Below are 144,179 nucleotides of genomic sequence, written 5' to 3'. Positions count from 1 at the left end.
ACGTGGTGAGCTTCCTCCTTCTTTCTATCAGGGCTATACAACATTAATACCAAAAAGTACTGACACTGAAGCGTTAAAGAGAGTTAACGGATATAGGCCTATATCATTATGTAACGTTGATTACAAAATATTTGCGAAATTGCTGACAAATCGCCTGCAGACAGTGATCACTAGATGCGTAGCTGACCACCAAACATGTGGAATTCGAGGCCGCTCTATACAAACAAATATCCATATAGCGCGGTCAGTCCTTGAATGTATCGATGGTAGTATGGACCAAGTAGCCCTTCTTCACATAGACCTCGCTAAAGCCTTTGATAAGGTACAGCATGCTTTCCTGTTCAGACTCCTACGACATCTGCAGTTGGGTGACGTACTGTACAATGGCATTTCACTCTGTTATAAAAAGTGCACTACAAGGCTCATTGTAAACCGCACACTTTCGGATATAGTAGAGTTAAATTCATCCGTACGTCAGGGGTGTCCGCTCTCGCCTTTGCTCTTTGCAGTATACCTGGAACCACTATGTTTAAGTGTGCTTCTGAATTCTAGCATTAGAGGATACCGATATGAGGCTGAGGAAATTAAAGTTCTAGCTTATGCCGACGACATCGCCTTCTTTTGCATCGATAAACCTAGCGTTCAAGAAGCAGTAAACACGGCTTTACGCTTCTGTGAAATCGCTGGAGCCAGTATAAATTTTGATAAAAGCAGAGGAGTCTGGCTGGGAATGTGGGCTCAAACTCCCTCAGTGTTCTCAAATATCCATTGGAATGCGACTGCTATGCGGTATCTTGATGTGCCTCTTGATAACTATCGTAACAGCGGCGCACATTGGACGTCTGCGATAACTAATATCCGTCGAAAGGTGTCAACATGGCACGGACGAGACCTTTCCATTTTTTAAGAGCTAAAGCGTGCAATATATTTCTTGCATCAAAGCTTGTGTATGTTTTGCAGGTACTGCACTGCTCTCGTCTGCACATTCAAGCATTTCACAGGATATTTTCTTGTTTTATTTGGTGCTCTTCATGGGAATCCATGAGAAGAGACAACCTTTTTCTTCCACTTGAGAAGGGCGGCCTCAGTCTGGTGCATTTGTTTGTGTGACAGTTGGTGTTGCGATTTTTTTATCTTAAAGACGTCTGTCACCCATTTCTTTTGGCAGTTCTTCGAAACCATCTGAGTTACCATCATCCTTTTCTTTATGTCACGACAAATGTTGCCAAGGAATCGCAGGTGTCGGGATTCCTAAAAGAAATTGTTGATACTGTCAACTTTTTGAAAACCAGATTTACATTAGAGTATTTATATAATATAGACAGAACAACGCTAACCGCTGCACTTGTGAATAACGTTTTCCCAGAACCTGTATACCGACTGCCATATTTGCTTTTGCCTGGCCATGATGTATTATTCCGTGTACGTAGAATGTGCATATCGCCAGCAGCGAAAACGTTTTTCTTTAAACTGCACACATCCACTCTACCAGTGAAGAAATGGCTCAATGAAAAAGCAATATATGTGCCCTGCACTGTAAATTGTCGACTTTGTGACCAACCTGAGACGATAGAGCATTGTTTTATCTATTGCCGTGACGCATTTTTTTCTGGGACATTCTAAAGAGAACTATCAGAAAAGACCTTCCAATCACAGCTCATGGTATTCGGTTCCTACCTTTCAAAAAGAGCCCCACCAATAATACACCATACGATTTATTTATGTTATTAGGACTTTATGCGCTATGGAAAAGTCGCATGATCGACAGGCACGCCGAGCCACCACGATCGACGAGGTGGGTCTTCCGAGAAGAAGCTGCTCAAGTGCGCAGTGTTGTTGAGACTTTTGAGCCCGTTCCGGAGTGGCTTGCACTTCTGGACGGTTGTGTGTGTTTGGCTGACTTTTGAACAGCCTCTTACTGTAGGCAACAATGTGGGTGTTCTGCATGTTAAGGTAATTCTAATGTGACAAAGTATGTAGTGTGTGGTTCACAGCTATAACAGGTCATCTTTCCATGAATTAAAGAAAAAAACAGCACCGGCATGGCTCAGAGGTTGAATACTGGGCTTCCACGCAGAGGCCCCAGGTTCGAACCTCGTTCAATCTTGGAACTTTTTTCTTATTTCGTTTTTTTTTTCTTATTTCGAGCGATAGTGGTTACGGACACCAGCGGCAGCGGCGGCGGCGGCGGACAACTACGGCGCCAAAAACGGCCGCTGAAATGATCTCATAACAGCTTTCGCTGTAAAACATGGAGGAAGAGGTCCACAATCATACACATTTATCCACAAGAGCACCCCTAATGTGGAGCAGATCCGAATGGCATCACATCACAGGAATCAGGACAATATATTGAAGCATGCGGTGCTTACGCTTTGCAAAGACACCTGAAAGCCAATAAAATGCGTTGCTGGAGTAGTTGGTGCATGAATAATTTCTAGGAAAGCGGTGCACCGAAATACAAGACATGTGGCAACAAAGACGAGCGCACGTCTTTGTTGCCTCGTATTTTGTCCTCGCCTATTTGCGCGCCACTTTTCTAGAAGCGATACTAAAAAAAAAAAGCCTTGGTGATTACAGATATCTGGGATCATTAATCTAAATGGCTACGAATTTTGCGCTGTCCTAAACCTCAGTGAGGTTCTGAAGCATAAAATGTGGTTACTACTTTGGGGGCGATGGCGGCTGCTAGGAGGATCAGAAGAGAACACAGACCAGCACTGTGCCCAGATTACTCACTTAACGTTTCCCAGAGTCCGACCATACTACCGCTTTTTACAAGGCGCATGGAGATAAGAGGCTTTGGATGGGTGTTTGCCTCGCTAATGCAACTGCAAAACGTGCTTGTTGCCGTATGCCGATAATGCCCACACTAGTCTGAAAATTCACAAGCGCTTAGAAAATGCCACCCCCTCTCCCCCCTCCGCACAAATCTACTATAATCCTGTCTCAATCTTCGAAATACAACTGCAGCGTTATGAGGGATATATCCCTGCGTAATGTGTGCAGTTGCGGCGGGGATACTGCACGGTCCTTTCGCAGGCGCGTGAAAGGTACTAGCTGAAACGCGTGCCTGCAAATCGTGAAAATGGATAAGCGATGCTTGAGAGGCTGAGCTCACCCGCGGACGTTATCGCTACGAATCATTGGGCCCTACTCCTGGATGACAAGGTAGATTCCTGGAACTAAATTACTACGCAGTCGTGAGGTTGGTCATGATCCTATTACGCATTCACTGCCGTTGTAGCCTAAATGCATACTAATTAATTCGTATTTGTATAAGCGAGCAGGCGCTTAGTGAAAGCGGCGACAAGCTAGATAACAGCCGCGGCATTCCCAGGCGGACTCCGTCAGCATAATAAACTTACGCATAAACTTATCGCAGAAATCCAGTTACTGGCTGGTGCGTTGTTAGCGTGACACGTTTATCTGCAAGGTAATTTCCTCTTAGGAATGACCCTCGCCCTTACACATTTTTTTATCTTTACCGCTCCAACCGTTTTCAAAATTTGCCTGTAGCCTTTGTTTGATTGTTTTTTTAGCAATTGGTGAGCTTCATTCCTATTTGTTACTGCGAAAGCATTAAAGACCCCGTGTCGCAGAAAACGTGGTGACGGTGGCGCTGTCCGCGAGCGAAATATTCACGTGTATTCAAAGACTGAAACGCACGGTTCGAGCCCAAATCGAACCCGGGGCGCTCTGCATGGCAGGCAAGTATTCTAACGCATAGCTACGCCAGTGCTTGAAGCTGGTTCAAAAAAGACTAAAGCAGTTTCAAGCTTCGGCAACACAGGTGTCATGTCAGGCAAGGAGTCACATTTTAAAGCATGTAATATTGCACCACAGATGCGAATAATAGCGCCAGGCGTCACACCCTACGAAGTGCGTAACGAGTCGGTGGTTTAAAACTCTCCATTCATTAAAATTTAAGCATTAGGTTGTGAGTTGCCTACCCGTCTTTCGAGTTCAGTAGCCGTGAACACAGGCTGTTACAAATCGTTGCTTTGAAAGCAAAACATGCTAGCTCACTTTGTTTTATTTTATTTATTTATTTAGCTTTACATAGTGCAGCTCGATTAACAGCGACGCTGTTTGATCGGGCCGTAAACAAGTTGGTATGAACAAAAAGCAGTCATCATCATTAACGGGTATGTGCCACAGAAATTGGGCAAATCCAAGTACTCAGCGCTGGTCCACTAAAAATGAAGGCAGCATACAGGCGGCAAACATCAATTCAGATTTCTAGACAGGCATAACCAGTAATTGAGAAAAGCTTTATTAACCGTCACGATTAACCCAGTGAACCGTGGCTACTCGTTTCCGCTTCGCAGAAGCATCTGCACGGTGTGCTTCTACTGTACGTACAACGAGACAATACCAGGGAACGGGAAAGGCAATGGCGGCTGCGAGAAGACCTCGAAGCGATGGAAGCCCTATGCGAAGGACGACGTCACGTATATCTATGGCGTTTGCGAATGCTCGGTTTCAGCGCGAGTTTCTTGCTCTATAGTTTGAACATCCGTGTCGTGTCTGTGACTGTCTGTGTTTTAATCGAACCTCTCTGCTCCGAGAAGCAACCTAAACACAGCCTAGCATCACCTAGCTAAAGCCTAGCAACGACCTAGAAGCAACGGGACTGGACTTAAGCATCGTCTTGCTGTTTCAAGCCTTGTGCGACTTAGTTCACGCTTCGCCATTTTTTATGAACGAAAAATGGAGTACATACCCATTTGCACACAACATGTTCTCGTCGAAGTAGCTGGCAGAATAATGTGCTTCTTGTTTCATCCATCTTGTGCATGCTATAATTTTTGCGCGCGTTCGATAGGCAACTGTTATCATCGTTACTGGAGAGCGCGCACTGTCGACGGAGACAAAGGGAGAAGAACACGGCACAAGCGCTCAAGATGTTACGGCCCGCCAAACAGATTCCCTCCAGTTGTACACGGTTAAACCGAAGCCTGGTACCTTCCCAGGAGAGAGCACAGGCCCCACCTGTAACCATTTACGTTGGGTCATCGTCGGCCTTGCACCGAAGTGGAATCCCTTCCATATACGGTGGCCGCACACTGGCATGTGCTCGAAAGGGTGGGGACGCATCCCCTGAATGTCCTTCCGTGCAAGGACAACTCTGCCTATATGCAACAGCATCTTCGAGGTTACATACGAGGGACGCAAGCTCCTGCGCACATCTTTAAAGCGGATGCGTTGGCAACCGCAGGAGTGCGCAGCATCTTGCATCTCTTGGACGTAACCTCGAAGATGCTGTTGCAACTGGGCAGAGTTGTCCTTGCACGGAAGGACATTCGGAGGTTGTGCGTCCCCGCCATTTCCATCACATGCCAGTGTGCGGCCACCGCACATGGAAGGGATTCCACTTCGGTGGAAGGCCGACGATGACCCAACGTAAATGGGTACAGGTGGGGCCTGTGCTGTCTTCTCGGAAAGTGCCCGGCTTCGGTTTAACCGTGTACAACTGGAGGGAATCTGTTTGGCGGGCAGTAACCGTTTGAGCGCTTGTGTCTTGTTCATCTCCCTTTGTCTTCGTCGTCAGTGCGCGCTCTCCAGTAACGACGAAACATCTCGCCAAATTTTCTCCTTTATTATGGGCAACTGTAATTTGAACAAGTCTTCATGTCATGGATAGTGTTCTTTAATGAAAGAAGGACGACTTTCTAAAAAGTGTATTCTTTTGTTTGTTTTCTGTGCCTTCATCTGTGCGCTTTATCTTGGTCACACCTAAACCAAACCTGAGGTAACCGTGTGATGCTGCACTGCTGAATCTTTCGGAGGACGTTCTGTTCTGATATGTTAGACGTGAGCGTTACCACATAGTTCCTATGTCATGTTGCCGTACCTTACGCAAGATTATGTGGTGCCTCCTTCACAATGCATTGCCGAAAGTCCTGAAGAGTACGATGAGCTACCCGTGTAGTGGGAGTTGTCTCGCTAAATATACAACACGAATGCTTGCGGTCTCTGCAGCCTCGTGTGCCCTTTGTTTACATGCTAGTAAAAATTGCATTGCCAGCCTTCTTTCTCCAGAATGTCCTAGATTCTGGTAAATAGGGCAGAACAATGCCCGGAACGCCCACACCGAAATACGTGTTCCTTTAATGGAACGTGGAAGAGATGTTATGAATGAAAACGCTGCGCTTTGCGCACTATCTTGCGCTAGTACATTTTCTAACTGTTCTGCGTTCCTCTCTCGCCTTCCAAACTTAGCCCAGTACAATCGCTGACTCTGCCGCGTGCTAGGGAGGGGATCGGAGATTCTGTTCGTTCCGCGTTCGTTCTGGCGGTGTTGCGTCAGAAAAGTGGGCGGTCCGCAGCTCTCTTCCGCCGAGAGAGGAAGACTAAGGAAGACGACAGCCAATCGTCAAGCGGTGAGCGGCGAGCTTCCCGGAAGTAGACGCGCATCGTTTGTCCTCGGCAAAGGGACCGAATATTTCAAAACGAAGTGTTTCTCGCCTTCTAATAAATACACTTGTTATACGAAAAGATATTGTTTTTCTTTTCAAGCTCAAGCAGTTTCTGAAACAGCAGTAGCTTTGAGTGCTGATATTTATTGGTGTTAGTTTTTCTAACGTGCTTGCTATGTGAAGTCGCGCACGCGAAAAAAAAAAAGTAGCGGTTGGCGCAGTTTTTCAAAATGTCGTCCCACCGGAATGTCTGGCTTGGCTCCCGGGTGTCGAATTGTCAAAAGGATCTTCTGCTGGCTTTTATAAAAGAGCACCCACAGATACCTACGCCGTCGCGCCCGCTGGGGCCGTCGTTCACGAGTGAGGACCGGGACGACACGTGGCAAGAGCTGGTAGCGCTTTTGAACTAAGAAGTCCCTGCGCGTAAGACCACAGCCCAGTGGCAGGCCCGTTCATTTCGTTCGCACTGTTCGTTTGGAGAACCGAAAGCGATGCCGCACTCGCTGATGGCTTCAAACGCATCTCGCACCTCCAACCGCAAGAGAAGCACACGTCGCAAGCGCCATTTTCTGAAAATCAGCTGTTGCGGCAGCCGCAACCGCCGCATCATGCCGTGCGAAGTCGTTTGTTCGCTCGAGAGTACGCGTGCGAACGCCCTCGCGATCCGTTCGTTTGTAGCAGACGACATGCTCGTTATGACGTGGTATGACGTCACCAAAAAATAAAAGATCAAGCAAAAAGAAAAATGGCTACGCCCCTCAGAGACGTGGTTTTTTCCGGCTTCGGCTAATCGCGTGCACCGCCAGAATGGGTGCAGAACGAACGGCGCAGAACAGAGATCTCCAATCACCCTACTCGTTATGACGCGATATGACGTCACCAAAAAAGAAAATATCAAGCAAACAAAAAGAAATGGCGACACCCCCCGGCCTTGAGTGGCATCTCCCGCTTCAGCCAATCAGCGCGCTTGTTCTTCCCCAGGAGAACGAACAAGCGGAACGAACAGATCTCCGATCGCCCCCCTAATATTGCGAAGGGTATTCCTGTAATAAACCGCAGCTTGGAGAGTACGCGCCTGTGCAACAAAGGTTTCAAGCCGAGAGGCTTTGGGGCTGAGCTGTTCAGAAAGCGATGTAATTCTTTTAAAACAGTGAATAGTGCCGCGGGCAAGACGGCTTCGTTGCTGGCGAAAATAGAAAGTTTTTTTTTAGAACACCTTAAGGTCCCAAAACGTTAAAGCATTGCTTTTCGCAGTGAAATTTTTGTTGAGGACTTCCCAGAAGCTGTGCAGCTTCACAAATGGTAGTCTGGGAAACAATGTGCAGTTTGCAAAGCTTGTAAGCGTGAAGGAGGAACGGCAAGGAGAAAATTACTTTCGCGCCATTTTGAATGTCTGTGCTTCTTTGTAGTTGTCATTTTCAAATCACTGATCGGTAAATATATTACTCGTCTCTGCAGTGTAGTAGTTTTTCTGCCCGAGAGATGCGTATTGTGAAAACTTAAAAAATACCGTGTATCCGGAAATGGCTCAGACATTTCAGATCAAGCCTGGGTAAGGTGGTTGATCCGGTTAATCCTCTCTTTTCGTACTGGCGTTCGGTGGTAAAATATTATCCGCTAAGACCTGTAGATTTTACAACACAAGAAGGTGAGATAACAGTTTAATAAACAATGTCTATCTTTCTTTACCAATTGCACCGCCTTCTGTCGACTGTACCACAGTCACTCCCCCTTCTTTTAATGTATAGCGCATATTTCGCTTACTTTATCTCGATGTGAATTATAAAAACTCTATAAAAGAAATTTTTCCGACGGTGTCGGCGTCCGTGTGAGGTACACACAAATACCTTGTGCGACGAGGTCGTGTCACACCCTGGGTGCGGTACAAACACTGCCTAGGTTATGAGGGTGCTGATTAGATTTGACGTGGCCTCTGACTTGGCGTGGGTTTCATCAATCCCTGCTAGTTCTGAATCGAAGTGGCCCAAAACTCTACGTAAGGCAAGTACAGTGCCGAGCAGAACATTGCCCTTCTCTCATTTTCTTTGTGGTTGTCCCCGTTCCTCTGTGTCTAGAAAAGAACGCTCAAATACGTCAGACTGACTTGTCAACCGCCCTTTGTCAGGACCAAGTCAGTTACTCTTCGGAGGACGTTAAAGCGCTCTCCAATATGCTCACTATAAACAGCTGCGTCACTTAAAAGTAGGCTTTAATTTGAGGTTTGTGTTTCTTTCGAATTCTCTCCAAACGTACGATGGAAACTCTGCAAGTGTTAAAAAAACATCCAGACAATCGATATTGACTTTCAGTACAAATAAGACAGACGAAGAAACGCCCGACTTCATATATTTCTATAATTTTTATATTATTCGCTAGCGTGAGCGAAGAAGACAGTGCAACAAGCCGCAAAATGTAATATGTTATTTTGATGAAGAATTCGGCAGGTTGTATTGTTTTCTTTTATTCAACAAAAATGTTTCATTACCTTGAGAAACGATGACAGCTGTCAAGTTAAACACACTGTGAATGCAACTCGCACCTACAGGCGTCCCCGGATTGTGGCGGTTTTCAAACGACTGTCATGCGTTTAAGCACTTCACTATGCGGTCGTAACTTGACAGGAAATTTTTTTTTAGGTTTCGTGGCTATGCTTGAGAAATAGCGTGGCTATTATAAAAATGAAACGAGACATGTACAAAATAAGGAAAGAGAAGATGTCTCTGCGCTTCTTGGGCTTTGCGAAATTCAAAAAAAATTGCAAACAAAATACAAAGAAATTACATCTGGCGCTTCCTGCATTTATCCCTAGAAATACAATGAAATGAAGATCAAAGGAACGAAATAAATAGAGGCCACCGATTTTGTTGTAAAAGAAGGGTCGTGTATAGTATTTGGTACACTAAACTTTGTGCACGGCTGTCGTTTCTTCCCATTGGCGATGGGAAGATATGCATAGGTGCGACAACTTTTGGAGAACCTATTTTTTTATATGCTGAAATGTGGCATCGCAAATTACATGCACCGAAAGAAGCTGCCCTTTGGCTCACGTTTATTTCAACGCTTAGTAAAGGCAACGCTGCCAGGGTCACCGAAAAGCCGTAGCCATCATGCCATAAAATCAAAGAAGTGAATGGACAAAGCGATGCGGTTGAGTAGGTTGTTGTCGCGGTGCCAGGTCACGAGACGTGGCCTGGATTTCTTCAGATGAGAACACGATGGGCACGCATTCTTTATGACTACGACTATCTCCATGACCACCACCACGGCAGCACCGTTCTTCTCCTGGCTCCTCGAGTGCTCAAGGATGCACGTTGCATCTACGGGAGAAAACGACTTGATCACCTCTGCCCGCGAACTCCTCAACTCCCTCGTCTCGCCCTCTGAAGGGTTGTTTAGGAAAGCATTTTTTCTTATCAGTAACCCTAGGCTGGACCGCTCCTTCTTGCTAGATTAATCTTGATTTCGTAAGGTAAACAGTGTGGTGTTATGGTGCTTTAACACCGGTTTTATAGGTCCCACGAATGTTCGTTTATATAGCCTTGAGCACACTAGTCTTTCCCCAGGCCATAACGACCATCATGCTCCGCCTAGGCACTCCGCCTGTCCTCTTTCGACTTGCCATTGACATACGATAAATCCTAATATTCTTCAAAATGAATACAGGGCCTTCGTAATATCGGTGCTGGAACTATTCCCCGTGCCTAGCTCGCCCCACTTCTCGCTTCGCTGCATGCATGATGCATTTTGTCGTTCGCATCACAGCCTTCAAGTCAGTAGGTTGTTTACCCGCGAAGAGTAACCCTCCCTCTCTGGTTTCTCCGCACGAAGGAGGAAGTATAATGTGATGTTCGATTGTGTGTGACGGAAGGTAACCCCGATGTGTGCGAGTCGCTTACAATCGCTCATAATATAAAGCCGCCTTCACGACGGTGATGCCATAGATTTCAATTACGTCCTGTCCTACACAGTTGGATGTTAAGGTCTTGGTTTTTATTAATGCGACAGTGTTAACCTGTTGTGCATCATCGCCGATCCTGGCCTGGAATATTCAGAGCGTATTACCTCGCAGTGTAAAGCACGCAAGAAAGCATCTCGAGCGCGAAAGATGCTGAGAAATATTCAGCACACAGTTCTTCTGAAGCCACATTTGTTTCTGTTTTATCTTTTGGCTCAGCTGATGTTCTCTAAAGCTGGATTCGGTGCGAAACATTCCTGTGTTTGTGTTTCTAAGGAATAAAGCTAACTAATTATTGCCACCCTTATTTCAACTGTTGCTATAAAAATGCTTAGAAAGCTTCTAATTTCACAATTTGGCCACATGAATGTAACTCCCGTTATTAATAATGATCAACCTAGAGCGCCTAAACATAATGTTTGTTTTTTATGAAGAGCAGATGAATAAATGCTGACAAATAGCTCTGTGATGTCTCAAGCATGCACTTTAGCATGTAAGGGCAATGATATTTACTCAACTGTTGTATAAAAAATTTGAAGTAACCATTATGATAAACATTGTATATTATGCAAAATATAAATTCCCGTTATTGTAGCTTACCCAGAGGCGTAAAGTCCAGCAATGAAAGCTGTATGCACGTGTAGAGAAAGATAGAGCTGGCTGTGAACGCGAGATTAAGCCCGTTTCCGGAATACCGCAGAAGCCACGTTAATTAATTTACTCATTCATCAAGAACGTCACTTTTTCTCACCTTTCATTCGGAGGACGTGCCACCGTGCGCATAATATATTTAATCTTAGTCGGCCATGTAATTAACACATACGCTTAGTTTTCAGCAACATTAAACAAAACGTGCTAAAACAGCTTCGCTATGAATTAAAAAGTTTTTGGAGTAAAAACGATTTCTTTATGTACAATGATAAAGAAAGACTGATGTGAAAGAAGAAAAATAATTAATTAGATAGCTTTTATTCTTATGCAGTAATCGTGGTGTAAGAAAAGACTGTAGCTGCTGAAGGCCGATAACGAATATGGTATCGCTTAATGACTCTTTTATATAACGGAAGGGACGCGTGGCATTGCCCATCAGGTATTTTATGATTGGGGCGGCTTTAGGAGTATAGTTTATACATGTTCTATACCATTTTTGCAAACAGCGCCTTCTATCGCCCCTGTGAACACGCTAGCTCACCCCTCATCTTAGGAAACGCGAGCTGACATCTACATAAAAAAAGGGGCATGTAGGAAAGGGTGTTTCAGTTCCACTGACGTGGAACTTCCGTAGGGGCGAAGCATGTAGTATGCGCCGGTGTTTCTTAGAGCAAAATCTTAACTCTCTACTGCTTTACTTGCCACCGGTCCACTAACGGACCACCCACTTTGCAGATATGTTTCAAAAGGTCTTGTTTCTACCGTCTTGTGTGTCTCTGGTTTTAGATAAGAAACTTGAGTGCCTTGGTACATTTCGTCGGGGATTCTGACACCGCTGCTAAGCAAAACCATGTTTTAGGCACTTACGACGAACCATTAACTCATAATGTGCATAGTATGGACCGGTGGCGAGTAGTGAGATTTACCAAATTTGTGTGGCGCCTACCCCTCTATGATGGACTGTGACGACGACGTGACACGCCGACAAGCGGAGACCCTAAGGTGCTTCGCCCCTAAAATATTCACCGAAAACATGACGAAAACAAGACAAGACGCATTAACAAACAGACAAGACATGACGCATTAACACAGCGAATTTGTGAAACTTCGTTATAGTGCACACCAAAACAGCAAAATTAAGTCACTCGTACAAGTATTGCGCATTCCTCGGAAAGCAAACGCAGTGAGATTCAGTAAATCTCGCGAAAAAAAGATCGACAAGGGTACTAATGTGGGCTTGTTGGTTCATCATAAACTGGCATTTAGCATAGCGCGGGAAGACACACGGACAAAGAAGAAGAACGATACGAACACAAGCGCTAACTTTCAACAACGAAAATTTTATTTCAGGATCGGTCACCGATCCTGAAATAAAATTTTCTTTGTTGAAAGTTAGCGCTTGTGTTCGTATCTTTCTTCTTCTTTGTCCGTGTGTCTTCCCGCGCTATGCTAAATGCCAGTTTGCGAAAACAAAAAGCAAATCGATATTTATTGTCTTAAAGGGGCCCAGCAACAATGTTCCACGTAAACACCGAATGTTTTCACTGAAGAAGTTTATCGCCTCGCGAATCAACCGCCGCAAAAATTTTTAGAAACCGTCAAGTACGAGCGGAGTCCGAGATTTGTCGTCCGCTGTAATTGCTTGCTCTCTTCTCTCGTCCCTACGAGCGCGCTGGAAGCTAAGCATGGAGGGATGAGACGGGGGAAAGATGTTGCGTCACGCGCACTTCATGACGTTGGTCACTTTTTCTCTTGTTTTGTTTTTCTTCGAACGTGCGGCTTACTTTCAGTGTGATCGCGAGCGCGAGCGTGGGCACGTGGATGCCTCTCGCGGCGGCCATGGCGTCTATGCAGCCCACGATGCTCAAATCAGCGAATGGCAGTGAATTTCGGTATATGGCTTTCATTTGTAGAAAGAAGGGAGAACGAATTCTAGCTGATTTTGAGAATTCATTTAAATTCCAGGCCCCGTGCTGCGCTGTAATATTTGTCTCGCGTGTTTTCAGGGGCCTCGACTACAGACCGGCAGTGTTTTCTGACCAATGTAAAAAGTGTTGCAGAGCTCCCTTAAATAAAGCATACGGTGGTTTTTGGTAACGGATGGTACATGCTACATACTCCAGCAGAATATGGATTCGTACGCAAGAAGAAGAAGTCACGAAATATCGCGAAAGCGCAAATTCAATACCAATAAAACCCGGCACGGAGGGAATTGCTTACCGCCGTCCTTCCTCCTGCAGCTATATGCGCGCATGGCGCACAAGGGTATGTATTTCGGGCCGTAAATCAGATTCCTCTTTGCAATCACAAAGAAACGGCCAGATGTCTTGTCGCGCTCCCTGGCGTGTGCCAAGAGAAAGAAAAGGCACGAAACGCAAGAAAGAAAAATTCGGTGGTGAAACCGCTTCCCTCCGGGTACAAATAGCGAGAATGACAATTCGCTCCTCGCTTCCAGAGACCGTTAAGCATGGGAGACACGTACGTTTTTCCTTCCGTAAATAAAAAAAAAACACATCCCGTTCCTTTTGGCGGCCATCGCCGCTATCTACTACCGCAGCGTGTCCCCACAGCGCCAGGGATGTGCAGGCGTGCCAGAGAGCGCACTGAGAAGGCTCGGCACTTCCGTATGCCCCGGTGCGTCGGTCGCGAGGATGAACAAAATACAAGATGAGTGAAGAAAAGAAGATAAAACTTGCGAATGATCCCGCAGTGAGGAAAGAAAGCAAGAACGCGCGCTCGGAACAATCTATAGCAACATTCGCGGAATCTTCTATCGTCCACATTTCTGTTCGCGATATCTCCAGCGACACCGCGTTCGTAATGACATCCTCGCTCCTGCCACAGCCAGCAGGGCCAGCAGCGCCACCCAGACCGATGTAACGTCGAGGGATACACAGCATGTTACTGTGTACTTCGTGTCCATCACTTTCGAACACGGTCTTCGCAAAATCTCCAGCTGCCTCTCTTCTGTGGGATTTTTTCGTAGACCCCAGTCCGAATTACATGGCTATTTCCTCGTCGACACATCTCACGCGAGCCGACTATAAGATACGACCAGCTAGGGGCCTTGGCTAACGTTTTATCTGCATTGGCAGTAACCATGACCGTCGCGGTTTCTATTACAACTCGTAGGTTGTTTGTTCTAGATACCTGATATCTAAAAATATTCTATGGGGTTGCAGGTTCTTTCTTTTCAAGACAGTAGTAATTGAAGTGTGTATAGTGCACAGTCGCCACAGATCTCCTAGAAGACTAGATGAGTACATACCCCTATTGAGAGAATGTATCTTGTTACCTGGTTTAGCAAATCAAGATTCTCCCTGAAAGACATTGCATTGTAGTGACAACCAAAGCTTTCTTTGCGAGTTTTCTTTTTTAACAATAAAGCCATGGCAACGGATCGCCACGATAAATAAAACGTCGGGCTTTTTGTAAACGTCCGCAAGTTTCAAAAGTGCCGCTATCGCTTTTAGAAGTGACGCTTTAACAGTGAATGCAAAGCCTTGACTAAGGGTAGGTCATGCTTAGAAAGGGACATGGGCAGGACATTTAGTGCGTAAGCAAGAAAACCGTGGTCATAACAGCAACATACTGGATTCCAAGAGAAGGAAAACTCGTCGCGAGGGGGAGACAGCAAGTTGGGTGGGCAGATGAGATTAAGAAGTTTGTGTGTGTAACGTGGCGGTAGAAAGCACATGACCGGATTTATTGGGTGAACATGGGAGAGGCCTTTGCCCTGCAGTGGTGATGATGATGATGATGGTGGTGATGATGATGATGATGATGATGATGATGCTTAGTGAGTTAACATGCAGTCATCATACCTGGGCACTCAGAACACAGTTGTATTTTACGAGACAGCGCAAGCACGGTATTCTAGATTGAGCGAATATGCGTGTGTTTGTGTGTTTACGCGCCCTACAACGTGAGATTGCACATTTCTTTGTACACTGGTGACACGTTAAAACTGCAATCAAATGTGCTTAGATACTGGAGGTTTAAAGTCCCAACATTCCCACAAATTTCAACACAATTCTCCGGCAGATGCATTGCTCTCATACGCACCTTTCCCTTCTCATGCTTTATGAGGCCCGTATTTGAAGAAAGGGCGGTTTGTTTCGTAAAAGATGAATATTAATTCTTATTTCTTATTACTTAAATTGTAAGACGATTATTCTAGCGCATTTGCTCGTGAGGTCACAGAAAGAACGGCAAATTCTACAAAGCATCACACAGTTCACGACTGTAAATATTAGGATATCTAGGTTGTTATATAATAATGTAACAGGCATATACGCCATAAGAAAATGTTTAGTAGTAAAGCTCTTATACCGCGAGATGAGCTGGCTTTAAAGGCAGGGGCATAGCCAGAAATTTTTTTCGGGGGGTTTCAACCATACTTCATGTATGTTCGTGCGTGCGTTTGTATGTGTGCGTGTATATATACGCAAGCAAAACTGAACAATTTCGGGAGGGGGGGGGGTTTGAACCCCCCCCCCCCTTGGCTACGCCCCTGTTTAAAGGTGTTGCGCAGTCTTATGGGGCCTTCAATTATCGACCCTCTACTAGTAAGCTACACAGTTTCGTTTCACCTGAGGCTATCGAATCCGCGATGTGATGCAGCGATCCGTAAATTTCTTGATGCGCATGTAACGATCAAATGAAAGCAGAAAAAAAAAACACATATTGCACACAAACTCAAAAGCAAAACTAGGCGTGCTAAGTGAAACGTAGAACCTAATTCGGGGCATTTCTTGGGGTCAGCGTTAAGGCGATTATCGGCACCCAGTAACCTGAAGAACGCCGGCCAGACTCTGACATCGTTCGATGCAAAGTAATGTGTGCAGTTCTGTTTTTAGCCTTATTCAATAAAACATTGCTTCCTATCTCTTAAAGTACTCATCAGAAGTACCTTGCCTGTGATGAAACAGATGTCTAGACTCCAAGGATGGGCCCTTACGTAACGGGACTTTTCTTCGGGGCCCTTGAACCAGCAGTGTTAGCGTAACAGGTAAACGGATTGCGCTGATGAGCTCACAGAGGCGGGCCCGATCTCCGGCCACTGCTGTCCCATTTCGATGGGAGCAAAATGAAAACAAAAACATCCGCGTATTTTCGATAGCTGCACTTTAAGAAAACACACGGTCAACATCAATCATGACTCCTACGCTATGGCGTGCCTTGTAATCATATCGTGGCTGGGAGAAGTAACACCCCAGGATTTATTTCTTTTTATGTCTCCTTGGCTAGACAGGGTACATGGAGCCACCTTAACGAAGTTGTTAAAAGATCGTGTTCAGAAAAACAAAGAATCATGGCGCAGTGCAGGGGCTTAGACAAAAACTTATGTTTGGGAGGGGGTGGTGGTTTAGTACCAAGCGAAGTGAGACTTCTGTTAAAGAAATGTATTTTCTGCCTGATACTCAATTTGAATGAAACTGCGTCAGTATCATATCAAGCGAGCCCATAGTGTTCGCAGCAGGTGTGGAACCAGATCCACAGTTTGAATGACATAGTGCGATGTCGATGCGACGTAATTGTCGAAAATGAACAAAGCCATATATCTTCCAGGAAGAGAGTCCTTCAGCTGGAACCATCGTTGTTCGCATACATAATCAGCACCGAGATGGCGAGTTGTTTTAGTTGGTAAACTTTCAGCAAGCAATAACAATGAAGCCTGCATGCTGGCACACCGAGTATTCAGGCGCGTCACTAGTGGCGTTTGGATATTGGGAAACGACTCCTATAATATACAACTTCAACTTCATTATAAACGCTCCGCTAGCCGAAGCCAACTCGCTTCCTTTTACATCGATTCTCCGCTACTCCTGGAAAGTTATCTCTCTCCCGTTACCTCCCCTTAAAATGGCCTTTCTAGCACGCATTTAATCTTTCATTTTACTCAAGAACTCCCGCGTGGCGTGACCAAAATTCCGCCCGTACTTTGAAAGGAGCAAGTTTAACCAACACCGGTTGTTCACGTTCTGTCTTCCGAAGCCATGTATCTTCTCCATCAATTTCCTGTAGGAAACACGAGCGTCTCAGCCGCGCTCCGAACACTAGTCTCGCGTTCGACCGATTCTATGGCTGAATTCATCCGTCGATTTACTCAATTTGGAAATCCAGTCACGGTTTTCTGGCAGTCGAAGTCCTACAACGACCCCCTACGTCACTGCCCGCTCAGCTAAAAAAATGTTCATCGTTCGTGTTTGAGTCAATACCCAAAGGAAAAGGTGGAAGCACTTCAAGTGAAATGAAAGGGCGCAACACAGACGCCAGCTGTTTTATTTATTTTCTTTCGGTTTGAATTGTGTACAAACGTTCATGTTCATTTTTGTTCTTTAAGTGTGCCTATTCTAAGAACAATACGAACAGCCACGTTTGTATCGCAAGTCATGTTTGTATTGTTGGTTCTACCTTATATATCTTTTAGAGTTTATATGACTTCCACTGAGTCTCAAAGCCCATCGAGGACAAGACGTAATGGTTCCTACAAAGTACACAACGCGTCTCGGAGAAACAGAAAGTGCCAAGCGCAAGAAAGGTCATCCCACTTAAGAATGAATCAGGCTATGCTTCTGAAATTACCAGCCGCGTAGCCTTTTGCGCTCAGTGCAGGTGATCACGTGCCGGCATTTGCCATTTCGTTGCACGCGTATTACGGTAATACGTGTACAAAACTGCAGAATGCCGAGTAAAATGTTGCTGAGTTCGCTTCAGGTGTTATTTTTTTCAAGGAAGTGCTGAAAATTGCTACAACGCAGAACAATCGAAAGCACAGAAAATCGCAAAAGCTCGACATTGTTTTGTATTTCTTACTTTACTACTGTCGGCGAAAGGTCGCTTGAAATTCGCGCATATTTAGGTTGGTATATCAGAAAAAAAAGGCCTCATGGTATGAGTTCAAACTTTATTTTTTCATGGGTTGAGTGAGGCCAGATTTAAAACACGAGTTTACTGCTTTTGAATTAGTTTATATATTAAGGTAGGAAGGGTGGGCATTCAAGGTTGAAATTGAAGTTGGTGCTCTCCGCAAACCGAAAGCTGAACACGCGGACGAAACGAGAATTTCATAGCGCTAAAACCAGTCATCATTCGTGACAAGCATTAGTCTAATACTCTTTAATTAGCTCCTTGCAGTTATCTCACTGCTTTCCAATTCTTTTCACTGGAGCAAATGTCGACTGTCAAAAAAGTAACAAAAGCGGCACTCAGTCATTCGTCTTTAACATCATTTCTTTAGGTTCACTTTTCATGCGCTTAATCTGTCACGCGTAATTTGGTATCTCATTGCAGCTATGAAAATCCAAATCACAGTCGCATTACGTCTACCACTTAGTTTCCATAGAAAAGTTGCATTACGTGCAGCCATTCCATGATTGTGTTCTTGTTTTGTGCCATTCAGGCAACAATGAATCGTGGCAACGTAAAATGGCAAGTGACTTTGGTAAAATATCAGATTGCGCCATATCAGGAACGGCTGATCGCCGGCAAGCCCACGATCCAGAGATTAACTATTAGTGGGAAACGGCTCATATAAATGCGCGTGAGACCAGTGCACCTTCAAGGCCCACATCTCTGCACGCTCAAGGCGCCGAGTTTTGTTCGCCTTCGAGAACGTCGCCGCCGGAATCTGTAACTCATAACAAGCTTCACTTCGGAAGGGTTGAACGCCCTTAAGTCACATTAGGGATGGCTGTGCAACGCCGTGCAACTGCATCTACCCAACCATTGCCCGACGTTGGTGTTTCCTGTGGAGGAGACTAGAAATAAACTACGCAGAACCTTCCACGGGAAATATAGTCGCGCCTCGGGCGCCTCAACGAGAACAGGGAGGCTCGAGGGAAGTCTCAGGTTCCATGATCCTATTTCCGTTCCGTCTGAGAAAGGCCTTTGCACACGTGCGGCGTGCCTTGGGCCCTCCCACTGTGTAGCACCAAACAGCATTGTTCGAAACACGAAAGTGCTTCTTCCTCTGGTATCCTTGAGAAATCCGTGCCTCTTGTGCTGGGGTTCCTTTACAATGTGTTATACGTCGTTTTTATTTGTTCTTCTTTCGTATCGCCCTTGTGTCTGGGAGCCACCACGCTCCGTTTCCCTGGGAGCCCTCAGGGCGAACAGCAGAGAAACATGCAAAATGGCTGCGTGCAGGACACAGATAGGAGAAAAACACGCCAGGGCCATCGTTTGCATCCGCGCCTTCTTTGAGGATTGCCGTCTAGTTCTCGCTGATCGAGATGATCCATACAAACGGTGCTGTGTTCGTTACGTGGTCATTGTTGGACGATATCTTTTACCGATAAAAGAAGGTAGGTCTGCAGACACGGGAACAGGAGAAGAGATAGGAACAACACAAAAGCCGGGTGTTCCTTCTTTTGCCATAAATCCGCACCAACTAGCTGAACTTTCTGTGCTTCTAATTTTTAAAGCGAAAGCCTCAGATGCCTCATCAAACGCGAAAATTGACCGCCGTGCCGCGTCGGCGTCCCCCGTCGGCGGCGTCAACACGAGCGATGAAAAATAATAATCGTGACGTCACAATTACATCACGTGACGTGACGTCGCTTGATGACGTGATCGCATGACATCGTAGCTTGGTCAAAGGCGGGCCGATCACAAAGGTAGTGTATACCCAGATGAGGTGCCTAAGATCCTGCAGGCATTGGAAAACCACGCTAGGTCCAGAAAGCTTTCGGAGGCTGGCAGGGCAGGATCATTACATCGACTGAGAAGAAAACCAAGATGGCTGCCTTCCAGTCGTCTTAGGTGAGTGCATAGGGGACCCTCTGAGTTTTTCATATCGATAACCGATTTCGACATTTGCAAAGCTTACTATGCCCTGTTTACAATATCCCAGAGGTTACTACTGTATGTGGTGTAGTGTATTAATAAACTACTGCACATACTGTAGTAAGCTCTAGTCCGTAGTCCAGTTTATGAATGTGCAAATCACACAAATAGGCCAACCGAAAAACTTAGCTTATCTGGCGACCGCAGGCGAGACCTTTCGTGAGTTCGCGTAACCGTTCATCGAACTTAGAATAACAGAGAGCTGCGCTAGTTGGTAAGTATTTATGTTACAGAGACAGGGCCTGCAAACACGGACGGACACAAGAGAGAAGTCAAGACGCCACAAACGCCGAGTTGACGGAGTTTGTGGTGTATTGACTTCTCTCTTTCCTCCGTGTTTGCAGGCCCTGTCTCTGTAACGTGCTTTGAAGTTTCCATAGAATGATCTGCATCAGAAATGTAAGTGGTCAGCAGTGTCCTTTTGAGAATACCAGCAACATTTCGAAAAAATTTTTCGTATGCACAGCACTCACTGCACATCGCAGCGCACGTTTACCGTAGTACTGTCGAACCTGGATGTCAATTTGTCAGCATGCTAATGTAGGGGCGTATTGCTCGCGTGAAACGCGCATGCCATACTGGCGGCGAAAGGCGTTGAATGCAATGCAGGACTGAAAGATCCTGGAAGATACGAGTTTTGCTCTGCGCAAGGTAAAGTGGGGAGAATTATTTGCGAGAAGAATAATCATCTCGGCACCGCGAATATGAAAAATGCAGGACCGTTCCTGTAAACATTTGCGAAGTGTCTATGCTTCTAGTTTACTTCCAACAGCATCACTGCAGTAGTGTCGGTAGGTATACGTAAATGCTCAAGGAAATAGAAAAACAAACTCTAGGAGTAGGAATAGCGTGACTACCGCATGAGCAATGTGCGTTGTAGGTAAACGCGGCACTTACTCAAAGCACTATTTGTGGAACTCCTCACAAGGATACTTCTACGTGCGATACAGAGCGGCTGAACGGCTTTGTGCGTCCCCATTTCAGACGCGTGGACAAGCAAGCACAAGCAAACAAACGAACATGCAGGACAAGCTTCCACGACGATAAGACACGCAGAAAGGTTTTTTTTGAAGGGCGACGTCTTGAAATTTATAAAGTAGCCATTTCAAAACGTTATTGTCGTATCTGATTTTGGCGTTTACTAAACAGATGTGCTGATTTTTCTCCTATGATTCCTCAAAAAAAAAAAGACTCCGAAAAAACACAAATGTTATTCATTCTTTTTAAAGTAATATTAAGAGAATTTCCAGAGCTCTTAAGCATCGACATAATTTGCTCGACCGATGGCTACTTAAAAAGTTAAATATTACTGCAATAATAAAGCTAACGTCATTCTTAAAACTTTAAGCCAGTCGGCATGTTTTAGCTATATAAGGATGCAGTAGCAATTAAATAGTTCCGAAGCGTGGGATAGAAAGCAGCAGTGTGACAATCATCTTGGTGGCGTTCACCGTACAGATGTTCATTAGGAAGTTTCTATTGAATGAAGGCCGCGTACATAAAGAGGTCTAAGCTGTCCACTTTTAGTGGACCCTGAGGTGCCCGTTCTCATACAGAGCCGATGCGTTGAATGCTGCAAAGAAGCTTGCTGTCGTCAAATGGACTTTGTTTCAGGCACTTTGCGACTTGTTATCGCGAAAAGGCAGGCGCGCCTCTAGCGTTTTTTCTTAAACAAAGAGCAACACCGCTCTGAGCGCTCTCACAAAGAAATGGTTGCGTATATCTCTTAGAAAGCATGCAACAAAATAATGCGTAAACTGTACGTTTAAGTAAAAACGTAAAAGCAGGCACATCCACATGATTATAAAAACATGGACGTTTCAAATTCAAGCATATAGTTCAAGTTTTAGTGATACTACAGTGATCTTAAACACAATAAGATAACGCTGGACCTTCTGTGAGCTGCGGAATGTTACTGGCCTTGAACATGCGAAAGGGTGCTTTTTGCACTGCCTAATGTACACTTAGGTTAGTTGGTGCAAACAACAGACCAGGGGCGTAGGCAGAATTTTTTCCGGGGGGGGGGGGGGGGGGGGGGGGGCACCTCCTTGATCTGAATTGAGGGTCGGGCAGGCAGATGCGATCGAGTGTCATTTTGAGCTCTCTATGCTATGGCAAAAAAGATATCGGGGAGGGGGGGGGGGCACGAGCCAGGTGTGCCCCCCCCGCCCCTGGCTACGCCCCTGCAAGAGACCATAGGTGGTGGTGTATCTGGCAAGTGCATTCACATGCTATAGACCACGAATCTGTACAATCCGGTGTTTTTGCCTCAATTATCTGTTTTCATTAGTGGCCCGAGCAACGAATGACAATCTTGTGTTCCTTCCAAGCATTTCCGGTAGAGCAGTTACTTTCGGTCTTCCGCATATTCAGTCTCGCAAAAAAATAAATAAACCTGGTGCCAAATTGATCTTTCTAGTTCAAGGTTTATGTGGGACGCGTATGGTATTGTAACATAAGTTTACGTAAGATAAGAGCCACTCAACTGTAGAGCAAGCGCTCTTCTTGTGAGCAGCTGCGGAGCCTGAGGTCTCAACAAAGCGCTTCTTTCTACGTGGGCCCTGAGATCCGCTTCGGCAGTCCAACGAAACTCAATGTTGGCCCACGCAATACCACAACTAGACACTTAAGCCAAGCATTAGGGTCGCCTTCAATTTGTATTTTCTTCTGGTTGAATTATAGTAACTTCCTACATGGGCCGTTAAACCTTTCAATGCATTCGTTGGCTCCTCTTTCGTTCTTACATCAGTGCGAGCTGCTTTCTCAGAAGCCAAAGACGCTAACATACACCCGTAACACACACCGGCTGCGGTCAATACGAAAAGAACAGAAAGAAAGTGTCCTTGGTTATATCATATGAAAAGCGGTTATTTATATGGTCCCTTTCTATTCAAAAGTGTGCTCCTTCAAATATTCTGTCGCGGTAAGCTACAAATGAACAGCAAGGGACATAATATCTTACGTTCGTGTTGCACTGTATGCGATAGGTTTTATGCCACATGGAAAAACGAAGGACACCTTAATTAGGCATGCAAATTTGACTGGCTGGATGGGCATCAAGGCAATGGATAAAATACAGCGCTGACACAGTAACAAAGGCAGGAAGGGATGACACAGCGCTCGTGTTTTCGGTTTCACTATTTGCACATCTGTTCCAAGTTTGTGTTATTAAATACCGTTTAGCCCCTTACATTGCACACCGTCTGCTAACTAATATAACATATTGTGAAGCATGAGCTTTTCCAACAGAAAAAAAAAACTTGCCTATAAAAGCGGCATAGAAGACAAGACAAATTGGGCACTACCTTGCAGTATTTTTTCTCAAGCTACCACTAACGTCTCGCTGAGCGTAATAGCGCATAGCGTACATTTTATTATCTGTTTTATTCAGAAACGAAAAGCACCTGCTGCCGTACAAGTAATGCACGAAATGATGCACAGCCGAACAGTTCTTTCCATTATTGATACGCTAAATTCATTAGCGATGTTAAATATGGGCCATCAGACATCGTTCGAGCCGCACTGAATATTCAGCGATCTGTATTTTGTTTAAAGGCTAGCCACTTTGCAACGTGAGTGATGACAGAAAGCAATCATAGTGAAGCCTCAAAGCAGCAGGTTTAGCTTAATGACGAATCATTTAAGCTCGTGATCTACCGTTCTCAATTCCCACTTTCCCACTTAATGCCTTGGGCTGTAATCACTCTGTCTAAAAAAACGAAACACGCGTCAGCGCACCGCCATTAAAAGTTCATAAAGGTAGAGAACACACCGAGGTAATCACCAGTGGGTCTTTCTTTATGCGGAAATTATGTTTATGGATGCTATTGCGCATAAAGTGGATGAACAAATTAAAAGGTAATAATAACATTACTATTGCGTGTCTGCTCGTTTTCTTTATGTTGTGTCTAGTTCTTTACCCTAAAAAGTGCGTATACCCCCCTTAGGAATTCATGTGGCCTATAAAATGTTCATTAATATTTTGACATTGAAAGGAGGCAGCTTTAAATGCAGCAATACTAAACCACTGAACAATAATAAACTGCAGTGACAGAAGGGTGCCTGTGTCTTACCACATCTGAGTGCCTCTGCAGCATGGGAGCTATTCTGGAAAGTGCAACACAGTGATACAGATCTACCAAACTACTGATTCCCCAAGGAGGGCCTCTATGCCGATGATAATTTACAACCTACACGCGCGCGCTCGCCAGATCATGGGTGACGCAATTGTTAATGAAGTTGAGCTTCCAGTTACGTGAACCTGAAGAGCCATGCCCCTATAAGAATGACCGGCTCTAATCCCTCGCCTAATTATTTGTTCCTACTTCGCTAAAGCTTTCCGCACGCATCCCATACTTAACGGCTACCTTGCAAAGTCTCCAAAGTTTTGTGAATGTTTTGATACACGCTACGGAATGCCATACCAAATATACTTTCAAACGCTCGAGGAGGCAGGGTGTGCAATGACGGATTTATAACTATCGTAGGGAGCATCCGTGGCGTGACAAAAGAGATTAAGTAGTGCAGTTTTGTCACAGTGAAGGTCGACCAATACGGCTCCTCAGCAATGCCTGCCACTAAAGAAGAAACACAGCACTAGCGGTCGCTCTACCGAACCCTCATTATCGATTCGATGTGTGCGGTTTCCGCCGTTCTACCGGGATCATTCGTCGTCCTGCACCCAACAGTTTATAAAGCGTACGTCACGGCCATGAAATTGGAGCGCGCTTCATACTACCCGTATAGTTTGCGTACCTTCACGTCTACCACTAGGGGATAACGTTAGCTGCGTCTCTAGGGTTGTTCTTATATATTTTAGTTTGTACGCAGCAATCGGATACGAAAGAAGTCTTGGAAGGCACTGATAGAGAAAGGTAGCTTCCGCACGGCTATTACTGTGGTAAAAAAAAAAAAATTAATGCGCACCACATACAGTAAAACGCCTTCAAATGTGAAGGCTGTCCCTAACAGACAACTCCACTTGTTTAATGTGCAAGGAACCACCTCTGTCTGCGCCAGATAACCAGTGCAGCAACGGTCATGAGTGCGAACTTGAGAGCTGCTTAGGCAGAGATTAAGAGTTAATCGCAGAGAGAATGTAAGGCGGCAGTTCTGCAAACCGAAGCACCGATGTTACGCGGAACGCTTAATATTATCCCGCGGAGAAATTAGCGTGTGAAACTGCCAGCGCAGTGCTTCGGCCCATGATGATTCCCTCTGGAACCAAGTTAAAATCCATAATTAGGTTTCGCGATCGCTCTCACAAAGTCTCATCCGCTTCGTACGGCGAGCACACAGCATTTGTTTGGATAACGTGCACGCGAGCGCAGTGCTCGGAGAAGACATGCGGTACTGGCAACAACTGTCGCAACCTTAAGCTGATGATGCTCACGCCGTGCAAATTGTTTCAACAAAATGAGCTGGAAGAGGTTTCCTAGGAACTGCAGTAAAGGTGCGACAATCCAACCAGATTTACCTAGAGCCATCTTACGCTCTCCCCAGTGACTTTGTTTGCGGCTTTAATAAACCGCTTCTTTGTTGCTCACTTGGCTGAGAAAGCTTCAGCGTCAAAGCCTTGAGCGAGCCACGTGCGGCTTATTTAGAAACTTTATTTACAGACGAGGCGCTTAGTTCGTCATTTATCCTCAGCGTTAGCACATCTCGTGGTCTGGCGCATGCGGAGGCAATTCTCGAGATGCTCCAGTAGCTCAGAAAAAAAAAAGGTTAAGGTGTGCCATACACACAACTCTTGCTTCCCTAACGGCAAGCAATATTCTACTTGTTGAATTTTAGTTCGTAAATCAATTATTGTGCAACATCACCTAGGATGTTTAAACCGGCGACCCGTGTCTCAGATTGCAATCGGTAACGACGTAGTCCCAAAAAGAAAATGTTACAATAACAATAGCCGGAATAACGAGGGTACACAAAATGGTCGGCTAACGTTTTCAGGGCCGCAGGGAACTTCATTAACCGACAGCGTTTTCAAACTCGAGTACAGCAAAAGCAACGCTTTCCTGATGTTCGTGTAATCGACATCGCATTTTGAACTTAATTTAACTAGTCGTCCTTGAAACGACAGTTAGTGTACTAGTCTTGTACTACACGTAATGTAAAATCATTTTTTGAAGAAATAAACCTTCCAACGTCTGGATAGCAGTCCTAATGCCAAAGATAAAACACGACTCTAATAACAAAGATAACACATGGTGACAACAACTACTTCATTTATTTTCTATTTCAATAAAAAAAAAAACACTCCATTCCAAAGATATGATCGCCTAACAATAAATAATGCAAGCGCACTGATCATAGTCGCTACTACTCAGGAGTTTGGGTGTTCAAAAAAAAAAAAAGCGAGGGAAAGTTAAGGTTGAGGATCATTGTAGCTAAATCGTTGTACTAGCCCGCAAGCACAGATGGCTCTGTAGAAAAAAATGGTAGGCTCAGTCACAACTGACACATCTGTCGGCACAGTTATCGTTAAAAATTCGAGAGCTGTTTTACTTGCCCAAGGCTAGTGTGATCAGTATGAATCTAAACAATAAGTACCCGAAGAAAAGAAACTGCATATAAATAAAAGAATATAGATATCCTGATGCAAATCCGGTAGGAATGGGTGATTAAATTGTGAATGGCTGTTTACCAGTGTCCCTCAAGAGAAAAGCTTAAAACCGCTGCATCTGACTGGTAATTACATAGATAACAGCAGTCACAGATATAGAAGGTAGCCGCTGGTTATTAGGGGTAACCGACTAGATTCTAAGAGAAGGCAAGCGCACCAAGGATAGACATCAACTTGGGTGGACAAATGAGACTAAGAAGACTGCGGGGATAACCTGTCGCAATGTGTTAAATGGAGAAACATAGGAGAGGCGATTGCCCTGCGGTAAGCTAAGTTATGCTACAGCTACTGCTGCTGCTGCTGCTGCTGCTGCTGCCGCCGCCCTCGCCGCCGCCGCCGCCGCGGCGGCGGCGGCGGCGCTTGGACTCCTGCACTATCGTTTTACACTCTTAAAAAAAAGAGAGTCAAAAGGGAGTCACGTCTGCTTGACTCTCTTTGTGGCAGCCGATGACCACCTTTTTTTCTAAGGGGAGTCACAATGCTCTGGTCGACGCTCCTGAATGAAATAGATGACTCCCTTGCTCCAAGGGAGTCAGTGATGGTTCTGCATATACAGGGTGGGGTTTTTTTTAAAAGAAAGCTTCACTGGCTGCGACCAAGATACAGTTCGCTGCTTTGGCTTGTGGTATACAGAAAAATTTTGGTTGAGAATATATAACATGGATTCGTAAAATGTGGAATTACGCACGTATTGTGTTATGGCTTCAGTTACGATATTGCTGAAACGGCGCTTCGAAAACGTCTACAAGTAAACAGGGTTCTTAAAAAATCTTGCCCCCAAGCGAAACATTCAGTTATGACAACGTTTAACAATGGCAGCGCTGACAAATTTGCGAATCTTCGCACGTTTGCAAGCGAGGTTTGTAGATTCTTACGACAGCATGTATGGCAGAAAACATACATTTATTAGTGAAATGGACCTGCATGGTGTTGAACGCACTGGCGATCGGGAACACATCTAACTCGACGGCCGTAAAAACATGTGCCGCAAAGCTGGCATGATAACCGCGCAGACCGGTTATCAAGGCGACGCTTTACCGCGTCTCCTAAAGAGCGACAATACTACCAGAATTATAGCTCGCGTGGTCATCATTTCTGCCCGCCACAGCTAAACTATATCTTCACGATAATCCGCGCGGGCCACCAAATCGCTCAGCAAACGTTGAGCACAGCTAGGCACGCACACACGGCCTCACCGCACTCTCCCTAGCCCCTAGAGCAGGGGATGCACGTTCACCTGCGCCCCCTCCCACCGTACAGCCCTTACAGACACACACAGGGCACGCTTCGCCTCCTCCACCCTGATATTATTCAATAGAGCTTTAACTATGCATGGATGTGTGTTCTATAGCACCAAAACAAAACCGAAACCATTTAGGCGTTCGTGGAGGCTACTTTAATCCAAAGCCGAAGCCATCAATACGAGACAGCCATTTTGGCCTGGCGTCGTGAGACGGCATTGTTCGTGATCCGTCTCGTTGTGGTCGTTCTTTAGTCCGCCAGAATAATCTGTGTCGTCAGGCGTGATTCCAAGTGATTGTTTTGCGTGACTTTCTTCGTGCTATGCATTCGTGGCGTAGTATCGTATCGTCGGCTCGCTCTTGCCGTGTCTGGCTGATCGTTTTGCGTGACTTTCCTTCCGTGCTATGCATTCGTGGCGTAGTATCGTGTCGTCGGCTCACGCTTGCCGTGACTGGCTGAAGCAGTGTCACTCAGTGTTTGGGAAAAGCAGCCTCCGGACGGAGAAGTCCCTGCAGTAAGCTTCGTTTCGTCGTGAACTTGCCTGAGCAAGATGGCAGCGCATGACGGATCCCAGTGGCACCGACAGACGAAGCCTGTGGACGACGCTCCTACGGTCGTTATAGATTTCAGGTGAGTTCTGCCGGCTTCTGCCTACAACTCTTTTATTCGCTTCACACGTAGCTTTACCACTTGTCTTTCTGATGTTCCAGTTGCACGGATTTTGCTATCGTGTTTCAATGGCTTGGCAACGACGAAAACCGCACTGGACTATCCAGTAGCGGGTAAAACGGAGTGGTGCGCGCCAATATCGTGTTTCCTTATTCCATACATGCCAGAAAAACATGAAATTGCGAGTTGAAATCTCGGTTGCAAGTCGAGTGTGGTGACGCGTAGAGCAACGTTGCACCGATATATATTTGAAGGGTAAGTAAGATCAGCTGATCAAAATGAATCTAATGCACCCGGCCCGAACATGCCTGATATCCAGATCATGATTTTGGCTCGTGAAACTCTAGAATTTAGTGTTTCTTTCCTTTGCTACCCAGACGTTGAAACACGTTTAATGCGTATTTATTCGCTGCATATTCGAACTTCTCGCCGTGTTTGCTTGTTTGTTTGTGTGTGTGTGTGTGTGTGTGTGTGTGTGTGTGTGTGTGTGTGTGTGTGTGTGTGTGTGTGTGTGTGTGTGTGTGTGTGCGCGTGTGCGTGCGCGCGCGTCCGTGCGTGCGTGCGCGCGCGTCCGTGCGTGCGTGCGCGCGCGTCCGTGCGTGCGTGCGTGCGTAACTGCTATAAAACTTTGATGCAATAGCTTTTGTAGCACGGTTTCATTTAATTGAAACAGTGGTGACTTGATCTTATGATGCTAAAAAATATCATGCAACAAAGGTAAATGTGAGTTCACTTCAAAGTTGTAGTTTTTTTTTTTTTTTCCCACAAACTGCATACGAGCATAACCTCATTCTCCTGTGATACTTGCTTTGTCTAATGTGGTGTGGTGCTAGTACCTAATAGTAAACACAACACCGGCTAGTAATAATGGCAGTAAACATACTGCTCAAACGCTGTGTTTCATGGATATTGGATGCCTTTGTTATACCAGCCGTGGTTCAGTTCGTTATTATTTTCAACACAAAGATACAGTCTACAGTGATGTTGTGGGCAGTGGACAAAAATCCCTTAAAATGGACTTGGAAGCGTTACGCTGCGAAGCCCAAGGACGCGGGTTCTATTCCTGACCCCGGCAGCTGCATTTAGAAGGGGGCGAGATACAGAAACTCCCATGCCCTCTAATTTGTGCACGTTGAAGAACTCCAGGTAGTTGAAATTAATCCGTGATCTCCCACTATGTAGCACCGCTTAATCGCATTGTGCTTTTCGCTCATAAATCTCTAGCAATTATTGCTTCGTCATTATACCTCGAAACACTCGCTGTATCCTATTTGAATTCTATTCGCCATAGTCTGCAATGAATATTTAGCACTTTTTACAGCAGGGTACCTCATTTGACATTCTTTTACAATGCACCTTAATTGTCCCAATTTCGTGCCATAATCAGCTGTTGTTTTTAATATGTATATAAGTCACTTCAGCACTGTTCCTTTTTGTTTGACCGCTTCTCATCACCTCGATTTTGTTTGAGGTTTGAGGTGATGTTTGTGCTGCACAGTTTGCCCGAGTTTGCTCCCAACCCTCTATACTGGTCAACGCTGGCTGGTGGGTTGTCCTTCCAGACAAACGGAAAAACGAGACCTTTGCCTGTTGATATAGATCTGAAGAAAAAATGGCACATTAGGCCTTTAGAATAGCTGCACCTTCGTGCAGCTGTTCTGAAGCCAGGCACTAGAAGGGCACGCTCACAATGATGCGACAGAAAGAAGACAGTGAAGGCAAGCCTAGTCTTGTCGTACATTCGCCATATTTCGTGTAGCTGTATACACATTTTGCCGTTTTCTTCGTTAAACTAATAATAACATTTGGCGTTTAACATCCCAAAACCACGATATGATTGAGAGACGCCGTAGTAGAGGGCTCTGGAAATTTCGACTACCTGGGGTTCTTTAACGTGCAGCTAAATCTAAGTACACGGGCCTCAAACATTTTCGCCTCCAACGAAAATGCAGCCGCCGAGGCCGGGACTCGATCCCGCGACCTACAGGTCTTCGTTAAAATACTGCTAGTCTAGTGGTTATGGTGCTCTACTGCTGACCCGCAGGTTGCGGGATCGAATCCTGGCCGCCGCGGCCGCATTTTCGATGGAGGCGAAAATGGTTTAGACCCGTGTGCTTAGATTTAGGTGCACGTTAAAGAACTCCAGGTGGTCGAAACTTCCGAAGCCCTCCACTACGGCGTCTCTCATAATCTTATCGTGGTTTTGGGACGTCAAACCCCGACAATTATTATTATTATTAAAATACTGCTGCCATGCTATACAGGGTGATTTTTTTTCAGACAGTACATATCTTTTATAAAAAAACTCTATGACAGTCACGCTCCAGTAGTACTCTAGTTCGAGGCGGAAATATTCTGCCGCAACAAAAATGCGTTGACGGGACTAATTAACAAAACCCGTTAACTAATTTTTATTTATTGACTTGAGGGCAGTTGTTTATATTAGAAATTTGTAGTGTGTGCCGCTTTATGGTATACCCATTTTTCAGAAATCATGAAAGTTTTACGTAACTCGAGATATTTATTGTGAAATTTTAAGGTCTAAATCAAAACTGATCGTGTCCGGCACACAGAAAACGCGGTTTTTCTGTTACGTCAGACCGGAGCTGCCCGCGACAAGGGAGTGACGAAATTTGAATGAAGGCGCGTCGTGGTCGTACCTTTTCGTGAAAACTGGCAAGTCATCTAACTTGCGTCAGCGGATCGCCTTACCTTTGCATGTGGCGTTTGGTGCTCATTTGTTTCTTTCGAGATGCGCGCATCCGAAACGGCAGTAATATCAACCTTTTCTTTCTATGTTTACAGATAAGTACCACACATCGCACCCAAATAATAAGCTGTTTACTTGTGTATTTCTGAATGCTTGCAGATTTTCCTGATCACATTCTGCTTCGGCCCACCTTCATTAAACTATCATCACCTTCTTTTCACGTGTAGCTCCGGGCTTACGTAACAGAGAAGCGGCGTTTCCTGCACGTCAGGCGCTATCAGTTTCAATTTCGTCCTTGAAATTCAAGGATGAATATCACGAATTACGTGTAACTTTCGCGATTAAAAAAATGTGTATGCCATAAATTGGCACGTGATACAACTTTCTAATATAAACAACTACCTCCAGGTCAGGAATTAAAAGTTAATTAATGAGTTTTTGTTAATTAATCTCTTCATTGCCATTTTAGTTGCAGCAAACTATTTCCTTCTTGACATAGAGTGTGTGCGCGAAAACATCTTGAGCATGACTATTATACAATTTTGATAAGAAATATGCGTTCTCTAAAAAAACATCCTTCTAATTGTACGGAGGTCATGCAGCGGAAACAGTTTCAGCTGGCTAAGGGAGTAACAGACCCTCAAAGTACAGCAAAGTTAATGAGTATCCCTGGTTTTGTTCATTGCCATGACACTTCATGGAATCTGGTGTGTGAGCGCTGCCCTTGTCAGATTAAAAGGTGATCGATCTGTCTGTCATCATGTGTTTATTTTTGTGCACTTGACTATTTCAGGTTGCTTCAAGACTGCACATTGAAGCTCTACAGCTGCATTTGACCAGGAAGCCTCCTTGGAAACTTCGTGTCTCGAGGTAGTCAAGACGTGTCCAAGAATTCGGAATAGCCACGCTTAAGGTCTGGCCGTGAGTGGTCTCGAATCAGTGCAACCTGCTGTCCTTTTCGCCAGAATGCCACCTGACCCTGACATGGTCTGGGAACACGACACTGCCAAGCTCATGCACGCAAGCTGTGTCACCTATTGGGGTCCTGTATCTCAGATGACTACATGAGAATCCTGTACTACATGAGAACTACGCATGTTGCATGTTTTGCGCTGTATGCCACATAAAATATGTAATGGATGTCGCAAAGAAGTGCTTGATGGCTGCCCATTGATTCCTATTCATAAAAACTGACTGCTGGCTATGCTAATGTTTATGCCAGGTCTAGTATATTGCCGCATTTGACAGTAATGAACGATGTTAGCGAAACTATTGCTTTTCATATCTCACTCATTCTGACAGTAATGTGTCTCGCTGTATTTCTGGACGGTGTTTCTGTATTTCAGTTCTGTACAGAACTCTCCATACCACCGCTAAATATATATATTTATATATATCATACCTTATATATATAAGGTACTTGACACACGACGTACGTTTTAGCATTAGCATAGTGCTAAAACGTACGTCGTGTGTCAAATGCCTTCCTACAGTATCAGGACCTTCGTGATCTTTCTGTAGCTCTTATATTTAAGGGTCATTCCATGCCAAGTGTCCCAGACGTGGCGCTCGCACATCGCAGCTTTTGCTGATAAAATTTGTGCGTTTTTCCTGTGCCACATGGAGTATTGTGGCAAAACATTCTTTTTCGAAAAAATTTTTGACGGTCCTGGCACCCCCTCGAATTTCGCTTCTATTTATTAAACTGTACCTAATAGAAAAATGTGTATAAAATCTACTTTTGTCTGTTGAGCTTCTAAACTGCGCTTGCGCTATCGCAGAGGTCCTGTTTAGTTGTCCCATTCATTATTTCCGAATTTTTGTGTTTCACTACCAGCTACGTAGCTTCGAAAACTACAAAAATCTTCAAAGTTCGTGAATTTTTCTTGAGCTATCTGGAACTCACCCTAACCAATATTAATAATAGCCTGATTTCCAGGAAAGTGTATTTAGTACAGAAATGTTTAGGGGTAAAATAGACTTCAGATCTTTCCGAAAAAAAATTGTGAAATTAGAGAAAATGTACGATTTGTTGCATGTTTGACCATATTTTTCATACTGATGCGGTCAAAGTAAAAATCCTCGTCATGCGGCGTTTGATAAAAGACTTCATCGTTAAGTAATGAAAAAAGTCTTATCAAATCATTTTTTTCTTTTAAGGAAGAAAATAATTTTTGAATTTGGCCCTCCGAACGCGCAGTGCATTTCATTTTGTTGCCACTTCGCCGCAAAGCACGTGGTAGCCCTTGCAGCTGACACTCGTCACAGGCAATGGCCAGATGCGAGATGTATGTCAGTGGCTCGTGAGTGGTCGAAAGTCTTGTCACGTTGATGTCAGGGCGACGAGTAATGAATTCGCGTTACAATGTGAGCTTGCTTGGCGGGCCCAATGGGAAGTATGGACGCCCGAGAGCAGCCTATGGCGTCGTTGGCACATTGTGCTAGAGGCCGTCTGTACAACATGTATACCCTGAGAAAGAAGTGTGTACAGTGTGCATTATTTCTTTCAGTATGTGTATGCTAGTTGTGCAGACGTCCCTCTAGGACATTGTGCCAACGACTCCACATGCTGCTCTCGGGCGTCCATATTTCCCATTGGGCCCGCCTAGCAAATGCTCATTGTAACGCAAATTCATTACTCGTCGCCCTGACAGCGCGACAAGACTTTCGACCACTCACGAGCCGCTGACATACATCTCGCATCTGGCCGCTGCCTGTGACGAGTGTCAGCTGTAAGGGCAACCACGTGCTTTGCGGCGAAGTGGCAGCAAAATGAAATGCACTGCGCGATCGGAGGGCCAAATTCAAAAATTATTTTCTTCCTTAAAACAAAAAAAATGATTTGATTAGACTTTCTTCGTTACTTAACGATGAAGTCTTCTATCAAACGCCACATGACGAGGATTTTTACTTTGACCGCATCAGTATGAAAAATACGGTCAAACATGTGACAAATCGTACATTTTCTCAAATATCACAATTTTTTCGGAAAGATTTGAAGTCTATTTTACCCCTAAACATTTCTGTACTAAAATACACTTTCCTGGAAATCAGGCTATGATTAATATTGGTTAGGGTGAGTTTCAAATAGCTCAAGAAAAATTCACGAACATTGAAGATTTTTGTAGTTTTTGAAGCTACGTAGCTGGTAGTGAAACACAAAAAAAAATCGGAAATAATGAATGGGACAACTAAACAGAACCTCTGTGATAGCGCAAGCGCGGTTTCGTAGCTCAACACACAAAAATAGATTTTATACACATTTTTCTATTAGGTACAGTTTAATAAATAGAAGCGAATTTCGAGGGGGTGCCATGATTGTCAAAATTTTTTTCGACCAAAAGTGTTTTGCCACAATACTCCATGTGGCACAGGAAAAAGGCACAAATTTTATCAGCAAAATCTGTGATGTGTGAGCGCCACGTCTGGGACACTTGGCGTGGAATGACACACACACACACACACACACACACACGCACGCACACACATATATATATATATTGAGAGAGCGTAGGCATCGGCAAGTTGGTAATTCATGTTTGACTTTTTCAGCGCGCAAAAGAACAGGGACGAAAAACGACGCAGACACAGCGCTGACTTCCAACATATGCTTTATTTTCTACAGTGGTACATATATATATAGACAACAAAAAGCAACGCACGCAGGCGCATTGTACAGGAAGGCTTCATGTAAAACCACAAATAAGTATGCATGATAAGCAATCAAACAACCTGATACCGGATTTTTTTCTTCTTTAAGAGATCAAGCGGTCATTCCTGAGTACCACTATCGTCTAGTCACCCCGTGGGCCTTGCTTAGAAAGTCTAGTTCTTTTTGGATAGGTCAATTGAAGGTGCACTAATGCACGTGTCTCCCAAACTTGCGATCTTCGCCGCTTCAATTATCTCACGTGTTGTTTGTGCCTGGCTCCTTCCTGTCGCAGTGCACTGCGAATACATGGGATCGCACCCACACTTCCTGCAGTGGAAAGCCAAATGTCCCACACCTCCAGTTCGCACGTTATTTGCGTGCTCACGAAACCTGTCATTGGCACACCGTCTCGTCTGCCCTATGTATTTCTTGCCACAGGACAGCAGTAACTCATAAACGATGTTGTTCTCACATTTAACAAAGCTTTCTTTGTGCTTTTTTTGGCACCTGGGTTTTTCAGAACCACTGTAGGAGGCCTTGCACAGATTATAAAGCTTGTTTGGTGCTGAAAGGACGACTCTTACGTTGGCGTTGTTTCCTATCTTTTTCAGCCTATGTGAGACATCGTGAAGGTACGGTATGACGGCGCATTTCTGCTTGACAGGCTCTGTTTCTGGTGAAGCCTGCTCCTCACCCTCGCGAGCATGTTTGACAGTCTTGAGAAGACCCTCCGCCACAGATGTGACGACATACTGAGGAAACCCCGCCTTTTTCAGGCGGTCAGCTTGCGCCTGGAAACTACACGAACACTTGTGATGACATGAGCGGCGAAGCGCATTCGTTAGGGTTAATTTTGCAATACCCCTTTTAACTAGCTTGGAGTGGCCCGAAGAAAACGGCAGAAGCGGCTTATTGGCCCTAGGCTCGACGACCAGCAGACCTGGTCTCGCTCGAAGAACATTCGTAAGTCAAGAAAACGCAAGGCGTTGTTTTGCGGCATTTCATGCGTGACTGCGAGCGGTTGCAGGAAACGCGTGAACAGATCAAGTACGTTTGAAGAATCATTGCCAAATTCGCCTGGACTTGATTCTAGAAAGACAACGTAGTCGTCTACATATTGCCGCGTCCATACTATACGCTGGCGACGACAAGGAAGACAACCGGTGCGCTCGAGAGGCGCAGCGGAAAAGACTGAAGAAGAAGACGTTCTTGGCTGCTGCACGCCTTCAGCGCTATCTTGGAGTACGACACGCCGTACGCCTTTCTGAATAAAGCCCCTGTGTTTTATAACCCGCGACACGGGTGGAGGAGCTGGGTACCATCGCCTCATGATCGGTACTCCTGTGAGCAGCCCTGCATCCAGCCCCACGAGACCGCCACGCGTGGAGACGCCTGTACACCGCTCAAGCCGTCGCCTGCAAGGTCTGAGACCAGAATTTGGCCTTTTACAAGGACCCCCGCTGCCGACAGCCACCCCTGCTCAAGAAATGGCGTTTTCAAGGAGCCCTACGGAGGTAACGGTCCAGAATCTTCGGATTCCCGAACCATTTCACGGCCGCCCGAACGAAGATGCGGAAGACTGGCTTGAGGAGTTTGAACGGGTAGCGAAGTCGAACCACTGGAGCCCCGACGAGAAGCTCTTCCACGTATACTTTGCCCTTGAAGACGGTGCGAAGACGTGGTTCATAAACCGCGAAGCAACTCTGACAACATGGGACGAGTTTTGCCGTCGGTTACGCGATACCTTCGGCAACACAGACCGACGTGAAAACGCACAACGCCTTCTTGAGTCACGCATCCAACAGCTACATGAAGGCGTCGCCATGTTTGCCGAGGATATGGTGCGTTTGTTCCACCGCGCTGACCCCAACATGTCCGAGGCTAAGAAGCTAAGCCATCTCATGAGGGGCGTCAGAGAACAGCTGTTTGTTGGTCTCGTGCGCAATCCGCCGACAACAGTCGACGAGTTTATCAGGGAAGCCACCGCAATAGAGCGGGCGCTGCAGCAACGGTACCATCAATGCGATCGCCGAACCACCGGTGCACCTGCAGGTGCCGCAGCACTCACTGCGACCGATGAGTGCTCTCTACGCTTACTCATTCGACAGATCGTGCGCGAGGAGATTGCGAAGGAGAACGCAAGGTGCACATCGCCGTCGCAAGCGCCGCAGCAGCAGGAGTTCACGGTCGCCTCCGTCGCTGAAGTCGTCCGCCAGGAACTTCGGCAAGCGTTTGCCTCTCCCGAGCAATACCCTGATGAGTCGCACCAGCCCAACGCATATAGCTACGGTGACGCTGTACGTCGTCCCTTGGCTCCAGCACCATCGTACCAGCCGGACGCATACAGCTATGCAGACGCTGTTCGTCGACCGTTGCCCATGCCCGCGCCGCAGTACCGCCAACCGCCACCTGTTGCAGCCTGGGCCCAGCAGGATCCCATAAGGCGACCTCAACTGCGTAAGACGGATATATGGCGCACTGCGGATCGTCGGCCACTGTGCTACAATTGTGGAGAGCCAGGGCACATTTACCGTTTTTGCCCCCATCGTCCAGCTGGATACCGCGGAAGTGCACCTGCCGCTACGCGCCGACAGTTTTGTGAAAGCCGCGCCCCCATCGACGACGACCTGGCTGGCCGGCAGGAGAGCTCCGCTACCTTCCGGACGCGCTCACCATCCCCGGCTCGCTTTGCTTCACCGAGCCGCCGTAGTTTTGCTGACGCCGTTAGAGGTCGGTCTCCCAGCCCACGGCGGGGAAACTGAAAGCAGCGACCTCTGGGGGGAAGGTTGCAGGTCCTCGAATTGCCGAAAATCCCCCATTGTTGCCGAAACATGAGAACGACGAACAAGAAGATTACGCCGAGAAAACTGTGACTGCCGACCTCACCGTGACAATTGATGGGCTTGAAGTGACGGCCTTAGTCGATACTGGCGCAGACTTTTTTATTATAAGTGAGCGACTGGCAGGCGAACTCAAGAAAGTCAGAACGGAATGGACGGGCCCTTATATTCGAAATGCTGGAGGCCAGGTAATGACGCCTTCAGGCAAATGTACAGCAAGACTCACGATCGGGAATAGAGCTTTTGTAGCCTCATTCGTGATCCTACCGGAGTGCTGCAAACCTCTGATACTAGGAATGGACTTCTTAAGGGAGTACGGCGCCGTTGTCAACATACGTGAGGGCGTTATAACATTTGCCTCTGACAATCCCGTGACCTCGGACGCAGACCAAGACCCCAGGGCGTTACGTGTGGTAGACGAAGACGTCTGCGTGCCGCCGCTGTCATGTAGTCTTGTTTCCGTCAGTTGCAGCGTGAAGTGTAATGAAGACGCCATAGCCGAACGTGTAACTGCCCTTCTCTTCCGTCAAGGCGTTGCCATCGCTCGCGGCATCGTCAGCTTAGTTGATGGCCGTACGGAGGTGCTACTTACCAATTTTACGAACGAGCGCCGGCACATTGGTAAAGGCACTGCTGTGGCATACCTCGAGGAACTCAACTACTCTTACGACTGCCTTGCTATGCAAGGGGAAGCAACGGCTTGTACAGCACCGCAGGCACCAGATGTCGACATCGGCCCAAGGTTAACGCCCACTGAAAGATGTCGTCTTATGGAACTCCTTGGCCGGTTCAAGGACTGCTTTTCCTCGACGTCACGAGTGGGTCAAACGCCGCTGACTAAACACCGTATAATCACGGAAGAGACAGCAAGACCCATCCGACAGAACCCATATCGCGTCGCTCAGAAAGAACGTGAGGTCATACAGCAGCAGGTCAAGAAGATGCTAGAGGATGATGTGATCCAACCATCAAAAAGCCCTTGGGCATCACCGGTGGTACTCGTGAAAAAGAAAGATGGCAGCTTGCGTTTCTGCATTGATTATCGTAAGCTCAACAGCGTTACGAAGAAAGATGTTTATCCGCTGCCACGGATCGACGACTCTTTGGACAGGCTACGGCATGCGCGCTACTTCTCGTCAATGGACCTTAAAAGTGGTTACTGGCAAATAGAAGTAGATGAGCGTGACCGAGAAAAGACCGCATTCGTGACGCCTGACGGGCTTTATGAATTCAAAGTCCTCCCTTTCGGTTTATGCTCGGCCCCAGCCACGTTTCAAAGGCTCATGGATACCGTTCTCTCCGGTCTGAAATGGAAAACGTGTCTTGTGTACCTTGACGACGTGATTGTTTTTTCAGCCACGTTTGAAGAACACCTAAAACGGCTGCGGTCTGTCCTCCAAGCCATACGGTCCGCAGGACTCACATTGAAACCAGAAAAATGCCACTTCGGCTTCGAAGAACTTCAGTTCCTGGGGCATGTGGTCAGTCAGGAAGGTGTTAAGCCTGACCCAGATAAAACTGCAGCCGTCGCCAAGTTCGCAAGGCCTGTAGATAAGAAGGCGGTCCGACGTTTCCTGGGTCTTTGTGCCTATTACCGGCGATTTATAGCGGACTTTGCACACATCGCCTCTCCACTCACCCGCCTCACAAGGGAAGATGTTGCGTTTGTATGGGGCGAAGAGCAAGAAGCGTCGTTCAACGAGTTGCGGCAGCGTCTACAAACTCCGCCCGTACTCGCTCACTTCGATGAGGATGCACCAACAGCCATCCATACAGACGCCAGCAATGTGGGCCTCGGCGCTGTTCTTGTTCAGTGCCAAGATGGTGCGGAGAGAGTAGTTGCCTACGCTAGCAGAACCTTGTCCCGTGCTGAGTCCAACTACTCAACAACTGAGAAGGAGTGTCTGGCTGTCGTTTGGGCAGTTGCAAAGTTTCGCCCGTATTTATATGGCCGCGCTTTCCAAGTGGTAAGCGACCACCACTCCCTGTGTTGGTTGACCAACATGAAAGACCCGTCTGGACGTTTGGCACGCTGGAGCTTACGGCTTCAGGAGTACGACATGACCGTAGTCTACAAGTCGGGAAGGCAGCACTTAGATGCCGATTGCCTGTCAAGATCACCGATTAAACCACCGAGCCCAGAGGATGATGAATGCGCAGGTTTTTTAGGAGTTGTCGATGCGGCTGTCATCTCCCGGCAACAGCAAGACGATCCGGAGCTCAACTCACTAATAGACTTCTTGAATGGACGAGCCACGAATGCGCCGAGAGTGTTTTCGAGAAATTTATCAGCATTCTGCTTGCGTAACGGAATTCTCTATAAGAAGAATTTCTCATCAACAGGCAAAAGCTATCTGCTGGTAGTTCCGGAAATCCTCCGCAAAGAAATTTTGCAAGCCTGTCATGACGAAGCCACGTCGGGCCACCTCGGTTTCACAAGAACATTAGCACGTATCAAAGAAAAATACTACTGGCGAAGAATAGCAGTGGAGGTGAAACATTACGTGCGAACATGCATTGACTGTCAGCGGCGCAAGGTACCACCGGTCAAACCCGCTGGGCTATTACATCCCGTTCCAGTACCGGAAACTCCGTTCGCTCAAATTGGCATGGACCTTTTAGGCCCATTTCCAACATCGGACAGCGGCAACAAATGGGTTATAGTGGCGACGGACTACCTCACCCGATACGCCGAGACCAAGGCGATTCCGAGCGGCACTGCAGCTGAAGCGGCCCGGTTCTTCATTGAGAACATCGTGCTGAGACATGGTGCTCCTGCGGTCGTGATAACAGACAAAGGTACCGCGTTTACAGCCGAGCTGTTGCGCACTGTGCTTACGCTCAGTGGTACAGCGCATAGGAAGACGACAGCTTATCACCCACAAACAAATGGACTTACGGAACGACTGAACAAGACTATCGCCGACATGCTTTGCATGTACGTCGACGTGGAACACAAGAATTGGGACAGGATTTTGCCGTACGTCACATTCGCGTATAACACGGCACGCCAGGAAACAACGAAAATGACACCGTTTGCACTAATTCACGGCAGAGACGTAACTACGATGCTTGATGCTATGCTGCCTCATGACCATGATTCAGAGACGGACGCCGCAGATTTCACTGAGCGCGCCGAGGAAGCAAGACAGCTTGCCCGCGTCAGAATAACTAGCCAGCAAGAACTTGACGCTCAACGGTACAATCTCCGCCATCGATTCGTCACCTTTAAGCCCGGGGAAAGAGTCTGGGTTTGGTTCCCTGTACGACGGCGAGGCCTTTCGGAGAAACTTCTGCGCCGATACTTCGGACCCTACAAGGTTCTGCGCCGCCTTAGCGACGTCACGTACGAAGTCGTCGCTGACGGCTCTTCTTGTTCAAAGCGCCGCCAGCATCTGCCTGAGACAGTGCACGTGGTACGCATGAAGCCGTACTTTTCTGAGTGATGTGACCGCCCACTCGCTAACTGCGCATCGACTGCTACTTCGTGAGCATCGAGACGATGCTCGCTCTGGAGGGAGGGTAATGCCGCGTCCATACTATACGCTGGCGACGACAAGGAAGACAACCGGTGCGCTCGAGAGGCGCAGCGGAAAAGACTGAAGAAGAAGACGTTCTTGGCTGCTGCACGCCTTCAGCGCTATCTTGGAGTACGACACGCCGTACGCCTTTCTGAATAAAGCCCCTGTGTTTTATAACCCGCGACAATATCTAAACACCTTCTTTACATTTGTGCCACAAATGTAAAGAAGGTGTTTAGATATGTAGACGACTACGTTGTCTTTCTAGAATCAAGTCCAGGCGAATTTGGCAATGATTCCTCAAACGTACTTGATCTGTTCACGCGTTTCCTGCAACCGCTCGCAGTCACGCATGAAATGCCGCAAAACAACGCCTTGCGTTTTCTTGACTTACGAATGTTCTTTGAGCGAGACCAGGTCTGCTGGTCGTACGAGCCTAGGGCCAATAAGCCGCTTCTGCCGTTTTCTTCGGGCCACTCCAAGCTAGTTAAAAGGGGTATTGCAAAATTAACCCTAATGAATGCGCTTCGCCGCTCATGTCCTCACAAGTGTTCGTGTAGTTTCCAGGCACAAGCTGACTGCCTGAAAAAGGCGGGGTTTCCTCAGTATGTCGTCACATCTGTGGCGGAGGGTCTTCTCAAGACTGTCAAACATGCTCGCGAGGGTGAGGAGCAGGCTTCACCAGAAACGGAGCCTGTCAAGCAGAAATGCGCCGTCATACCGTACCTTCACGATGTCTCACATAGGCTGAAAAAGATAGGAAACAACGCCAACGTAAGAGTCGTCCTTTCAGCACCAAACAAGCTTTATAATCTGTGCAAGGCCTCCTACAGTGGTTCTGAAAAACCCAGGTGCCAAGAAAAGCACAAAGAAAGCTTTGTTAAATGTGAGAACAACATCGTTTATGAGTTACTGCTGTCCTGTGGCAAGAAATACATAGGGCAGACGGGACGGTGTGCCAATGACAGGCTGCGTGAGCACGCAAATAACGTGCGAACTGGAGGTGTGGGACATGTGGCTTTCCACTGCAGGAAGTGTGGGTGCGATCACATGTATTCGCAGTGCACTGCGACAGGAAGGAGCCAGGCACAAACAACACGCGAGATAATTGAAGCGGCGAAGATTGCAAGTTTGGGAGACATGTGCATTAGTGCACCTTCAATTGACCTATCCAAAAAGAACTAGACTTTCTAAGCAAGGCCCACAGGGTGACTAGACGATAGTGGTAGTCAGGAATGACCGCTTGATCTCTTAAAGAAGAAAAAAATCCGGTATCAGGTTGTTTGATTGCTTATCATGCATACTTATTTGTGGTTTTACATGAAGCCTTCCTGTACAATGCACCTGCGTGCGTTGCTTTTTGTTGTCTATATATATATTTGTACCACTGTAGAAAATAAAGCATATGTTGGAAGTCAGCGCTGTGTCCGCGTCGTTTTTCGTCCCTGTTCTTTTGCGCGCTCAAAAATGTCAAACACACACACACACAGATATATATATATATATATATATATATATATATATATATATATATATATATATATATATATATATATATATATATATATATATAAAATGCTTAACAATTGTGGTGACGTGGCTAAGGACTACGCAATATTCGCAGGATGTTGTGCCTATAGTTTAGATGCTTACTGATAAAACAGTAGGTTGTCATTACAATGTGAACATGTATGAAATGGCATGAAGTGTTTAAAACCGATTCAAAGAATAATTTTACGAATCGCAGAAATTTCAGTTTGTTTATAAGATGAAGGCATGCAGACGTGAAAGAGAAGACACAGACAAACCAAACGCTAGCGTTTGAGCTGTCCGCATCTCTTCTGTTTCCGTGTTGCATGGCTTACTTTCTTCTAGAATCAACATTTTTTGTTGTTTTACACGAGCGGAAATTGTTCTGAGACTCATCTATATAAACTTCGAGTAGTATTTTATTTCTTCCAGAGGAATCGAATGCAGCACTGTAAAGTTGCTACAAAAACTTGTTGCGGCTGTCATGCATCCACCACAGTGTTCCTGTTTGAGTAAACCCGGTGGAAGTGCCTTGTTGAGTAACAAGAGGTAGCGGCACCAACTTTCGTCGATTGTCAGATAAAAACCCTAATGGTGTTCGCTCTGATTTGAAGTTCTTTTGAAATTCTTGATCAATCTCTATAAAACTTGTTTAGTTTATGTGTATTTGTACGCTGATTTTGAAAATGCAAATATTTTTCTACTATTATATGTCGTGTTAAGTATATCAAACATTTCATGTGCCATGTTAGGCCTGCACGAGTTACAAAGTAAGCATATCACAATAATATGAAATGGGAACTGTATGCAACATAACCAGAATGCATGTCCTAAACCCACTTAACAATAGTCATAGTATGCTGAACATTGACCAGTAAGTGTATGTCTAGCTGGTGATTCGCTCACGAGAGTTCAATATTACGTAACTTTTAACTCAAATGGGTTTAAAACGCGAGTTCGTATGTGGGCTAGTGGGTTCATGAACATTATGCCAGAACAGCGCAGTAAACTCCTTTGCCAGAACAGCGCAGTAAACTCCTTTAAAACTATTGCATACAGTTTTTATCCCCTAACTATAGCGATATGTCGATTTACTTTGTAACTCCAAGTTTGGAAAGGCTTGCTCATCAAGACACATGAAATTTTTATGTGTAAAAACTGCGTTTTCTTCCAGATAATTGCATATTTGAAATCGCCACATAAGTAAACCTAAACTCAGCAAGTTTCATCAATATCGATCAAGAAGAAAAATAAACGCATTATTTGTTGCAGAGTGTCTCATTGAGTACCACGAAGTGGTCACACTGACTCTTGCCAGGGGAGTCATGTACACCACTGTCCTTAAGGACAACGGAGTCAAAGGAACGCTCCAGTGGGGGTCAGCGTTACCATGGCAAAGGGGTCACCCTGACTACCTAGAGGTACTAGCGGGAAATAAAAGGTAGTCATGTAGACTCCTGCGTTGGGAGTAACGTAGACTCTCTGCTTGTGAAGAAGGGAGTCGTTGGTCTGAAGAACGAAGGGAGTCGTTTGACACCCCAAATTGTGAAGAAGGGAGTCGTTGGTCTGAAGAACGAAGGGAGTCGTTTGACACCCCAAAAGGTCATCATATGTGTAGCGAGGCGATTACCACCCAAAGGTAGTCAGTACAGACACCCTTTTTTTAAGAGTGTAGGGTAAGCAAACTTTGAAAAGTTCCAAGCTACCTAAAGCGCTGGTTGCTTGTCTTTCTCAGTGTGAATTCCTCGCGGACCTGTAGCAAGTGGCAACAAAGTGGGAATATGCAGTTGCACATATCAGGTAGTAGTGACGGTTTCTACGGAAATTGCAACATATTTCATCAGCCCAGGGCTTCGAAACGCAAAAATATATGTACCGTTTGATTGGTCTGTGCGTGAATTCTGCATGGTAGAACGGGAATAAATGAATGGGAAGCCTTTTTAATTTTATTTCAAGCAGACGTGAAAACTGCTAAATGGCGGCGCACAGAGGGAACTAGGACAAGTACGTAAGCAATAAGGAATACACACGATCGTTAGACGAGTAATAGGGTGTACACATACCTAGACGGCAGCGTTCACCTTGCTAGCGGTAACGTGGAAAGGCGCGACCTCGATTCCCGAGAAAGCGGGAAAGCTACAGTAATAACCCTACGTTACCACAACCAACTGGGGTTCGTGACGTTGGCCATAAGCGCTATAGCACTTACCATCCCGTCATATCGCTTCGCTATCCGCCGCAGGTAGCATAAGCCTGCGTCATAATCTCATCTGGAGCATCAGTGCCAAAACAAAAGAAGAAATCTAGGTTAAGCTCTCCACTATCTTCGAGTCCGCTAGCTTTACTAGGTTTTGTGCTGCTTTCTCGTTTCCTTTGGATTAGTTGGCTGGCGTTGCTGAGCACTCTGCTCACACATCGACTGGAAACCTAGTTTGGAGGCAACCAGGAGCTCCTGTTGTTGCTCTTATACAACTCTTCTCCGGTGGCCCCATTATAACTCGCAAATGAAACACACTGAACATAAAAAATCGGTCATAACACACCTTTGTTTCTCTGAATGTCCTTTTCGCTTGCTTAATGCAGTCACGGTCACTGTCTTACAACACCACGTGAATTTATTGCGCCGAACACCTCTCACGATGGTTACCTTAATCAAGATCCACATAGCAAAGAACTCTCCATTTCCCGAACAAGCACTATCTCGCTCGCACTTACGAGAGCTCTACATTTGCTGTTCTACGCCACACAAAAGCGAGGTGAATCGATATTGCCCTCAGACGGATACGAAAGGTTCATATTACGCGTATTCCGAGGCCGACGTTTTCTTTTTTTTCCTATTCGTTCACTGTCATGCCTAACTACACCGAAGTGGCAGCAATTTTCAGCGGAAGTATTTTCTTGACAGTGGGCGGTTCGTTTTATTCAGAGTGTATTGTTCATCATGTGCAGACATTATTTGTAATTTGACGGCGCTGAATGATTCGAATATCGTTTCTGGTAAATGGCTCCCTCTTGTTGCAGTCGTTTTTCCTGATGTTGCTTGCTTTCTATTCCAATTGCATATTCCGCTTCCCAGCGTCGATTGCTTTGTAATTCTTACAGGCTTGAAAAGTCAAGCAGCTAGTTATGCAAATTTGTCGGTTTACTTGTTTCCACGTCTTTATCCGCCTATGTTGTAAAACACAGAGCTACTGTTGTGCAAGAAAAAAAGTAAGTGCGTGGAAGAGATCTATTATTTTACTACAGCAGCCCAGTAACTTTAACCTATAGAGTCTAATGGAAGGATCCACCCACTTCTTGGCCAATCCCCTGCACTGACTATGAACAATCATTACTGAGGTGAGCAAGAAGAAGAAGCCATCTTTCTCTTCGAAGCAAAGAAAAGGCAGGGAGCACAATAAGATACACAGCGTATGTTGCAACATCAAAGCGATTCGAGAGAATGTCTGAGTCATTTGTGGGTTTACTAAATACCGAGCCAATGTAGCGGAAAAATAAAATAAAATCACAAAAAAAGAACGAGATTACCACTCAAGTAATTGCGCTTCAAATTTAAACGAAATGATAAGTGTACAGAGCAGTGCGAAGAGTCGCAGCGATCCATTAATACGCACATAAACGTCACAACTATTGAGTAGAAGCGAAATGATATCTTCGCGAACGAGAAAGACGTCCCTAGCCGTAAACGTGAAAACTCATTATTTCTTTAACAGCGAAGCAAACATCCCTTAGAAACCACTAACCGAAACATTCGCGCTCAAGCTCGCTTCTCTAGATGTCCCACTTCCATCGCCGCCTTCCTGCGTCGTCGCTCCATAAAAATATTTTTTTCCCGGTATGCGAAAGCAAGCGCATTCCACTGTCTTTCATTTTCGTCATTATTGAGTTACGAAGACGGCCAGCGTCACGCTAGGCCAACGTGCCTTGCTGAACTCTCATTAAATTATGACGTCAAACGATATTTCGTCATCACTGAGTCCATTCCCGAGTACGCTTCACCGCGCTGATGTTGATATTTTTCTCTCTTGTTTGGAAGAGTTTGCATCGATATCTTAAATGAATTCCTGATGATGCAATCTCCCATTAAGGAAATGCAAACAAGAGCAGCCCATAAAGATCATTAAATGGGAGCCTGTACGCGTGACGCTAATGCTGGAGCGAGAGACGGAAAAACAGCATAAAGGGATTGAACACAATGTTGCCGCAAGACTCCAGTCCAGCACGTCATAGGTGGACTCGATGTTCCAGCCATCATTACGCCGCACAAACCATTTAATATAGTGAAGCAAAACGTTAAACGATACGACAGCTTCTCTCGATGTCCCAGTTTCCCTGTAAGTAAAGAACAAACTGTAGACTAGACATCCAGCACGAGGCATCAAAGCGAAGAAAAATATCCTGCACAACTCATCTCACGATCACTGTGAACGTGAATGCAATAAGTGTTTGCGCAATGCAGCGACACATTTCACTGCCTCCACCAAAAGATGTCGTGTATCGACCATGTACTGCAAAACGGGCTCCTCTGTCCACTTTCGATGACGATAATGACAGTGACTTCAATGACATCCTACCTGGAAGCTAGGTGACGTGAATGTAGTTCAGGGGGATATAAATATTACAAGGTGGGCGTCTGTTCAGCCCATTCCTAAAGTACAGGCTGCCTTTAAGTAGTTGATTTACCACAGATGTAAAAAAAAAAACATCAGAGTCGCCATAAGCGACTACAAGAACAAAAGTAGCGCATTTATGCTCTAAAGAAGATTGACACAGCACTCGTCTCTTCTGGTCTTCGCAAAGCGACACAGACCTTAATTAAAAATTTTGCTCCAATTCGTCGGCGCAAGTTCGTATTTGTCGCACTCTGGTACCCGGTCGCCAAACGATATTTTTTAGTCGTCTGCCACATATCATTCTTTCTTGCGTCGTTAGAAGAGGATGCTTCCTGGTACCGTTGTTAGTCTCCAATTAAAGTGTTCTAAAACCATTTTGAGAAAGCTTGAACCTTAGGACTAATTTTTTTTGGCCAATTTCACTGTGGCTTAACTTTCTCTCTCGAGTGCCGCAAGTTCCAGTCAAACTGACCAGCTGCTTTTTCTACAAAAGCATTTCCGCGTTATATATAGACATCTGAACAGCTGGCATTAACGCGATAGCGCTAGAATATCGCTTTGCAGCAATTTCGGTGTCGGTGTCGGTGTCGCTGGTTGTGAACGAAAAACCAGCGTTGTTCGATACCGAAAAATGGAGAAAGATGCAAATAAATGTTAAATATCTTCGGTTCGAGTGAGAATCCAACCCAGGCCGTCAGCGTGGAAAGCATGTGTTCTACCACAGAACCACGCAATTGCTTGAAACAGCTTCGGAATAAAAGCTCCATATGAACGTCATGCAGTGGGATGAGTCTTCTTAACGCATGTAATATTGCGTGGCACCAGCGCAGAAGAGCGCCATGCGTCAAAACATGTGAATTGCGCAAAGAGTGGGTGTTTTAAAGGCCCACCCATTACAAAGTACTCAGACATATTTAATAATCATCAGCTGCAAAAGCATGAACAAAGTGAGCAGCTGCGTCGTTCGCGTGTTGCCTTACGGACCCGTAGTGGGCCCTTCGCTGATTCGCAAAAGGAAGAATTATGGCGTAGTGGGCATTTCGAAACTGTACTTACAGTAGGCGTTCTAGGATAGTTTGAAAGGGCCAGTGTTACACGCACAGACGTTCGTTTTCTTGCGGCACGGTTGAGACATGCACCGAGAACCGAAGCTAAGCTAGCAGTTGAAAAGGCGATGCACGAGGGGCCAGATTAGGCTATGGCGTTCTACTCTTGAAGGGGAAGCTCAAGCGTCCTCTGAGTTTTCGAAGTTCATACCCGACTTGAAATTGCTTTTAACGCAATGTCAGCTGAGAACTTAACGGAACATTTACTAACACTTTGCCTCTACTGCTTTGCATCACTGATTGCACAAAAAAATAAATAAAATACTAGCCTAAATAGGCGATGGGCAGCGAGATCCGTTGGTAAAATTTATTGAAAGCCTTTATCTATGCAGCAGCGAATCTACATTATCACGTTGCATGCTCTTGTTAATGCAACTCAATAATATACTTGTTCTTTATTGAAATTGTACGCTTCTCCTAACTCGTGATTACAAGGCGGCTGTTTTGCTGGAACCGGGGCTGTTCTTTAAAACAATAATTGTGCGAGTGGACCAATTTAAGCGTGTACTGTGTTTATCCTCGTTAGATATATCCGTGATAGTTATGCAGAAATGGGAAAACAAAAGTCTGTTAGGTTCGAATGCGTCTTCATAAATTACGCGGCTGATAGTGTGGTATAATTTAATATATTTAGGCTCCTTTATGATTGAGAGCGTGTGTAACGCGGAACAGCATCTCGCACCGCTTTGTATTCGAAATGTTCGGTCCCCCTCGTGTACATGTATTCTGTACAAGCCATGCTGCGTACTTCATCTTTTACTGCCTGGCTGGAATATGACGCATGTGCGAAAAAGATTACGAGCGCGGGAAAAAAGTAATAACGAATCTGGTGCAGTGTCGTACTCACAGCAAGCATGCACACTCCATTAGTTTTACTATTCAACCTTTAAGTTATTACAACCACACTGCTTAGTTGAGAAACACATGATTCAATTTATTAAAACATTACCGCGGCGCTCCACGTCGTGAAAGCCGTCGGACAGCGAAGCCGTCGCCCCCTTTTGTCAGACATTCTATTTCCCTCCTAAGCTTTCGGCAAAGTTTTCAATAGTTGCATTATCTACCCCCTAGCTGGATCCTGAGAAGCGTCTCTCCTCGTAAGCTCGTGCTGTCACCGGCGAAACGAACGGCAGCGTCGTCGCCGTCTTCTCGTGCTTGAAGAGCGACTGCGCTTGACAAAGTATTTCCATTGTTTCTACGTTTTTTTTTTACTTTTGTTATTCCTCCAGGTGCCCTGATATGTTACTTCCTCATGAGTAGCAACGTCTCCTACAATAAGTTAGAGCGGGTTTCATCTTTTCCACTTTAAAATTTGTGCAGCCATATCTTAGAGCCCTGCTCACTCTTTCATTTCCGGCCGCGTTCTCGTAAACACGCAACAAATCCTTTCTCGTTGCGTTGGGTGTTCATAAATTATAGAACAGCTTTCACATTTATTTTCAAGATGGTTTAAATATGTAAGACGACGCCTTCAGTAATGATCGACAACAGTGACTCCGTATTTTCTTGGTTATTTTACTTCTGTCAGCCATGCACGTTCTAGTTTGTCGGTACATGCTGAAATTTGGCAACAGCGCTAGGAGGGATCACAAAATAGAAGCGACACGACAAGGCACTGGCAGCGCCCTGCCTTGTCGCTTCTATTTTGTGTGCCGTCCTAGAGCTATTTTCGAATTTCACGTTCTTGTCACAGGCCAAAGTGCTGAAAGTATTAGCCGTAATGAATAGCTTGGGTAGTAGACCTACCATTATTCTCGTAGTTATATACTTATACACCTCTCATTTCAGATCTACCATTTAGTTCATTCTTTTTCGTATCAAGACTTTAATTATCGTAATGAAATCGGCCCTCCTCCCGTGGACGAGTTCAGGGAGAAACCCCCTCCCCCTCCCGTAGTTGACGCCTATCACCCGAAGGTCGCGATATCGAATCCTGGCCGCGGCGGCCGCATTTAGATGAAGTCGAGATGGTAGAGGCCCACGTGCTTACAGTAATGTGCACGTTAAAGATCTGTAGAAGAACCTCAGGTGGGCGGAATTTCCGAAGCCCTGCACCACGGCGTTTCTCATAATCATATCGTGGTTTTAGGACTTAGAACCCTACAATTCTTATTACCGACTGACACGCTGCACGTATGTCACAGGCAGACTTTCACGATAAAAAAAGAAAGGAAGCACAAGATTGGCGTTCGCTACTTCCTTTTTCGTACATGTCCGTTCGTGCGCACTTCTTCAGTACATCAATACACCTTCAGTTCTGAAAATAGGCGCAGTCTAAGCGCGCTGCCAAAGTCATTTTCGCCTGCTCTTAAGTAAGAACGCTCGCCGTTCAATATAGCGCCAGCACGTCATTTGATTTTAATGCGTTACCCTGGCGACAATAACAGAAGCCAAAGACTAGTTCTTTTCTTTCGTAGATATGCGCATATTTTGGGTAACACAGCGCAGTCACGCTATCCGGCCTGAGCCGGACGGCGCTCCCAACTCGCGCGTCGTCGACATGAAATAACCACCACGTGCGTGTCAGTAGTAACTGCATAAACGTTCTTTATTTAAAGAAAACGAGTTTCCATCGCATCCAAAGTAACTGCGTAGTAGCTACGGGGCCTTTTGAGATAGTGAAAAATATATTATTAAATAAAGTGCGAGCCTATCGACTTATATTTGTGAGGCGGTCCATCACAATACGCATGCAGTGTTTCGAACGAAGGAAGAGAAATGAATAGGGGGGCCACTTTCACTGTTGAACACAACCTCACCAAACCGACAGATAAGCCAAAGAAAGCATATAGATACGTTATTTGTAGGCTTTATGGCGTTAGATCCTAGGGACATGAGTCTACAGCGGAGAGACTGACCTCTCGTGACACTGTAAAGGTGGGAAACGGAAGTCGGGAGAGTACACAATTAAAAAAATCCTTACAAAAAGTTAGTAATGGTTCTAGTGAACGGTTCTATAAAATAAATAATTAGGATTAAGTAGCGTAGAGATAAAGTTTTGTTAGCCACTAGATAGTAAATTCAAACCTAAATTAAAACCTAATTAAAAGGACCACTTACATCGTGAAAGCACGGAAAAGTGCTTGCAGGTCCGCTGTGAGTGAACACAGCAAAAAGGACACTTGGTGGGTATGTATTACCCAAGTGTTGGGCTAGGAGGGTGTATATTTGCCGCATGTAATACTTAATGAAAATCAATTATAGGTCTCGCTACAGTGTCGATTGCGAAGCGTCACTGCAAATAGAACTTGGAAGACGGTGTTTGGAAAGTATATATGTAGAGTCGGCGTCGAAAGCTTAGAGACCGCTACGTCTGAGAAAATTTAGTATTTTTTGTCGTTTTGTGACTGAATTCGGTCAAAGTGCACAGTATATGTTGTTAGCGCGTTTTAGAACAGATCGGAAATACAAATTCAAGGCTGTCCTCCGAAGCAGCGGGAATATTTAGTACGAAGATCCGACTAGCCGTCTTTTGAACGCAACGTAAAAAGACGCCAAAAATTCAGGGTGTTCCGGTGAAAGACTTCAATAAGTCATGCCGTTTATCCTGTCATTTGTCAGAGGTGCCGACACCAAAATCTCGCTAAATCCTTGCTGTTTCCGAGGGCTTCATGTGCTTCGAGATCTGTTGTGCCGTGCACATGTTTCTTTAGCTTGGTTTTTTTTTTTTCAGGTAGCCTGCTTTTCGGTGGCTGTTACTTTTTGTGCTTTTTTAAAAGGTTGCGAATGCTTTCTCTCCGAGATGTGTAGTTTCATACTTTTTTTTTCGACGCGCTTGCTTTACTATAACCTCTATGGCGCTAAATCCGTGCATTTTTTTCAACTTTCGAATTCTTGTAGCGCCCTTAAAGGAGAGTCTCGAAGCACGTACCTGTAGGTCCTCGTGCGCTTTCTACGTGCTCTGATATTGCCTCCACTTTTGTGTGCATTTTGTTAAATGCTTACAGCGTTTATTAAGCTACCCCGAAGCCATTTGGACCGACCAATCGGCCCATCATGTAAATAACTCCTATAGCTACACCACGCACGCACACATACCGCTTAAAGTAACAAAATAACAGCGCACAATACATAAATATAAAATGCATCACCTACATATTGGATGGCATCGTATTTTAAATCCACGTCAGTTAAACTAAATCAACAAGTATCGACATCCACTCAGAAGGCGTACGGGCACGCTATATTTCCCGAATGTACGCAACACTCTATATGAAGTTGATTCGCACCGCACGTCCATCAATGTGCACGGAAAGCCGCCCCTCAGGCTAACAGCACGGTTACGTTAAACTATACAACAGCAGATATTTATATTGCTTTCTCCACTCAGGGCAGTGAAGACACGGCATCTACTTATTTTCAAAAAGCTGCGCTGGTGAGGGTGACTGCATTTCTTGCTTGCTGAAAACTTTACGAGTACTGGGCCGAGTAACAGAGAGCTTTGGTCAGTTGTGAGTTGCTGCCGATATTTATTTCCACTGTTATTGATAAATAGGGCAGCATACCGATGTGTGACTTATGCTGCGCGAGTTATAAGTCACAAGTAGAAGCTCGGCATCAGAATAGAATACACGTTCATACTTCACAGTTAGTCAGGCTCCTTCATCACCATTGTCTGGCTAACGAGAGCGTTATGTGAACATCCTGTTACTACGCTCCTTGCTGGTGCATAGGGGCATGAGCTATGCTGCTTGTGAACTGAACAAGTGGTGTGCTGCTTAGGGCAATATTTCCCCTTACTGAGTCAGAATGAAGCCATGATGTACGTACATGTTTCACTCTGGGTTGCTTTTCGTTTATTATTTATAGCTCAAGCAACTATGTTATGCGCATATAAAGAAAGGGTTTGGACTGTGTTGACTAGAGAACCGCACATGTTAAGCTCAGTGGACTGTTACCAAGATAAATACGGAGACCTCAATCTTCTAGCAGATGCGTCTAGAATGCTAAATAATCTCAGCGTGAAAACCTGGTAAGATTACCTTTCTCTATCCATTAGCCAACTGAGGGAGGTGGGAAACAGGGAAGGGGGCTGGGGCTTAACGGGACGACCGCAGTATTTTTCTTTTGTTTCCTAGCAGACAAAGTGGGAAAGTATAGCTTCAGTTATCGAACGCTTCAGGTGTGCGTAGCTTACAAACGCTCTCGTTTTATTTTCTCAGCGAATGCTTTGAGCGAGTCGGCTCTTTTAAACGATGCGGCTTTCGAAGCAGCCAAGCACTTACTGAGAGGTATGGCAAACCCTTATTTGCGTAAATAAAGTGTTAGCCGCAGCTGCATCTTGCGGTCGCGTAAACCAAGCTCTTCGTTCTCGAGACCACGAAGAGCTCCATTTGCGGTCGAGGGTGAACAATGCGCCCAACTTAGGTGGAGCTGGGTTTTGCTTCAAGTTAAGTTTTTCGTTTTTGTCTTTGTTTGTTTTTACGTAGGAAAACTAGTATCGATATTGAACAATCGAAATCGCACAATTATAACCAGGATTTGGAGTGCTTATTTCTGTACTAATTCTCAATGATTACGGAATCTTTCTGCAGTGCTGCATTTATATGATCTAAAAAAAATACCTGCCGCAAGTAAGCGTTTTCGTTTTTGCAATACCCAACAAGATGAAAAATGAAAGGTGAAAAAACAATTCAGTGCACGCAGCGCATCTTAGATCGCCCTTGAAAGGCAAGCTATCACTTAGGGGGGTTTACAAGCCTCTGTAAAAGCTCGCTTTGAATCAACTTCATGTGTACGTAGCATATGAATCCAGCCGTAGCCGCGGCTTTCGCTATGTCCTATAAGAACACTGGCATTGCTATACATTGTGACAGACTTATGATATTTGCTTCAAACAAGAAAAACAAAACGGGACATTGTAGTACAGCCCCGACGAAGTGATAATTATGGCGAGCGACTGTAAAAAAAAGGTCTAGACGTATAAAAAACAGTGTATTTTCTGCCCTGTGTGTTATTACACGAATACCGCCGACTGCTTACTAAATGTCAATATTACACGTCACTGTATTTGCGTTATGATTTGTCACTCAGAAGGCATGGTCGGTCCTAGCGAAATTAATACACTCGCAACATTCGGAAGCATTTACTTCTCTGGAAAATATTTTGTCTGAAAGTAAGTACTCGGCACTTTTATGAAAGAGCACTGAATGGTAAAGTTCAAGTGAGAGCATTTTCTTCTCGCGGGCTGGGGAATTCAGTACGGCCGCTCAGTAAGGTGCATTGTAGGCCCCTCAAACCTTATTGCCTGCATATAGCGTGCGGTTGCCGTGACTGGTGGTTTTTCCAACTGTCAAATGAGTTTTGTGGCACGGGCTGAGGTACTTTCATTTATTCTTTTTTATTTTTGCACCAACGTAACTAATACCAAATGGGTTTGATATACTGAGAACTTCTTCCAGCAACTCTCACTGACAAAAAGAGGTAATGCCATTTCTTTTTCTGTCTGTTGCACAACAGAGCTTATAGACGAATGTATTTTTATACTCTTGGCTATTTCTCTCTTTTTGTAGCGGATTAGTTCAAGAACACATCTACAGACATTGTAAGGGCTTGCTTACTTTATTAAACAGGAATAAACCTGCTCACTATTCATTGTTCTCGCAATGCTCACTGCAATAAAGTGCAGCACACTGACAAAGGTTGTCACTCAGAAAAGCGATCACTTACACTAAAGTTCTCAAAAGTTCTTAATTGCTTGTCATTGACCAATAGGCCACGGTCGCTGTTCGTTTTTTTATCTATTATTGCTTTAAAGAAGAGATATTTTTATGTACATGACATTTCATGTTCTTGCGCACAAAATATGACACCATCAGAAAACTACAGCCGTTATATTTACCGATGGCAGCGGGAATGCTATTCGTGCGGAAAATTACACAAGAAAAATGCAGAGAAATGCAAAAGATAGTAAAATACTTGCTCGCTAATGGGCAATTTCGACAGCGAGGTTCCTTTCGGCGTTCCAATTTCTTTTTCGTGTGAGTCTGGCGCCGCTAGTAAACAAAAAAAAACGAAAATAAGCAACGACTGAGTGAATATCCATCAATGGCTTGTATTGCATCACACTTCCGCCATTCCTCCGCGCCCAGAAAATTAGGAACACAGTCAAATGGGTCATCAGCTTGGATTCGAAAGCCTTGATAAGTAATATCGAGCTGTTTGTGTCATCTCCAAAGCAAGTGTACGCGATAGTTCAAGGGAGATGGCGCAGGATGCAGCTGGGATAAAAGTAAGCGGAAACTAGAACAGGAATAAAAATGCGAAGAGCTTCTTCCGAGCTTTGTGTCCCATAAACGGGTCGATCTTGACGGCGTGATACATAAGAAAAACAAGGTACGGTGAGGTTGATGATGACAACCCTCCAGAATCAAGCGGGCTTTTTGCTGTACGCTAGCCGTCAGCGCACCTTAAGAACACTTTAACGCCACAAGGAGCGTCGTTGCCCACCATGAAAACCGGGGTCGTTAACTATCCTCGTAATTAAATAGTAAGGCCCCAACTACACCCAGAGATTCTACATGGACGGCTTATTGTAAACATTTAAAATAACCTGTCTTGATTTGTGGGTGGAATGAGAAGTTTGATTCATCCGTAGCCTTCTTACAGTTTCATGATGTTCTTTAGTAAATTTCTCTCATTTTATTTTGGGTGTCATGCATTTTAACCAACAGCGGATTGGGCGCACGATCTCACGTAAACATTGTGCTGTCGTTCTGCCAGAATTTCAAGCAAACTTCAAGAAATAGCGTACATCATAATGACTTCAGCTCAACCAGTGTTAACATGAACAGTGCAACTAATACATAGGCTTAACGGCTCTCAAACTGGCTAGTAATACGTGCAATCTGAACGTAAGAGATTCTGCAGACTTTCCTTGCCTAGCCGCTGTAAATGACACGCTGAGAACTTGGTCCTCGACTTTCCATCTAACCAGTCACTCAAACTTTGAGACAGGTTGAAATCTAGGGGTGCTCGAACTTTTCGGTGAACCTGCAAACACGAGAAACATTGGTCGTGCGTTGCCTGAAACTATGAGATCGCGACAATTTAATGGAGTCGGCAGGCGGTTCTTCCGTCAGATTACGCTGTTTTCTGCACTGAACCTTTAACGGTACAGATCGAAGATCAGGTATTGCCGGGCTGTCCAGTCTAATTGCGGCTGGTGCGCCCAGCGTGAATCGTCTGTCGCTCGAAGCTGTCGCCAGAGAACGAAGCCCCTCTGGTAACGGAAACTTCTAACGAATGTGCGTCGGTTGAATCGGCTGCATGAACGTGCTTTCCAGACCCCCTCTATCGACCCAAAACTCTGTGGTTTTCTCCGCCTTTTAAGAATTATACATGTACTGTGAAAATGCATCAATGCGAAATTCGTTATGTAAAATTATCGTGCTCACCGACTTGGGGAAGTGTGCGAGCCTTGCCTATTACCTAACCTAAGGGCTTTCGACAGTGCATAGATATGCATGCATCGGACATGTGTGTGTGCGTCTGTGCATGCACTGGACAGATACTAAAAGAGAGAAAGAGATAAAAAAAAGAGACAAGTATTTCCACTGGGCCATATATTGAAGCCTACGCTTCTAGTAACAATGGTAACGAAAAGTGACGAAGTTGCGAGAAATTCAAAGCCAGCTATAGGTAGCTATAGCTACAACTGCCGGTAAAAACGCGGGAATTCACTTTACGATGGCTACATAACCAGAAAGCGACCATTATTTACTGCTTTAATAATAAAAAAAAAGAAAATTTGAGATTGTAAATGAAACACCACACCTTCTTGCTAAAATAATCCTGACGATATTGTGTACAAATACTGGTTTTGAAGAAGCGGCCAAGCTTGTTCGTGACATCGTTGCTATGAGAACAAAATCGACGAATACCGCACTGTTATCCTGCGGACGAAACAAGAATATATTAGTTCTTTCTCTGATAAAAAAATACCAAAGTGCATGTATCATTTGTAACGTTCATAAGTTGGACCAATGGCAGCCATGTTTATTTTTATGTGACAAATTGTACATTTATCGACAGCGAGCAATATATATATATATATATATATATATATTGCCACGTGCGTTTCTTTATCACTTTTGCTATATTCGGTTTTCGGCCACAAAGACTGCCAGCAACGCTCAGCGCGAACCGCGCCTCATTGTTCGAGAACCTTCACGATCATTTTAGATCGTTTTGTTAAGATTGCGCGCAAGACGCGCACACTCGAGCTTATTCTAGAAATTGCACGATAGCCAGCGATAACGCTGGAATATTCGACGGCACATGTTTAAATGCCGACGCGCTTCACCGCTTGTTAGTTGATCGACGGTCGACGCTCTGTTCGCCGCTATCAGCGTATTGCTGTACTGTGAATTTCAGTTTCCTGGCCACAAGTTCGGCCAAATAAACAGTTTCATCTCGGACGTGCTGACTGCTGTCTTCGTCTACGTGACTACCACGTGACATCTGGTGGAGGTGCTGCTTCATGATCCGGACGCCACCGCGGAGCGCTGACCCAAGCCCTAGCCGCGGAGAAGACGACGCTACAGACAACCCGGATCGTCGTACCAGCCGCCGGCAGAAGGGACTGCACCCAGAGTACGGGCTCCTTCCTGAAAACACCAGGCAACCCAAGACCGTCACATCGACCGCCGAGACGATGACAGCCCCCATGCCGCCTACAACGGTCGTGATGCAACAGCCAAAGGAGCCACCGACTTTCCGTGGATCGTCGTTTGAAGACCCGGAGAGCTGGCTGGAGACGTACGAGCGAGTCGCCACCTTCAATCACTGGGACTCGGAAGAGAAGCTGCGCCACGTCTTCTTCTACCTAGAAGACGCCGCGAAGACGTGGTTCGAGAACCGTGAATCGAGACTTCAAACCTGGGACCTCTTTCGGACGACGTTCCTTAATACATTCGCGAGCATCGTCCGCAAAGAAAAGGCGGCTGCTTTGCTGGAGACAAGAGTGCAGCTACCGAATGAGAGCGTAACCATTTACACGGAAGAGATGACGCGACTTTTCCGCCTGGCCGACGCTGCCATGCCTGAGGAAAAAAAGGTCCGCTTCCTTATGCGGGGAGTGAAACAAGACCTCTTCGCAGGATTGGTGCGGAACCCCCCGAAAACAGTCACCGAATTCCTCACCGAGGCCACAACTATCGAAAAGACACTTGACATGCGGACGAAACAATACAACCGCTCTCCGCTGTCTGCAACCTATTCCGAAGTGCACTCGCTGGCCACCGACGATTTGCGCGAAACCATCAGAGCGATTGTGCGGGAGGAGCTGCGCAAACTGTTACCTTCGCCACAGCATCAAGTGGATTCAATCGCCGACGTTGTCCGCGAGGAAGTCCGGCAGTCGCTTGGAATTCCCGAAGCACCGCAGGCTCAGCCGGAAGTCATGAACTATGCTGCTGCAGCCCGACGCAACGCCCCTCCTCCTCGCCCACGTCAAGACGCCGCACCGCCGCAGCAGTTTCGCCGCCAGGCACCGCCGCCACCACAACCGACGCCATACCGCCCGCCGACAGGACAACGCTGTGCCCCCCGAAAGACCGACGTTTGGCGTGCCCCTGACAACCGCCCGCTTTGCTACCACTGCGGGGAGGCCGGCCACACGTACCGCCGCTGCCAGTACCGACAGATGGGGCTACGCGGATTCGCCGTCAACGCGCCGCGCCCGCAGCCAGGCGAACGGCCTCGCGACATCGACGACTACCTCACCGGGACACAGTGGCAAGGACGACGACCTTCCCGCTCGCCGTCGCCCGGCCGCTACATGTCACCGCACCGCCGGCAGTACGCTGGCCCAAACCGGGGCCGGTCGCCTAGCCCGTATCCGGAAAAACTAAGGGCAGCAACCGATGGAGGTGCGGTTGCTGAACGACGAAATGGTGAAGATCCTCCGCCGTCGACGACGACGCCGCGACGAAGTTCCGAGCCCCCGCCGCACGCCGAACGACGTCGACGTCCCGAAGACGAAACTTTGCGACCGGAAGGAGACCTGACGACGCAACGTGGAAACAGCGGTGCAAACCGACGTAGCCGTGACCCGACGCCACGACGTAACCGCAACGCAAGACGGCGGAATAGCGACCTTGACGTTCTGGTCGACGGCCATAACGTCACCGCTCTCGTCGACACTGGAGCCGACTATTCCGTCATCAGTGGGCCGTTCGCAGCAAAGTTGAAGAAAGTTAGGACTGCTTGGGAAGGCCCCGAGATCCGGACCGCTGGAGGCCATCTGATAACGCCGATTGGTGTCTGCACGGCGAGAGTCACCATCAAAAACCGGACTTATCCTGCGAGCTTTGTAATCCTACAGAACTGCTCCAGGGATGTGATACTTGGAATGGACTTCCTAAGTGACCATGGCGCCGTCATCGACCTGAGGTCTGAGTCGATAACACTAACCTCAGACAAAGCGCTCCTGCCCCATGCGACGCCAGGGAAGCATGCATTGAATGTGATAGAAGAGCAGGTGACCGTTCCGCCACGCTCCAGCGTCATTATCTCCGTCGGCACCGAAAAACCTGCGAACCTTGAAGGCGTCATCGAGGGCGATCAGCACCTACTCCTGAACCGTCAAATATGCGTCGCACGAGGTATAGCCGAGCTGCGTGATGGTAAAGCAAAGGCAGTGCTGACGAACTTCAGCCACGAATATCGGCACCTCAACATTGGTACGACGGTTGCCTACATCGACGAATGTGTAGCCGCCAGCAGTGCTTTCGCCCTCTTCGATGCTGCCGAACCTGCTTCGACGAATAGAGGCCCCGAACCGGATTTTGACGTCAACCCGAGCATTCCGAAGGTCAAGCAAGACCAGCTCAAAAACCTGCTCCTGCAATACAAGGACTGTTTCTCGTCGTCATCGCGGGTCCGACAAACGCCCCTTGCTAAGCACCGCATTATAACAGAAGAAAATTCTCGACCACTTCGTCAAAGCCCCTACAGAGTTTCGACGCGAGAACGTGAGGCCATGAAGAAACAAGTCGACGAAATGCTACGCGACGACATCATCCAGCCTTCAAAGAGTCCGTGGGCGTCACCCGTGGTGTTAGTGAAGAAGAAGGACGGGACACTGCGCTTCTGCGTTGATTATCGGCGCCTGAATAAAATCACGAAGAAGGACGTGTACCCCCTCCCACGGATAGACGACACCCTGGATCGACTTCACAACGCGACGTACTTTTCGTCGATGGACCTCAAGACCGGTTATTGGCAGATCGAAGCAGACGAAAGAGACCGAGAAAAGACCGCTTTTATAACACCCGATGGCCTCTTGAGTTCAAGGTCATGCCTTTCGGTCTTTGCTCGGCACCTGCGACGTTCCAGCGCGTCATGGACACCGTACTGGCCGGATTAAAGTGGCAAACGTGCCTTGTGTATTTGGACGACGTCGTCGTGTTCTCCTCGACCTTCGACGAGCATCTCCGGCGGCTTGAGGCAGTACTTCAAGCAATCAAGACCTCTGGACTGACCCTGAAGCCAGAAAAGTGCCGATTCGCGTACGACGAGCTCCTGTTTCTGGGTCATGTGATCAGCAAGTCTGGAGTGCGCCCAGACCCGCGGAAAACAGCTGCCATCGCCGACTTCGCCTCACCCACCGACAAGAAGGCCGTGCGCCGATTTCTCGGCTTATGCGCATATTACAGACAATTCGTCAAAAACTTTTCACGGATCGCCGAACCACTGACGCTTCTCACGAAGACTAACGTCGAATTCAGGTGGCAAACAGCGCAAGTCGAAGCATTTCATGAACTAAAACGACGCCTGCAGACACCTCCGATACTTGCGCATTTCGACGAATACGCCGATACGGAGATTCACACCGATGCAAGCAGCGTAGGACTTGGCGCCGTCCTTGTGCAGCGGACGGGTGGACTGGAAAGGGTTATCAGTTATGCTAGCCGGTCGCTGTCTAAGGCAGAGGCGAACTATTCCACAACAGAAAAGGAGTGCCTCGCCATCATCTGGGCTACGTCAAAGTTTCGCCCCTACCTTTACGGCAGGCCCTTCAAAGTTGTGAGCGACCATCACGCCTTGTGTTGGCTAGCTAACTTGAAGGACCCTTCAGGTCGCCTCGCACGGTGGAGCCTAAGACTTCAAGAGTTTGACATTACCGTCGTGTACAAGTCCGGAAGGAAACACTCCGACGCCGACTGCCTGTCTCGTGCCCCTGTCGACCCACCACCGCCCGACGACCCGGATGAGGACAGCTTCTTGGGAGCCATAAGTGCCGACGACCTCGCCGAACGACAGCGAGCCGACCCGGAACTGAAGAGCCTTGTGGATTATCTCGAGGGCAGGACCACCGTCGTTCCGAAGGTATTCACGCGGGGACGGACGTCGTTTTTCTTGCGCAACGGTGTTCTCCTAAAGAAGAACTTCTCACCGCTTCGAGCCGATTGCCTTCTCGTGGTACCCTCGACATTGCGGCCAGAGGTCCTCCAGGCTCTACACGACGACCCGACGTCTGGACACCTGGGTGTTTCTCGCACGCTAGCAAGAATACAGGAGAAGTACTACTGGCCGCGCCTTTCCGCCGACGTCACCCGTTACGTAAAGACCTGCCGGGACTGCCAGCGACGCAAGACACCGCCCACTAGGCCAGCCGGACTTCTACAGCCTATCGAGCCACCTCGACGGCCGTTCCAGCAAATCGGGATGGACTTACTGGGCCCGTTCCCGACGTCCAATACCGGAAACAAGTGGATCGTCGTGGCGACTGACTACCTCACCCGCTACGCCGAGACAAAGGCCTTGCCCAAAGGCAGTGCCGCCGAGGTAGCCAAGTTCTTCGTGGAGCACATCGTCTTGCGTCATGGCGCCCCAGAGGTCCTCATAACAGACAGAGGTACCGCCTTTACTGCGGACCTAACTCAGGCGATCTTCAAGTACAGCGAGACGAGCCACCGCCGCACCACCGCTTACCACCCGCAGACCAATGGCCTCACCGAGCGTCTAAATAAGACCATCGCCGACATGCTGGCCATGTACGTCGACGTCGAACACAAGACATGGGACGCCATCCTTCCGTACGTGACCTTCGCGTACAACACGGCCGTACAAGAAACGACACAGATGACGCCATACAAGTTGGTCTACGGACGGAGCCCGGCAACGACGCTCGACGCCATGTTACCAAACGTGACCGACGAGGAAAACATCGACGTGACCACCTACCTACAGCGCGCCGAAGAAGCACGACAGCTCGCCCGCCTACGGATTAAGAACCAGCAGACGACTGACAGCCGCCGCTACAACCTTCGACGACGCCACATGGAATACCAACCCGGTGACCGTGTATGGGTATGGACGCCAATACGCCGACGGGGACTTAGTGAGAAGCTTCTGCGACGATACTTCGGACCGTACAGGGTGCTTCGACGCCTCGGCGCACTCGACTACGAGGTTGTCCCTGACGGCATTACGAACTCTCAGCGGCGCCGTGCGCGACCTGAAGTCGTCCATGTCGTGCGCCTCAAGCCATATTACGCGCGTTAGTGAATCTGAGGACTGCACTTTTGCTTATTATTTATTGTTCTTTCTTGCTTTATTCTTGTTATTTATTGTTGCATGTATTGGCCACCACCCCACTCCCCGTGTCATGTTTTAAGCATCGGGACGATGCTCTTTCAGAGGGGGAATTGCCACGTGCGTTTCTTTATCACTTTTGCTATATTCGGTTTTCGGCCACAAAGACTGCCAGCAACGCTCAGCGCGAACCGCGCCTCATTGTTCGAGAACCTTCACGATCATTTTAGATCGTTTTGTTAAGATTGCGCGCAAGACGCGCACACTCGAGCTTATTCTAGAAATTGCACGATAGCCAGCGATAACGCTGGAATATTCGACGGCACATGTTTAAATGCCGACGCGCTTCACCGCTTGTTAGTTGATCGACGGTCGACGCTCTGTTCGCCGCTATCAGCGTATTGCTGTACTGTGAATTTCAGTTTCCTGGCCACAAGTTCGGCCAAATAAACAGTTTCATCTCGGACGTGCTGACTGCTGTCTTCGTCTACGTGACTACCACGTGACAATATATATATATATGTATATATATATATATATATATATATATATATATATGAGTGAGAAGAAGGACTCACGTACGAAATGTAGCTTTATTAACGTTTCGGCTGGTGGGCCAGCGGCCCACCAGCCGAAACGTCAATAAAAGCTACATGTCGTACGTGAGTCCTTCTTCTCATTCATCTATCGTACCGGACCCATCGATCTTCATATCCAAAGTAAATATATATATGTATATATGTATATATATATATATATATATATATGTGTGAAGGAAAGAAGCGTTAATTTCAAGGGCTCGTTTTCTTTGTTATACACAATATTAATGAGAACTAACAGACAATAACGCCAAGGAAAGTATAGGGGATGTTTTTTTTTTTTTTTTACTAATAAATGTAAGGTAATTGTGAAGAAAGAAAAGTGGACGAAAAGATAGCTTGCCGCGGGCAGGGACCGAACCTGCGACCTTCGAATAACGCGTCCGATGCTCTACCAACTGAGCTACCGCGGCGGCCGACCCCCCGTCCACTTTATAGGGTATATGGGTGCATTTAAACGTGGGAGCGTCAGTCAGCGCCGCCAGTAGCCATGACGGCGAGTCGGCGAGTATGGAACACTCTTTTTCTGCCTTGTTGGCGTCACGTACCACGTGAACTTATTACGAGCTGGCAGCTGACCAATAATCCCTCGCATACTATACCTGAAAACATCAAGTCTGTCAGAACGAGACCCTCGCTATGAATGAAGGAAAGAAGTGGTAATTTCAAGGGCTCATTTTCTTTGTTATACACAATATTAATGAGAACTAACAGACAATAACGGCCGCCGCGGTAGCTCAGTTGGTAGAGCATCGGATGCGTTATTCGAAGGTCGCAGGGTCGGTCCCTGCCCGCGGCAAGCTATCTTTTCGTCCACTTTTCTTGCTCCACCAAATGCAACAGACGGGTTCTTCTAAAGAGGTTCGGCACGGCGCCTGGCACAAGGGTCACAAATGCGGGACAGCGTCAGCACAGAAAACAGACCGAGCGCGCAACACACGAACGTCATCGTCTTCACTTTCGCTGGCACAGAGCGGGCGCCGATGCGCACCGGTACAATCTATATATATATATATATATATATATATATATATATATATATATATATATATATATATATATATATATACACACACCTCGTATTTGTTCCGCTTACATGACCAGCTTATTGCTGCAGTAAAATGCAAAGTAGTCATCTTATATCCGAAAGGCTTCGTGTTGCAATCATACTGTGGTTAAGCAAAAACCATGCATCCATGCATTCACTGAGTCATCATTTCCTAGAAGCGCTAAATCTATCTTAGCCCGCCTTTCGAGTGGCGTGCAATTGAACCACGTTGCTTTTCCCCTGCGGTGGCCTATACATTTCTTCGCTGTCTAACTCTTAGCGAGTTTCTGAGAACGAAAGAAACGTAAGAACTAACTGAAGAAACAACTGCTACACAAGAACTATGCAAATGCGATGTGGGAATGTTTTACGCGCACATTATACGTAACTGGGACTTAGAAGTTGAGATGGCCTTTCGGTTTTACGCGAGAGGAGTTTTTATAGGTGTTCCTGCATTCAGTATTCATGCAATCTGAAAATATGGGAATAAAACCGAACGATTTCGTAAAATTTTGGAGGTACAATAAATATTGGTCGTTCGAAGTGAACAAGAATAAATTTCTAAAATTAACATAGTGGATTAAAATAAAGTACACAAGAACACACTCTAAGAAATAAAAAAGAGTGTGTGTGACTTCTTTTGGTGAGTCCGGACTTGCCACGTACGTGACTCTCTTTAAAAAGACCCCTTAACTCTCTTGTGGCTCACACGGCTCTCCGAAGAGAGTATAATGATCTACAAAGAGACTTGACGTGTCTCTTTAAAAGGAGTCATATACGTGGAAAGCCAGAACTCTCAAGAAGGAGTCAAAGGACTTCTTTTTTTCTTAGACTGCAGGAGTAAAGTAACATGCGTGAGGGTTCCGGAGTTTTAATGTGAGGCTTTAGGAAACCATTCATTATAAATGGTGGTCCAAAATCCTAAACCTGATAAACTGAAGAAGTGTCGCGCGTAAGTGAAATACATGAAAAGTAAAACACACCACGCGTAAAATACTCAGTTCGATGGCCTACGGATCTCAGGACTCTAAAGAAAAAGGCGTTGTACATTGCTCTTTCCAAGTAAGCAATCCTCCTGAAACCACGAAAAAACGAGGACGAGTGATGATCATCCAATATAGAAAACGTATAAGGAATGTTAGTTTGCCATCTTTGTTAGCTGAAATATTGCTGCAGCTCATTACCTCATCTTTTAGTGATCAGAGTAGAAGCAATCTCAAAAGGGTGCAATGTGCCTGTGACTATTAATCGCTAGCACTGCAAATATTTGTAAGTGTAGGGAGAGCGGGTGTAAGGAAATTTTCATAAGGAATTGGGTTGAAAATGAAAGCTTGTAACACGGCGTCCTAGAATCTACTTCACATTTTTTGTCAGCTTTCTTCCATAATCGTTAGCATAACTGTTCTCGCATCGTTAAGCCTTCTTCCGGCTTCGGGTTTCGCCACGCCCTTTCACAAATATCGTTAGGCGAATGGGACCAGCTTTCATCCTAACGAGCTTTCCATGCCCCGTAAATAGTGATAAAAAGTTCAAAGACAAAAGACATTCGACAACCCAAATTCTCCCCATCTCTTTGAAGCGATCAACCTGTTTCATTATATAAATCGTAGGAACGCGTTCTTTCTTTGCTGAATCTCTTTTGTGATCGACCCTCTGCAGCAGAGGGATGAGGCGCCCTGTTCTCTGTAGCTTTTTTTTCTGAAAGTGCGCAGACATCGCGCCTAGGCGGAGCGCTGGTCAGGACCATTTATCCTTTGTTGCCACTTATTTTTCTGTCCTCATCAGCAGAACGACAGCACATCGGTTTCTGTGCCTCGATGTGCTTCTCTTCATTTCGTTCCGCTGTGCGTCTTCCCAGTGTCTTAAACAGATTCTTTACGAAGCACTCCGATTGCAGCGAAATTCAAAAGAGCAGCGCTTGATGAAAAACGCTACAGAGCTGCGTTCATCTCGTAGCGTAAGCAGTGTGTGAGTAAAACGAAAAATATAAAGCAAGCTAATACTGTTGCAAAAGAATCTGTGCTTTAGTAGATAGACGAGTCGACCCTTCGATCGGGTGTTAAGCACGTCAGATACACTGCCTTCACTTGTTCGACGCCCGGGCACTGAGCAAAGAACGAATTGGGTGAAGTGAGGGAAGAGCTTTATTGAAAGTTAATAATAATAATATCTGGGGTTTAACGTCCCAAAACCACGATATGATTATGAGAGACGCCGTAGTGGAGGGCTCCGGAAATTTCGACCACCTGGGGTTCTTTAACGTGCACCTAAATCTAAGTACACGAGCCTCAAACATTTTCGCCTCCATCGAAAATGCAGCCGCCGCGGCCGGGATTCGATCCCGCGACCTTCGGGTCAGCAGTCGAGCGCCATAACCACTAGACCACCGTGGCGGGGCTTTATTGAAAGTTAAAGAAGGAAAACTGTAATTCCGTGGAATTCAAATAAGAATAGTAATAATATCTGAGATTTAACGTCCCAAAACCACAATATGATTAAGAGAGACGCTGTAGTGGAGGGCTCCGGAAATTTCGACCACCTGGGGTTCTTTAACGTGCACCTATATCAAAGTACACGGGCCTCAAACATTTACGCCTCCATCGAAAATGCAGCCGCCGCGACCGGGTTTCGATTCCGCGACCTTCGGGTCAGCAGTCGAGTGCCATAACCACTATACTACCATGGCGGGGTCCGTAGAATTCAGGCTGATGGTAGTAGGTCGGAAGGCCATGAGGCCGTAGCTTGAAAGGTATGTTAAATAAACATGAGATTGGAGTGCCTGAAGCTGACGAATAAATTCTGAGTCACAGCGCCATAGCAGAGATTTCCAGAAAAAGTACTCTTTTTTCTGTAATATGCATCCCTTGACTGAGCGATGTTGTTAATACAGCCTATTTACACAAATTTTGAGAGCCACCACAATCGTTCATCACTGTGTATTGTCCAGTTGGTTCAAGGATATTCTTGTTTTTTTTTTTCGTAAATTCACTGACCCACTTAAGCGCGTGTGTATTCAGGTTGGTTTATTATATTCATTCTCTTTCCATTTAGGGAGAAGTAATGATCTTTCTGTCACTGTTTTTTAGTTGGCATTGCACATTTTATTTCCTGCGTATCTGAAACAAACGCAGAAAATACATCGTTATTATATTAGTACATCCTCGTCCTATATTTAATTCCGCAAATGTACAGCTAAATATTTAGATTTAGGCTTACTTCGTTTGTCGCTCGGTTGCCACGGATAACACTGGTTTGGCCGTGTAGATGCCTAACCTGTTGGAATAACGTCACTGACCAAAATTGTGTGCCCACTCATAAACGTACCTGCCAGCGGAATTTCTTTCGTAATACGCGTAAGTGTTGCAGACGGAATTCACAGTTTTTTGCTAAACCTCAGGTCTGTATTATTCACCAGAGGATACGAAAGAAAGCTTGACAGATGTAACTCATTCAGTCACTTCCTTCGTTTTCTTGAAGCGGCAGCTTTCTGTTAATGTATATATTATGAATTTAGCTGCCACTGCACTGGTTATCTCATAACCTATGTGATAACTTGAAATGTCAACTTTCAGGATGAGTCATCCAGGCTGATGCCTTCTCTGTATCCTTAGCAGAGCATGCACATATTCAGTGGGATACCGGGTGCATGTCTTTGTGTTTCTAGTACGGCCGCGGACGTTTTAAACAAAGAGCGCAATACACTTCTTTCTTGCTTCGTTTTCCAATTCCTTCGTTAAAAGGTTCTCTCTCTGGTCTAAACTATGTCCGCGTTGCAAATCACTCCAGCAAAGCGATACATCAAAAAAAAAAAAAAGAAAAGAAACAGAGAGCGGAGCCTGGAAGGGAATTTAGCCGGAAACCTAGTAAGCTTTAATATCACAGGGTGTGGTTGCACCCTGCAAAAAGATAAACGGTTACAGTGTATGCTCCATGTTACGGAAATAGTGATCAATACTCCAATAATGCCTTACACCCCAGCCTTATTTCTTTATATTCGAAATTTAATATACAGCACTCTGAAACTTTTAATTTCCAGAAATCCCCGTAATGCCAAAAGTTCCTTTTGTTTTGCCATATTACGTCAAGTAATAGGCATGAAATCCTGAGGTACAAATTTATAACAGGATAGTTTACCTATGTTTTTTCTACTTAAATGTGCGTCCTTCACAAAATCAATGTGCGTGAAGCTCAGGAGTTGACTCCAGCAGTCTAAGTTTTTTTTTTTTTTTAGAGTAAGACCTAGGCGGAATGGTTTGATAAGTACAAGCTGTCGGCTTAGAGCCTTATACCAGCTGTAGCTCAAGCATTGTGTTGGGGAAATAAGCGCATTATCGCTTATATAACGTGACCTTTTTAGCCTCTTGACGCACATACCTATAGATACTTAAGTTGCTTATATGTATATCCTTCAAAAGGCTCTCCTTTTCGACTGCGCTCCCAGAATGTGAGCCCTGCTGCGAATTCATTGGACACATAAGCATTGGATTGTTGCGTAAGCGTTGATCCTGGAGGTATCTTGAGATCCTCTGATCTGTGCTAAATGTATAGAGGCCACCAAGCGTTACATAAAATGATTGCGTTTATTCTTCCTTGGACGTCATAGAATGAGTGGCGCTGGTTTATCTGATATCGAAAAGTGTAGTTCTAAAAATTCAACCTTTTATTTAGTGCATAGGTGTTTTAATGAGATTATATCAAACACGTAAAGATTAAAATGCCCAGAGTTCGAGTAACTTTTCGGATAATAATAGTTACCCATATTATGACTTCAAGCTATCCATGCAAACCGGCCAAATGTCTGGTATTTTGGATAGTAAGGCTAGTCGATGCGGATAAACTGAAATAATATTGGGGATCTAGACGCCATCTGTGTCTATCCTATCTCGCCAATAGAGTAGTAGCAATATTGCTATCGTTGTGACCACTTTATCACGCCGGCAATGAAGTACACTTCGTGCATCTCACGAAACTCTTTGCATAGGCCATGTATAGCTAATATGTCTAGGCATGGATAGCGCATGATTGTTTTTTTTCAAACTCTTGATATTTTTTTAATATTATTATGCAAACTCTTGATTTACGGTATAATTGTTTACAGTCCACTTGGGTACAGCACATATTTTGTTTGTATTTTTGTTAAATAAATTGTATGCACGCAATCACTCTTTAGGACTTCTAATACCTATTGCTTAGTCATTGCTGTTAGGACACAGTATTCACAAAGGGTTTCGGTAATACTAGTTCGCTCATTTGTTGTCCTAAATGCCATTTATACAGGGGCCTACTGGGATATTATTTCTTTTAGGAGCCTGACCTACCTGTTATATGCTTTAACGGGACACAAGTTACATTCGAGCCAGCTTGCCATCTATTAGTCCTTTTGAAATATGCTAATTCCTATCACGAGTATGTAGACATTAGACACATTACTGCGGCTTTAAATGGCTTTAAAATTTTGTCGCTGAGACAAATGCCGCTATGTTTCTGCTATTGTCGATTATTACTGCTTCTTTACCGACATGTTTGCATTTGTAAATAGCGTGCAGAAACACAATAAAAAAAGCTGCTCACTGGTCATTCTTGACGCCTCCCATATGAATGGATGGATGGATGGAAGAACTTTATCAAGGTCCGATAGGTCACGCTAGTTTCCTAGCCCGCCTTGTGATATTTACCTGGTAAATGAACAAGTTTAAGCTCAAGCTGTATCACATGAAGCTGGTAAAACACACGGTGCGTCACGGCACATGTGTTCAGAGAGTCTCCGGTAAAAATGCGCAAAACCTACATTGATGTAAAGCAGGTGTTGGAAATTGCCAGCATTTTACTGAGAATTTAATAATAATATATAAGATTTCACGTCCCAAAACCATGACATGATTATGAGATACGCCGTAGCGGAGGGCTCCGGAAATTTCGACCACCTGGGGTTCTTTAACGTGCACCTAAACCTAAGTACACGGGCCTCAAACATTTTCGCCTCCATTTACTGAGAATCTGCTAACACAGCTTTTATGACCCATGATTTTTGGTTGGTAACAACTTTATTGATGGTCCGGCAGAGCTTTCGCCGACTGGGCTTTAGGTCTCCCACGTGGGGACGTCGAGGCCTTGCCTCACCGCCGCCTCGCGGGCCTGCTGGACAGCCGAAAGTTGGTCGCCGAGGCTAGGACTGCGCAAGGCAGCGGCCCAGCGTGGCGGAAGGGTTCCGGAGTTAGCACCTAGCGGGTTTTTGTAACAGTCCCAGAGCATGTGATTTAATGTGGCGACCTCAGTGTGGCAGACCTTGCATATATTTGTCGGGTATGTATACGGGTATACTCGCGCGCCTTGGCGTGTTTCGTCTCGTTTAGGTTGCGTTGAGTCTCTGATACCTCGCCCATGTGAGCCGGAAGCCAGATGAGTCTGGGTTTACATTCTACCGCCCGATGGACTTGGCTATTGCGCAAGATTCGGGCCGCTCGTCACGAGATCCATCCTTTGGCGAAGTTTCTGATTGCTTGTCTCGAGTCGCAGATGACCGTCGTGCACGTCGTATCCGTGAGTGCGAGCGCCACCGCCACTTCATCCGCTTCTTGTGCGTGCTCGCACGGTATACTTGCCGATATTCTCGTTTGGCCTTTCCAATCGACGACCGCGACCGCGAATCGTGAGCGTTCTGCGTATTCAGCGGCGTCGACGAACCGCGCCCCCATTTCGTCTTTCCATGGAATCGGGTCAACTCTTAGCGTTTGCCTGATCGTGTCTGGAACGGCGGCTATCTGGTCTTGTTATGTGTGGTGACGGATGCCGAGACTTTCCATGATCTGGCGTCCCGCTCTCGTGCTCGATAGTCTTTCTAGTTGTGAATGCGCTGCGCCTCGGCGATTTCGCTGAGCGTGTTGTGAAGCCCAAGTTGAAGCAACAGGTGCGTGCTGGTAGACTCGGGTAGCCCCAGAGCTATCTTTTACACCCGGCGGATGAGGACGTCGATCTTGGCCTCTTCTGCCTTGTACCAGTTGTGGAATGCCGCGACGTACGCAATGTGGCAGATGACGAAAGAGTGTATAAGTCGTATGGGACCTTCTTCTCTCATTCCGCTTCTTCTGCTAGTAACCCTCTTGAGGAGTGTCATGGCGTTAGCCGTCTTGTTCTTTAGTTTAGCAATCGTTTCGCCGTTGACGCCGTTGGCCTCAATTATCATGCCAAGGACCCTTATGCTCTTTACTATTGGGATGGTTGCTCCGTTGCTCGTGTGCAGCCTGATCTCTTCGTAATCTCGCCTAATTGTCGCCTCCCTCACCACCCCCGAGTGGTCTACCCCTTTGCGTGGGGCGGTAGATTAGGAGTTCAGACTTTTTCGGGGAGCATCGTAGCCCTGTTCCCACGAGATGGTCCTTTATTGGCCACGAGATCTTGGAGTGGCGCCCTCTCGCGTGTGACGTCAGAGCGGGGACTCCGCTCTCAACCGCGTTGCAGCAGCCGCTGCTCCTGTATACCGATCGTCTGCTTCAGGCGGGAACTTCGTCGAACGAACAGCTGCGACGGTCAACTAACGCCTGCAACGAATGTTTTCGAGTGTAATCTTGAGCTTGTTTTAGTTGCGACCCAATCGACAGGGCCAGGAAATCCCCCGGATGGCCGACGAGTGCGCCGATACCACCGACCGCATTGCTGGCAAGAAAGTGAAACTATATGTGAGTGTTCTCGCTCGTTATCTTGTTTCCGCCGTACGATACTAATTAGTTTGGGTGTTTCTTTCGATATTTCAGTAAGCGTGCCGTTCTCCAGCATCTACAAGTAATAGATAAAGCTTGTGAAAAGTCGCGGTGCCTCATCGAGGGCGAGGCGGTGTACGACGCAGGCCACGTTGTTGAATGCGCGGTCGAGGCCGTCAACGGAGATCGCATCACCAATGCAGCTCTCGTCCTGCAAACAAGTGCGCAAGTGCCGCCTTGTTGATCATCCCCAAGCCGATGCCCATGATCGCAGTTTGTCCCGTAATGTTGGTTCAGTGAGAACGATATTACGTCGTAGTTCATATTAATACCGCATAGGGCAGTTGCATGGGCATTAGAATATAAGAAATATTTAATCGCTGATTATACCACGCACAAAGCCACAGAGATTAAAGTGGCAAAGGCAAGCGGTGTCGAGTTTCACGCCACGCAGCCTAACGAAAAGCTTAAAGAGCTCCGCCTTTAAAAAAGTGTCTGCTTCAAGTGAAAACTTTTAGAGTATGTGCACTAAACAGCAGCAACACGTTTCGCTTATGACTTTATGTTAAGCAGTCCGCTAGGCGCACGCTTGCCCTCATAAGCAAAATACGTATGTACACCATCCGAATGCAGCCCCAGTCTCAGATATCCTGCGCCGCTCAGCTGAGCTCACGAGGCGCGCTTACCTGCGAGGCGATTCGGAGGCCGCGGCCTGGGCTCCTTATGGGCCTTCGCGGCAGGTTGTGGGACGGCACCGCATCTGGTGTAAGTCTGGGTGCAATAAACGCCTGAAGTATTGGCGAGGCGCTTAAACGCGGTCACAAGCTTACCTAAGAGATGCGCATACGGTAGGTAGCAGAAGTCACTGTCCGCGAAGTGCTTGCTGCACACGGTCGATGAAGGCGTGGAGCACTTTCCCATACTGAGCTTGGCTATCCACTTCTTCAGCGTTGGGTCCTTGGAGTAGTTGGGAAAGCTAACGCCTTTTTCACGAGCGGACGAAGCACACTGAGGCACAGAGCAGTACTTCACCATTGCGCCGCTCTCGCCGCGGAGAAAAGCGACCGCGGTTCTAAGAAACAAAGAGCTGTAGTTCTAAATGAACGCTAATAACAGACCCACGATTGTTCGAACAGCGTCAGTAGCCACCATACGCAAGATAACCAATTGAACTGCTTTTTTGTTGGGATTTACCACAACGGTGGTGTTAACACGGCGCTGGGCCTACGTAGCAGACGAAAGCGCGCGAATCCCCGCTGTGACGTCTCACAGGCGCCGTTCGCAGCACCGCCATCGGTCGCACACCAGGCCAATAGTGTGGATTGCTAGTTGTAGCGCCGTTTCAATGTGACCGTCGCTGCCTTGGTGTGCACATATGGTAATATCGTCAGCGTATATTGTGTGCCGGACGGATCTTTGTATTTTTCACCGAAGGTGCATATATTTCTACGTCCCTAACATCGTTCTTAAGGTCGTGAGCAAGACTCCCGAAGCTTGATAGCAACATGCTTTCTTCAATTGACGATTATGAAATATTGAAAATAGTTAATCGACAGAATTTTTTAACGCAAATCGAACATAAGGCAAACTAGGAATCTATAATGTAGTAGCTGTGGGAATGATCTAGTTCAAGTAAAGCTTATTCTTATATGTACTATCCGCGTCAAATGAAACCCCAACACCGGCAAGCCTTCGCAGTGGTATAGTGCGCGCCGTCCTGTCATCACCATGGACAGGTGCGCCTATGCGCGGTGCGGTCAAACCGGATGCGCGCGCCTGTCAGTGGTGATGACAAGACGGCGCGCACTATACCGTGCGAAAGCTTGCCGCTGTTCAGGTTTCATTTGACGAGGATAGTACACAGTGGTCCACTGTTAAAGGAAACATAGGAGCGTGTAACGGCAGCTCGGCGCCGCCGCCGGCCCGCGGCTGCAACGAGTTTCGCGCAGGTGCAGTGAGTCCCGCGCCCGGTGATCTTTCGTAGCGTGAACGGATCGTTTCGCGACTATTGGAAGCGCGGAAGCTGACGGCAGCAGACGACGATAGAGCACGGCTCGCAGCGCGCACTGCGCCTGCGCGAAACTCGTTGCAGCTGCCGGATGGCGGTGGCGCCTAGCTGCCGCCACCCGCTCCGATGTTCCCTTTAACAGTGGACCGCTGTGCACATACTAAAGCTAAAAAATCTGGGCACCCATTCAATCTTACTCAATCTTTTGTTTATCGCCCTTGTTTTGTTTATTGCATTTCTTTCTCAAAGTGCTTTATTTCAGAAAGGAGTTAAAATTTGATCAGAGAATATTACGGAGTGCACTTAGAATACCAGACACCGCATTGCGGCAATTTTCTTTCTACTCACTTCGACGAAAAGAAAGGCTAATAAAAAAGACTCAATCACACACCAAAAAAAAACAAGAATCCAAAGGAGCAGTAGTAAAAGTGCCTTGTATACAAAAGAACAATCGTTAAAAAATGAATAAAGATGAGAATACCTCGTTCAGTAGCAAATAATGTGAAGATGATGGGTAGCAAAAAAAAGGCAATTCATATGTACGAGAATGCGGTTAGAGCGCATGCAATAAATCTCCAAGCATTTCGCAAGTGGATGCGAGAGAGATAGGGGGGCACTTGTATGATATAAGAACGAGAATTGTCGTCTAGCCGCATTGCAGGTTGCGAACGTCACATGCCTTCGCTGTTCTTTTTCTTTCCTATTTTTAAATGCGAAGCATTTCTTAGCGAACTTCTGCGACTTTGAGCGTATCTATCTATCTATCTATCTATCTATCTATCTATCTATCTATCTATCTATCTATCTATCTATCTATCTATCTATCTATCTATCTATCTATCTATCTATCTATCTATCTATCTATCTAGCCGCCTACGTCTTTTTGCTCTCCTGGCCGTTTCGTTAATAGGATTTACACCATAATTGGTATGGTGAGACATGGCTTTATGACGAACATAAATGACAAGTCATAACATGAAAATCATGATATCCATGTCATTAACGACATGATTTACATGCCACTGTTTTGGTGCTCTGCGGCCGTTTCGTCAGTTTGCTATACCCAAAATTGGTATGGCGGGACAAGAGCGTATGACGAACATGAGTCACATGACCTATCGTGCAAATCATGAGACGCATGTCATGCACAACATGACTTACGTGCCATGCTCATGGTGCGCTGGCGGCCGTCTCGCTAGCCTGATATACACCAAAATAGGTATGTCGCGACGTGACTGCGTGACGAAGATGCATAGCAGGAGTTAACATGAAAATCATGAGGTGCATGTCATGTACAGCATGACATGCACCTCATGGTGCGCTGGCGGCCGTTTCGCTAGCTTGATATACACCAAAACTGATATCGCGCGACGTGTCTGTGTCACGAATCTAAATAGCAGGAGTTAACATGAAAATCATGACGCGCATGTCATATACAGCATGACTGACATTCCACGCTCATGGTGCGCTCGCGGCCGTTTCGCTAGCTTGATATACCAAAATTGGTATCGCGCGACGTGACTGTATGACGAACACAAATAACAGGTGTAACACGAAAATCATGACACGCATGTCATGTGCAGCATGACTTACGTGCCACGCTCATGGTGCGCTGGCGTCCGCTTCGCTAGCTTGATATACACCAAAATTTGTATCTCGCGACGTAACTGTGCCATGAACCTAAATAACAGGAGTTAACATGAAAAAATCATGACACGCATGTCGTGTACAGCATGATTTACATTCCACGCTCATGGTGCGCTCGCGGCCGTTTCGCGAGGTTGATATACACCAAATTGGTATCGCGTGACGTGACTGTGTGACGAACACAAATAACAGGTGATAACATGAAAATCATAACACGTATGTCATGTACAGCATGACTTACGTGCCACGCTCATGGTGCGCTGGCGGCCGTTTCGCTAGCTTGATATAGACCAAAATTGGTATTGCGCGACGTGAATGTTTCATGAACCGAAATAACTGGAGTTAACATGAAAATCATGACACGCATGTCATGTACAGCATGACTTACGTGCCACGCTCATGGTGCCCAGGCGGCCGCTTCGCTAGCTTGATATACACCATAATTGGTATCTGCGACGTAACTGTGCCATGAACCGAAATAACAAGAGTTAACATGAAAATCATGACACGCGTGTTATGTACAGCATGACTTACGTGCCATGCTCATGGTGCCCAGGCGGCCGCTTCGCTAGCTTGATATACACCAAAGTTGGTATCTCGCGACGTAACTGTGCCATGAACCGAAATAACAAGAGTTAACATGAAAATCATGACACGCATGTTACGCACAGTATGACTTACGTGCCATGCTCATGGTGCGCTGGCGGCTGTTTCGCTAGCTTGATATATACCAAAATTGGTATTGCGCGACGTGACAATTTCGAACACAAATAACAGGAGCGTAACATGAAAATCATAACACGTATGTCATGTACAGCATGACTTACGTGCCACGCTCATGGTGCGCTGGCGGCCGTTTCGCTAGCTTAATATAGACCAAAATTGGCATTGCGCGACGGCTGCGTGGCGAACATAAATAACAGGTGGTAACACGAAAATTATGACAAGAATATCATGTAGGCATGATTTAAACGCCATGCTCATGGTGCACTCCCGGCCATTTTGTTAACTGGATATGTTCCTATTTTGGTATGGCATGACAGGCGTGCCGAACATAAATAGCGGGTCACGCATCCTATATATGTAGCAGAATATATGTTTCATTGGCATGGCATATATCAGACTGTACACGCATGGATGTATGACAGTCTCGCGATATATGGCGAACTAGATGTCACGACAAGAGTGACTTCATTAGCCTCAATGACAAACAAGACGATGTATGCAGCTCTTTGCTAGCTGCTTTTATTGCGATAGCAATTATATGGACAGTCTCGGCTAGATTTTGCCGTCGCCGCGCCGCCGTCATGCACCGTATATTTATAAGTATGTATATATATCAAAGTCCCAAAGAAAAATAATTCAGAAAAATGCTTCCGAAGCGCGGAATCGAACCAGCGACTCCTCGTTCCGCAGCGCGTGGCGCTAACCACTACACCAGAAAGCGCAGATTCTTCATGTAGCTAACGGCAAGCGTTATATACACACCCTTTACCGCTGGAAGGACTTAGAGACGGCAGGCGCTTGTAAGCGTTTCTTCATTACCAGCGAGATGGCGCGAGGAGCGCGATGGGCGGATTTAAGTCGTCGGCGAGCTCGCTCGCTTCTTCTTATATTTGCGCCGGGAAAACCTTGCGCTTCCGCTTTCTGTTCGCACGGTTTTCTCGTGGTGAGGGGAAGAGGGATGTTTCGAGCTTCCACTGTGATGTGCGCGCTCATGTTACGGAGCTTACGAAAGTCACTCGAGCGCAAGGGACGCCGCTAAACGAACAAGCAGAAGATGAGCGTGAACTATCAAGTGTCACAGCTCGACACTTGAAGCACGCTAGTTTCCTTCGCGTCTTCGGCCGCCTTTGCAACAGGAGCGCTGTTCAAACTGAGAGTATCCATTGGCGAGCCTCACTTCGTATAGCATTATAGTTTCTTGCTACCGCGTTCATTGCTTCGCCCTTGCGGCGAAACTGTGACTTTTCTTACCTTTGCACTGGTTAATATCCTTTCATCCAGAATAGTTTTGGTGGACGGTCGCAGTGCCTCTAAGCCTCCTGCAAATCCTCCATTCCCAGTGGGAACAAAAAGTGGCCTTTTTCTGAAAAGAAGCTGCATGCTAAGAAGACTAGTGGGAGGACGACCGTGGTTCTCACAGTTCTGTACAGTCTTCTTCGCGGTTAGTTCACATTCGACTTCCACATATCGCACGCTGTTGCAGTGTCCCTTGTAGAATAACGACCGCATTTTTGTGAATAAAGAAAATGGCGCGTTATGGTCGCGCGAGATTATGGATTGAATGAACTGAGTTTAAACATGCTTTACTTTTACTGCTTTTCTGGGGCAATAAACAGGCGTTAGGGACTACAAACGCATAACGACGCAAGGCAAAGCTGACCATACAAGAACTGAAAACTGAAAAATGCGGGGAGAAAGACAAGTGCCTCATATCTTGAACACAATATAGGAGAGGAAACGGACTCCGGCGTAAAACGAAGGCTTACGCAACTTATCATCTCATGACGACTGGATTTTTGAACAAAAACAAACAAACGAAGGTAGCGAACATTGAAGTTCGTTTTATGAGTGTGCGCGTGCATAATGTCCCATTTATGAATTTACGGTGCCGGTAACGTCACCATAGCTACATATCAAATGTCACGACCCTGTTTCATCCGTTTGTTTATGGGCTTTAAATATCAAGGTGAACCAAGCTATAATAGACGCCGTAGTGGAGAGCTCCGGATAATCTCGACTACCTGAGGTTCTTAAACGTGCTCTGACGTTGCACAGTTCGCGCGCCTCTAGCGTTTCTCCTCAGTCAAGATGCAGACATCGAGGCTGGGATCGAACCCGCATCTTTCGGGCCACGAGCAGAGCAACGCTGACACACCACGGGACATGATTAGATTCCTCTCGAAAACAATATCTCGAAGGTGTGCCATCATTATCACACTGAGATGCAGCTATACTACCTGGTGCATTTTCTCAAGACATCGCGCTTTTCACGTGACAAACACGTTTTCAAAACAAGCCACTTCAGCTGCTTCACTCTACCTCTGCGTTCTACCAGGACTCTACTGACGCGATGCTACACTGCTTTCTTGATTATTGCTAACAGTGTCCCTTACACAATGTTTGGCATTCTGTTTTTGAATTGCTAACAATGAACAACGATACCTGATTGACTGTGACCTCCATGAGACACATGACCATGTTTTCTTTGACCACCCCATTACAGAGTACAGATGCAAATTCTCGCAACTCCACTAGTTCGTATTGACGACAGGCACTTTGCAGATTATATACTTTAGAACAACTACATCAAAATCTATAAAGTCAGAAGTCTTTCAATGCGCTATACCACCCCTTTTGAACAACAAACCTGCACGAGTGACTACGACAATGACAAGTGTCGCCTTGCACCGTGACCAGCAGGGATTGTGTTATACGTTCTGTTGCTATGTCACCCGCTACGATGGTCTAGTGGGTATTGTGCTCGAATGCTTACGCGCAGGTCTCGGGAACGAATCCCCGCCGCGGCGGCCGCATTTTTGATGGAGGTGAAAATGCTTGAGACCCGTGTACTTAGATTTAGGTGCAGATTAAAGAACCCCAGGTGGTCGAAATTTCCGGAGGCCGTCACTATGGTGTCTCTCATAATTATACCTAGGCTCTTGATATATAAAACCCCAACAATTATTATAAATCTGGTGCTATGTCACTCTGTCGTTATCTTTTGGTTCTTCGGTCACCCCTAGTGTGGGGTAAAAGTAGTATATTTGCTCTGCTTAATGTCTATTTTGTTGCGATAGCAGTTATATGGACACTCTTGTCGGGTTTTTGCCGTCGCCGTCATCGTGATGTCCCGTAGATGCATGCATATATGTAAATAAAAATCAGAAAAAAAAATAATCAGAAGCAAAAATTTCCGAGTCGTGCCACCGGGATTGGAACTTGTTACCCCTCATTCCGCAGCGCTGCACTTTATACAACTAGGCCATGGGCCATCCGTTCTTTAGAATGCTAATGGCGAGCTATTTATATACACCATGTACCACTGGCGGCACGCAGACCTCAGAGGTACTACAGCGCGCGCAGTATCACCTGCGAGATTTCCCGAAGGGCACGCTTTAAAGCAACGCTCCTAGATTTTGCTTGATTGTGAAAACTACCCTTGAGACGCGCACTAACAAGTGGCCAATTTATGTACCCACTCGCGGTGTGGAACGCCGGGTAAACAATGCGTCGAACGCCCCCGCGCAGCAGAAGGCGCAGATGGGTCACTCCACGCGCCGCACTATTCGAGAAAAAGAAAATATCTAAGAGCGTTTGGTTGTAGCGCTCTGCTGAAACACGACGAAATAACAACTGTGACAGCTGTTTTTTCTCACTCTCCTGCGTATACCTGTGCGTTATTCTCGAACGTCCTGAGCGGTGCGCTGCAAGTACGAGCTGCTTGCCGTTCTTCGGGTGAATTATTATTTGTTGCTGTCGCATTCATTGCTTCACCCTTGTGGCGACACTGTGGCTTTTTTGTAATTTATCTTTCTCTTTACGCAGGAAATTAAGGTTGCACTGACGAGGAACTGCGAGCGCTGCAACGCGATGCACCGAGTATAAGAGACAAATAAATCATGTAAATGAAATCTTAATAATATCTGAGGCTTAACGTCCCAAGACCACGATATGATTATGAGAGACGCCGTAGTGGAGGGCCTCGGAAATTTCGACCACCTGGGGTTCTTTAACGTGCACCTAAATCTAAGTACACGGGCCTCAACCAGTTTCGCCACCATCGAAAATGCAGCCGCCGCGGCCGGGACTCGATCCCGCGACCTTCGGGTCTGCAGTCGAGCGCCATAACCAGTAGACCACCGTGGCGGGTAAATGAAATCATGCTATCACTTCACTAGACACACTATTCCCACAAAAGGCGAGGTTATCGACAGGCCTGCGATAACGCAAGGATACTGCGTCGTCATTCTGCCCTCAACTTTTATTTTACTCACTTGAAGCCTACTCGAAAAGCGCAGTTGAGGAATAAAATGCAATCTACCAAAAGAGCCTTGTGCACACTAAAATGAAGATAGAGAGACAGTGGGCTAAAACCTCATACATAAAAAACTGCGTATTTTCTACCATGACACTTTCTTCGTCTTGCTTACGTGACTTTTTCTTTCATTGGTATTCCGGAAAAGACACACACTCACAAACGTGTGTTACAAGGATTCGTCTCAAATTACACGGCTGGAGCAAAGAGCCACGAACAAAAGAACAGGAGAGATAAGTTCTGCTGTTTTCGATTCAACTCCTATTTTAATTCAGTTGTGACGTCTGTGTTTTGCTCCCTTTTCGCATGTGGTGACTATATTTTTATTGGTATTATTTCATGAACCTCTCTCCAGTGTAACATACGCTGCAAAATTAGAAATGTAAATTTTATGTCTTTTATTATATTTCGTATTTCTTATTTTCTCTGTGCCCTTCTGCATCGTTCTCTGCAAATACGGCTTCCTCATCTTTTTTGCATAATTAAGGCCTTCTGAGAGAGTCGCACGGATTTCACGACTCTCCGTTGAAGCTTCCCAGACGAACCTTGCTTGTTTTATCAGCCTTAAGGTTTAGGAGAAGTTCTGTACACTGGCTTTGACATATTTAACGAAGTCTCAGTTTGCGTACTCTGCCGCTTGTTCACAGCGGGCCTAAACCTGACGAGCAGGGAGAAGTGAGGTACGGTAACCGGTAACGAACTGGTCTTCCTGTCGGCACGTCTATGAGTTCGCCTAAAAAAATTGAGTTCATCCTTTTCCAACGATGAGCGGTTCTAGGAAGTTTCTGACGAATAAACGTACGTTGTGCTTGGTGCCAACTTTCTGTAAAGATATTTTGCACACCTCACATGAACATGGGCAAGCAGACGAAAGAGCGAAAATAGTTTAGGACCTATTAAGGATTCTGTAATGCTTTATTTCACTGCCGACGTGCTGGTTCTTCTCCACTTGTAGTTACAGAGTTAGGTTTTAACGAACAGTATGCCTTTTTCGCTAACCTCTTAGACTGGGAAACCATGCCATTTTGCTGATGGACGCGGGATCTCTATTTTCACTCGTGACAACCTTTGTTTCAATTTAGTTTGTACAATGATTTGTTTGATCGTTTATTATTTCATTTCTTCAAACTACGTTTCTTATTTGTTTAGTCCTATTAATACATAATTCTTCTCTTTGCTGTTTTCTCCTTTAAATTTAATATATAACTAGTTTGGTTGTACCATTTCCCCTTCTTCCATTTTTTAATCACTTCTGTTGTTTCCTGGTAGCTTCCTTTAATTGCTTGTAAAACAAATATGCGAGTAGAGTTGGGAGTTTGGGGTACAGACGACGATGTAAAATTATTCTGAAAACTATTTTAAGGCCAGTACTTCAGCAGTAGTCGACTGTAACCATCGCAAGAACTCAAACTTTTTTCCCTGAATGCCGATAATGCACGCAAAATTTACCATTGATGGTATACATACTGATTCGATTTATCTAGTGACCAGCATATGCGAACATAAGGAGTACATATGCAATGTATATTGTTTAAACGGGCGAGGTGCCTTTATAATAGGTATCACGCTTGAGCAGAATGAAAAATTCATGAGCACGGGGTCTCGCCGGAACCAACGTTCCGACAAATCGACTTGTCTTCTTCAAGGCAGAAACCATGAAGACTTGCAAGGTTGCCGCTTTGAAGAATACAAGTCCGCTTGTCGTAATGTCGGCTCTAGAAAAACCACCTGTTCCAAGGATTTTTCATCTCTTCGGGCTTCCATCTTCCCCTGAGAGTCTGCATTTCTTGAGTTCGTTGGTATTAACATAACACTCGAAGATTCAGACATGTGTTTCAGCGCTTGCCGATGCGAACTGCACGAGGCAGCAGGCAGGCAGGCAAAGAACTTTATTATTATCCGGAGGCGGCGCTCGACCCCCTTTAGGGGGTGACACCGGTGGGCCACTCCCACGACGGGACGGGGAGGTTAAACTCCACGGCCATGTCGCGGGCCCTCTGGATGGCCCTAAGCTGGTCTCCTTTGTCTTGGCTAGTGAGCAGATGGTTCCAGTCCGCCTCCGTAGAGGGAGACTCGCTGCTCCCGCGCAACGCAGGGCATTGCCACAGCATGTGTTGTAAAGTGCATTTGGGGTGGCCACAGCGCGGGCACCCCGGCTCTATGCCATCCATGTACTTGGAACATTTTAAAGGCGATGCATACGCCTCCGTCTGTAACAAACGTAAAGTGATTGATTGAGCCCTGTTTAAGTGTGGGTGCGGGAGTGGGTACCTCCGCCTCTCCAACTGGTAATGTTTGCAGATTTCATTAAATGTTAACAACGGATCTCTGAAGTACCAAGTAACGTCCTCAGCCTCCGATTGGTTCTCCCCGACGTGGAATGTGAGACCTCGCGCCCGGGAGTGAGCCAATTCGTTGGCATTGAGGATGGTTCCGTGTACGTGTCGGCCAACGTGTGCCGGGAACCAGATGATGTGCTTTTTGTCTGACCAATTGGCAGCAGAGAGAACGCGCGCTGCTTCCCGACAAACCGAGCCCGTCATGAAAGCCCGTGCGGCTACGCGCGAATCTGTGTAAATGGCGGTGCGGTCGGTGGCAGCGAGAGCTAGTGCCACAGCGACCTGCTCGGCGCGATCAGCGTTTGAATTTAATAAAGTCAAAGACGACAAGTGTTCGCCTTTGAGTGTTGTGACTACCGAGACAAAGTGGTCCGTATAGCCGTATTGCGCTGCGTCTACGAAGGCCACGTTACCCTCCATAGCGGCTGCGGTACCGAGTAGGGCTCGCGCCCGTGCCTGACGTCTCCCCACATTATGTGTGGGATGCATGTTACGGGGTATCGGGGATACTGTAAATTTCGCGCGCAGCTCTTCGGGGAGCTGTCGCGGGTTTTCTGGGGTTACGGGAGATTTGAGCCCGAGGTGTGCTAGTAAACGTCGCCCAGCTGCAGTGGAAGACAGCCTTACAATTTGAGAGACTTTTTGAGCTTCTACGATTTCGTTGAATGTGTTGTGAATGCCTAGTTCGTTGAGCTTGGTCGTGCGGGTGCTGCCCGGTAACCCGAGCACCTGTTTAACGCACCGGCGGATGATCACGTCCAGACGGCGTACGTCTCCTTTTTGCCACAGGTGGGCGGGAGCCACATAGTTGATGTGGCTCATGAGAAACGCGTGGAACAGTCTGCGGAGATTCTCCTCAGACAGTCCCCCGCGCTTGTTAGCTACTCGATTAATTAATTTAGCCATAGCTTCGGCCTTCTTGGAAATGTGAGTGATACTGACGTCGTTATGGCCGTTGGCCTGAATGACCATGCCTAGAATGCGGACTTGGTCCACCGTGGGGATCGGTCTACCGTCCGCCGTCAGGACGTTGATCTCCGCGTATGCGTCTCTGCGCGCCTTGTATTTCGGGCGGTAGAGTAGTAATTCTGATTTCTCGGCCGATAGCGAGAGGCCGGCCTGCCGTAAGAACGTTTCTACCGTGTTTACCGCTTCTTGCAATCGCTCCTCGATATGGCCGTCGCTGCCGCTCGTACACCAGACGGTGATGTCGTCTGCGTAGAGGGCGTGACCGATGCCGTCGATCTGTGAGAGTTGTCGCGACAGAGCGCGCATGGATAGGTTGAACAGAAACGGTGAGATCACGGCCCCTTGGGGTGTGCCCCTCGGTCCCAGGTTGAACTGCTTCGAGCCCATCGAGCCGAGTTGGATTGTAGCTGTCCTGTCACGTAGGAACGAGCTAACGTAATTGTAGAAACGCGTGCCTAATCCTGCCTCGCGAATCGAGTCAAGGATGTGAGAGTGGTTTACGCGGTCGAATGCCTTCTCGAGGTCGAGCGCTAGGATGGCTCTAGTGTCTCTGGTGGTCTTATCTATGAGCTCGTAGTGGAGCATCAGCATTACGTCTTGCGTGGACATGGACGGGCGAAAACCAATTTGATTGATCGGTAGAATCTGACGCTCCTCTACGAATTTCGTGACTCGCTTGAGGATTACGTGTTCGGCCACCTTACCCACGCAGGACGTGAGCGAGATAGGACGAAGTGAGCCTAGCGCTAAGGGTTTACCTGGCTTAGGGATAAGTATGACGGTTGCCTCGCGCCATTCAGGCGGGACGTTACCTGTCTCCCAGATTTTGTTAATGTGTTCGGTAAGAAGTTCTATGTCCTCTTCGGCGAAATTTTTAAGAAGTTTATTCTGTATGCCGTCGGGGCCCGGGGCCGAGCGGCAGTTTAGTTCGGAGAGGACCTCCTTAACCTCGGCGCAAGTGAAGGGGGATCCTAGTGGATCCTCCTCCGTAGCGTCAGGGGGAGGCGGGTAATCGGATGGGGAGCTAAGTTCGGTACATAGGTAACGCGCAGCTAGCTCGTCGGTGATTTGAGTGTCGGTCTTACCCGAGACTTTGAGTTTGTGGATTAGTCTGTCTATCGTGAGTTGTTGGGATGCTTTCGACGGTTTGTCGCCTAGTAAGTGTTTTAACAGGTTCCATTTGGCCCCGTTTCTCATTTGACCATCAACCGAGTTACACACTTCGTCCCAGTGCTGGCGCTCTAGGTTACGGCAATGTTCCTCGATTTGACGATTGAGTTCAGCTATCTTTTTACGAAGGTTACGATTGAGCTTTTGCGTGCGCCATTTCGCGTGTAGTGATTTCTTAGCTTCGAGTAGGTGAGCTAGCCGGCTATCCATGCGCTCGACCTCCAGTTCGGATTCAACGTCCTTAGTCGAATTTGCAACGTCCTCTTTAAGTCGTGCGAGGAGTGCTGGTAGGGTTTCGGTTGCAAGCATATGATGTTGGCAGCGTTTAAGATCCAATAATTTGGATTAAACAGTACAAAACTTGTATCAAATTAATATGCAAACCGTTGATTTGTACCTATCTGACTAAGAAGACTGAATGCCTGTTTAGAATTTATCTAGCTTAAAGGGATACTGAACAAAAATTTGAAAAAGCTACGAAAACACTTACATTCGACTCGGACGACACGACTGTTCCTGTGGATTTTTAGTGGATTGTGAGAGCGCGGCGGCTGCATGCCACTGCGCTTGTCGGCGGACGTGACGTCGAGTGCTCCAGCAAGAGGGGGGCAACCGGCACGCTCTCTCCTGCCCTGCCACTTCCCTTTCTCGACCTCTCCTCTCAAGAACCGAGGGTGGCTGGTGTGGCGCTGAGCCTTGTCCTCTTTTCCCCACATAGGAAACAAAATAGCGCTTATTCCTCAAAAACCGCTACAACTACCGAGCGTGTCGCGAGAGCGCAAAGACGCAAGGTGCGCGTGACAGTGGTTCCACGAGCGGTCATTGCGACTCCGAGTTCGACAGGCCTCCAAAACGGATGCGCCAAATACAACCATATGCGTGTGACCGTTCTGCTGTGTCAAGCGACAGCAAGGACCACGAGGCAGACGAGCCGCCGTAGCCCAACGTGGGTCGGCAGCCGGGACCAGCAATTTACACAGTAACTCATAGTCGCTATCCTCGAAGTGTTCGGAGCACAAAAAGTCACGCTTTGAAGGCACCCACGTTGGCTGCGATAGGCGCGCAGCGCGAATCCATATCCTTCGAAGCTTCGGCTCTGTTAGAAAGGTATGACAGGGCACACCCTAGCGCAGAACAGCGTTGAGGCATTCTGCGTTGTCAGGTGCTTCACCGTTCACATTACGTAGCAGCACACAACACAGACAGCAAATTCGTAGACGTGGGCGCAAGCTCCGCTTGAGAAAAGAAATATACGGCCGAGAGCGCGGCAATGGCGTCGTTGGCTGCCGGTTGAGAACACGCACGGAGAACACCTTCCCGACCGTGAAAACACGTTTTGAGAGAGACGCGCGGCAGCGGGTGGCGGCTTGCGATGTCGATTGGTAAGCGATTTTGCTGCGAGCACGGTTGGCGAGTCACTATCCGCGGAGTTTCGCGTCACTTCCTCTCTAGTTCGCGGCGCGGCCGCTAGACGCGCCAATTCGCGAAAAAGGCAAGTAATTCATTATTTTCTGCTAGTCTCTGGCTGAAATGAAGGTTGTTTCAACAAATTTCAGCACCTAATCTTTCAATTGAGTCGTTTATCTCGGCGGCGAAAATTTTGTTCAGTATCCCTTTAACGTCTGCGTGAGCAAGACGCTAACGTGCCATTCCATTAAGGTTGAAAATTATTATACTTGAAAACCAAAAAAAACACTAGCCGACAGTTTACGGTTGCCCATCGAAAGCTAACACATACGCATGGTCTTATCCGTCTGCAGAAATACACTTGCCTCAAGAAAACGAAGCTCAAACCTGTCAGCCCCCTTTGCAGATTATTATTTTCTGAAGTGGTTTAAAGTTTTTTTTCTCAAAGGTATGGACTCATAGTAGCCATTTATTTAGGCTAATGTTTAGACAAGAGCTTATTGCAGAATTTTACTGTTTCAAAAAAAGACAAAAAAACATAAGGCTCAGATTTAAAGCATTTTTTACCTCGGAATATTTAAGTCCTCTTTAGTCAAATATACGCAAAGAATATATTTTGCTAAAGGTAAACCATAAAGATGTCATCTTGCAAATTATGCGTATCTTTTCACATTGAATGCAATGAATCGTCCTTGAGAGAGTTAGTGCTGTCATCACTTATCATATATGATTGAAACTAATGATAACTACCGAAAAACTTTAAGTGTACATGTCCTAAATGGGATATTTACGTTTATAATAATTACGAAACAGCTGGGTCACCTACGTGTATGTTTCGGTAAAAGTTAGATATCTAACATAGATTTGGCAAACTTAGAGCACCAACAACATAGATTCAGGACTCAGAGGTTCCCGCAGATACTGCGTTTATAAAAAGCAACCCCACTTTAAAACACTTCGACCTTTTTATGTTTCAGACAGAAAAAAAATCACAGCATATCCACGGAGTGAATGATGATGAGTGGGCGAAGCTGCGGAGGTTCATCGGTAAACCGTGAATCTTCCGTGAATTCTGCCCAGTACATCATCACCGACGTGAGATCGGGCGCGTTTATACAAAAGGTTCGATGAGTTATGATGACTTGCAGCTCACTTTAATTTTACATGTAGGCTGTGAATTTTCATTGTTTAGAAAACAATTGCTTTAGAAAACATCTGGCGTCTTTCGTTAAGCAGCTGGCGTCTTTTCGTTTTGTTTTAGAAACATCTGGCGTTCTTTCGTTTTGCTTTTACAAAACATCTGGCGTCTTTCGTTGGTTTATTTCATCAATCAACGGCGTTCTGAACAAAATTTTTATTGTTTAATCACGCACAGGAGAAATCTCACCAGGCACTACCTTGGAGGTAAACAATGGCTGCTAATGGGAATGACAGACAGAAGAAGTCGGCTTTTAGCTAACACTTACACTTCTACTTCTACTAACGTTTCCTACTGGAGCATGCCAATGGCTGCTAATGGGGAATGAGAGACAGAAGAATTCGGCATTTAGTTAACGCCCACGCTGCGAATTTTTATTGTTCAACAACGCACAGGAAAAATCTCCCACCGGCACCACCTTGGAGGTGAAGATCTGGTACTAGCGTTACGACTGGTTACGCAGTACGACTACGACAACTACGAGGGACGAACGGGTGCCACCTTAAGGAGCTTCGCCCCTAAAAAGGGAACGCTTGTCGCTAAATCGCTTCTTTGAGAAAAAACGCTGCACAAACGCCGCCTGAAAAAAAAAAAAGTAGTCCAGGTCTACATGTTGCGGCATATATTAAGAGCCGCGCTTACACCCAAGGCTGCAAACAAAAGACGCGACTTAAATATTTACGTTTTTCAGAGCAGTCGATGCCGCTTCATGGCATATTCTGCGCGCTGTAATTAACATACCTACACATACTAAACGTGCACTGCTTACATACAGTGCCTAAGCTCTTTCGTGAAAAAACATGATCTCCTATCCACGTTGACCACCATGCACTAAAGAAAGCAGCTAGTAAGGTGCTCCAGTGAAGATAAAGAACGAAAATGTTATTTACTTTGCGGGCGCCGTAACATTTCGAATTGAGTAGGACAAAGAAATCAGGAGGCATTGAAAACATTAAAATCAAAACAGGTGCTGTATTATGGCTTGAGGCATAATGTATGATCCAGTCGGGAGTGTCCGAAGAACTAGGTCAACTACATATAAAGTCGAGGCTAGCTCCATCAGGAACAGATATGATTTCATTTCAGATATCACCAGGTAAAAATATCTCCCCTTAGAGATTCATCAGGCAGCCGCTGTTGAGGCGAAATCGAGAAAACGTGTGCTGAATGTTGCCTCATGGTCTTTTTAATGCTAACGTCTACAATGGGTCCTAAAGCCGTATCTTGCAAACAATTAGAGTTCATTGGGCACAATGAAATAGAATATTCATCAGAGGCACGGGTCTCATGATATCGTGACAATGTGAAATTTACAATAATAGCAGCGATACACTCGGTACTGTATAACCTTTATCAATTTCGTCTGTGTCCAAGGAACTGCACGGTAAACCTATGTCATACGTCTTATTTGCTATAACACATTATTGCACGAACAGTAAGGCACAAGCACGTGTACAACGTGAACATGCTCCGGCGAAATATTTATCTTAAAAGCGCAATCTCTTATACGCACTTGAAAACTCTTAAAAGCGCGAGCCTTTGGTATGCTGCATATTGGTAATAATTGTTAATATGATCCTTCCGTCTGAATATCTTGGAAAACGAAACGTCATTACTTTAGCTGAGCGTTTACCTGCTGAACTTAGCGCGAGACATGTAAGGGCTTCTTCGACAAAGCGACACACACGAGCGGGAACGGAGCACCTATATCGGGAACCTAGGGCTTCCAGATTTATTACTAGATGATATTATGCGGCTGGCTCACCTGTGTCGTATGTGCCAAAGGTTGGGTCCAGCAGCTTGGTGAGGCATACGACTCTGAGCTCAAACGTTAGCGCCCTTCCAGTGGACTGATTAATGGGTGTCGTGTGCCAACTCATGTTTCAGCGCATGATGCGGTTTCACCATGAAAATAGATTAGACTGCAAGTTTTCGGACGCAGCTTAGGCATTTACACGACGTTTGTCCCATGAAATGATTTTACGACATCATTCGAAACTTCAGCGACAGCGCTGCACATCATACACATTCGAAGCTACAATGCGGGATACATTTCTAAAGAATATATTTGAGCACGGTGATTCAGGAAAATAAAGAGCATTACCCCCGTATTCAGAAACGCTCCTTCACTTGAACTTGACTTGCCACCGCCTTCAACGCGTTTCGAACGCGCTGCCTTTAGGCTGTGCCAAGGCAGCACAAACGCGTTTCGAACGCGCTGCCCAAGGCGGTGGCAAGTCAAGTCGAGGAGCGTTTCTGAATACGGGGGTTAGAAACAAACAATCGTAACCCAAGATGAACGCTTACCTAAAAATGCGCGCAGAGTATTTCTTGAAGATATGCATTTAATAATCACATACACATAGGGACAATGTTGTCGGTGAAAATTGAAAGCACTTGCCAAAGGAAAGTGGAAGCACCAGTTTGTCTTGACATTCTCCAGAATCACTCAGTCATGTAGCAAATCTAAAATATCGGTACGAAAAGAGACGCCTTAAGTGAAACTTGCCGCGCTCCTCCGCACTGTTTCTGATTGGCCACTGGTAGGCAAAAACAAAACGCCATTTCCTACACCATAGTCCGCACACCCAATTCGAGTTAGGGTGTTTCGCACCTACAACTGCGGCGAAGCGATAGTAAACCTCTTTGAATAATTCATCATAGCACGTCTTTTGTTTTGTGCTCGCCTATCGCTCTTCTTCAACTAAACTCTCAGGAGAAAGGCTAGAAATACGGTACTGCATTCTTTATTCGTAGACCAAATTGGAGCATTTTTTCAAGTTTTGTGATCGTTTAACAGTACAAAGATTTCGCCCTTTAGGCTGGCAGCTTGAGGCTCTTTCATTCAACTCCATATTTCTTTTCCTTCTTTATTATTTGATGATGTTTCCTCGTCTAACTCCTGGTGTACCTCACTTGCTGACTTTTCTCTCAAGAGGGAAACTGCGGACGCTGCCCTGAATCTTTCCTGTAGCAGAAGTTCAGTGTAGTATTGACATTTGCGCGAGTTGGTACGGATTCGTTTTTATGAAACGACACTATGTAATAGGAGGGGAACTGGTCATGTGTGTGTGTCTTCTGTGTTGCCGTCTTATTTCATGGCGCCATTTGTGAGTCAAAGTTAAAAGCTCCATATTGGTCCCTCCCTGTGTGCATCTCGTCTGTCTATTCGTCCCACTGACTGACGACAAACACTGTCGTCATTGACGACGTTCAATGATTCTTTATTGTCATCGTCAAGGCATCTCGTCATTACCGGGTATCTTTGTCGCTGCCAGAGCGCGAAAAAAAATCACCGACGATTACCATCCTCCCTAATGCGAATTCTGAGCGCAGCTTTTCGTTGGGACAACGCCAACTGTGTTCAAAGTTCTGGCTATCCGCATTTGTAACAATGTAACATCCGTTAAATATTGCCACACAAACTGCCAGCGCTCGAGTGCTACGCACGCCACTCTGTGCATTGCAGGCGTCGCGAACCAAGCGAAACGCCGGCAGCCCCGTTAGGACAAGCGAAGCCAGCCACAGGGCACGTGCGAACCCTGCATACGCACGAGCTCCAGTACTAAATATCAGAACTAAATATCACTGCGGTGGACGACGTTTAGTTCAGTGCATCGCATCAAAATGCTATTTGCTGGAAAAAGTGTGGGATGCCGCTTAACGTTTTTGCCCACGTTTAGGAATGGGATGAGGTGTGGCGATAAAAAAAACGTCACCTTCAGAACTTTTGAATTCGTGATCGAAACAAGCTAACCTTGAAGCGACCCAATAGCTAACACAGCCTAACATGAGGAGTTAACTCTGTCTTAATGCATTCCAGTTCGACAGCCGGTTCAGAAAATGGCTTCCACATGAAGATGGGTTGAAAAAAATGCGTACAAATATAAATGAAAGTTGTCAAAAGCAATTTATTTAAACAATACAATAGAAATTCTTCTATAGGTAATCTTATACTATGAATAATGGATATTTGTTCTTTTCGCAAATCTTGTCGCACGTCATTGCCTGCTTTCTTGATCGACTCTACACAGCGAGACGCAGCTCATCTGAAATATTGTCGATGACACCTACTCATTTCTTCTACAAAAACAAAATGACAGGCTTTTGTTAAAGAAGAAGCACACGAAGACAAAGCGTTCCCCGATGCCGATTGGCGCCACCTGTTTGAGACATTGATTTTCCTACCAACCCTACAAGGCCCTCACGATCCATCCCTGCCTAGTTCCTTCCTTCGCCCAAGCTTCCTTTAATAATACTGTCACATCCATTTCTAAGCACGGTAATTTTCTGACCTCTTTCGGGGCCCACATTTTGAGGCTCGCAACGAAATCTCCATGCCTCGGCAACCACCACACTGTTATTTATTTTTCATGGGTAAATATGTTTCCACTTCATAGCTCCAACGCCGGAGCACAGCGCCTCACCAGCCCTCCGTCCCTTCATATTCTCTCCCCATCTTCTCTTCCTAACTCATTAGACTTCCCTCTTGATACATTGAAGGGATTGTGTATCGCTCGGAAAAAAAATATATGATTGTGGTGAAAATGAGAAGATCGTTCGTCACATTGGCGGCAACGAGCATGCTTTTGCCCTATAAAAAGGAAGTATATCTTTAATTTGATGTTGAATATTGTGAAAGAATGACCGCTAGAGTCACCTAACAGCGATGTGGTCAATCTACTGGTAGGACAAGAAATCCTCGCAGGTAGACTCATTTTGCTTAAAAACAAACATATATAACTTCAAGTTGTATTTTACGCACTTGAGGCAGCTTTCGGTTGCGCCAGAGAGTAATTTTTAGCTTTTTTTTTCTCACGCATCTAAAAAGGCACCCGGTGGCGTTGCTGATGGCGCCGTCTGCGATTTCGTGTGCTTCGACTCATGCGCAATGCCATGCGGCCCTTCGCACTGGTCGTACTGTGCCGCTCTATTGTTTTTAGGATGTCTTACATGTGCTGCGCTCTGAAGGCGTTCATTTATCGTCTCTTTTTGATGAATCAACTTGGCTTGGATTGCGGCAGCAGTGCTAAAATAAACGCATAGACTGCAAATAAACAAAACAAGTGGTCTGTAATCGTATAATAGGGCTTCATTAAACCGCTAGCGCGCTGAAAACGACTGTGCATTCATTACATTAGTGTTCGGCGAAAATAAAGTAATCCTACAGAAATCGCATGCGCTTTCGGTTTTCATTTTTATCGGCACTACAATCGTCATCGCGTCCACCAAACGGTGTTGTGGGCATGTTTCACGCCAATGGAAGAAGACCGAATGCAGATCGAAAAATTCTCTTTTAAAAATTTCCACTCACTTTCCAGGGTAACCGCTGCAAGGTTGGACACTTGAGACGGTACGCTTTCTATTGCGGTACAAAACAGAAAAGCGATGAAGGATGATAGACAGCCCCTTTAAACGGATTCTCGACTACGTAATCCACCTCCACAGGAATGCAAACATCAGAGCACGAGGGAAGCAGATAGAATGTGTTGCCTTGATTTGAACCAGAAAGCGCCAGGTTATAGCGGGAATGAGAACAAAAGCATTTGGCGAAGCTTGCACAAAGAGCGCAAGGCTTGAATCAGCGAAACTAGACGATTCTGAAGAATAATTCTGAAGTGGACCAGTGGCGAGTAGTAGGATTTAGCCAATTTCTGTGGCACATACCGGTTTATGATGATTATAGTTTCTTGGTTCACCGGACAAGCAACGATTTCTAAAGCAGCTTCCCTGTTAAACCTCATCGCCTGGTTAACAGACGACAACCCAAGGCGGCCACGGCAGGAAGACTATCTTTTCATTCTAAAAAGACAGGGCGTGCAAACACGGGCACAAGAAAGAAGTCAGGACACCACAAACTATCTTTTCCTCTTGGCATCGTGAGTTTTCTATGAAAAATTGGCTCTTACCATCTTAAATATTATGAGGCCTTGCTTTAAATTTGAACTTTACGCGGATATTAAACAAGAACACTAAACATCGAACATTATAGTTATTAACAAATCGTAATAACTTTTCTAGCGCATTCTGACACGCAGAAAAAGAGAGGGAACGATACCGTTCCCTCTTTCCATCTCTCCGTTGGCCGTGTGTCAGTCTGCGCTAGAAAAGTTATTACGATGTATATGTACCAACTAGCTCGCCTTTCGGTATTAACAAATCGGTAGGATAAACTGGGCTGAATATGCAGCCAATAAAAATTGATTCTGCTTGTGAAAATGAAAGCTAGGCATATGTCATTTCGTTTACAGTATATTCTATGTCGTATCCTCCTTATCGGCGGTGTAATTTCTTCCTTCTGCATGCAGTTGCTGCATAAATTAGAGAGCACACGAGAAAGACAGAAAACGTGTCTGGCGTAGGCGCTGCAATTAGCAAGAACGTCTCTAGCGCGCGCGCGCGCGCTAGAGACGTTTTATGTGCGTGTGCGTGTGTGTGTGTGTCTTACGCTGCTAACCGACATCACGCTTTACACTACTAACAAAAGAGATGAAAGCTTCTTCAACAAGGGATGCCTCCGGAGCCATCGTTTCGACAAGTGATCTTGTATTCTTCAAGGCTGCTTCTCCAGCACTCTTAAAAAGAGTCATTTGACACTTTTTTGAGAGTTCTTGCTTGGCACGTATATGACGCTCTCTACGAGACATATCAGCTCTCCTTGGGAGTCATAATACTCTTTCCTGGGAGTCGTAACCCACAAGAGAGTGAACGCGCCTCTTTAAAAGGCTATCGTGTATATTATTTACAGGTCCTATGCAGACGCACCTGAGATTGTTGGCTTTTTACCAATTCAATCGACTTCACTTCGCTACACCGAAGCTCAAAGGACATGACCATGAACAGCTGCAAAGCTTATTTTAGCATTGCTACACTTAGATCTCTTGTTCGTACGGTAGTTGGTATCACGCTTGTCGTCAATATTTGCCGACGAGGAGTTTTGTTGGTGACAGTTGTCCATCTATTGAGCTCCAGCACTAAATGAGTATGCTGCAGCAGAGTGCTGGGCGGAAGGAAACATTGCTCGAGGTGCCGTCAGCTGGCGAAGCGCCTCACTAACAAAATTAGCGCCACTACTAACGAATAAGCGAGAGTGAAGGAAGATCTTACCAATATAACCATAACCTAACTGTACTGATGTTTTATTTGGGCAGCATGCCTTCGTGCAGCCTACATAAACACTTCGTATGTAATTGTAACGCGTTAGCAAAACAGGGCCACAGCACTACACCCGCGCCAGTTGTGATGTCCGCTATGGCACCCGCTCAGCTGGCATTCCTTCTCTCATGAGTCTCAGTACATTATTGCAGACGTCTTCCGCCTCGTTACTTTCTCTGATAGATGAATCCCTCTAGGGCAGGACGCCGCTACGCCGGATCTCGCACTGTTTAACATAGAAGCGACCACCGATCACACGGCAACAGCTGTTCTCATCGCTGAGGGGTAGCTAGCGTTACTACCATTTTGTTATTCTTGATGCCATATAAACAGCATATTTTGAAAAGGAGGAACCCGGCCATATTGCTGGTCTGCATGTAGCGTAGTCTATGCGAATGAGGGACAATCTGGTTTATCTCGAGAATGCGTAAGCGTCATTTCTCACTGACTCTACTTACTGCACTTCTTCTTACCGGTACTGCGTAAACAATGTATTACAACAATGTATTAATTGTTAGACTGAGAGAGAAAGAAAGACAAAGGAAAGACAGGGAGGTTAACCTTAGGCTGAGAGTTCAAGCGAATGATTATATTTTTTGAAATCCAAGCAAAAAAGGTCATGTCATAGTGTTGCTATAAATGCGCTATTACTGCCTCCCTCATTGTAACATGTAAAATAAATATGAATGAGCGTGAACACCACTCAGGGCCAGGAACGTGGTGGAAAGGACTTGACTAACAGCAAAACGCTCGTTTCTACCATGGTGCTATTCTCCGAACGATTTCGTACCACTAATCTTGAATCGTAGTTATATGCGAAAAATCAGTAGCCTTATGTGTGAAGCTCTTAAACCTCTTTCTTTATATTCTTAAAAACAAGGAAGCTCCGAAATTTATTTGTTTTTTTTTTGCTTCCTGGTAGCAGCCAAGAAGCGAAAACTTTCATGCTGTTATCGGTAGTTGGTTATGCTGTTATCTGTCATGCTGTTATCGAGCTAGTAAAGCCACCAAGATAGTAGGATGGCTGACTTTACGGCTATGGCGACTATTCAGAGTAGGAACGAAAAATTTTAGACGAGCAAAGAACAATGAGGAATGAGGTCACGCAGATACGGATGCCAGTGCTAAATTGGTTTACTCCGAAATGCGGGCGCACTGCACAATCTTTCACGCTGTTTGGCGACGCAATTTAGGACACGCGAATATCTCGATAGTCGCACCGAGGCTAATGTTCGAGGAGACTATCCATAGTCTCATAGGACATTCCTTCTACTTTGATATTTGCTCTGATTTCGCTCTCTCTGATACACATTTGCTTCTTTATGCGGGAGGGCTACACTTGCAATTCAAAGAGTGGCGTTTATAGTGGCGTTCATCATCCCGGAAGGGAAAATCCGGAATTAGAGGCACCGCGCCGTGGCACCCTCCGAAGGAGAATAATTGCGACAAAGTACGCTGCCAGGGACGTATAAATCGTGCGGCTTTACGGAGCGTAGTTTTATCAACCTCTCAGGGTCGCTTGTGCGCTGGATGGTTCTTCGCAACGCGAGGCGAGAGCAAACTGCAGTCGGCAGTCGGGCTCTGACCCGTTTCTCAGGGTATTAACTTTTTTTAACCTCCGAACCGACCCCCATATTTTTCCTCGAAGAAACTCCCTCTGCCTTGCTCTGTTCGATTTTCCTCGAAGCACAGTGCTTAGCCCTTTCCCAGCGACGTGTGCTCTGAACCGTGGTCACGGAACATTAATAAACCTCACAGCGGGTAAGGCTTCACTACGAAGTGTCCGCGGTCACTTCTGGAAGACGTTCTTGTTAGCATTGATCACATATTTCTGTTATTATTTTTTCGCGTGGGAAGCTCTAACCTTGCCATTAGTTCTTCTTTATTCTCTCTCCGGCAGTCCATTTCTCGTTCTCCGGCTTTGACAGTCTTTCTGAGACAGTACACTTCGGATCAGTGGCCCGCGGAAGCGCAGCACCGGTTCGCGGCAATGCGTGACCCCGAGGCCCCACGGCTACTATCTGTACGAGCATAGGATGTCCCTGCGGCCCCTCACATTACTCACTCGTACCCTAGTTGCAGGGTCGCCTCACTTCTTATTTTTTCATTTCGAATCTTCCTGCGCTTGTAATTTCCCATTCCTTGTGGTCGTAGATAAAAAATATGGCAAACCCCTGTCATAGGAAGCGGTATGACACGAAAGTGAAACGTATCTTCACAGAAGCTGTGCTTATTGTGTAGTGATATATGAGAGCTTGTACAACGTCTATTGCGGTTTGGCAGATAGAGCACCGTTTGACGTGGATGCAACCACGTTGACGCCTAGTGGCGCACGTCCATCACGACGACTAACGCCCATGATCATGATTTAACCGTTGGGGTAGCTGAAGTTGTTAACATAAACCTGGACACAGCGTATCGTGAATCCCACGCAAAGATGATATCAACAAGCACATAATAAATAAAAACGCTGGTACTCGATATGCACTTCTTCAAAGCGTCGTCAATTAAAGAGAGAAACGGCATGGTGTGCGCTCCCGAGTAATAGGTAACCTACGCATGCGCTCATGCATTCACTACCACACTGCGCTACAGCAACGTGGGAGGCAGAGGTTCGTAGCTTGAGCCGCGAACGCGCGCAGGCGTTCCACGTCCCGCTGGCCTCTGTCTCGCTCCACCAAGGGACGACATTCGCCCGTCGACGCAGTCGCCTTTCTGCAGCACTTATTGCAGCAGTTCTATCAGTCGGTGCTGTCGCACTCGAAGCAGTCAGCGGCGGAGAAGCAGCGTTGGCGCATGTGGAAGCTGCACTATTGCGACAACGATCCGACGCACGCTAACACGAAGCGAAAGGCAAAAAACGTAACTGCATCTCGCGGATCCTAGTGCGGCCAGTATAATTTCACTGCTATCGACAGCTTTTAACCATGGTCTCAGAGGTTTCGCGCCGGCAAGAGACCTGCCAGCATGCAACCTCGGAGGTCATGCTTTAGCGTCGTCGCCGAATCGTTCTGTATTGGCGCTAGTGAGTATCATGCCGCATTACTTGACTGCACCGATCACCGATTACCGCCCCGCCCTGCCGAGAGTCAGCACCGTGTTAGTGCATGCAAAAGTGCAAAAGCAAACCCTCATTCTACTGCTGACATAATACCTTCTTCTCGTCCAAGATGTAAGGCTTGCAAACACTTCCAAGATGACGTTATAGTTAGAAGCACCGGAAGGGATTACGTGCATCTTATAAAATCTGGTATTACTTGCCCTAGTTCAAACGTTATCTACATGATCGAATGTTCCTATTATCACAAACGTTACATTGGCGAAACAGGACAGTCTGCCAATGTTAGATTATACGGGCGTTGCTTGGACAGAGAGAAGAAAGTACCGAAACCAGTGGCACAGCATTTCAACGTACCAGGTCACAATATCGACGACATCAAACTTTACATACTTCAGTTAAACTTCCGGTCCCCAAGACACGCGAAATATACAGTCATAGCTTATTCACAAACTTAGAACACACCAGCCAGCAGGTATGAACGTTTTAAAGGGGGCTCATGAATTCATCCGATATGGTACATACACAACGAAAACCAGTAAGAGTTAAGGCCTTCTTCCACGAATTCCTAACCTACCATTGACGAAGTGATGCTTCCTTGTGACAACCATATTACAGCGAAACCCCCCCCCCCGCCACTTTCTTTTCACGGAATACCCCTTTCCTTTCGACTCACCCAATTCATCACCGCGGCTACTTCTTCAACGAATTTTCTAGCCGCTCACCACGGTGACTCGGACGCCCGTTCTCCTGCCCCCCTCCCCCTCACTTTGTTTTCCACTCATACCTTTCTTTTTCTTCTTTTACCATGCTCTTTTCACTGTCCCTTCAATCTCCAATCCCCCGTGAGTGTATCGGTTGAGGTGTCCTCACTTGAGAGACAGTGTCGTGCACTCCACACCCAATTTTCATTTTCATTTCCTTCTTCCATTTAGGAATCCCCCCCCCCCCCGCTTTCGCAGTTGCCATCTAGTCCTCCTTTGCTTCAATTGGAGGCGAGGGTACAGAGCATATACACACAAGCGCTAAGGAAAGTAGTTGAAGCCTTGACAAGTCCGCTTGTAGAAACGTCGGCTCCAGCACACCCCCTGTTTCCGAATTTTATTGCGGTAGCAATTATATGGACAGTCTCAGCTGGTTCTCTCCGTCCCCATCGCCGCCGTCATGCACCGTATATGAATAAGTATATATATATATATATATATATATATATATATATATATATATATATATATATATATATATATATATATATATATATATATATATATATATAAAGTCCCAAAGAAAAATAATTGAGAAAAATGCTTCCGAAGCGCGGAATCGAACCAGGGTCCTCTCGCTCCGCAGCGCGTGTCGCTAACCACAACGCTTCGAAACGCAGCTCCTCCAGTTAGCTAACGGCGAGCGTTATATACACACCCTTTACAGCTGGGCAGACTAAGAGACGGCAGGAGCTTATAAGCGTTTCTTCATTACTAGCGAGATGGCGCGAGGAGCGCAACGGGCGTGGGGGTTGTATGTCTTGTGCTTTCCCCGCGATGTCCACGCTGAAGTCACAGAGCGTACGAAGGTCACTTCGCTCGCTACAGCGGCCGCGTTTGCGAAAGGAGCGCGCTGTTCAAACAGAAATAAGTAACAACTGCGACATTTAGTTCGCGCTCGTCCTGTGTGTGCCTGTTCGTTCGTTCCGTTCGTCCTGCTTTATGTTTCAGCAGGGTTCTTCAAGTATCGAGCAGTGACGCATGATAGTTCGCGCTCGTCCTGTGTGCGTCCTTTTCGTGCGTCCTTTGGGCTCGAGCGACGCGCTGGCAATTTCGAGTTGGTTTCCGTTCTTCACGTTACATTCCAATTTGATGCTATCGCGTTCATTGCTTCGCCGTTGCGGAGAAACTGTGACTTTTTTCATAAATTGTGGTTGTAGAGCAATATGCCGGGTGTCTCGAGAAATGTGTCCACAATGCTCGAAAATCAGGAAAATGCGATATTTGCTGGCTGCCTTCAAAAGTACATTTTCTAGAGCGGCAGGCGTCTTAAGATGGCTAAAGACATCATTTGGGTCAATATTGAACAAAATTAAATAATTAACTTTTAAGTGCGAATGCACTTTATAAGCGAGCCTGAATCCGCCGTCCCATAGCAACGGCGCGAGGAGCGGAGAGGAGCGTCTGTAGCAACGGCGCAGCGACGTCACGCCCCACGTGACTGCGCGCGCTCCGCCCTCCGCTCCGTGGCTGCGCGCGCCCCGCGCATTGCCTGTGGTGATGAAGGCCGGCGGCGAGACGCCGAACGAAAGCGTGCGAAGCGAGCCGAGCACCCCGAAGCCGATCTGGCGCGGGGACGCGCGATGCGTGAGCGAGCGCGGGCCCTCGAATTCGATCGGCCGGACGCGCGCTTCAAGCGAGACTTCCTGGACCGCAGCTTCGAATATAGCTGCGTGGTGTGCGATCGACTGTGGTTCGACAACAACCTGAGCCCCATCTCGGGCGTGCGCAACGCTGCCAACAAGTTCAACGCGTTGCGGGTTCTTTGGAACGAGTTCGGAAGACAGATCATCATCATCAGTAAAAGTGCTTTGCACTTAAAAACGGCCAGACCTCCGTGGGTCGGCTGGCGCGTGCTCTCTCGCTGCCGTCTCCTTCGCTCGGCTCTGCAGTTTAGTCGCGCGCGCCCCCTCATAGCATCACCCCGTGCTTCGCACTTCCTTATACTCCCCTTCGGGGAAATGCGGGTTTTTTCATTAGGGGAGTTAGGCGGTTATGCCGAATGGGAGAATTGAAGTCCTTCATGCGGAAGAGCCCTCGCAGCTTTGAGATACAAGAAAAGCGCATCTGATAATTATTGTGGCGTAATGAAATTCAACCAAATTCAACGGCGAAACCGAAACTGAAGCACTGATGAGCGCAACAAGCAGACAAACAGAATGACGTCACTGTTCAAGACAACGTTTACAGAGCGTTTACAACGCCTCCACGTTCGTGGACGTATGGGTGCCATGCGTGCTATAAGTGCAAGAGCAGCTCGCACACCCACTCAACGAAGTCAGTTGGTGTTTGATATAACGAGGCCCACTCATTCTGGACGTCTCAGAAGAATATGGTAGTAGCGCTCTTCCACGTTTCGGTTTCGGTTTCGCCGCTGAACTTGGGTGAATTTTACTTCGCAAATATTACTAGAGGCCGCTTTTCCGAAATTTCAAAGTGCAACGGGTTCTTGGCAGGATCGACTTCTATTTCCCCATTTGACGTAACCGCCTAACTCCACTAATTAGAAAGTTATTTATTTAACTTTCTTAATTACTGCCCGACATTATCTCTTTAGGAAGGAAGGAAGGAAGAAACAAGCGGAAAGACAGGGAGGTTAGCCAGTTCATAGACCGGCTGGCTACCCTGTGCTGGGGGAAGGGGTAAGGGGGATAAAAGATGATAGAGGAGAGATGTTAGAAAAAAAGGAGAGCAAGAAAAGAAAAAGAAAAAGAGAGGGGAAAAAAGAAAACGAGAATATGTCACTACTTAGAGTCTGTCTCTAAGACCAGTTGTCCGCAAGAAGCGCAATAATGCTTTTAAAGCCTTCTGTGCTGACGATGGACTCGGCCAGGGTCCCAAGACCCTTTGTTCCGACAAAGGGCGATTGTCAAGTTTATCTAGCGCATTGGAAAGTACTTGTCTTGGCGCACTGAAACGGGGACACTCACACAGAAGATGGGAGATCGTTTCTTCGCAGCTGCAGTAATTGCATGTGGAGTTGTTGGCCATTCCAATCAGACAGGAGTAGGCATTCGTGAAGGCCACGCCAAGCCACAGGCGGCACAGAAGCGTCTCCTCAGCTCGCGATATTCCTGACGGAAGACGGAGCTGGAGATTGGGATCCAAGCTGTGTAGACGAGCGTTGGTGAATTCAGCCGAGTTCCACTGGGTAAGTGTGAGTTCACGTGCCAGCGAACGAAGTCTTGTAGCTGCGTCGGTTCTTGAGAACGGTATATCTGCGCAGTGGTCACTGTCATGTGCAGATCGGGCGGCCTCATCCGCACGGTCGTTACCGTATATACCACAATGACCCGGTATCCACTGATACGCTATGTTGTGTTGTTTCTCGACTGCATGGTGGTGGAGGAGCCTTATAGCAGCGACTAACTGCTCATTAGGTCCATAACGAAATGGCGACATAAGACACTGAAAAGCTGCCTTGGAGTCAGAGAAGATGGACCAAGCTTGCGAAGGTTCTTCAATTACAAATTCTAGGGCTGCACGGATGGCGGCGAGTTCTGCGGTCGTTGATGATGTCAGATGCGTTGTTTTGAATTTTATGGTGATTGACTTCGCGGGAATAAATACTGCCCCTGCTGAGCTTGCAGAGGAGACAGATCCGTCCGTGTAAATGTGAAGGCGTCCGCTGTGTTTCTCATGCAGGTACAGTAGTGTGGCTTGTTGTAGGGCTAAATATGACGACTGTTTCTTCTTTTGGATTCCGGGAATGGTGAGTAGGGCTTCGAGTGGGTGTAGGCACCACAATGGTAACGGCGGTCTTTCTGCATGCGTGAAGGTCGAGGGAATCACTGCTCGATGTGATGCTACAGTACCACTGAACGCAGAGTGCGGCCTAGATGTAGGAAGTGACGCGAGGTGGTGCGACGGAATCCGAGCAAAATGTCTGATGTGCATTCTCACAGCATCGACGCGTATGTATGTAGTGATTGGATGGTCACGCGCGATGACGACAGTCGCTGCTGTAGATGTGCATCTCGGAAGGCCAAGGCATATTTTCAGTGCTTGAGCTTGAAGCGACTGTAGGACACGTACGTTCGTTCTTCGGGTTTTACAAAGCACAGGTAGGCTGTAGCGCATGAAACCGAGGAACAGAACGGTGTAAAGTTGAAGCATCGCTCGCACAGATGCACCCCACGATTTTCCAGCAAGAAACCTTAAGACGTGGGTGATCATGGTCAGTTTCTTCTTCATGTAGGCGATGTGAGGGCTCCAGGACAGGTCGCGATCGATTATGACCCCCAGAAAGCGGTGGGTCTTCTCATAAGTGATAGCATGGCCGTTGATTTTAATTACGTACGGGCCCATCGCCTTGCGCGTGAAGGCAACAAGTGAGCACTTTTCTGATGACAGCTCCAGCCCCCGTCCTTGAAGGTACTTTGTCGTCAGTGTAGCCGCTCTCTGAAGCCTGGCACGTACGTGAAGACGCGTCACCCCCGAAGCCCAGATGCAGATATCATCGGCATATATTGATAGATGAACAGACCGTGGAAGTGCGTCAACCAGGCCGAGAAGCGCTAAGTTAAAAAGTGTGGGGCTCAGAACTCCACCTTGAGGCACACCGCGACAGGTGTAATGGTGCGTGGTTGGACCATCTTCAGTCTGTACAAAGAAGGTCCTGGCCTTCAAATAGCTGTCAATCCATTGGTAAACACGGCCCCCTAATCCAATACTTCCCAAGACATTCAGAATGGCTTCATGCGATACGTTGTCGTAGGCGCCTTTCACGTCCAAGAACATCGCCGCAGTTAATCTTTTTAGGTTCTTTTGCTGTTGCACCGACGAAACCAGGTCGATAACGTTATCGATGGACGACCGTCCACGCCGAAAGCCGGTCATAGCCTCAGGGTATATAGTGCTCCAGGTACCACTCTAGGCGAGTCAGTACCATCCTCTCCATCACTTTTCCAAAACAACTGGCAAGTGCGATGGGGCGATATGAGGTCAAGTCTAGAGGAGATTTACCTGGCTTAAGCAGAGGAACGAGGCGGCTGGATTTCCACGAAGAAGGGACCAGTCCGTTGCACCATGAGTCATTGTACACGGCCAAAAGGGCACGCCGAGCTGCTTGACCGAGGTTGCAAAGTGCCAGATAGGTGACCCCATCAGGTCCAGGTGATGAAGATCGCTTGCATGCAGTCAAGGCTGCCTGAAGTTCCTCTGGAGAGAACAGATTGTCCATTCTTGAATCTTTTGAACCCGGCGCGCTTCCTAGGTAACGCGTGGTGGACGCGGACACCTGACCGGCAACCTTCACGCAGAAATCTTCTGCAACTTCAATTTCACGGCGACCTTGGTGGAGAGCAAGGCATTTGAAGGGGCGATGTTGGTGCGGCGATGTTCGTAGGCCGCGAACAATCCTCCATATCTGCGATAGAGGCTTGTGTGGATCAAGCGACTCGCACAAAGATTTCCACCTGAATGACTGGAGTGAGTTGATTCGACGCTGAATCTTCTTCTGCAGACGTCTTGCCTCCCTCAAGTCGTAAATGGATTTTGTGCGCCTATAGCGTCGTTCGGCACGGCGACGGATAGCTCTGAGCCGCTCCAATTCCGCTTCATACTCGCAAAATTTCGATGCAGGTTCAAAATTATAAGTAGCTTCGTGAGCAGCATCTCTGATCATACTCTCCAGATTTTCGAGAGGACGAGCTTCATTTTCCTGACACCGCTCTTCTGTTAGCGACCTGAACTTTGGCCAGTCGATGCGAGGCGTAGCGGTGAAATTTTGTAATTTGCTCAGGCCCTTGATTTTTATATAGGTCGGAATGTGGTCACTCCCATGGGTCTCATTATCTGCAAACCACTGCACCTTGTGAGTGAGGCTTCGTGACACAAACGTGAGGTCGAGGCAGCTGCTGTATGTCGATCCCCGTAGAAACGTAGGACTGCCGTCGTTTACGCAGCGCAGCTCTTGATCCGACGCAAAGGAGACAACTTGTCTTCCACGACGATCCATCTTCAGACTTCCCCATAGTGGGTGGTGAGCGTTGAAATCACCGGTAACAATCCACGGTCCAGGAGTCGCTGATAAAATTGCGCTTAGTCTTGCAGAGTCAAAACGGCTTGAAGGTGAAATATATGCACCTACTAGAGTGAAAGTGAAGTCCCTGCGTTTTACTGTCAGGCAGACATACTGGTTGTTATCATCAGGTGTTACTGGGTGTTCGATATAGGTAAGCTCGCATCTGATATAAACGATGACTTTACTCTGCTCGTTGCAGGTAGCCGACTTGAAGGCTTCGTACCTAGATAACCGTATTGCATTGTGAAGGCGTGGCTCGCAAATGACGATAATGGGGAATTGGTTCTTGAACACAAACGGTCGAATATCCGATATGCGGGTTTTGAGGCCTCGGGCATTCCATTGGAAAATCGATGCTTCTTTGACATCTTTACGGAAGGCTTGCAGAGGAGGAGCCATGGTGCTTTTCCAGGCTTGACAGCACCGGGTTCATTGCGTCCAATATTTGAAGTGCACTCTTAGCCGCCGGAGTGTTGATGCTAGTTAGGAGCGCACGAATCGTATTCATGAGGGCCCTTACCATGGCTACGATCTCCTTATCTCGACTATCCCCGCACTGTCGTTCGGAAGTGATTTGAGACGAGCGACGCTGTGGCTCTGTTGGCGGGTCCACCGTCGGCAGCGCTGGCCATGCGTCAGGTGGGCCGATGATGCTCGCGACTTTCTTGGACTGTTCGTTGTCGGTGTTGCTGGACGCTTGTGGTGATGTATGGACGGTCATTTGGAGAGGTGCGTTCCCAGCTTCGGCAGCAGGCTGAGGAGGCCTCCGGCGACGAGAACGCCGGCGTCGCACCTTGGCAGCAGCCTCTCTGTGGGTTGAGCCGTCCCGGACCATTTGCCTCAACACTCTTCACAATTGCTTTTTCTGTAGCCGTAGGCATAATAGGAAGGCTAAAAATTTTGACTTTTTAAAACCATTTTTTGAATATTCAGAAAACCGGAAGTACGTGCTCGACCGGAAGTGCCTGGAAGAGAACCAAGAGTGTCACTCGGTGCCTGCGGCAAAAACATATGACAAGATACACCACGTCAGACAATTAACCGTTATCTTCCAGGCACTTCCGGTCGAGCACGTACTTCCGGTTTTCTGAATATTCAAAAAATGGTTTTAAAAAGTCAAAATTTTTAGCCTTCCTATTATGCCTACGGCTACAGAAAAAGCAATTGTGAAGGTGTCGAACAAATATCGCATGTTAAGGCAGGTAGCGCAAAGAAACACGGACACATGCGCTTGTGTCCGTGCTTCTTTGCGCTACTTGCCTTAACATGAGTTCCCACAATCTAGCCCAGTTATCCGTTCTCGTAAATATCGCATTTCCCTGATTTTCGAGGACCTTGGACACATTTCTTCAAACAACCTGTATACTCGCTCTGCTGTTTTTAGGTTAGATAACGGTTAATTGTCTGACGTGGTGTATCTTGTCATATGTTTTTGCCGCAGGCACCGAGTGACACTCTTGGTTCTCTTCCAGGCACTTCCGGTCGAGCACGTACTTCCGGTTTTCTGAATATTCAAAAAATGGTTTTAAAAAGTCAAAATTTTATGAAATGGGTGGTTCTGGTTCAAAGTAAGAGTTATTGGATAATTATTATGTGGTAGGATCAGTCAACTTAAGATAAACGCCAATTAACTGTCACGATAATTCATGAAAATTAATTGAATAAGTTCTCTGAAAGAGCAGATGGTTTTCTTTCGAGCAGCTGGGACCGTTGTGGGACATGGCGGAGCTGATCTCAACAACGCGCTTTGCCTGTGGCATCTGACACGCACTTCAGCAGTGCGACGAAACAAAAAGTTAGCCCAAGCAATACTCAAAGAACATGAAAGCTGACGTGAGAGTTCCACTACCAGACATGTAAGGTGTTGCAGACACCTAAATCAAGGATTATAGTCGCCTCCATATTTTTATCTTTTAATAATAAATCCAATAATTGCTGGACATTAATGATTATATCCTAAAGTGTTACCTGGCAGGTAAAGCGCCCACGCAGGTGATATTTATACACGGTTGTCCTAAAAGAATTTTGCAGAATAATAAGTTAAATTTTTTAATAAACAAGAGATTGGAGAGGGGCGAAGCGTTTAGGGAAGGGTGTTTCAGCTCCACTAATGTGAAACCTGTGGAGGGGCGAAGCATGAAGTGTGCGCCGGGGTTTCTGACAGCAAAATAACTGCTAATGGGCGATTAGAGACAGAAGAAAGATAAGACACAGAGACCCGCAGTCCATTTATAGTTAACGTGCAAGTTGCGAATCTTTATTGCTCAACTGCGCACAAGAGAAATCTCCCACCTGCACTACATTGCAGGTCAAGATCCAGTGCCTATATATGCGGGGTGGCCGGTAAACGGTTGTGCAGAGCGAGCATTCGGTCCTTTCAATCAAGCAACTCGCTAGAAGACGCTGCCTGCGTCGGCGTTGTCTCTCGAGGACGAGGGTGCGTTCTCGTTCTTCGCGAGCTGGTAGATCAGCGTTCATCGCAGAGCGTTTCCATAGTCAACGCTCGCCGTTCCCTCTCTCTCACCACACGGAGAGCGCTGAGGTGGTGGCGCCCTCTCTTGGGCCTAAGCAAATGGAAAGTACACGACGATGTACGCAGCGACAGCAGACGACTATGCCCGCCGACACACCGACACACTATGGTGATTCGCCTCTAAAATAACTCTCATGCTTCGTAAGCATCCATGAAGGAACACGGACTCTGGACCACATGTCGCTGTCAGAGATGGCAGAGCCATGTGTGAGACTGGTCTAGTTTGACTAGGCCAGTGTGCGAAACAGTTAATTCAATCCCCTTCTTTAGTCTATCATCTCTAGCGGCGCTTTTTTTGTCACAGTGGTAGTGCAACCTGATAAAATTTCAGTGTAGCATGAATGCTCTTGTTGCTTTCCATGCTTTGAATAAACGCAAATTCATATCTACTCGAGATCTCGACTTGTGAGATCGGCCTAGTATTCAGGCATATTATCTTTCAGCAAAATATTCCCACGTATTTTTTAGCCACGAGCACGAGTTACGGTGCAATATCACCTGTTTCACAACGTGAAGATTGCGGTAATGTGGGCAGCAACAAATTTATTCAGTCGTAATTGCGCAGTACGGGACCCTAAAAGCTGGATTATCTCGTATTTTTGTAAAAGCGACGCTAGGAAGGACAAGTTGGGAGCCGAGAGATGTTCAATGGCATCTGTCCCATAATAAAGTCCTGCTTCCTTAATGGTTTTCCATTGCGCCGATATACAGGCTTACCTGACACGTCGAATACACGGTGACTTCCGTAGGGCAGTTACATTTCTATGTAACGGCGGTACTCGTCTTGGAGCGCAGGCGTCAGTTTATCGCGGAAAGGTATGCGCTCTGGCGCATTTACGTGCGTATCATAAGCAGCGTTCATTGGCGGAAGTGCCTCTCGACGGGGAGGATACCAGAATCTTGGAAGAATGCCAACATCATCATGATCCATAAGAAAGGGGACGTCAAGGACCTGAAAAATTACAGACCCGTAAGCTTACTGTCCGTTGTCTACAAGCTATTTACAAAAGTAATTGCTAACAGAATTAATACGACATTAGAGTTCAATCAACCAAGGGACCAGGCAGGATTTCGTACAGGATTCTCAACAATAGACCATATTCATACTATCAATCAGGTGATAGAGAAATGCGCGGAATACAACCAACCCCTATACATAGCCTTCATAGATTACGAGAAGGCATTTGATTCGGTGGAGACATCAGCAGTCATGCAGGCACTGCGGAATCAAGGCATCGACGAAGCCCACATAAACATAATGGAAGAAATCTACAGCGGATCCACAGCCACTATAGTCCTCCATAAAGAAAGCGACAGAATCCCAATAAAGAAGGGCGTACGGCAGAGAGACACGATCTCTCCAATGTTATTCACCGCGTGTTTACAGGTGGTTTTCAGGGCCCTAGATTGGGAAGAGTTAGGGATAAGAGTTAATGAAGAGTATCTCAGTAACCTACGATTCGCTGATGACATTGCATTGATGAGTAACGCGGGAGACGAATTGCAGCGCATGATTACTGAACCGGATACGGAAAGTAGTAGAGTAGGTCTGAAAATTAATATGCATAAAACTAAAGTAATGTGGAACAATCTTGGCAGAGAACGGCGCTTTGCGATAGGTGGCGAGACACTGGAAGTTGTAAAGGAGTACGTCTACTTAGGGCAGGTAGTAACCGCAGAGCCGAACCATGAGAGTGAAATAACTAGAAGAATAAGGATGGGTTGGGGCTCATTCTGCAAGCATTATCAAATCATGAATAGTAGTCTACCACTATCCCTCAAGAGGAAGGTATATAACAGCTGCATCTTATCGGTACTTACCTACGGAGCAGAAACCTGGAGACTTACAAAGAGGGTTCAACTTAAATTAAGGACGACGCAGCGAGCGATGGAAAGGAAAATGATAGGTGTAACCTTAAGAGACAGGAAGAGAGCAGAGTGGGTCAGGGAACAAACGGGGGTTAAGGACATCATAGTTGAAATCAAGAAGAAGAAATGGATATGGGCCGGGCACGTAGCACGTCGGCAGGATAACCGGTGGTCATTAAGGGTAACTGACTGGATTGGATTCCAAGAGATGGCAAACACCGTTGGGGGAGACAGAAAATTAGGTGGGTAGATGAGATTAAGAAGTTTGCAGGTACAACGTGGCAGCAGAAAGCACAGGACCGGGTCGATTGGCGGAACATGGGAGAGGCCTTTGCCCTGCAGTGGCCGTAGACAGGCTGATGATGATGATGATGATGATTGGCGGATCCCAGCGGGGTTGATAAACGCTAGGCTATAAGTGGCAGAGTCGTAGCAATGCACATGTAATACCTGTCACAGTGCTGTAAGAACCGATAGCGAACACTGCAGGACTGTATACAACGTCAGCCAGCCCAAGCCTAAATTGGTTTGTGCTTTACAGTATCAGCACGCGCTAGTATTTCACCGCAAACTTTTCGAATAAGTTTTTCGGAGCTGGTGTCGAGGGGCGTTCTGGAATTTGTTCTAGCAGATTCGCTCTGCAAATTTGTCTTGTGGGATTTATGAGTTTGACTACGGTTTTAGAATTTAGAATTAGCCCCGCCACGGTGGTCTAATGGCTATGGCGTTCGACTGCTCACCCCGAGGTCGTGGGATCGAAATCCGGCCGCGGCGGCTGCATTTTTGGTGGAGGTGAAAATGTTTGAGGCCCGTGTACTTAGATTTAGGTGCATGTTAAAGAACCCAAGGTGGTGGAAATTTCCGGAGCGCTCCACTACGGCGTCCCTCATAATCATATCGTGGTTTTGGGACGTTAAATCCCAGATATTATTATTAAAAGTGAGAATTAAAAAGTTAATGTGGAACATATTTATATGATTTGAATATGCATTTCCGTGCTTGAGTAATCTAATGTAAGGGCCATCTGTGTAAAATGCTGCTGGTAAGCTTGAACACCCTGTAGTTTTTGTTCATTCGTTAGACAGAAACATTGGCTGTGGAGGTTGGGAGATGGAAGTCAAAATATTTCATGCAGATTTACAACAGTGAACCGCAATCTTTGCTAAGTTTCTTCGTATCCGGCAGAAAGAGATGCCACGACAGTTGCTGCTTGTTTGCCCCCGTTTGTCCAAATTTCCCCTGACAGCGAAGCACGACTCACTCATCCACCGTGCTACTTCCCGGCCTCGTTAAAAGGGAAGCATAAACACATTTTCCAAGCTTTGAAGTCTCTCGACTCAGCCTGAGGCAAGGAGTTCGGTTTAGACGAACCCACGGAAGTGGTGAAGCCCAGCGTGGACTTCACTTAAACCGTGATTAAGCGGCGTCGACGGCACTGTCTAGCCCATGAATGCTCTCTTGCCGAGCTGACGCAAACTGGGAGTGAAGGAGTTAAGCTTGTCACTGGGGACTTAGGTCCCGCGGATTTACAAAGAATGAAAGGCTTCAGGGCATCGGAAGCTCTAGAGGTCTTCAATGTTCTTTGTATTGCTTTCAAGACTGTCACAAAGTAGCACATGGTTACCGTGCTGTGCAGACGCAAAATTTTTAATGGAGACTCGTAAACGCCGGTTCTTCCAAAGATGCCAGCGCCCTGTGCATAAGACACTGTTTTTTCTTTAAAAGTTGACTACAGAATGTGGTTTAACTTTAAACCGAATGGCGCAGCAGTGCCGAACACCTTATATGCAAATATTAGAGCTACCCCAGGAACACCTTGCTCGGAATATGTAGTACAAATATACCGGCTTTTCAGTGAACGTAATTTCATAGGTGTAGAAATCCACGTTGAAATATCTGAAAGCATCGATTGTTGCTTTTCCTACCTGAGGATGAGACAACCCTAACATTTTTTGCCACTGCATTGGTTTTGTTTATAGATAGATAGATAGATAGATAGATAGATAGATAGATAGATAGATAGATAGATAGATAGATAGATAGATAGATAGATAGATAGATAGATAGATAGATAGATAGATAGATAGATAGATAGATAGATAGATAGATAGATAGATAGATAGATAGATAGATAGATAGATAGATAGATAGATAGCCATGAATTCCGTTTTCTAGGTGTGGCTGTAGAAAATTGCAGACGGCTTAACTTCGCCTAAGGCTGACTATTACTCTAACGCTTCGTAAATTACCGTGCGAACACTTGTCCCTGTCGACTGAAATATAGCTTGCTAACAGGCTGCTTATCTAAGTAAGCGAACGAATCTATTCAAGGTTATGAGCAGCAAATAGAACTCACTTTAATTTGCTGTGCGATTTTATTTTGTTGGTACGTTGTTTCTTACTTCTCTAAAGCACTCAAAATCCCTTTCCTTGTATCCAAGGTAGTCGTTGCAACTTGCCATAGTGGAAAGAAAAAGAAAAGTAAAGCTTGCCACTGGTTTACTTTCGGCTTGGATTAATATTTTGATTTCCCTTGGTGCCTGTTTCCCCATTTGAATATATAATTTTTGGAGAAAAGTCCCAATGGAGTAACTGTAGTTTGCCTTTATATGAATCAAAAGCTGCCGTAACTTGTCTATTTTTTCTTTTTTTTTCTTTTTTTGCACTCGAAGACATACGTGGGCTTGAATGATGAATCGTTGTCGCTAAGCAGATGAAGCATGCTTCTCTTGCAGATAATATGAATTACCAAATATTTTTTTTTTGCTGCTATGAATTTTGACATGCTTCAATCACAGGAATGTTGTTATATCAAAACATGAAAAAGATAAAATATGTTCGTAGAAAAGTAAGTGTGTAGTAGTAAGGACAGCTGTTTGTTACTATTTTGTGTGCTATATTTCTCCCTAAGTAAATCTGACCGCACGGAGTTTAGACCATGTGCAAGTAAAGGAAAGCATTTCATTAAAAGGACCGAAAACTGGGCAGTGTGATTAGATTCTGGTATAAATGAAAAGACCATGAAATATAGTGAGAGATTCCAGCATACTTTTCGCGTTGCGAGTAGGATTTATATTTTAAATTGTGCTTAAAAGTAACAAAAACCGGTATGTCGCGCAGCCTAGCGGAAGAGCCTTGAAGCAGAATTATGAGGACGGTCTCTTCGCTGTACGTAGGCTGATGCTGTAATGCGCGTCATAATTGGTCCTCAAAGTTAGAGTATGTATATTATTATCTATCCCCGCTTTGTTCTGTGCTGCCTACGAGGTAAAAGGAGTTGCACGGAGAGAAGCGGCGCTGCCTTCGCGGCCGCCAGTGGCTCATGTCCAGCCGTAGCCCACGCACGCGGAGTGCACGCATGCGCAGTAAACCGCCGCGCTTGAACCCGAACCGTTCTCGCGCTCACTGTTTGCAGCATGTGTTGCCAATTATGTATAAGACTTCATATTCGCCGCAGTTAGAAAAATTCTCTTTAAAAATGTTTGACGGTGTTTTCCACGTTACCATTTCCTGGCTTGACACTTTGACCAGTTAGCTTTCTGCTGCTCTAAAGAAAATAGGTGCCCTAAAAATTGATTGTCAGTCACTTTCAGTAATACAAGGCCGCCACAAATGAAATGGATGGAGACGGTATGCATTAAGATGTGTCCCTGCCGTGTCGTAGTATACGGCGCGCAGTCTGTAATTTCTTGGATGGTACAATGCCCAGAATAAGGGATCAGCTTCTTATTGTGTCAGAAATGTGCAAGTTCCTCAAACGCAGTAGATTATCATTAACTGAAGAAGGTGCAATCAACAGTGTGTTCTGCTGTCATTGTTGTAACGAAAGCAAGTACCCGTCAGTTGACTGTTCGATAATACACGTACCTAAAACTGAGTTCTATAATGGCCGCACTGTCTTGCCAATTTCCCTAGTTCAGTCTTTTTTTTAAACATGCGAATTTCTAAATAGCACAGTCATTTTCTATCTAACTCTGTGCCGCGAACACAAGGGTACCACAGTATTGGTAGCCACGAGCATTGAGCGGAACGAGGTCGTGGACAACGCTTTAAGCTCCTTTCTATAAGAATTTTTCTTTTCCGATACCTTCTAGTGTTATTTTTCGATTCCTACCCGGTGACACGAAGCGGCCCTTTGAGCACACAGACCTGTAACACGCAAACGAACACGCGTCATTCAAATCCTAATGCTGAACTGCTCGTTATAAGAAAGCCGTGCGCTGTCAATTGATGTGAACTCCACCATTTTCTTCCTTCAATATACTGACCGAGCACTTCAGGTTTTACACGCGGAAACGACTAAGACGTGCTTACGGGTCTCTTTACGAAGCGAGTGTGTCCCAAAGTGAAGCAAACAATTATTTAAGAGTGCTCATGGGTGGTGGTAAAAACATGAATGGAAATCAAAGCGGAGTGACGGCGCTGCAGAATAGACGTCTGTTAAAGCAAGGGATGTTGAGAAAGTACTTATTTTTTTATCCATTTATTCGTCTCGTCTTATATATTACTCGCCCGTGTTATTAGTACGTGTAGTATGTATTGTGTATATTGCCGCAAGTCTTATATTTCATGAGTTCAAGCTCCACCCACAAAGACTGTGGGCAACGCGCTGCGCAGGCCTCGCCGTGATGTGTAGGAAGCTTCGCGATAGTTTTGGAACAATCCGTTAAGATTGCGCGCCGCACGAGAATGTTCCAGCTTTGTCGAGAGATAACGCCGCCAACAGCGATATCGCTGGAAAGTTCGATAGCACCTGTATAAAAGCCGACGCACTTCGCCGCTTGTCAGTTGATCGACGGACGACGCCCTGTTCGCCGCTATCATTGTACAGCGTGTATTGCTGTAGTTCTAGTTCTCATTTTCCCGGCCACAAGTTCGGCCAAATAAACAGTTTCATTCTGCAAACGCCGACTGCTTTCTTCGTCGACGTCACGACCACGTGACATCTGGTGGAGGTGCTGCTCGTTCATGTTCCGGACGCCCCCGACAAGCCTTGAACCCAGCCCACGTCGCGAAGAAGACACCGACACCATCAGCGGCAGTCGAGCCAGCCGCAGACTGGAAGGACTACCCCCACAATACGAACCCCTACCGGACAAGACCAGGATCACAACGAAGAAGACAACAGCCACAATGACAACCGCTGTGGCGCCTACAACGGTCGTCATGCATCAACCGAGGGAGCCGCCGACATTCCGCGGATCACCATGCGAGGATCCAGAAAGCTGGCTGGAGGCATACGACCGAGTCTCCACGTTCAACAACTGGGACTGCGACGAGAAGCTACGCCACGTCTACTTCGCCCTTCAAGATGGCGCAAGGACCTGGTTCGAGAATCGAGAGTCCACGCTAACATCATGGGACCTCTTCCGCACCGGATTTCTCAACACCTTCACGAGCGTCATCCGGAAAGAAAGGGCTGAAACCCTTCTCGAGACCCGTGTACAGCTCCCCAATGAAAACGTCGGACTGTACACCGAAGAAATGACTCGACTATTCCGCCATGCCGATCCAGCCATGTCCGAAGAAAAGAAAGTTCGCTTCCTGATGCGGGGAGTGAAGGAAGAACTCTTCGCCGGACTTGTGCGCAACCCGCCGAAGACGGTCTCGGAATTCCTTTCAGAGGCCACCACAATCGAAAAGGCACTAGAAATCCGCACTAGGCAGTACAACCGCCGCATTCCTACGACGACCTACGGGGAGGTTCAGGCGCTGCAGTCTGATGACCTGCGTGACACCATCAGAGCGATTGTGAGGGAAGAGCTGCGCAAACTGTTACCTTCGCCGCAGCATCAAGTGCATTCAATCGCCGACGTTGTCCGCGAGGAAGTCCGGCAATCGCTTGGAATTCCCGAAGCACCGCAGGCTCAGCCGGAAGCAATGAGCTATGCTGCTGCAGCCCGACGCAACGCCCCACCCCCTCGCCCACGTCAAGACGCCGCGTCGCCGCAGCAGTTCCGCCGCCAGGCACCGCCGCCACCACCACCGACGCCATACCGCCCGCCGACAGGACAACGCTGCGCCCCCCGAAAGACCGACGTTTGGCGTGCCCCTGACAACCGGCCGCTCTGCTATCACTGCGGGGAAGCCGGCCACACATACCGCCGATGCCAGTATCGACAGATGGGGCTACGCGGATTCGCCGTTAACGCGCCGCGCCCGCAGCCAGGCGAACGGCCTCGCGACATCGACGACTACCTCACCGGAACACAGTGGGAAGAACGACGAGCTTCCCGCTCGCCGTCGCCCGGCCGCTACATGTCACCGCACCGCCGGCAGTACACTGGCCCAAACCGGGGCCGGTCGCCTAGCCCGTATCCGGGAAACTAAGGGCAGCAACCGATGGAGGTGCGGTTGCTGTACGACGAAATGCCGAAGATCCTCCGCGGCCGCCGACGACGACAACGCGACGAGACCTTCAGAACACGACGCAAACCGGACGGAGCCCTCACGACGAAACTTCGCGGCCCGAAGAAAACCTGACGACGCAACGTAGAAACAGCGGGACAAATCGACGAAGCCGTGATCCGACGCCACGACCTAACCGCAACGCAAGACGACGGACTAGCGACCTCGATGTCCTTATCGACGGCCACAGCATCACAGCTCTCGTCGACACCGGAGCCGACTATTCCGTCGTCAGTGGGCCATTCGCCACCAAGCTGAAGAAAGTAAAGACCGCTTGGAGTGGACCCGAAATCCGGACAGCTGGAGGCCACCTGATAACACCGATTGGTGTCTGCACGGCGAGAGTCACCATCAATAACCACACTTATCCTGCGAGCTTTGTAATCCTACAAAACTGCTCCAGGGATGTGATACTCGGAATGGACTTCCTAAGTGACCACGGCGCCGTTATCGACCTGAGGTCTGAGTCGATAACACTAACCTCAGACAAAGCGCTCCCGCCCCACCCGACGCCAGGGAACCATGCACTGAATGTGATAGAAGAGCAGGTGACCGTTCCGCCGCGCTCCAGCGTCATTATTTCCGTCGGCACTGAAAAACCTGCAAACCTTGAAGGCGTAATCGATGGCGATCAGCAACTACTCCTGAATCGTCAAATTTGCGTCGCAAGAGGTATCGCCGAGCTGCATGACGGTAAAGCAAAGGTACTGCTGACAAACTTCAGCCACGAATATAGGCACCTCAACATGGGTACGACGGTTGCCTACATCGACGAATGTGCAGCCGCCAGCGATGCTTTCGCCCTCTTCGATGCTGCCGAACCTGCTTCGACGAATAGAGGTCCCGAACCGGATTTTGACGTCAACCCGAGCCTTCCGAAGGTCAAGCAAGACCAGCTCAAAACCCTGCTCCTGCAATACAAGCACTGTTTCTCGTCGTCCTCGCGGGTCCGACAAACGCCCCTTGCTAAGCACCGCATTATAACAGAAGAAAATTCTCGACCACTCCGACAGAGCCCCTACAGAGTTTCGACGCGAGAACGTGAGGCCATAAAGAAACAAGTCGACGAAATGCTACGCGACGATATCATCCAGCCTTCAAAGAGTCCGTGGGCGTCACCCGTGGTATTAGTGAGGAAGAAGGACGGGACACTGCGCTTCTGCGTTGATTATCGGCGCCTGAATAAAATCACGAAGAAGGACGTGTACCCCCTCCCACGGATAGACGACACCCTGGATCGACTTCACAACGCAACGTACTTTTCGTCGATGGACCTCAAGACCGGCTATTGGCAGATCGAAGTAGATGAAAGAGACCGAGAAAAGACCGCTTTTATAACACCCGACGGCCTCTTTGAGTTCAAGGTCATGCCTTTCGGTCTTTGCGCGGCACCTGCGACGTTCCAGCGCGTCATGGACACCGTACTGGCTGGATTGAAGTGGCAGACGTGCCTTGTGTATTTGGACGACGTCGTCGTGTTTTCCTCGACCTTCGACGAGCATCTCCGGCGGCTTGAGGCAGTACTTCAAGCAATCAAGACCTCTGGACTGACCCTGAAGCCAGAAAAGTGCCGATTCGCATACGACGAGCTCCTGTTTCTCGGTCATGTGATCAGCAAGTCTGGAGTGCGCCCAGACCCGCGGAAAACAGCGGCCATCGCCGACTTCGCGCCTCCCACCGACAAGAAGGCCGTCCGCCGATTTCTCGGCTTATGCGCCTATTACAGACGCTTCGTCAAAAGCTTTTCACGCATCGCCGAACCACTCACGCTTCTCACGAAGACTAACGTGGAATTCAGGTGGGAACCGGAGCAAGTGCAAGCATTTGAGGAACTTAAACGACGCCTGCAGACGCCACCCATACTTGCGCATTTCGACGATTGCGCCGATACTGAAATACACACCGACGCAAGCAGCGTAGGACTCGGTGCCGTCCTTGTGCAAAAGACGGACGGGCTTGAAAGGGTTATCAGTTATGCTAGCCGGTCATTATCGAAGGCAGAAGCCAACTATTCCACAACAGAAAGGGAATGCCTCGCCATCATCTGGGCTACGTCAAAGTTTCGCCCCTACCTCTATGGCAGGCCCTTCAAAGTTGTCAGTGACCATCACGCCTTATGTTGGCTAGCTAACTTGAAGGACCCTTCAGGTCGTCTCGCACGATGGAGTCTGAGGCTTCAAGAATTCGACATTACCGTCGTGTACAAGTCCGGACGAAAACACTCTGACGCCGACTGCCTCTCTCGTGCCCCCGTCGACGCGCCGCCGCAAGACGACGACGATGACTGCTTCCTCGGAACTATAGGTGCCGACGACTTCGCCGAAAGACAACGAGCCGACGCGGAACTGGGGGGCCTTATGGAGTACCTCCAGTGCAAGACCGCCGTTGTTCCGAAGGTATTCAAGCGAGGACTGTCGTCGTTTTTCTTACGGAACGGCGTTCTCCTGAAAAAGAACTTCTCGCCACTTCGAACGGACTATCTTCTTGTCGTGCCCTCATCATTGCGACCAGAAGTCCTCCAGGCCCTACACGACTACCCGACGGCTGGACACCTCGGTGTTTCCCGCACGCTCGCCAGAATACAGGAAAAGTACTACTGGCCACGCCTTGCTGCCGACGTCGCCCACTACGTCAAGACTTGCCGAGATTGCCAGCGACGGAAGACACCGCCGACTAGGCCAGCGGGACTTCTGCAGCCAATCGAACCACCTCACCGGCCGTTCCAGCAAATCGGGATGGACCTGCTGGGGCCGTTCCCGACGTCGACTTCCGGCAACAAGTGGATCGTCGTAGCAACTGACTACCTTACCCGCTACGCCGAGACAAAGGCATTGCCCAAAGGCAGTGCCGCGGAGGTGGCCAAGTTCTTCGTGGAGAACATCGTCTTGCGTCATGGCGCCCCAGAGGTGCTCATCACAGACAGAGGTACCGCCTTTACAGCGGACCTAACTCAGGCGATCTTAAAATACAGCGAGACGAGCCACCGCCGCACCACCGCCTACCACCCGCAGACCAATGGCCTCACTGAGCGTCTAAATAAGACCATCGCCGACATGCTCGCCATGTACGTCGACGTTGAGCACAAGACGTGGGACGCCGTCCTTCCGTACGTGACCTTCGCTTACAACACGGCCGTCCAAGAAACGACGCAGATGACGCCGTACAAGTTGGTCTACGGAAGGAGCCCGGCGACGACGCTCGACGCCATGCTACCCAACGTCACCGACGAAGAAAATGTCGACGCCGCCGCTTACTTACAACGTGCCGAAGAAGCTCGACAGCTGGCCCGCCTGCGCATCAAGACCCAGCAGCACACCGACAGCCGTCGCTACAATCTTCGACGACGCTTCGTCGAGTACCAGCCCGGCGACCGTGTCTGGGTCTGGACGCCAATACGACGACGCGGACTGAGCGAGAAGCTTCTTCGACGATACTTCGGACCGTACAGGGTACTTCGACGTCTCGGCGCACTCGACTACGAGGTTGTCCCCGACGGCATCACGAACTCTCAGAGGCGCCGAGCTCGACCCGAGGTCGTGCATGTGGTGCGCCTTAAACCGTACTATGCTCGTTAACGCACCTAAGGACTCTAATGTTTGCTTTCTTTATTAGTTTTCTTTAGTATTGCATGTATTCATGTTCTGTTTTTAAGCATCGGGACGATGCTTTTTCAGAGGGGGGCATTGCCGCAAGTCTTATATTTCATGAGTTCAAGCTCCACCCACAAAGACTGTGGGCAACGCGCTGCGCAGGCCTCGCCGTGATGTGTAGGAAGCTTCGCGATAGTTTTGGAACAATCCGTTAAGATTGCGCGCCGCACGAGAATGTTCCAGCTTTGTCGAGAGATAACGCCGCCAACAGCGATATCGCTGGAAAGTTCGATAGCACCTGTATAAAAGCCGACGCACTTCGCCGCTTGTCAGTTGATCGACGGACGACGCCCTGTTCGCCGCTATCATTGTACAGCGTGTATTGCTGTAGTTCTAGTTCTCATTTTCCCGGCCACAAGTTCGGCCAAATAAACAGTTTCATTCTGCAAACGCCGACTGCTTTCTTCGTCGACGTCACGACCACGTGACAATATTTGTTTATCTTGATATGCAAAGTACATATAATAATGTACCACCTATATTATAGCCATAAGTATTTACTGTGGTGACTTCATGCATTATCATTTGATATTATTACTAATGCATTGTGACTATTGACAAGCACTAGCCCTCGGCCTCCATCAACCTTTATGCTTACAGCTTTCTTGCCAGGGGAGACTTCAACACAACGTTGTATGGATTGTGTGAACGAAGTTGAATTGATGGAGGTGACACATGGACTTAGGCGTTCCTGCTGTCATGGGGCGTACTGACACTGGAGTTCAAACCGCAGGTTTTCTTTGGTGATTCCCGCATACTAAGTGTATTTCTTATTTATTTTCTTCAAACGTTCCTTGCTGAATTAAATGCGAAGCATTTCTTAGCGAACCTCAGGCACTCTGGCCGAAGTCTATCTATCTATCTATCTATCTATCTATCTATCTATCTATCTATCTATCTATCTATCTATCTATCTATCTATCTATCTATCTATCTATCTATCTATCTATCTATCTATCTATCTATCTATCTATCTATCTATCTATCTATCTATCTTATCTATCTATCTATCTATCTATCTATCTATCTATCTATCTATCTATCTATCTATCTATCTATCTATCTATCTATCATACCAGGCTGGGCGATGGCCTAATGCTGACCGAGTATGACGTCAGATTGACTGAGAGCCGCTTTGTGACACGCGAAGAAGCCGCCGCTAAGTGCCCTGACGGCATACGGCTATACTAAAGCAACGCGGACGTCGACCGCTATAAGGCATGTTGCCTCGCCGCTGTGGACAATGTGTTATGTCATCCCACATGCGATAAAATAACTGGGTTTGAGAGCGGCAGATACACAAGGTGGCCCTGACCAAGGTGGCCAAGATGAACGCAAGCGACATGGGTGGCCTGCCGGCCTCAATTTTCCTGAGCATCGGCAAGCCATACATGATCACCGCCAACATCGCCGTAAGTGACGGCCTCTTTAATAGAAACATGGGCACCTTTGATACATCGAGTGTGAGGAACATGGCAACCTCGTGCGACTGTGGCTTGAATTTCTATTGTCCACGGTTCGCATTGTCATTCCAGCCAGGAAAATGCACATCACTACCGCATACCCCTTAAATAGAATTGAAATGGGTGCCCGCCGTAATGCGAACCACCATAACCACGATATATGCCAGAAAAACATCTCGCTAAAGAGGACAAAGTGCGCAAGCAAACGCAATAACTATACATAAGTCATAAAGGGCCACATACGCCCAGGTTGTCTACGGATGCGATAAGCGCCAACCACCGAAGTTGGTCTACGTAGCACTTTCCAGGGCTACCAGCCTCGACGGCCTATACCACACCAACGCAAAAGGTAACTTCGGGCTCCGACATGTCCCCGGCTCTATCGACCGACAGTCTGTCGACGGCATGACCCAGCTTGCAAACAGACCGCTAGTCTTGGAAAGGTCTAACGCCTCCATTCGATGCCAGAACCACTACAATCACCTAACGCTCGCCGCTCTCAACGTGCAGTCTGTGCACGCGCGCGTGCACGACCTATAAAAAGACGCTTTGCTCACAGAAACTGACGTTTTGGCGCTTTCTGAAACCTGAAGATATGAGCCCACTGTGTCGTCCACAACAAGCGGCTTCATTGCATTTGTGGAGACGTGGGCACATATAAGAACACGGCGATGCACAACTTCAATATAAGCCGCATCCCACTTTGCCGGCCGCAAGACACAGTACACACACAGAACACTCAGACAAGCAGCGGAATCAACGGGGTCTGCGTTGTGCGCATCAATCAAAATAACAAAGACATTGCGCTAGCCGCCATCTACGTGAGAACTGTCAAGCACCCCTTCCACACAAGCACACGGGTTCGTGAAATGTGCGTGCGTGCTCCATCATAACGGACAAGTATCAGCACTACATATCGGCTTTCCGCGTCTGGTGTTGGTAATACCTATGTTTCTGTTGGCATCGTTACGCAACTGTAAACAACTGGTTATATGACACACGTGCGACTCTTCAACATATGTGTGTGTGCATACCGTTTGCAAGTATCTTTAGCATCATTTCGTAACGTTTCGCTCAATATAAAAAATTACGCCACGGTCACCTTCCCGCCGCGTGCTTTGCATAACATCGATTCTCACAGCACGTGGGATCTGTCGAATTTTTGTCAGAAGGAACGTTAGTACTTACTAGAATTCAAAACTGAGCTAGTCGTTTCAGTGCAGCGCTTTGTTCAACGAGGGCGAAATTTCGGAGACAAGATAATCTTTTTCTTTCGTGTTTAATCTTTCCGAACTTGTGATAAAACGAAAAGGCAGGGTAAAAAGACAAATAGAGGAGTATATATGCACAAGAAATGGGATCACGTGCACGATACACTAAGGAAAAGGTAATATCGTGAACCACGAGCCGCACATGTGTATGCTACCTTGTACAATAAAGCGAAACCGGAAGGCATCACTGGATAACGCTGATAGCATCTTCTTTCCATTTGCTTTTTGTGTTTACTTTCCTCGCTTCTTTCTCTGCGCCGCAATCCACGCCTTCCTAATCTTGAAATGGCGCTGGGTACGTACCCCGCGTCCAGCGATCCCCAAGCCGCAAAAAATATAGGGCTGTCTGCTTCGAACCTGTAAGTCATTTGTCCTGCCCCTTTTTATTTTGTCGTTTTACTGGGCCTTCTTTGGCTTATCCTAGCAAACGTCACTTTTATCTTGGTCGATTTTACTACAAACGAAGGTTAGCCCTTCGCCGGCTGATTTTTCTAATAATAGTTGTCTGCTCCATTTCTTTTCTCGGTCAGTTTATCCTCGTCTTACCCTTCTCAGAGGGGGCGTCTAGCTCGCTATTCGCGGTAATTTTTTCTTTTTTTTGTCTCTGTGTGCGCTCCTCTGGAAGTCATCCATCTCGTGCTGCGATTTTCCTTCTACGGTCCACCATCAGAGCATTCTTCTCACTACTTCTCGCTTCCATTCTTCGGCCTCTATAGCGAGTTCGTTTCAAGCGAAGTTTCGAAGTTTCCAAAGGAAACTTCGGGAACTCTGAAACGGCATCACACGTATTGTCTTTTTTTTTCTGTGTCATCTAACACCGCCCTTATCCAGCCTAGTAAGATGTGGTAACTTTCAGTTGCAGCGTGAAGCCTGCTTTCAACCGCGAAGCCAAGTGTAATGTCGAGTGTCTTTACTGAAAAACGTTTTGCTGCGAGCTTTGATTTAAAATCGTGCGGAAGTTAAAAGTGTGGCTTGGTAAACCTGCGATTGGTTTTCAGAAAATGAAGCACAGGTCACAGCAGTAGGTTCGTGGGCACCAGGCATATTATATATTAGCCGAAAGCAACGAGTCCACGAGCCTACAGCAGTAGGTTCGTCGTCTCGTTGCCTTTGCTAATACTACGGCAGCTGGTTCCTTTTGATAATTAATTTGTTTTACCGAAGCTGTCACCAAATAGTACTGAAAAAAAAAGAAAGTGGCCTCGCATTTACTAAAAGGTAGTTACGCCAGGAGTGCTCTTTAAAGCTGACGTCAGCCGCTCATACACCTGACACTGTATTAGCGAAGGCAACGAAAGAGTTCCACTACTCGAATTCACGAAAGTTGCGAGGTAAAAACCAGCACTCGCCGTTCGCATTAGGCAGCCTTGCTTTATACTTCGTGCTACATTAATGGAAATCGTTTGGCGCTTTGTCGCAGTGCTCAATTTAGACTGGTGCACCTTTCAGTTATTATTCGCGGGTATTTCATTGGAACTCCGATTTCAAAGAACGTGTTCCCTTTCTCGTTTCGCCGCCTCACTTACATTCATTCCATATAGCTTCACTTTTCAACCAAAAAAGTGCAGATCTTGCGAAATTTATTTACGGCAGCTTCGTGAAGATGTCATGATAATCACATAGCCCTACTCGTTTGTGTCAAATACTTGTTTTATTATCGTCGTAGTGGTTTTTAGCCTATGATCAAAATGTTCAGCGAAGACGTTTGTGGGCGGTCAACAAAATCACTGAGAAACTCAGTTGCTAGCAATGAATGCTTCGTAATATTTTTATAAGAGGGAATGGAAAGAATGAATAACTTTTTTTTCTAGCATGGGGCGAACGTAAAGTTTTCAATACAGCAGACAGAATGCATGGTTAAGCTATAAATGCATTATTTGCCAAGCACCTAAGGAAAATGGGAAATGCCGTCATATATTAAAGAAAAACATTTCACTTTCTTCGAGCCAGTGGAGAAAGGCTTTTTAAAATAAACTGTATTCTCCTATCAATCCTGTTTGATGGGATGCCGTTGCGATATTATCAGGACCAGTAATGGTATTTCTTTCTCAAGAAATTTTGACGGACACCAAAATTTTGTCGTCGGATGAGAGTGCTTCGTTATGCAGGAAAGAATTTTCCGCTCATCTGAAGCCCCTTACAACAAGAGCCACTTTAAAAACAAAAGTGAACAGGCATTGATCACTCGCGATTTCGTGGAATCTCTTTGGAAAAATCCCATATGACACGTATGCCACGTATGATTCATGTGTTCATACCAAATTATTGGATACGACGCATATGTGTCATATGAGAATTATATGACGACTCGATGTAGACAACTCGATGTAGAACCCATTACCGAGCACGAATTATTTTTGAAGCTAGAAAAAGTAAAGGCAGAGAGTAGGTTGGTATTTCACGTGATAAGTGTTTGTTCAACCAGTGTAAATTTGCGCTTGATATATTTAAATACTTTCGCTTGCTTGTCTACCTTCGATAAGACTGCGTATGTGTGAGAATTTTTTTTATTTTACAAATGCATATTCTCTGTGGACCACGGCGCCCTTTTATACGTGCAATGATTATAACTAACAAGGGAGTTCAAATTAGCTTCAAATGCTCGTAAGTCCTTATTGTTGTGCTTTGCACGTGCGTTTTGTGCCTATTTATGCTATAATCTACATAAGGTTGATATGCTGTGTGGGCCGCCGGTCATTAACTGCCAGTGTAAGCACGAAAACTATTACTGTGCGTTCATATGTAGTTACTTAGACTTCATAATGTTCAACAAAAATGTATAATTATTTCAGCAATGTACTTTGCAGCAACGGCTGTCATACAACCTTGTTTGGGACCTCTTATGAGGTCCTAATGATTTGCTTGTAGTGCCTCCACGCACAAAGGTGTTGCTGTAACAATCGGTAGATGACGATTTGTTGGTCGATATCACTCTTTCGTCGTTTTACTCTCACTCAAATCAATTTTGGTAAACTCATAATTAACGGAGCGAACTGGGCCACAACAATGCAAAAATGAGAACACTTGACAGAGCGTCTTCGAAAAACAGTTTATTTAGCTCGCAAACAGAAATACAGATATGCAATCACATCTATACTTACGTTTCAAAGATTTTTTCGAACATGTTTTTGTGGTGCGGAATGCTCGAGCTGCAACATGAAATATAAGTTACTGTATATTATAAGAAAGCGATCTCGCACATTTGCCACTTACTTCAATGAGTAAATCTTTCTTTTGATGCATTCAACTTTTGCCTAATGAATGACTTCACGTTTTCTTTGCCGGAACGCCACGCTTGTTTAGGTGTAACAGTTTCTAAAATTTAAAAACGACAGTCGAATTATAACAGTGGTATTACGTCAGTTTTTTAATTGCATGACCACTTATTGGCAACTTCTTTCGGCATTTTGTCATTTTTAATTATTGATGAGCTGGGCATCCTCGCATAAATGAACTATATTAAGGTATCAGAATCTAAAATATATCGTTCTTCATTAAATAAAACACCTTGCTTTTGTAACGAATGAAATGCTAAATTCAGCGCAACCTGATATTTGTTTCCTTTTATGATGTATAGTCCTTGAAGTATCAGTCATGTATGTTTTTCCTTCTAATTTTTCACGCTTAGTTGTTCATTGCAGTAAGTTATCAAGATTTTTTTTTTTTGTATTTTAACAATGTAACTTAAGGTGTACAATACTCTATGAGGTGATGTACAAGGCAGAAAGCTGCGTTAAGGAAACGCACATGTGCGGGGAATGGGCAGGCCATTGCGGCTTCGGGCAAAGCGCTGCGGACTCGTCATATTGCTGTAATTTGTTTGAAGTGTGTTGAAGGAAACAACAAATACCACCACCGCTATGTGCATTTCGAGCATGCTCGCTGCGTTTAACCTTGTCCTCATTCTCATTCAGGGTCGATAGCCGTCCCATCTTCGTCCTTAACAGCTCGCACGCGCTGGAATCACATGTCTCATTTTCTGATCCTTTCCTTTACGAGATACCTACGAAATTCACTTACTGCCCGTGGCTTACACAGGCTCTTTGTATTAGTTGATACATTTTATGGGCTCTGCCAACGAGGCAGAACCGCTGCGATCATCATCGCCGCTATGTACCTTACATGTTCTCGAATACGAATCTTTAGGCAAGAGGGCGCCTAGAAATGCTGATATTTGTTCTAGATAATGGCTATCAAGCATGTGTGCTCTTGGATTCGGCACCTATTGCCACTGCGGCAGCACTTTCGACCCACTCCATTAAAGTGAACCCAGCTTTCGAGGTTGCCTTCGTCCTGCTCAACACTTCGCTGAATCGTTTAATGACTGGTGGACTCTTGTTCACTGCAGCTAGCTAGCAATGCATGTTTCGCGCCAATCGTAAGATGGGTTTTCGCAACTCTGCAATCTGCCTCCACATTAGGAGCCTGCTTAAATTATTCCCTGAGCGACGCAACTGAATGTTTATTTAACTTTGCAGGTGATGGTATTAATTATTCCTTTGTTTGACCACACGCCTAAATGATCATTTCGAGTAGTTATGAATACTGTCAGGGAAGGTCTTAGTAGGCACAGTACGTGGACCCTCAGTACAAAGCTCTGAGATAGGTTTCTTCATGTCATAAACATTCAATCACGAAGGCAAGCGGAATTACATGCAATGAAATATTAGTGAATGTCCCAGAAGTCGCAGCATGAAGCAACGATTGATATATAGTTATGATGAGGCGGTAAAGAAGAAAAATGGCGAATGTCAGTGTTCGATCAATGGGGTTAGAAGTAGATGTTTCCATCATTGCTTTCTTAGCGAACCCTGTCAGACTTTGTTGATCGCGGCAGTTTCTATCAATACGATGTTCAAAGGAAACTGAGTAAATTACAGCGGTAAAGAGAGAATTCCCACTGCCCGCGATTTCAATAACCTTAAGAATGGAAGCTGCCTTGTCATGGCCGTATTATTTCTCCCTACCGTGCTTGATCCGCAAAGTGTATGTTTAAGCCCTTAGTATCTAAACATCATTGCATCTGAACGTGCTATGTTCTTGAGTCTATTAAACGCGCAGTATCTCCCTTGACTCGACAGTAAACAATGGCCACTTCGCTCCTTTTCTCTGTGTACTTAGCAACTCACAAATTTATGTAGTGAAGCGGCAGCGACGCGAAGGAGGTGTAAATCGTAATAAAGAGAGGGCAGATGGTCGTACCGGCAACCTAATAGCAGTGGATCTTCAATCGTGATAAATAAGGTACGTGGCACATAAACAGCTGACACTGAGTACTAAGCCGCATTTGCCGGTGGGCGGGAACATCCCCGACACTCAAAATAAAAAGGTAGGAGTTAGTTTGCCTCGAAGTAAAGTTTCCGCATGTGTGCCCTCCATCTTTCCGGTGGTTCCCAAAGTCCTCCACCAGCTTCGCAATCTAAAAGCAACCCAGAATGTCTGAGATACAAAGAAGAACATTTTGTTCGAATGCTACGCCAGTGCAAAAAAGAAAGAACAAGAGAGCAAACCAAAAACTGATATAAAACAACAAAAGTGAAGCGAATAATGTAGCTTTATTTTCGGACTTGTCTCTGAACTGTACAGCTGAGCTTTTCGTGTTTACTTTTGTAGATCACTTTATGTGCATTAAAATATAGGACCATATATACCAGAATGAAGGCTGCCATACAAAATGAACTGATCCCATTCATCAGTGAAATGCTGTACAAAGTGAGCGAGAAGAGTTATAGAAATTCTGCTTAGTTTACATCTCGATAACTAATATAGTGTTATTAGCGGAACACCGACGTATATGGCTGCGTACAATACTACCAGCATCGTATATGAGTTGCATTATTATAGCCAACAGGACTGAATTGGCGTTCTTGTTATAGCATGATTGGCATTCGTAATTATACTGTAAGGATAAAAAGCACAAAGAGACCTATTCATGTAAACTTGAAATGACTGATTCGCTTCTTCGAGTTTTGATCAGTCGTATCTATGTTATGTTATTTCTATTGAATGTTAATCCAGCTTCTGTATGAGTTTCCCTTTCAGCATAACTACAATTTCGTCATCTAAACTGGTAGCGAAAGTTTAGGTAGAGAACCGTTACATTGGTTTATTTTTCTTGACTGCATAGACAATGGATTGCATTCAAACATGAAAACGTAGCCAGTGCGCTCCTCGTGTAGGTAGCCTTATGTGATTGTTTTTCTCTAGATCCGTAAGCTTGGAAGAGCAGAGCAACTAAATGAGCTGCCATCCACGAAAGTACATCCCATTTCCTAACTCAGACGGTGAGAGCGGATTACACTACCCCATATTTTGTGTGCCCTCTTTCTTTACCCTGCCAGCATAACTAGAGAGTTTTTTAACTAGTTGTCGTAAAGTTAATAAATTCAGATTACGTGTGCAAATATGGTGAAGGAAAATTCTTACGAAGAAACTGATGCAATTCCAAGCGCAGACGGGGAACAGTTTCCAAAAGAGTCTACTCAAATACATCATTATTTGTTATTTTTTTCTCCACCTCTTTGTCTGTTTTATCCACTAGGCCTGCTTAATTTTCGCCGCACTTTCTCTCAACAATTTCTTATAGATTCCCGCATATTTTCTCTTGGCTAACCTGCAGCGTAGCATTATAGTCCGTTCTCTCAAAATCAATCGCAGTTGCGCGCTCAAGCTCTTGCAAAACACGCTCGGCTTCTGCGAATCTCGGGCTTTGTTTTATAGGAAAAGGGGTAATTATTTTGCTAAAGCAGCTAAGCCTCCCTGAAATGCAAGTTTGTTCGAAATGAAAGAACAGAGGAAGTTTCATGTCATGGTCTTGAACTTTTAAACAAGGTCTAACTAAAGCTCCTTCCTTTTCATGTTTAATTTGACTATGTCTCGCACTTGCTCACAGTGTGAATGCAAAGGATTGATTTATTTCTTTGCAGTGTAATTAGGCTCTCAGATGCCACGGCTTCACTGCTTATTTCTTCTCATGAATTTCCAAGCGATTTTCTCAGAATCATAGCCTCTGCTGGCTGTTTCTTCATTTTTGGCAGTAGGTTTCTAGCTCGCACTGACAACGCCGCCTTATTTTTCCTCTACCCAACATCAGCAGAAAAGCAATATCAACACAATCCAGATCTCACAGCACTGCATAGGCTCTCGCTTTATGAAATATCGCTATAGAGCAGGTCAGTTAAGAACTTAAGGCCTCTGTGCGGTCAATTCTAAGATTTCTCTCGGTATTTTTTGTCCACGTTTTTATGGAAGCAAGCTCTTCTACGCTTTGACCATTTGTGTCCACCGGCATAATTTAATCAGCAACTATGGCGAGCGTCAGCGAGGGCTTTATAGCGCGGACAGCCGCTTTATTACCATAATGAAACCAATACGTAGATTTGAGTTGTATAATTCATTATTTGCCGAAGTTGCCCAAATTGTTGTATAATTATGTGAACAACGCTAGTGTTTATTGGCATTGTTTGGTGAAATGACTTGCTTTGTTCACCCGTCTGACAGTACACGCTTATCAAATGCCCAGTAGGATATAGGACAGTTTGAGATACAGAACGCTTGGCACAGTGAATAATCACCAATTAAGCAACATAACATTCATGATCGTCATTATTCAACGGTGTACTTTGGTGAGAGGCAGCGGTCCTTCACTTAATTTATGTATCTATATTAAGAAGTCTTTCACTTGGGCGAAATATACACGTACCTGCAAAGACAGGTTCATACACGTGTCTGCAGTGCGTGATACTCTTGATAGCGGGAGCCAGAATGATTGAAGGTACGGCGATAATGGTTATTTCGTGGGCTCTTTTAGCCGTACCGTGGCTCCAGAGAAAAATGAAATAACGTAGAGTATTAGGCGAGCTGGTATAGATTCATGTCGAAGTGAAGCGCAAGCAAAACTCGACACAGTAATGAACCCACAGGACAGGCGCTGTCCTGTGTGTCCTGTGTAGCGCCTGTCATGTGTGTTCTTTACTGTGTCTTGTTTTCCTTGCGCTTCACTTGGACACAAAAATGAAATGTTCCACGAAACAATCACTTCTGCACTTTTGAGCTCTTTAGTACCAGTCGCGCGACAAAAGTTCGTTGTAGGATATTCATTGGACGGTTTTTACACAGAGTAAATCTTTATTTTCTCAATGTCATCAGGAGGTAGTCCTTTAAAACACGCAAGGCTTGTGTAAATGTCACTTTTCGTAAATATCATAATAAAAACGTACATTGTGTCCTGATAATTGTCCCTCAATTTTCAATGCCAGGCGCATCCCTTGCATTAAAACGCCATCCGCTAAAATTTTCCTTCAGTAAAAGCAGTCTGAGGCGAAAGAGAACCACTACAGAAGACTCCTCCCGGAAGTGTTCTGTGATAAGCTCCACGGCATCGAGGCCACCTTGCCACTGAGAGTTGCAACGGGACAGCGACAAAGATCGATCAGCTTGTATGGTGTTTCATCAGTGAGATCCTTCGACATCATTAATAGCCACACCATTGAGACTCAATAAATCATCTCAAGAAAGCCCCGGCATTTCTTGTGGTCGCGTTGAGACTCTACCTTTTCTGTGGTCATCTTCATCAATGATTTTCCTACCTTTCTTTGTTCTCGAAGCTGTTTTCCTCCTCATTTCATTTCATTTATTTAATATCAAGGCGAAGAAATTACGGAGAATTGGGTTACAAAGGTGCATGAAGATAAAAGACAGCAAAGTGTGCATACCAAAAGTTCCTTATAAACAAAACAATATTATGTGAAATAATAAGAAACAACAATCTTGAGGGCAATAAATCAGTTATTGTTGCAATGGGGGCTGAGTTGTGTTTCCAGTGTGCACTTCTTCCTAAGATATAAAACGTATGTTTTATGTTTTTTCTTTGAACACATGCTAACACTACTGTTGAAGGAGACATTACATGCGAAGCTTTTTTAAGCCTATACAAACATTTATATTCGTATAGGCAACAAGCACACTGTCCCCCCTTGATTACTTCTTGAGCCCTAATACAAGGTGGACGTTATAAAACTGCTTTTTGAATGGTTTTTTCAGTAGTGTTAAGTTTTTGAATCCAGATAAAAGGTTTTTATTTCGATAAATGTCTGAAGAAAGAAAGAAAGAAAGTGATCAGCTTATCTTTTCTGTGGACCAGGGACACCCCACGGTGGCAGCAAGTGGAAGCTTCGCACCTCGGTGATGCTGCAGCAACTGAACACCTACAGAGTCAAGCTCGGAAAGTTATTAAATGCGAAGCATTTCTCAGCGAACTTCTGCGACTTTGAGCGTACTATCTATCTACTATCTATCTATCTATCTATCTCTATCTATATATCTACTCCTATCTATCTATCTATCTATATATCTATCTATCTATCTATTATTCTATCTATCTATCTATCTATCTATCTATCTATCTATCTATCTATCTATCTATCTATCTGTCTGTCTGTCTGTCTGTCTGTCTGTCTGTCTGTCGTCTGTCTATCTATCTATCTATCTATCTCATCTATCTATCTATCTATCTATCTATCTATCTATCTATCTATCTATCTATTACTTCTATCTATCTATCTATCTATCTATCTATCTATCTATCTCATCTATCTATCTGGCCGCCTCCGTCTGGGTGCTGTCATGATCGCCTCCTTAACTTGGTGTAGACCAAGACTGGCATGGAGGGTAAGAGGATTTGGCGAATAAACTGTCAGGCTCGTTATGAATAACGTGAAGACCCTGTCGCGTACGTCATCGAACGCTGTGATTCAGTGTTTATATCTTCCCAGAAACGGCGAGAACAGACATTGGTAATTTAAATGCGAGAGCGTAAACAAAGGGCGACAAAGGGCAAAGAATAAAAATCAGGATCCCAGCAGGAATCCAACCAAAGCATTCTGCGTGGCAGTCAGGTATCCTACCAAAGACTCACTCCAGGTCTAGAAGCTGTTTAGGAAAAACACCCTATGCCGGCATAATGTCGGTGCAACATCAAAAGTGGTTGTGGTGCTGGCTATCTAATTTTACAACAAAGCAATAAACACTAAATATGTGCTCTAATGAAACAGCCGTCATTTCGGGCTAACGTCAACTGTGGTTCTAGTGTTGGCTCCGCTTTTATAGCACTCTAATAAACATTACATTTTATTCCTCTGATTCAGCAAGCTATATTCAAGCGTTGCTCGACCCTGCATGATTACGCGCACGAAAGTTATGATATTCACATCATCGCACCGTAATGTGCACTTAGTTTTGATAACACTGACATGTGCGCCCTAAAGTGACTGCTGACGTTAGGTGAGGTCATAAGTTGTCCTTTCAACGCCAGTGTTGTAGACGTCTCTGGTAAGCCCACGATGTGCACACAGCTACTACGCTTTAAAAAATCACACCATCTCCCGCTAAAGGGGACCATGAGGCGATGCGAAGCAGTGTTTCGGCATGTAGAGCCCGCGTTTCAGAGGTGGCGGGTGAGGGGGAAAGGGGAGAGGGGAAGTGGAGAGGGGAAATGAGAGAGGGAGGGGAAAGCGAAAGGTACGGGGAGAGGGAAGGGGAGAGGTGATTTGGAGATGGGGATGGGAGAGGAGAAATGGGGGGACGGAAAAGGGGAGAGGGAAGGGGGAAAGGGAAGGGAGAGGTGATGTGTAGAGGGGGAGGGGAGAAGGGGAGGGAGAAATGAGAGGGGGAAGGGGAGGGGAGGAGCGGAGAGAGAGGGGAGTGGAGCGGGGAAATGGAGAGGGTTTGCGCATGCGCAGTAAGGGTGGTCACGCCGCACACCACCACCACCACCACCACCGGATTGAACTCCGCTATAAGATGCTTCACATCTAAAAAACACGTCCATCCACCTCGTAACGCTAGGCCCAAAGCCATAAAATACAGCATAGAAGAACTCGCTGACTGCTTCGCATGGAACCGATTCCCGCGACGAGTGAAATGTGCCGAATTTTTCCTGAAACTTCCCGTTCAAAAACAAGAAAATGGGAGAAAATGAAACATTCTTCCGCTCCCAGTCAAGCACACGTAGACGTGAGGCTCGGCATTGTCTTTAATTACAGTGCTCAAACACTGCCGGTGCCGCGGACGCCGTCGCAGAGATTCAGTAAGCCGAGACGGTGGAAGAGCAAGTTGCGCAGAGAAGCGCGCGCTATGGGTAGCCTCGAAGAGCGCCTTCGCAAATTAGGCTAACAGCTCGGAAAAACTTGAATTCATCGGGGCTGCCATAGCTATGTTGAGGCACGCGAAGGCGTGTCCATGCGAAAAAACGTTAAAGAGAATACTTCCATTTGCACTTGTTGCACGAAAACGGCGTTGAAAAGACTGCGGAGTACCAGCAGGGGCGTTGCGGGGAAAGCGATCCGGCAGAAATAAATGCGAGGACAGCACACTGTTAGCAGTATAAGTAATAAGGCGAAGCATGCTTCATGTACGATTGTGGCCCTAATTGCTACATGCTGCTAGGGGCGGGCGCAAGGGCTCGCTAACATTCGCCGAGTTTCATGAGCAGCAGCGATCTCTAGCCATTACCTCATGAGACAAAATTTAGGTTCTGAGTCGCGGGACCAAGCTCGCAATCCATAGTGGTACTAAGCTGAACTCTGCGGCAAATATCTCGCGATTTCAAAGGGTCTATCGGACGTAGAACGCTTTTGCCAAACATCCTGTGGCATTTTGTTAAAGAGTCTCACGTTATATGCAGTGAATCTCTTTCTAAGAAAACAAGGGCGCAAGTAAGTGCGATGTTTTGCGTGGTGATGTGCAGCTACAAAGGTTGATACTCCGCGTCAAATATTTGCCTAAATTCCGCGCTTCTTCAACGTAATAATAACCAGCAATATTTACGTAAGTCAATATCAAAAGCAACAACAGCAAATCAACGGTTAGGGGGTACCTTGCATACGTCAGAAAAACAATAAATGTAAACAAAAAACAATCCGTCTTGCTCTACAAGGCGAAAAGAAAAAAAATCTGAAAACAGAGCTTTTATACTGCTTTAGCGAAAATGAGACGATGTGAATAAGCGAAAATAGAACATATGATTCATTAAATGAGAAGCAGTTCCAATCTTAATGAGCCACGCAATCACAGATCTACTTTCAGGGTACGTCACAAGGCTTTAAAAACTAATAACAATTTAACTAATCCTCGTCCAGTGAGAAAACGCCCCACTCACTACTGTCAGAGTGAACAATGTTAACTGTCATAGTTTATAGCTTATGCCCCTAGTATTGAACTCACTAAATAAAAAACCCTGATATCCATCGCTTCAAGCTTATACTTTTTGTTTCAACTCCGTGACCTACTTCTATTTTAGCGTAACTTGTTACGCAAATAATTGCATTTGGTATAGTGAACGCAACGAAAGTAAGGTATCAGCTGAAATATAGAAATATTTTATATTACGCTTGAAAGTTTTTTTATGAAGTACTCACAATAAAATAGTACATTGCTTAGAGAGTTTCTATTATTGCGATTGTAAAAGTATGGATCTTCAATGCAAAGATGAATACAAAAGAATAAAACCAAAGCGTGGACAGGAAATAAAATTAAAAACGATGGTAGCTAGAAGGCACCTTATTGTACCAATACTTCAATAAGGCTGCATCAAGAAACGCAGAACTGAGGTCTGCATTATATATATGGAGTCAGAAAACGAAATTTACAAATAAGTGAAAGATGTAGACAGACGCTCTTTATTGCAACTAGATTACGACAGTGGCGGCACACTACTCACGCACACAGCAACAAAGAGAAACAAATAAGCACAAAAATGGTCTTGTGGAGTACTGTGCAGAAGTTCTTACAGATAACGGTGCTCCTTTGAATATCAACGCAGCTACATAAGCAAAAATGGCTGTCTATACTTTCTAAGTATGTCGTTGCCAGTTTCGACAGTAACAAAATCAAAAACAAGACGGAGCAGAAGTAACATTTTGAGATCGCGGTATCATAAAAAGAGCAAGCACCCCTTCTAGCAGGTGCGACAATGTGCGGATTGGGTGGCTATTCCGGTTACAATAGACGAAAACAGCGTGACGATAGTGGCGTGTGCACGACACTCACTTTTCCAGCCCACGCATAACGGCAGTGCCGCGAAAGAGCGACCAGGCATGCGACCATCGTTGGCGCCGTTGGTGAGCGTTTTGAACGAGAAACGGAAACAGGTTTGAGGCCCGAGGCGGTGCCGTTCGATTGCGGACGGAAAACTAGCCATTTGGAAATGATTCGAGAGCCCTTCCCCCCTAAACCCTCGCTCAAAATGTCAGTGGCATGCAATGCGGAAACCGGGAGTGAACGGAAGCTACTAATGCCACTGCTGGGCCCGGAAATGAACGCCCAGAGAAAGAGAAACAGCAAATAGTCTGCCATGCGGCATAGACCAAGTTTCCACGGCACATGTGCAAGGAAATGCTAATGAGAACAAAAACAAAAAAATAATTATTCAAACCAAGAGTCAAAGATACGAGTGCACCGGCTGGAAGATATCTTGTTCTTGGCAAACATGTACATGCGTTTCTCATAAATATGGTGTACGCCACGGGGATATCACACACTTTGCTTATCTTTACGAGCCTTTACTCTTCTCGCTCTGACGCTACATCATTCGACACCTTATCTTGTTTTCTTTTTCTCCCGAATTCTGTACCTCACCATAATATTTGTTTGATGTTTATGTTCCTCGTTTAGGAAAAAAGGAACGTTGCTCTTATTGGAAATTGCTAGTAAGAATATTGTGGCCATTACTGAGGCGCAAAGAAGTACGTACGGGAGCATGCGCCAATAAAAGCCACAGCATGAATTTTTATAGCACTTATATTTGTTTCTTTGTCCTCTGCTTCTAGACTGGAAGAAGAGAGACATTTTCCTGATAGCTTAACTTGTGTTCCTAAGTGACGCGCATGTTACAACGTGTGCGTGGACGAAGAATAGGCATGTGCCGTTATTATTCTGCACGTGTTTATCGAAAAACCTTTCTTTTTTTGCATTTCAGGTGTGAACTAATCGGGCATGTAAGGTTATTTCACTTGCATTGTTCTTACGCGAGGTTTCACCTGGTTTGTTTTATCAACCTGTCTTAATCTTGTTTCACGTAAAAGCGCGACTTCGTTTTTTCCTTTCTTCGGCTTTAAGGTATGTTGCCTCCCTTGAAAACGATGATTTTTTCAGAAAAGTCGAGTTTTATTTTTAAGGATTTTTAATAATCTGGAGACATTCAGAATTGTGCTACCGCAAAAATTACGTCTTTATCTTGTTTGGTTCAAAAGCTACGTTGTTTTTTACAACTGCCGGCAGCCCTCCCTGAAACCGAAACTGACCCGCTGTGAAAACGAAACCAACACTTCAGTTCCCAAAAGTAATTCATTGTTACGGTCAAATGCAAATGATAGGTTTTGATTATTTTGTTGTGCGCAAACTTGAGTGCATTGGGCACGTTCAAGAGCGCGTGGGATACCGACTGAGAAAATTGAAAAAGGCTACTCATGGACTAGGATGTAAAGGGAAGTTGACGGGTGTCATGATCGATCAATGGCAAAACTATTATGGCATCGCAATCAGGGCCAATGTGGGCAACCTCCAAGCAATGAAGCAGGCCACACTAGCAAGTCTGTTTCATTGCAGTTCAACTGACGCAACTCCCAGGCACGGCCTGTGTCCTTTAGAAGTGAAAAGCTGGTGTGCCTACAACCGAGTTTTAGGCACAGGACATTACAGCATAGGTGAGGCTTTTCGAATGACATACTCAACAAAGTGAAGCCGGTGTATGCAGACCTGTGTTCAGAAGAAGTTTTGAAGAAATGTCTTGTCGGAAAAACGCAAAACGCGAACGAGTGCTTCAATGGGATGCTCTGGCAGCGCGTCCCGAAAGATGTCTATGTAGGCCTGCGCACTGTTTTGTTTGGCCCATACAACTGTGTATGTCACTTCAACAATGGAAATAGTGGCGCGCTAGGCATCTTAAGGCTGGCTGGTGTCGACCCTGGCTACTACACCACAGTAGCTTGCCTCAGCAGGGACCGAGCACGCTTGAGGAGCGCCAAACGCCAGTCAACGGGCGACCAAAAACAAGCCCGAAAAAAACAACAACCTGCTAAACGTTCTCACAGTGAACTGGTAACAGCTAAAGAGGGACCCAGCTACGAGCCTGGCGGTTTTTAGCCTTCCACAACTATCTAATGATGTGTATAGCACATTTCGAAAACTTTATTGTTGATTTTCTCAAAACTCCATTTTCATTTGTTTTTTGTTGCGGCAAAGGTCGTCACTTAAGAATAAACCAATACATTTCTTTGAAACTTGCCATGCTTATTTCTTGAAGACTATTCTGTGCAATGAACTAGGATGATTGAAATCCATGCGCAAGTTTTGATGTTATAAGACTTCGACTGAAATGCGATCGCCTTTAATTATGATTTTTTGTTTTGTTTTTTTGGCTATAAAATACCTAATTTTTGTAGATATTGCAAACATTCTAGTTCATTGCACAGCCTGCATATATAGCTATACTGCTGCCAAGCCATTTTTGTTTAGTGTCAAAAGATCATGACTTATGACCATTTGCGTGATGGTCATATTTTGGGTAATTTCAGTAATTAAGTGGTGATCAGATTTTAATTTTTTAGTCTAACATAATTCAAGAGTATTTTTAAACAACCTTTCTTATGACAAACACAAAGCAATCAGTTTAGAATCAAAATCTAAAAAGTTTTCCAAAAAGGAGGCAACATACCTTAAAATACAACCCAGAAGCCGCGCGCATAACGAGCAATGTTCATGTGCAACCTCCAACACATCAGCACATTTCTCGTCTAAAAAGCCGCACAATACCTTGCTACTCCCTTTCGCTCACCCCTCGTGGTTTGGAGTAAACTAAAGATACCTACTATCACAATTGCATGAACGCATGAACACCCGAGTATTGGATTCTTGATGCAGGAATGCAGCAACCCCATATCTAGATTTGTAGCATGGCGCACACGCTGCATTTCATACAATTATCTGACTTTCTGCGCCAAAATATCGCTTGCCCCGAACGGATCAAGGAATCCTTCTGTCCTTCCACCCATTTTACGACGCGCGAGCAACACCGGGAAGGCCATTTTCGGATAAGCGTCATAAAGAAGAATACTTACAGCAGGGTATGTCCCGACTAATAGGTAACCTGCGTCATAGTACAACTTATTTATTATAAACCTGGAAGCTTTCTTTAGATATCACTACTTGTTTGTTTGTGCTATCGTACATATACCTTCACCTGGCGTCGACGGTGATGCAACCAGTCAGGCTGTCGTAGGGAGGCCATTTATTGACCTGGTGACCCATACATTAGAAATATTTGGGATGAATGTAGCTACTTGAAGAATGCAGAAAATATAATGTTTAAACGTCGGATTAAGAAAACACAGATACGCGACTCTACGCTTCTGACACTCAATATTGCATGCGCTAGGAGACTTCTTCAACTACATGATATTCACATAGTGTTTTCTTCCGAAGCAGTTTCAAGCAATGGCGTAGCTCGGTGGTAGAACCACAGAGCTATGCCACATAACTTGCCTAGCAGACGGCCTGGCTCCGATTCTCATCGTCACAGGATAGCGCGCACTTACAACGGGGACAAAGGGAGAAGAACACGACAACACAAGCGCTAACTTTCAACTAAAGTTTATTCAAGGAAAAACGGAAGAGAAGAAAATAACACAAAATACCGCGCATGCGTCACTGCGCAGAAAACATAACTAAATTATAAGCCACATATAATATCAAAGCCTAACAACATGGCAGTTGATAGCCAATCTGTTGACCGTTGCAAGGCGCTAAACAGTGTGGCCAAGAAAAGACAGTTCTTTATCTGTTAGTGCCAATGACGTCTGGCTTACACATCTATGTCCTTCTTTTTTTATTTGGAAGGCCTCACAGATCTCCCTTGTAGTCTCGTCCTTCTGACGGAATAAAACTGTGGTGCCTGTGAAATCCGCGTAGCAGCATTAACCACACCTACAGCCACGTACCTTGCGCCTCGGGAGTCGTATATAGCATCCCGTTATCAAGTGGCCGCGTTTATGTTGGCCAGACGGGCAGATGTCTGAATTTGCGCCTCAGTGAACGTAGAAACGTAGGTAAAGGTCCACATTTTCGACACACCTTGGTATACATTGCAGTGACTGCGGGTGCTCCACAGTTACTGCATAAAGGTGTTATTGTGGTAATGCTCGCTTTACAAGCAGCACAAGTTGAGCGATGTAATTACCCCTTTTTATCCCAGCGTATGTCGACAAAATATACAAGTGAAGTGGGATCAAGCTAGCCAACGCATCGCCTTCAAATTCATTCTGAAATTTTGGCATTACTTCAGATTATCATTCAAGCGTCTATATGTGTCTAATTCTGTGAACAAACAGCGGTAAGTGCGCACAGAATAATGACGTTCTTCTCAAGTCGCCTGTAGAGGTGTATACCTATAATTTTTTTAAAATTTAACTCTAAATTCGTAAGAGCTTTTAAATGATTTGGTTTTATTCGAGAAAGGGAACTGTGTATCTTGTTTTCGTATGAGTTGTGTTGCACTGTGAGCGACAAAAGTTTTGTAAGTTCAGTTGTCGCTGCGGCGTCCACGCTTGTGGACGCCAGGCTAACCGAATTCGTGCAAGCTGATAGGACGCCGCATGATAGTAGCACCCGCTTTGTTGCCGTGCGGTTCTGCACACAACATTATCTGTAATATAGCTAAATATGACTTGGAGAGGTTCTATTTTGAATTTATGCACTTTATTTCAAACGTGGATTCAGTGATGAGGAGATAAATGCCATAATTTTCGAGCTGACTAGCGGAAGCGAATGGTCCGATTGGGAGAGCACCGATAATTATCAGGTTGAAGCAGACCCATCAACAAGTAAAGGCATCTTGATCAGTGCTGCTGCTGATCATGAGAGCATTCAGTTTGAACGTAACCATAAACGCATTGGTAATGGTCATCGATGGCGATAAGGATGATGATGAACACGCTGAAGTAGAGCTGCGGGCAAGCGATTGGGCCTTGAATGGTGATAATGAAGGCGATGAGGAAAGCGTTCAACATCAGAATTAACGCGTTGATGATGCCGATAATGAACGATGAAGACAAAAGCGTTCAATCAGAGCCGTTTAGCAAGCGGCCACGTGAGCGTTTGCGATAATGATAATATTTTTACGAACGCGTTTAACTGATGAAGGTGTTGATTACGGTAAGTAGTGATAATAATTATTATTAATGCGTTGAAACAGAGCCGTCAGCAATCAAAATTTCCATGTAGGATGACGAAGCGTGGTGGACCCTAGTGTCACTGGTGTTCTCGGCGTACGCATATGTAGCTACTTGTTTTCTTCTAGAACTAAAGCTAAACTTTCAAGGTTTCCACTTATTGCCACTTTGTGATGTATTGTACAGTGATACGATCACAGCTCATACAAATTTCGGGGTGATACGAATTTTTCGTTGGTCCCGGCCAAGGCCCATTGGCCTGCAATGTAATGGAGTGCAGTTGTTGCGAACCGATTTTCACCGAGCGACGTTTTGTTACGAACGTACGCTACCGCCCAGGTGAGGTGCTGTCCGCGCTGTTCTGGAAGACGCGCGAAGCACGTGCGAGCGCGCGAACGAAAGCGTGGGCATGCGCGCCGCACCTCCAAATCGTCAGAATCACAGTGTAAGCAAAACATTTTTCTTACGGTCACAATAAACCTTCATAGACGTGTCACGGCCTCCGAGATTGTGTGCACGAATCTTTGAGGCTCTGACATGCCTCCGTGTGCCTTCGCGTTTAGATCACAGATGACATTAGCACCGTGCTTTTTTTTCTAACGCTTTGACGTGGACTGCTGTCGTTGTACTGCTTTTACAATACCTGCCTCTTGCATCAGACATCCTAAGAAAGGTATACGATGACCGAAGGAAGGCGAGGACAGGCTCGTGAAGGCGTCAGACCTCACAACGTCAATATGCGCGACCGCTGAGGTCGCACTTGTGCGGGCACGGTCGTAATCTCCCAAAAACATCCCCAACACCTCCGCGATAACAAAATCATAACGCAGGACCGTGGTTCTGTAATTTTGTGGCCTTGATCCATCGCGTGAAAGCACATCTTTCATTACTTCCGCTGCAGTACTCCGGTGTCACGCAAAAAAGCATACTAAAATTTGGAAGGGGCTATCTGTCTCGGGTCACAACGCGCCTGGTTCATTAATACGCGCGTACAAGCTGTGCATTTACGAGTGCTGGTATGATTCTCGACATATAAAAACTTAACTGACAATCATTCAGGCTTCTTGCTGACGTTGCTGCGGCCCTGTAAAAGAATAAATGAAAATGTACGCCAGCTTTCTTTTGTCGCATGCTATTTTTCCATGCTTCTGATGATACGAATTTCGGATGATACGAACATTTTTGGAGGTCCCGTGAGATTCGTATCACCGAGGTTTCACTGTAATTGCATATACAACAAAAAATTTACTTGCGCGACTGGATTGGCTGTTGGATACAAAGGGTTAATGTTTTGTGTAGCAAACAAATGCTGCCTCCACCGCATAATGGGTATTACTGCGGTGGTGCACGCTTTACAGGCAGCACAAGTACAGCAGTGAAATTTGTGTAGCCACACAACGTGGTCTCTACCGCATAAGAGGCGCTATGGTGGTGGTGCACGCTTTACAGTCAGGTCTAGTTCAAGGGTGAAATTTGTCGTGTAGCCATGCAATGTGGCCTTTACTTTATAAAGGGAGCTTTTGGGGTTGTGCACCCTTTACACGCAGCACCAGCATTGTGATGTCATAGGGTTCGACACTCAAATACTGTCCTCTATACTTCGCATAAATGTGCTAATTTGTTGCTTTATGCTTTACAGGCAGCACAAGTGCTGCGATGTAGCAGCAGTGCTGTGCTCCCTGGTTTGCATAAAAGGCGCCAATTGGAGGAGGAGTTGCACTTTATAGGCAGCACACAGTAACGATGGAACGATCATTCACTTATCAATAATCACTCCTAGGCAATAAATCTTCATTGGACACAACACTGTTTATGCGCGTCCATTTCCCTATCAATATCTAAAATTATATTTTAAGTTGTAACAGCCACTTAATGTTATATTATTTTCGTGTCCACATTAGAGATACTTGCGCGCATGCTTTTACTCAGCAGAACGTAGAGTCGACTTAATATACATCACTGCAAAAGCGCGGCGTTTCAGAAAGTCGGCTAACCAATTTTTTATTCAATAATATGGACACTCTCGGCGGATTTTTGCCGTCGCCATCGCGATCATGTTCCTAATACGTATATATAAATAAATGCCTCAAATAAAAGTAATGTAGAAGCAGAAAATTCCAAAACGCTTGACCGCGGTTTCGAACCTGCGACCCCTCGCTCCGCAGCTCGCTGCTTTAGACAATTACTCCATGCCTCATTCGTCCGCCAGGAGACTAACGGCAGAATGCAAACGCACGCGGCGTTGGTGATACGCACGGGATGCCACACGTGGCAAAATTAAAATTATATGAGACGCGGGCCATGCTGCATCGTTGTCCGCGCTGCGTTTGCGTCGTATCGCTGGCGACCCACGATAGTTTTTCATTTTGGGGTTGTAGCGCCACGCCACTCGTGGCCAGTCAGCCAGGGAAAAAGAAGATCGTCTCGTGGGTCGTGGTGCCTCAAGCTAGTAGGAATGCTTTGGCTCTTGTGGACTTATACCACAGGAGGGAAGAAACGAGAAGGCTAAAGCAGAATCACAGTATATGTGTTACACCGCGACTAGAATCCTGTGGCTAAAATAACAGCGCAAATGCACAACACACCAACGAAGAAAAGAAACGCACGAAACAAGCGCCGACTAACTCCTTTATTTTTTATAGGCCAATGCACATATAGGCCCAATGCAAACTAACCGCACATGCTCACACAACAATTGCGCTAAACCAAAACGCGTACAAGGATGCTAGTGTATTAGATGCGCGAAGATAGCGAATAGATTCACATGGGCGCAGGGTCAAAGAAGTAAAGAAAATGTTTAGGCTGAAGAATATGTACCAACTACAGCCAAATGAAGATTTATCTTAATGACTTGAATCGACGCCCGCAGAGAACGCGAGCCGTGGCTTCACGTGCCACTGCCAAGAGTCGTAATCGTCGTCTTTATTTTCTTGAGAATTGTGCGCTCTGCGGTTTTGTTTGCCACCCAAATGATGGCGCTGCAGGGTCTTGGGACAACGCGAGCGCAAGATACCGAGAGTGGCTTGCGTTCTACACATGCGTCCTGGCGAATCGCAAATTTCTTGGGTCCCAAATTCTAAAACAGCCTAGTGTTTCGCCAGAGTTGGGATGTGCGCCTTGAACTTGTACTTTGGCATACAGGACATGGTCCACCGTGCTCACGCGATTTCTTGAGGGGGAGTTTCGTACGTCTTATGGTTTCCCTGCAGAGTTTGCGTTGAAGCTATAGACCATACAAAGGTCACACTGCCGCGTTCGCGAAAGAAGTGATCTGCTATCTAGAAGAGCCAAAGTAATGGTTAGTTGAGGTAACAACTGTGACAGTTCGCGCTCGTCCTATGTATACCTGTGCGTTCTTTTCGTGCCTCCTTCTCTGTGTTTGAGCAGCGCGCTGGAAGTGTCGAGCTGTGACAGTTCTTAGTTCGCACTCGTCTTATGTGTTTTCTTTTCCTGCGTCCTTCGTGCTGGAGCAGCGCGCACCAAGTTTCTAGCTGCTTGCCGTTCTTCCTGTGACATTCCAATTTCTAGCTATCGCATTCATTGCTTCGCCCTTGAGCTGAAACTGTGACATTTTTTCGCTTCGTTTCGTCTGGTACCGAACGACCACAGCCACTACCGCCCTGTCGTCCCAGACCTAGTTAAGTCCTGTTATCGAGCACCCAGTAACTTTAGACATGTCTCGGTTTAACATGCTATCTAAAAATAGAAA

The sequence above is a fragment of the Rhipicephalus sanguineus genome, chromosome 5, assembly GCF_013339695.2.
Source record: "Rhipicephalus sanguineus isolate Rsan-2018 chromosome 5, BIME_Rsan_1.4, whole genome shotgun sequence".
NCBI classification, from domain to species: Eukaryota; Metazoa; Arthropoda; class Arachnida; order Ixodida; family Ixodidae; genus Rhipicephalus; species Rhipicephalus sanguineus.
Note: the sequence above shows the minus strand (reverse complement) of the source record.